Here is a 109573-nt window from a genome sequence, read left to right as displayed (position 1 = left end):
GAACGAACACATGCTTTCGCATATCTACTCGGTTGAACTACGTTAAACCCCTACCACTTCTTTTCACTAGTTTTGAAGGTCGCCGCCGTGTTCATAAACACGGGCCAAATTTCTTCAAGCGCCGAATTCCACTATAAACAGAGTGACAAAGCATGTCCGGCGCATGCACGGAGCTGACAGGTTGTTTGCGCAGTGAAGCCATCGATTTACGGCACAGGTTACACTGTACTGCAGCGTACTGTTGTGTACCGTGTCATGCTGCACTAAACTATACAAGGCTTTTCAAGTAATCCCGCCATTAAGCTTGGTAAATAGGGTTTTTTAGGTGAAGGGATGCTTTGTGCGGCACAATAATAAGTGCTAGCGGACGTCAACATAGATACGAATCATGTAAACTTATAAAGTGATCAACTGAATTGCAATTCTTAACCTTGTAACCATTACTGATAGCCGTTTCACTGCAATTAGCAACTCCTAGCCGGCTATTAGTAATAGCCATTTAAGTTTTTAATATTTCGAAAACGTGATTACCATTGCCGATGTGGCTCAACAAATGTGGGTCAATTCTCTCTCCATTTTGCATCAGCCATTTTATTGCCCGTGAAGCACTGTGAAATGCCGTGCGCATGTCTAATGAGATTATCGCCTCTTGCTCCGGCCGGCATTACTGAAGCCGCACCCTGGACGACACAATGACGCTCGTGACGTCACGTGAATACCCCCACCTTTGAACAGAGACGGCAGGCGTTGCGAGCGATAGCACAGCACTCAAAATAATTTGCGGATCCAGCTTGGACAGGCATGACGTTTTCTTCGTACCAAGGCAGCTGGCTTTACAAAAGGGCGGTTATTGTGACGCACTTGAATACGCCCACAAAAGGTTGTACCGACAGGTAAATTACGTGGTTAGACAGCCTTCTTCCCATACTTCGATGCGTACTGGATACAAAGTGACAATAGATGAAAAGCCCGAGGTAGGCTGTTCTCGAGAGACAGCTAAGGTTAAGTCAAGTCGACAAGATGGCTTGCAAGGACGCCTGTCGACTGCCACCAACGTTTGCACAGCGATATGCACTTTATTCACAAGCCCTCTACGACCCTTCTCTGCCATGCAGACGATCGCAGTCAACTCGATCGATCGGACGAGCATCCTGAATTAGTGCTCAGTAGACGCACAGCAACCAGAGCCGCAACATGGACAAGGTGTGTACAGATACGAGAAATATTAAAGGGAACACTCAGTTCACGCTAAAGAACTCAGGCAAACTTTCTTTTTCAATTCATCGTAAGACTTCTCAGATCCAATACGTTAAAAAATAATATGCTTCTCATTCACATCTCGCTATAATCGTCCACTATATGGTAATCAGAAGTTCCCTTTGCAATTGTCCTGACCTATACAGAATTGCCCCGTCATCACCATTCGTTAGCGATGCTATGCCATTGTGTTCAGGCAAGACTTACTCCGTTTCAGAGGCTGAAATGCGGGAAGAGAGGCATGAGGCTTTCAGAACTTGCACTTCTTAAGATCATAGTTCGGAAGACGGCACTGATGGTGGCTACAATAGCTAGAGATATGATAGCTAAAACTATCATAACTATAACTGGGCTGAAATTAGGAAAAAAGTTCGAAGTAGATAAAACAACCATTTCAATTTATTAGGCAAGAACACACTCGCGCCTACCCCAATTCAAAGGGGATGCCAATAGTTATCCATCCTAATGGCATGCAATAAATCCATCTATTCAGGTCATAGCTTTTCTAAATAACAATTATGGGCAAACATGCTACTGATCCGGAGTTCCCGGGTTCGAATCCGACCGCGGCGGATGCGTTTTTATGGAGGAAAAACGCTAAGGCGCCCGTGTGCTGTGCGATGTCAGTGCACGTTAAAGATCCCCAGGTGGTCGAAATTATTCCAGAGCCCTCCACTACGGCACCTCCTTCTTCCCTTCTCCTTTCACTCCCTCCCTTGTCCCTTCCCTTACAGCGCGGTTCAGGTGTCCAACGATATATGAGACAGATACTGCGCCATTTCCTTTCCCCAAAAACCAATTATTATTATTATAAACATGCCTTTGAAAATGTATACTTTATACGTAACCATGCTTACCTCCAGGATACGCTTGTAAGGCTTACATTGCACATATGGCCGCGCCGATAAAAAGTGCGGGTTCGTGTTATCAAGGTAAATATGGAAACCATTGAGAAATTTGAAGATTAAGTAGAAGTACAGTAACTGGAATATAATAAGGTGTCTTGGATGAGACTACAGAGATATCTGGGGCCAATCGATAGGATACATTTCAGCAGCTTCTGGACCTAGCGTTTCTTTCTTTTTGGAACCCTGCCCGCACAGAGCATTGTTCCGACTAATGTTGATTTACAAGCCAAGGAAGGGCCATTTCCATGCCTTGCTTTCTGTGTTCCTCCACTTACCGTACGCTTCGCGGTCGTCTCGGTAGATGTAATATTCGCCGAATGGGGAGTGCCATACATCTGCTGGGAGAAGAAACAAAACGACCAGTTATATTCAGCGCGCTATGCCTATTCTAGTGCAAGTGTCCTGACAAAGGACAAGTTTTCGCCACACAGCACGGAAACGATGACTAGAAGCGAAGAACAGAAATGGAACATTCAAATGGGCATCACGAATGCACGTACCCATGAGAGGCCAGGCTGTGAGCTGGTTGGATGGATATCCGAGTTGAATAGGTGGGGCAGGTTGTCAACCGCCGCCACTAGCTGGCTTGTGAGCTGAAAACAAAATAATGCAAAACACCGCAAAACAGCTCCAAGCTACTATGCAGGGCATTTAACCTAAGATTTACACAATTTTTAAAAATAGGCCTATTAAGCTGGAAGAGCTCTGTTTTTTTGCATAGCATTGCCAGCGGTGTAGTACGTCAGAATGCAGCGATGACGTGCTAACTAGCAGGATGGTTAACTAATATTGAATCGCTAGCTTTTTAACTATTACTGCTAGGCCCCTTAATTGTTGAGAGCCGCGTAGCCCACCGTAAGTTTAATATCCATATCAGTTTTTAGAATTTCTAAAACGCGGTTACTGTCGGCGCTGTGGCCGCAACAAATTTTAGCTACATCGCGTCAAAATACATGCGCCATCGAGAAGCTTGCACGAAAAGCACCCCAGCGCACCTAACTCGTCGAAACAGCCAAAATTGTAGCGGTACTGCGCCCAGGATAACCGCATTTTAGAAATTCTAAAAACTTATATGGATATGAAACTTACGGTGGGCTACACGGCTCTCAATAATTAAGGAGCCTAAATGTAATAGTTGAAACGATAACTTTTCAGTATTACTTGACCAGCCGGCTGTTGGCACGTCTTATACCCCTCTCACACGGGCACCGCAAAGGCCTTTGAGAATCGGGTCCTTGTATCCAAAGGCGTAAGGAGCGCAGCTACACGGTACAAATGTTGCGCCTTTGCCGCTAAGGGCCTTGGAGGCGAAGGCGCTCGTCGGAGACCTTCGGAGCCCGAAGGCGCGGCCTTCGAGAACCTAGGATGGCAGTGCCATCCAACGTCAAAAAGTAAAAGCAATGAAAAAAAAATAGATGCATCCAACAATGTTTGAAAAGATCTTTTAAAAATACGAAATGTGTGTCTTGCTTTGCTTTTTGTATGGGTGTAAATATGTTGTGCCCAGATTTTAACACAGTAAAGTGTTGCAGCAACACCGATTGCCACTGGTGGACAAGGCAATACACAAAACCTGCTGCTGCTGATGAGAGCATCTGTTGCAGTTCTTTCAAGGAAGCAATTAGAATAAAAAAGGTGTCTGAGCTCAACGAATGAACAGAATTCCCCACTTTAATTCTAAAACACTCACTTCAGCCGTCTCGAGCACAGCAGCGGGTGCTAAGCCTGAACGACAGTTTCACCTTTGGGCTGCACCGTGTAGCTGCGTCGCTGCTCCTTTGAGCTTTCGCTCCTGTGGTGAAAAAAGGTGCCTTTGCTGAAAAGGTCTTCGAGGAATACCGTGTGTCAGGGGTATTAGCTATATTCTGATGTACTTCACCACTGACAATGCCATGCTGAAAAAAGCGCTCTTCTCACTCAAGAATCCTATTTTTAAAAACTGTGTAAAGCCTTGGATGAAACACCCTTTATACTGGAGACGACAAAAGATAACGATGTATAGCCTCTTTGTCCGTGCACAATTTGAATAATTCACGTCGGCTCTATACGCTGAGGCTATTAATGCATCGCGCTGGAAGTGTGTGCCCTTTCACGGCTGACGTCGTCTGTATACGAGTACACTTTGGAATGCCTTCTTTCTCTTACAACTTCTAAATGGAATTGCACCGTAGACCCTTTACAGTGTAAAAGAAAATCGCATTAGGAGCATGCAAGTTTGTCTGTCAGGAGGGCATGTTGGCCTCCGAAGACGCTCTTGAAGTGCCGTAGTTTCCCTATTCACTGGTCCTGAAGAAGGTCAATGGCTAAAGAAACTTACTCTTACACCAGCACTGCTCTGAGATTAAAAACAACTCATTCTTTTTTATGCTACATCTTTCTCTCTGAAATTTCATTTCCCTTCTAGTTAAAGTACTCCTGCTGCTTGTAGGCTGCGTTATCTGCGATCGTAGTTTGGATTCTACGATTTCATACGTTATAAACAGTGTAAAGAATTAAACCACTCGAAGAATGCTTGCCCTGCTCCATGGCAAAGTGGCATTAAAATCTGCGTCACCAGGTAGCTGACAATATTCTGGCTGGAATTTCGATGGACAAAGAGAAGGCGAAGATCTACCTGTTCCTTTGTCTAATCCGCACATCGCCACCTGCCCCGTGGAAGCTTGATGAGAGTTCCGCGTACTGCCCCATCATGGCGCGCCTGATGTCTTGTACAAGCAACTCTAAGGCCCATTTGGACCAAACGTCCGCAGACCACACGCTGAAATGTTAGAGTGCCAACACTGAATCGAAGAGAGCAGGTTTTCATTTCTGAATATCTGCACGCAAGCTGGAGGCTGCATATCCGGCAAGCAGCCACTTTATCGCCCGCTCTCCCCTGCAGTTTTTGTGAGGGACCAGGAGTCCCACTTCTGTAGATCTAGATTATCAATGGAACTCAAAGACAAAGCGGTACGGAAGGCTTGGCACGATGGAAGGGGCCGTGCAGGCATTTATGTGGCTCTATGCAAAAGGTGCCCGGCGCGGTTGACCACATTTTGGGGTTGGCCTAGTTGGTGGCTAGAAACATGAGCTTGAAAAACACGTGAGAGGACACGACAAAGAGCTATGTGGGAAAGAGGATTTCGTGAGGTAGGAGCAACAACGCGATTGGATACGCCGGTGTCAAGCGCACTATGCTTACCGGTGGGCTTCGGAGCTGACGGCTGCTTCGAGACCGGGCATAGGACGGGAGTTCTTCGTTTTCTTCTCGCTGGCGGCGCGCGTGCTCGTTCATGCGATTTGACGATGATGATGGAAACGAGCGAAATTATGCCGGCTGTCTCAACAAACCAACACCGTATTCAGTGGAAATTTGTTCTACATAACCTTGAATTTTCTCTTCCCGACCATGTAGACCCTTCGTTACATGCAGAAGCAAGGAGGACAAATATATCAAGCAGAACCTACAAATTATTTTAATTCTGAACTATTTAAACATTTCGTTTGGCGAAGCAGGGGACAAACCAAAGATTACTTATTTTGTTAAGTTATTCACTTCTCCTGTCATGTACATGAAAAAAATTGTGACCTGTGGATTAACCATTGCTGTTATTTTTTGTTGTCGTCGCAGCTGTTGGTATTTTACTGGTGGTAGCGTAAACATTTCCTCTCACTTCGGGAACTGTCGGGTCACGTGACAGTGAGCATGACGTGGTGGTAAGTGCCGGGATCATTGCGTTCCTGGCTGGCTACATCTACGAGACACAAAACAGCACTAGCACTAGCACTTGCACTAGCAAGAAATACATACAGCTGTCCTGTTTTGAGTGTCTGGTTTCATCATCATCATCTTCATCATGGCTACGCCCACTCCAGGGAAAAGGCATTTGTCCTGCAATGGACGTAAAAATAAGCTGAAAGAAGCAGCTGTTGTTGGCCTAAGCCTACAGCAGGTCATCATCATCATCACCTACTCCACTTTCTCCAGTATCTCAGGGGAGCGTCGACGAACCAGTCATGACCACATCGTGTCAGGGAGGGTTCATGGAGGCAGCAGGACCCGGGGTGGTACAGGGTCCTGCTGAGGGCATTGAAGATTTCGACGTAAATTCCAAAGACTGATGCAGGCCACTGTCCTGTTTGGGGGGGGGGGGGGGGGGGGGGACACTGTCGTGTCCGGCTTCCTTTTTACTTTCCAGCGGTTTGTCATTTGTTTTTTTTTTAGTTCGGATGCATGCGAACCAGCGCCACACTAAATCAGAAAGAAAGCTGCTCAGCTCCATTAAGCTGGGAACATGTCAACGCCCACCGAAGAGAATATGGTCGCGGCATCATCATCATCATCATCATCATCATCAAAGGTCTACTTGCATTGGTGACACTTTTCCTTTTTATCCTTTGCTGCTTTCATTTTTTCGTATTTTTTACTTCAGCCTGACTTCTCCCGATAAAGCATCCAGTCGTAGCAAATGTTATGGCAACAACGTCATAGTCGCCTCTGCTGTAAATGTTTTTCTTGCAAGTGTGCTTGCGCGGGCTCAACGGCCGCACGGTTTTGTTTTGGTGCACCACGTGGATCACAGTTTGGTGTACTTTACAGGAGAGTAAAATCCAGACTTTGAAATTCGAATAACTGACATCGCTGTTACCAATCATTTTGTCGTGTAAGCCACTATAGGCGTCAGTCTTGAGACTATCTGCCGGTAAATGTTACGCCGTAGCGAGACTTAGATTTAAGAAGCATAGTCTGAGACACACATATGTGACCTCGCAGGTCTACGTCATCACGCACACAGCCTCCGACGATAGCCAACTGCTACTGACCTTATTTAGATTCCACATTCGAAGCTTGAAGGAATTTTAGAAGCAGGCAGGAAGCTTCCTTTCTGTATAAACGCTTTGCAGACGGGCAAATGACGTCTTGAGTGAGCCGGGTGGCGTTGTTGCCTCTTTGATGGAAGCGAACTTTGCAAAAACATTGTTCGATGTGCTTTGAAAGATATTTCTACATAACAATTTTCCTAGATACAGAACGGGCGAAGTTATGCAACAGTCAGCATATAAACGGATTCTAGCAAGACCTTGTTTAAATGCGTACTGGACACATGCGGCAACTAAAATGAAACCGTCAAGATTTCTCGGCGCAGGCAACGAAAAACCGAGGGTAGAAGTGAGTGGCACAGAGAGTTTAATAGCAATAGCAGTGTCGGACATGTTCTACAAGAACAAAAATTCGCATGCAAACATATGGAACATATGGACGATAACACTGTGAAGAGTCCACGACAACCATTATTCTTAATACAGCTAGCCGCGCCGCTCTACCAGAAGTCGCACCTATTGTCGGGATTCATATAGTCCCCATGCCGGCAGGAGAACGCCTGGGCGAACTCGGGCATATTTTGCAGAGGCACTATGCAGCGCGAGCGGCTGTGCCAGTAGGCCCCTCTGAACGGCCGAGTTTTGTTCACTTTGTCCGCGTTGCACCACTTTATGCAATGCGCCACGAAGAAGGCCTGGTCAGCGGTGAGCCCCACGTCAGGCACAGTCCTGGTGCGCTGATCGTCCGCTAGGCGGCGGAACGCTTCGTGCGCCAACAGGATGCCCGTGTAGTCGGCGAATCCTTCCGCGTCTATCGTCTGGTCTAGCGTCCTCGCCCGTGAGTCCTCCGCCTGCACGCGCACAGTGGGCTCGATACGCGGCCGCAGCAAGAACACGTAGAAAACTCCGAAAGCCTACATCGTGCGGTGGACGTCATAGAGGAAAGGAAAGACAGTAAAGGTCCTTCAAAAATTGAAAAATCCTAACCAACCCTTACGAAGCCGAATGCGTTAGCGTTAGAAGCTACTTAGCACTCCTTCGCAACTTTACAAACGCCATTATGGTAGTCACGCATCCGTCCTGGAGCCTATTTCTTGTTTGAGGAGCGCTCCTTCGCGCCTCCTCTACCCAGCCAGCCATGTTATGCACCCTGTCACGTGACTCGACGCGCCAATCACAGAGAAGTTGAAAGTTCCCACACACACTGACTGCTGCGCAGCTGGCATCCCACAAACACCTCGACTCTCCGTGTCTGACGTCATAGGTCGCTCTTATTAGTTGACCAGGGTGTGACATCACGATCTCTGTCGACGAATCCCGGATTAGTCTAACAACACTCGATTAGGGCAACCACACAAGTATAACAGCAAGTGTAACAACGAAATGCGACCTCCGTGGCCGAGGATGAACCTGCGTCTTTCGGGTCAGCAGCCGAGAACCGTAACAACTGAGCCACTGCGGCGGCTATGAAGCCTTCTGAATCTCGAGTGAAGATGACGCTCTCACTATCTACTATAGGTGTGGAAGGCTCCCTATCTACTCACGTGACCCAGTTGTTATTTTTTCAGTTCACTTCAGCTCGGTAAGATGCAATGCGTCGTCTGCATTCTACGAAGCGTTTGTACACCACCATGTCAGCTATTTCTGAAAAGCTGGAGGGGGGTGCCAATTAAAGAAATAATTTGTAGAAGTATTCTGCTGTGAAAAAACTTTTTTTACATATATAAAGAAAACTCGCATGCTTCCCTGATTAGACAGTGGAAGTAATTATCACAAAAATAATTTCTAGAGATCACATTAAAACGAATTTAATAACCGTGAAAGAAGATACCTTAGTCGATTTGCACAGGAACCACTTAAGGACGTAATGGAACCCTACATTACTTCATGAAATAATTCCACACAAGGTGTGCATAACGTACAGCAGCGCATTTGATGATGCCTAAGCTAAAATCACGTTGTGCGAAGAGGATGAGTGGTTTACTTTTGTCTGGGCTTATCATTCGTAATCAGTGCATAGTGAAAATGCATGGGCCTAAAAAACCCGCGCTAAAAAAAGTTTGTTTCCCTTGTATGTGCTCGCTTTTTAGGATTGTGTCCCGTCGTTGAGCGCATTCTATGAGGAGTCACCTACAATTAAGCAAGAAGTGTGTGTGTGTGTGTGTAAGTGGAAAGGAGAAAAAGGTGAGATGGACAGCAAACAATGTTGCCATTTCCCCCATCTAGGACTTACGGTTGGTTGAGCTGAGCCTTGCAGTTAAGTTTAATTACTCCTTCCGTTTATATCGCTACCATCAGGAGCCCTGCCTATTGCATTTATTTTTGATTTTCCTTTTCTTTAACTTTTTTGATTATAAGCAGACTGTGTATACGTTGATCTTGCCGACTTCAAAGCTTTCTTTGAAAAACTTCTGTTCTCCCTGTGAAATGCCCACCGCGGTGGCTCAGTGGTTTAGACGTTCGGCTGCAGTTCATGAGGAGTCCAGATCGATTTCTGATCGCGGAAGCCGCATTCCGATGTAGGCGAAATTCGAAAGACGATAGTGTAGGGCTTCTACTTCGCAGTCATTGCGTCTTTTCTTTCCTCGTAACTAGCCATTATTATAATAGTTATTCGTGAGCCATTTACTGATTACCGTTCACCTACGGGGCAGAAATGTGGAGGCTAACGAAAAGGGTTCGGCTTGAGTTAAGGACAACGCAGCGAGCCACGGAAAGAAATATGATGGGTGTAACGTTAAGAGAGTGGAAGCGGGCAGAGTGGGTGAGGGAACAAACGCGGGTTAATGACATCCTAGTCGAAATCAAGAGGAAGCAATGGGCTTGGGCGGGGCATGTACTACAAAGGCAAGATAACCGCTGGCATTTAAGAGTAACGGTGTGGATTCCATGAGAAGGCAAGCGTAGCAGGGGGCGGCAGAAGGTTAGGTGGGCGGATGAGATTAGGAAGTTTGCAGGCATAGGTTGGATGCAGCTGGCAAAGGACAGGGTTAATTGGACAGACATGGGAGAGGCCTTTGCCCTGCAGTGGGTGCAGTCAGGCTGATGATGATGAATATGATGATGATGCTTTTTAAACGACACTTCTTGACTACTCACCTTGGATTATGCGGGGATTACGTTCAAAGAGGCTAAAATGTACGCACCTTCTGATACGAGGCTCGGAGACAGAGCACCTTTCTTTCGTACTCCTGTAGCGTGTCCGTAGCGTTGTACTTGGCCGAACGGCCTTCGTGAGTGAGCTTTATTCCCCGGACGTCGTAGGCGTGCATCATTTCGTGACCGACGATCTGGAAGAATGACTGACATCTCAAGCTGAATAAAAGGATGCTTGCAGAAAAAAAAAAGCAAAGCTCTCAAGTTGCAGATGACCTCTACGTGCCTGCTTCACCACAGTGCGCCATGTTGGTAAATTGAAGGAGTAAAGTTTCAGGGGTAAATTGAAGGAGGATTTACCCAAAGCTCGTCAAATCACGTATTAGAAAATGGCGGAATAAATGTAAACGTATAACATAAGTTTCATAGATGCGGGTATGATATCCAAGATTTCTGTGCAATTTTCTATTCATGATAACCAGCATGGCACATTTAGGCGAACGACGATATAGTGCGAATATAATTAAGGACTTACGGGCGTTGACTACGAGAAGTTGTACGCATCGGTAATGATCCTTGAATGTTTACTGCAGTGGAAAGGTCTGACGTAATTTCGTAACGCAGAAAATGGCTACATGACACTAATAAAAGTCGTTTGCTCCGTAAATGGGAGTCGTACAATTGACTGTTTAACCCACAGTGACCACAGAGCCAGAACTCTCCTGCAAGGCATTCGTGCACTGAGTTCTCCAACACATGTCCTGCATTCCTTCATTTGAACTTTAGAAACGAGAAGATGCAAGATACGCTGAAAACTTCCATGCAAATTGTCAGGTCGTGGAAAAAATCCAGAGGGCAATGGTTTTATTGCATGGTCACTCATTTACCTTTTACTTAATTTGATTTTTTTCTACGCTTTAAGAAAAGGAATTAAAAATTTATATATAATAAATTTTCAGGTAGACTGCTTCACAAAAAATACGGCTTCTCTTCTAGAACGCAGGGTTTAAAGATCAAATCGAAAACTGTAGTACCCTAGTGCGCTCTCGAAATGAGACAAAAGTTTCAGTGCCAATGACACATCATTACATACTGCCGTATGACATGTGTCATACGTCATATGTCATGTGCCGTATGACACATCATTACATCATTACATCGCCACAGGCCGGGCTGCCAGCGTCATGAGCCTCCGGGACATGAACGTTTGAGTGCAGTGGGGCCGTGCAGGGGCCCAAGGACCTGCGCGTCCTAAACTCCCCTGTATGTAATAAAGTTTCCACCACCACCACCTGCGTGAAATTTCGCGCCCACCCGTGGTATTGCGCAATATATGCAATAGTTCGCTCGGCTCCTAATGATGCCTGGCGACAGAGACACAGCGCACGACCGCACCTGGCCGAATCCTCCGTAATTCATCGCCGCGGCCGCATCTAGGATGAATATCGGTGGTAGCATCATGCCCGCAGTGATAGTGATGCTGTTGTCTTGTGGTTTGTACTCTGCGTCGATGTATGCGGCCTTGAAATTCTCGGTGGAATTCCCCCTGACGGCACGGTACGTCAGGACACGGAGAGACTGCAGATAGGGAGCCAAGAAAAACTCGGCCACGTCCGGGAAGTCCGCTGCGTTGCGGCAGAGAAAAAAAAATATAATGGTGCAACTCAGTGCGTCTATTATCGGTACAAATTATTGGACCCGGGCCTACGTCACGCAGGTGTTACTAATCAAAAGAATGGCCGGTTAAAACACCTGCAGTGTTGCTTGCTGTCTTCGTGGAAGTGCGAACTGCAAAGCCAACACAGCAGCTGAAAGGAAAAAAATGATACGACCACTTTTCCACAATGGTACGAACAGCGATAACCACGAGCTGGTTCGCGACATGATTATGTATATAATGAATCTACACATGACGCTACTATGACTGTGCTTTAATTATGGAAGAATGAAAGTGAAAATTGGTTGCTGCGCGCAGGAAAGGGATAAAAGAGGTACTGAGAGAAGAAAGGAAGAAAGAGGTGCCGTACACACTAAACAATTTATCTCCCTTAAGGGTGTAAATAACCTTTCCCCAGACGAACACCCTTTTCCATTTGTTCGGTGCTACAAAAGGGTGCAGAGATCCCTTAAGGAACGGTGCACTTAATGATACTTTACAGGATTTAATGGTTGCACCCTCATTAAAGGGTACTATTTTTCCACAACGCCTCTACGGATGCATGTTGAAAGGGTGCTCCACATTGATCCACCCATGAAGCAAAAGCCTTGGCCTGATGCGCGCCCTCTAAACTTTCATGCTGTGCACCCTTCCTGAAGGGTGCTGATCTCTGCACCCTTTTTAGCCCCAAAAAGGGTGTTCGTCTGGGGACAGCTGATTTGCACCCTTAAGGGGGAGAATTTGTTTAGTGTGTAGTGGAGGTCTCCGGAAGATTTCAACTACCTGGGGATCTTTAACGTGCACTGACATCGCACAGCACACGGGCGCCTTTTGCGTTTCGCCTCCATAGAAACGCGGCCGCCGCGGTCGGGCTCGAACCAGGGTACTCCGGCTCAGTAGCCGAGCTCCCTCACCACTAAGCCACCGCGGCGGGCATGGAAGAATTACCATTGTGCATTGTGGTGTGAGAAATGCACTGGAACAGATGTGAGGATTTTGTGACTCTCCGCATACGTGCAGCGTTCAGGGCGCAACGCTTCGCCTCGGCTGCGTTTTAGTCAGCGTCCCTGAGACGGTTATATCGTTACAGGAGCGGCTACAACTGCTCAGGCGCACAGCTGCTGACCACACGCGGCGTAGTTGAGTCACGCCGCTTAGGCCGAGAACAGCCTCACAGGAACACCTGTGTACTCTTTCTCAGCTGCTGTCTCGGCACCCTTCCACCTGTCCTATATCTTCGCCACTTTTCCCGCTCGCTTCTCTTCCCTGAGCCAACCAGCTACATTGCGTTTGGCGCTTTTTGGCCTCAGACGCCCTTGCGCCGTCATTATCATCATTTCTGACAAGTGAATGGGTTAAATGGCAGCTTATACCACTCGACAAATGCTTCCGTGAATGAATCACTCGAAATAATGACTCATTAAAACGGTTCAGGTGTGACCGTAGTTAAGGCAGCATTAGGCGAAGCACTCGAGCCGGTCAGATCGCCGGATGCTCACCGAACAGCGCTTCCACCACGGACTCGTCGGAGAGATTCTTCGGGTAGCCGAAGGTGAGGCGCAAGGTGTCGAACTTGCGCAAGCTGACATTTCGCACGGGGTCCTTAAACCACGCCGTGTTCTGTAACTTGTCCTCGAGGACTCGACGCACGTTCTGGAAAACTTGATATCCCGACGCCAGCGCCGACGGCGGGACGTCTAAGGGGCGACACGTCGGTTGAGAGTGGCACAGCCGCAGTTGTGGAACAGGCGCAAACATGCGACAGAGCAAAAAAAGGAGAAAGTAGCATGGAGCTGCCTAAGTTCCACGTCTTTAGGGTGCAGCCATTTATTGCACATAAGGAGTCTTAGCTCTGCTGTAGTGTCGACTTAGTGACTCTAGAGGGAAAGCTGCGCATTCACCCCATGCATTGAAATGGGCAACTCACGAACGCCGCTAGGACCCAAATGTTCGTAATTGCCAGACGCTAAAAAGCTTGCTAAACCCGGCGATAACACGAAGTTTCAACCTGATATCGTATTCATGTGAAATATGGCTGCATGATGTGTTGCTGTAAACAACTGATACGTCATGTTTTGAAATATTTCAGCCGGTGTTTACAGCCTACTGAAGATGCGTATCCACTGGAGCAATGTCAGCTGATATTCCCTTTCCTCGTCTAATGCTATGGAGGCAAATACTCGGGTAATCGCTGCGCGCATTGGTTTCCAAACGGCGCTTGCCTTGTATCGGTCGACAGTACAAGCTTCAACAGTCTCAGTATCACAGAGCATCGGTGTTTGATGAAGCGGACGCTACGAAGGAGAGGAACCGCGAAGGCTTGAGGGGGAGTTAGGAGTGATCACTATGACTCTAGGAGGAGGGTAACTGGCGCGCCAACTTCCCTGCGCGGGAACACTAGCTCAGAAAAGGCAGAGGTGAGGGGAAAGACACCGCTGTTTTACTCCGCGACTTTTTCTGCCAATGGAGCGGAAGCTACGGAGCTAAAACACGCCCTCTTCATGAGCAGTGCAGTGCAGACCCCCCCCCCCCCCCCCCCCCCTTCCCCCCTGCAGCAGTTTTCTCTTAAAACATAGTATACTGTCAGTATTCGTTATTTAGTGCATATTTCAAAGGAAATTGCTAACCGTGAACATTATAAAGTCAAGGTAAAAATTGTCAGGGTATTAACTTGGTTAAACCTATTATAGTGTGAAAGCGTTCCCAATAATAATAATAATAATAATAATAATAATAATTATTATAATAATAATAATTGGTTTTTGGTGAAAGGAAACGACGCAGTACCGGTCTCGTATATCTTTGGACACCTGAACCGCGCCGTAAGGGAAGGGATAAAGGAGGGAGTGGAAGAAGAGAGGAAGAGGTGCCGTAGTGGAGGGCTCCGGAATAATTTCGACCACCTGGGGATCCTTAACGGGCACTGACATCGCACAGCACACGGGAGCCTTTGCGTTCTGCCTCCATAAAAACGCACCCGCCGCGGTCGGGTTCGAACCCGAGAACTCCGGATCATTAGCCGAGCGCCCTTACCACTGAGCCACCACGGCGAGTCAAACGTTCCCAAATCGCCCAGGTCGAATTTGGCTATGACCCGGGACAAATTTGGAGGTGGTCATCGTGTCGGGCAAGCTCAATTATGGTTTGACATCGATTTTGCTCAAATCGACCGAGGTCAAACTTCAATGGTGGGCCAATTAAACTTGAGGGTCACCATCCTATTGGGCGCGGTCAGTTACGGCTAGATATTGAATTGAGGTTGAATTGAGATATTGAGGTCACCGTTGTGTTGGGCGTGGCCAGTAATGAATTGAAAATAAAATTGCTTTTTGAGGAGAGTAGATGGCGCAGTAAATGTTTCACAAATGTTACAAGCATAAGAGCTTTTAAAGGCCTGATTTGTGGTAACTTTATTTCCAAAGCTGAATTTAACGTGAAAGAGCCGAAGTACGTATAACTCAGGCATAGAAGTTTCAAACCAAGATGTGTACACTTGAAGGCGCAACACAATTTGCAATTATAGTCGTCACAGCGGCCGAGAATTTCTTCTGTCCAATCTCTCTATGTCCCTCAAAAAACGTGCACAAATGCAAAAATTTGCGTACTTTCCTTTAAGGCTTTACTGATTGGAGGTGTTAAATAATAGGCTCATTTTCGCCCTTTTCGATACAACGATCTGCCATTGATGGGCTCACAATAGCCGTACTGTCGTGAACAGTTTGACGGCGAACGGGACCACCTTTCAAACAGCCTCGGACCGCACTTGTAGCGATATGCGCTGGCCACTTTCACAAAAAAAGTGGAAAGTGTTCTGTGATCGTGCCAACAGTAGGCACTCCCGAAGCGCTTCTTTTCTGCAACACGTGGAAGATTTCATGAGAACCTGAGGGCGATATCGGCGACATACCGCAGTGATCGGCAAAGCGCCCTCGTGCGGTGATAAATATCGGTGCTTTCTTTGCCTCTATTTCCCTTTTTTTCTTGCGCGCAGCTTCATTCCACTTCTCAAGGTTGGTATTCACGTTAATAAATGCTCCCTGTTCTCTGTGGTCGACGGCTGAAACGTGCACCGTCATTGGAGGGCGTGTCAAGTCAAGTAGCCTCAAGCCTCACGAATGACGATACGCCATTCGTGAGGCTTGAGGATACTTGACACGCGCTCCCGTGTTCCCTCTAAAGTTGTTCACCAGAGTAAGGTCATCTCCGCATATTTGATTCCACGAATTTAAAGCCAAAAGAGTAAAGAAAAAAGGTAATACGCACGTTCACTTAGGTACTGCTTTGTTACGGCCAATGCCATGATGTCGGTGACCTTTTTGTAGCAGAATTCACTGACGGCGTCGAACGTTGACACCCCCGCTCTGGCGGTCTCCAGCATCATCTCTTCGCCGTGGGCCAGGTGCAGCAGTCGGTGCAGGAGGCTCCAGGCCATCAGCAGCCGCGAGTCGTTGGGCGCCAGGCGGGAGTTGTCCATGAGCACCGCCAGGATCGCCGGTGCATCGTCCCACAGGACCAGCCGGGACGACGCGTCGAACGTGTTGCCCGAGTAGAGCGCGATCATTCGCTCCCACTTGTCTGACGAATAAGGAAACGCACCACCGGAGAAGTCAGTGCTTTGCTTTTTTTTTTTTTTGCTGAGGGAGCCATGCGTTGGGTACCCAGAGAGCAAGGAGTGACTGTGCTCATAAAGGCGATCTGATGGCACAGAACTATGTCGGACTTGGCTTCGCGTGTCGTGCACGGTGCTGTGACAGTCCCTGTGAACGACACTGTGTTGGTATGCTGTCGGTTGGAAGATGGGAGCTGATTCCTGGTCGCTGTGAATCAAACGCCGCCAAAAAGCATAGCATTGTTGATTTTTGACAATGAAAACCGTCATGGTTGGAAAATATTGGCAGGCTGATTGGAAAATTATAGTAAGGCATTATAATGACGTTAGAAGGGGGAAGGAAGGTTAACATATTTTAAGGTTAACAAATTACAGGTGCATGCACATAAAGCACACGTTATCAAAAATGACATCAACAGGCATAAGAGGGCGACTTTCGATGGAGGTGACCACACTGGAGTTAGGGGCTCTAGTTGATATCGAGGGCGAGCCGTTTTTATTTCCAACAATACATGTCGTACATTGCGCCCTGTGGAAGGAATGGTCATGACAGACATTTCTCCAGGTGCCTATTTTTGTACCCTATTTATTGGAAATCCAGTTTTCTTGTGTCAAGAGGCGCACGCTAGCCGAAACGTGTCACTCCGTGCACCCTGAAATTGCGCCGACGTAGGATTGTTGGCGGGGAGGTCAACCTACCTGGAGAAACGTACTTGCTTGTCCAGCTTCCAAGGCCTCGCACAGTTGTTGAATTCGGAGGTCTAAATGTTTGCCGCAGGGTTTCTATAGTTCGACGCACTGCGACAGGAAAAAAATAACATCTTAGATTGGTAAGCAACCCGTGCATAACAACAGCCACGTATGTAACACATACATGCGCTTCGATGTAATGACGGAAGGCTGAGAAGCACGTTGGCGAAAATAATATATGACCAGATTAATACTTCTCAACCTCGCGAAAAAAAGAACAGAAAAAGCACAACTAATTCGCTCTCGACATACATAAATATTCGCGGGAGCCAAAAAAAATGGCAGTGGCTTAGCCCGGCTATGCCAGGATATGCGTAGCGAGAGGTACGCTTCCCTGGCTGAGCTTGTGGTCGCTGTGTGTTTAGTAATGAGAGACTTTGGGTACACACATCTTTTAATCATTTTGCTTGACAGAGACGAAGACTGCCCAATGATCTGTGAGGTAGCAAGCAGCGGACTCAATTTTGTCGGTACAGCATTTAGATTTCGTAGAGCCTCTTTAATATGCAAGCTCTGTAGTAGTTCCTAATTGTGTAGTTCCGCCCCCCCCCTTCTCCGCGCCGTGATCCGCCACCTCCTCCGACGCGGCTTACGCAACGCCGCTACGAGAGCGGTGGGGAAAGGGGGGGGGGGGGGGGCGGTTCGCGCCGCCGCAGACAGACCGGCCGCGGAGCTGCTTCTTCCCGCTGTCTCCGTCTGCCAGCCGCTGTTGCTCCAAGGAAAGGACTCATCGCCTTGCGTCGCCGGCGCGCTCCGCCGTCCCCGCTCCCCACACACGAGAGCCATCGGCGCCCGAATCACGGGAGGACAAACTTTATTTTCGTCGACAAAAGTAGCAGATGGTGTGGGGTACGATATAGCCCCATCAGGTGGTCATGAGCCCGTGGCGTTCGGCGGCTTCTAGGGCTCTTATCACAGCCCTTATCTTTGTGTCCGAGTCGGAACTGAGCAATGGGCCTCCCATTGGTCTGGATTCGAGAGCTGCAAACCTCGCGGAGCAACGATTGACCTGAGCAACCACGGAATCACGGTAGCAACCGCGCGGTGGCGACGGATGCGCCCTGCATGTGCCGTGCCTTTTCATGCCGTTGCCTTTGAGGCTGTGTCGCCTCAAGTACTTTGGCATGTCTTACTCGGTTTAACTACACAAAAATTGTACCATATTTCTTCATAGCTTGGAGTTCAGTCCTTTACTAGGCTGGAACTTTGTACGCACCGATATGCTCGCCTTGGACGATTTTTGTTGCGAGCGCCGAGGTGTCCGCAGTGGGGTCGTAGCGACGGATGTAGCCCTCGTAGTGCTGTGCTTGCTTCACGTCGTCGTGATAGGTGTAGTATTTGGCTAGCACCCATGCCTCGTCCGCTGTGTTGATCTCCACCTGTGACATGACATCGTAGTAGGGCGTAATTAAGTGTGCTATCCAAAGCGGCTAAGGTAATGGGGATAACCTTCAGGGACAAACAACCGTGTTTGAAATGAAGCGGCCCCCAGAGTTCCCTGTTCGTTGACTTCGTAACCCTGGCCGCATGCTGGTGCTAAAATCGCGCAGGAACAGTTTGGTATTTTCTTATTTTAAAATTTAAAATGCGAAGTCCATCTTTCCGTACGATCCCATGAATGCCATTTCGGGCTCTTTAATAACGAAATCGGTGTGAAAAGAACATGCACCACGTTCATGATGGGGCCACCACTGCAGTGCACATACGCTAGAAAACTCTTATAATCTTTTTTTTTTACAGCGGCTGCCTATTTTTCAGAGCACATCATCGTTGAATTGAGTCATCATGATTAAATGAGCAGTGGAAGTTGAAGTGGTAAATTCAAATTTTTTGCCTATGGGAATTTAATTAAATGTATCTTAATGTAAACGAATAAATAAACTAAATAAATTAAAGCCAATTATTATTTTAATGAATTATTAATTCACTAAGTAATTATGATATCCCCCATAGCGAAAGCTATTATAGCTTTGGTTCAGCCCTGCATTCTGCCATGGAACCACCTTTAAGTTCTATCACCAGTACCTCCCACGCACTGCTACGCGCTGACTTTCACCCTTTCTCGCTCCCTTTCCACCTGCACTTTCCCTCTTTGTCCTAAGAGTGGAGAGAGGAATTTCTTTCCACCTTTCCACCTGTCCACTTGTCAGGCGGCAGCTACGGTTGGGTAGGCAAGAGGCAGTTGAATCTACGAGCGGTTAGTTGAATTCAATTGCCGGTGGGAGTTTAATTAAATTTATCTTAATTTAAAAGAATAAACAAACAGACTTCAAACATGAATTCAGTTATTAATCTAACGAGTTCGTAATTCGCTAAGTAGTTAAGGCCTTACGGTCGACTGTGTAGATTCCATTGCAGAATGCAGGGCTGTATGGCTAGACCAAAGCTTTAACAACTTTCGCTGTTAAATAAAATAAAACGACCTAATTTCTTAATCACGGAAAAATGCAGGAGTGTAAGGCTACTTTTTAGTATAATCAAGGATCTATGCTCATCGTTGAGAAGGTTGCGTACGTGTATGTACAGTTGCGAGTGATTCTGCAAGGAGTGGTGCACGCGGAACTCGACGTATGCTGGAAGACCGTATACGAAGGAGAGCTGGACGATGCGGTCCGCGACATTGAAGTCGGGGTCCGGGCGCATGTCGGACATGTCGAGGCCGAGAGGGCGCAAGTAGGACTGCAGAGAGTCTACCTGCACGTCAGAGAGCAAGAAATGCGCCAGTTAGTGAGGACTTCCAAAACATAGCCGTAGTCACAATGACATTCGCAAGGCCTCTCATTTTTAGGCCCAAAAAGAATTGCGAGTGCCCGACCAAATCACAGCGTTTCCTGGCCATATCTGCAGGTCGTACACGTCGTAAAGCCATCACATGCAATCAGAATAGTAGCTCCCGAGTTGGAGTCACCTATTTTAAATCTTTTAGAGAATCGTAGGTGAAGTCCTTAGCCGACACCGTTTGAGAACTGCGGTTTTGAGAATACATCTGAGAGCGGCCATGCAGTAATACAGCCGCAGATCCTTGTTTACTTTATTATTGCGATAACATTAAAAGCCTCATCGGGAAATAAAAATGTGTCGTCGATCATAAAATTTGCCCATTGGCTGGAAGGAGTTGACGTCACCCGACAGATTAATCCTCCCTGGCATGAGGGAAGTGACGTCCCCAGACCAGAAGTCATGTCACTTCTGCTAAGGGCATTAACAGCTTCTCACGCTATCGCATTGCCAATGCAATGTAATTAGGAGTCCCAGTGAATTTTTTTCATTGTTATTTATTTTTTTGCTACTGACACGTGGCCGTGTCACTTTGCTGGCTACGCGGTACCCAGGAGGAGCGTTCTGGAACACCAGTGCTCCCGCAGGTGCTGTAGCTGCTGTAGTTTCTATGACGTCCGGGACATCTGCAGGTGTTTCAGGTGCCTTATGTCGAAAGCGGTCGGCAGTTTGATTTCCTACCACCGCCGTACGCCCTCGCTGTTACAACCGCCACCGAAATTTGCGGCTAAAGTTTTCCCAATAAGTTAATCGAGTTCATCGGCAGCCTGGTTGTGTGTCGTCGACCACTGTCGGTGAAGTTACAGTCGCGTGACAGTATAATACAAGCATTCAAGGAGAAATTTAGAGCTTTAAGTAAATGATTTATCTGTGAGAGCTTCTTGCGTTTTGTTTTTGTTTTTGCTGGCTAAGGGCAATCCTTCTATTATCCAGTTCCTTAATCGCCCAAAAGAACATTGTTTTCGAACCTCGACCCGAACAAATGCTATGAGAACGTTCGACGACGTGAAATGGCTGCAGTAATTAAGGAAAATAACTTTGTGGGAAAAGCCCCGCTCTGAATGAACATCCTAGCCGTGCTATGCGGAGTTGTAAATGATGGTGGAAGGGGGGAGGGGGGGCACGTATAATCCATTTTTTAGGACTGGCTTGGGAGGGGCTTGGGCCAGTTAGCAGCAATGGCATTCCGAATACACCGCTCGGCCAGCATACTGCAGATGCTCCTGAGGGTTGACCGGCTAAACTCTCCCGTATATTCCTCAATGTGGGTGGGCTTAACAACATGCTTTTTTTTTATTACCACAAGCCAAAAATAGCGGTGATCCTAGCAGAGCTACAAGGAATATTGACGTTACACAAAAAAAGTGATCGAAGCAAGGTCGGTTTGTTGTTCGGTCCCGAAGCGGCCTGGAAAACACCGCGTCTATTATCGCATTTTTAGCAGCCACCTCAGAAGCATGAGTAACGTGGCTTTGCCGTACAAGGTAGTTCGAAAACACTTTCCGCTTCATTAGAGGCACGTCCATACCTCGGAGTATCTCGCATTGGACCCGAGGTTGACGCAGGCCTGGAACAAAGCAGCCGCCTTTTGCGTGGCACTCTGACCCGTGCGCGGGACAGCGGCGGCGAGGAGCTCCTCTTTGATAGCTCGGTCCGTGTAGTTTTGCAGCTGATGGGAAGACAAGAGTGCGAGCGATAAACAGACACGATCGTCCATGTAGCTAACTATATGGTTTGTTAGTTTCCGTCGACTGACCACTGCATTGATCAATTAGAAAGCTTTCAGCGAAATGCCATTAGATTCATTTATAACAAGTACCGCCGTTGCGATTCGCCTACAGCACGGTTACGCAAAGCTGGTCTTCCAACAATACAAAATAGGGCCAAATTCTTGCGGCTGAAGTTTCATTTTCTACTTTTAAATGATGCAATTCAAAATAGATAAACATAAGTACTTGTCATTTTCTAACTCAGTAGACTCGAGAACAAAGCATACTAAGCACATTACCGAGTAGAGATTTCATAGTGACACATTCAAATCTTCGTTCTTTCCACAAGCCATCCGAGATTGGAATGCGTCGCCGAATGATGTCGCCACTTGTAATTCGTTTGATGCTTTTTTTGCAAGGATTGTCAAATCTTTAATCGGAATAAGTGCACTGTTTTGGAATTGTTTTTATTTTGTTTTCTGTTTACATGATTTATCGGATTGTATCGCATTGCGTTGTTCTTTTTTTCAAGTTGTTTCGCTACCAAGGTTTTTAAATTATTATTATTTTCATTCCTGCACTAACCTGACTGTAAACTTTTTTATGTGTTTATGTAAATAATCCCTGTCCTGCGAAAGCCTCCACAATGAGGCTAGCAGTATGTTGTAAATAAAAATAATATAGTTCGCGTTGAGCTCGGTGACAACAGGCGATCGCCGATAGCGATGGTGTCCATGTAGGCCTCCGTAATATCTGTTTACAGTGACACAGGCTTTTAATGAGGACACTCAGTGCTTTTCTCAAAGTGAGTTTTGTCTAATGTATGCCCATAGTTGAGCGCTTCCGTTGAAACAGTCTGTGTGGTCGAGTGGATGAAAACAATTTAAGGTATTATCATAGCAGACTTTAACACTCGAAGCATAGCGGGCGCATTCCTTTGGACAACGTCCAAAAAGAGGAGACCAAGCTAAAGCGTGGGGGAGGGGGAGAGGGGAGAAGGAAAACGTGCTGGATACGTTGCGCACCCTGCACTGTATGTAGCTCTCTGCACTCCAGTGCAAAGCCGTGGCTAACCGGTTTGTAAAACAGCTGAAATATTCTTAACAAGTATTTAGTAAATCTCGATCCGCTAATAACTCGTTAAAAGGTTTTTATCGCCCTTCGAGATCACATGAGGTCTCCTTAGTGCACGGTGTTACTGGATACCCTTCTGGACATCATCTGGGAGGCGTTGCGCAGTCCTTCATTTAGCCTCACAATCTTTACCCATTAAGACACAAGACTTAAGGACCGGGAATTCCTTTCTAAAGAAGTAGCGTGAAATTGGTCGCCTAAATTTCCATATCTAACGGCATAACGTGTATGTAGTTGGTTTTCCTATCCATGTGAGCTTGTAAACTTTAGTGGTTTGTTGATTACATTGTTCTGTGCAGTGTAAAAACGATTGCAGGTAGCCGCGTGTATTGTCAAGAAATTGCAGTAACGGAACGAATAAAGACTCTAGGCCCAGTAGCATGTGTGGCTAACTTAGGTTTGGCGACGCTTGACTGGGAAGCTCCGACTTGTCCACATGTGGCACAGCTCGGAGGTGTAAAGAAATACAAGGGCTAACTGACCTTCTTGAAGGCGTCCTCGCCCCCTTCGAATCTGCTGCACACGAAGCTGTAGAAGTCGTCGCAGGGCTTGTAACTCCAGTCGAGCGACGCGTTAATCCACTCAGCAGCCAACTGATCGCCCTTTGAAGTGTTGGGAGGACTGGTTGCTTTGGAGGTGGCCTCAGTGGTGGGAGCCCTCTTTGGCGTGACAGTCCCGCGCCTGGTAGTCCTGGGCCGTATCCGGGGCGGCGGACACTCGGTTGTTGGATGGGCTGTAGGCGCGGAAGGAACAATGTGCACAGTTCTTTCTCACACACCCGGCGCCTACTTCACGACAAACTTTTGTTTTTCGCAGTAGTTGGAACTACACGGGTACAACTAGCAGCAAAATGAAAACAGCTTGCAGTAAGTGGCCATTTTTAACGTCTGTGCGACGTTTAAAGACGAATGAAGAGGAGCACGCCCCCTCAGGAGACCCACCTGAAAACAGCTTGGGGAGCAATTATTTAATACATGCTATTCAAGTCTTTTACTTCGAAAAATATGCTGCTGCCAGTGTACTGTAGCACGCGCGTATGCAAGTTCCGACGGTAGGCACATCCGTCTTGGACGAGATGACTGCTGCTTTAGCGGCCGCGGTGGCTGAGTGGTTACGGTGTTCGGCTGCTGGCCCGAAAGACGCGGTTTAGATCCCGGCCGCGGCGGACGCATTTCGACGGAGTCGAAATTCAGAGGCCCGTGCACTTTGCGATGTCTGTGCACGATAAGAACCCCAGGTAGTCGAAATTTGCGGAGCCCTTCACTACGGCGTCCCTCATTGACGAATGAAGAGGCCCGTAGCTCCTTACGATAACTACCCTGAAAGTAAATTTGTGGGCATACTTAGAGAGTAATTCCTTAATGCATGCTATTCAAGTGTTTAGTTAGAAAAATGTGCTCCTTGCAGTGCAGTCGCACGCGCGTATAGATGTTCCGACGGTATGCACGTCCGTCTTGGACGAGATGGCTATTGTTTTGTTTGTGTTTGTTTAATGTTTTGATGGTTGCCTTAATCACAAGACTGCAAGCGCAACTTGTGCTGATCTTAAAATACATGTCACGCAAGCGTACGTGGTGTCTCCTAGATACAGCCATTGGGGTACAATCAGTAGCTGTGTAAAAATTGCTATGTCCCCAAGAACCTTCACGGGCAGCAGTGTTTGGTTTCTATTCTGCAAACAGCTGCTTTTCTGTGTTTTCTATTAGCCCCATTTTGTTGTCTAGTTGCAACACGCACTCAACTTCGACTCGTTCTTCTCATATTAGTAATCATTGCTTGGAGATATGACACGTATTCTTACCTTAAAAATGCTCGAAACCTAAACTTACTGCTTTTGTTTTTGTTCTGTTTGCGCTATTTTTATTGTATATTGCGAGGTTTAGCGTTCCGAAGGGGCAGATGCGAAATGAAGGACGCTGTACTGGGTGGGCTCCCGATTAATTTAGGACACTTGGGATGTTTTACACTGCAGCCAAACGAAAGGCCGCTGACCCACCTCCGCGGGTCACACTTTCTTGATTAGCACAGCCGTCAGCAAGGACACATTTTCCTTAGTGTCTTTGTACTTAAAAACGTAGCGCGTGCGGAAAATGCGTCAGCATGGCGGAAGGCCTCATAGATTAGGCAAGTATTGTTGCTTCTATTAGTGAGAACACTAACACTCAGCGGTCACCGAGTACGAAGCAGCAATTCAAAGTCACACATCAGACTGTTTACGTCAGGAATAGGAAACGCAAGGATACAGCGATACTAAAAGTGAATTAAGAATTCTACATGCAAAAGATTAGTTAGCGAGTTATGGAATTCTAGTGAAAACTGACCAGCAACCGGATCGTAGTGTGCAAAAGAATATTCATTTCTACTCGACTGTGTATAGCTAAAAAGACAACTCGCACCTATCATTCCATATCACAAACGAGTTTCTCAAAAATCCCTAAAATGTAACAAACATTTCCTATTGCGACAGTTGAACTCCGCGCCCGGTGATCTTTCAATGGTGCCTGCGACATTTCTAACAGCGAGCACAAAATTAAGCGACAGAAAGAACGCCTAAGTATATGGCGTAGTTATAGGATCGGCAGGATGTTCACTCACGAACAGGTGCCGGTTTGGGAGGCCTTGGAACCCTGGGTCCTGTGCGCCCCGAGATGCCTTCTATCCCGCCATCGCTCGCACCACCTTTTCCTCCTTCCCCGCGGCTTCCTCCGGTCCCGATGACGTCATCTGCGAATCGATGGACCGTAATGGGATACAACCTGTCAGCACCTCAATCCGACGAGAGAGCGTTCCTGCTGTTAGTGCCCCTTCGTCTTGTAACAGCCATCCTTGTTTCATTAAGCAAGAAGCATTCCGCTTCACAATTCCTTTTTCTGCCCTTAAATGGCATTATTCAAGCTTCGTGCCAAATTGCCTATTATCTAATACATTATCTCCGGCCGGTTAGAAACAATGACGAGATTTCCTTTGATCAGAGAAAGCTGTATTACGAAAAAATAAAACTAACGCAATTTCCCAATAACACCTTAGAATGGCCCCAGAGACTTAAAATTAAAAAAACAACAACTTTTTAAAGGAAATCTCTGCTGTTCCATCCCTGTCCGCTCATAGCATAGCGAAGGAGTAGATTCTGGCAGTACTGATGTCAAATAAGCATAAGAGGATCCCTGAACAATTTCCGCTCCTAACCTTAGATAGCGCTCCACGTGACACTTGCGGTATAACACTACGTTCCACATCCACTGATATGACTTGATGCAGTGCTTATGGAGACTCTCAAGGTCAGGCTACACTTCGCATTTATGGCTTCAAAAGAAGAAAGAAGACAGGAGCCGCCGTAACTAAGTTGGGGGAACACCGTTCGCGGTATTCGGAAGTCGTGGGTTCGGATTAGTCTCAAGTATAGAAAATAATCAGTAAATTAATTCACCATCATCAAAAAACGAGGGTCAAGAATAATATAAAACATTCCTCTATGTGAGCCGCCGCGGTGGCTGAGCGGTTATGGCGCTCGGCTGCTGGCCCGAAAGACGCGGGTTCGATCCCGGCCGCGGCGGTCGAATTTCGATGGAGGCGAAATTCTAGAGGCCCTAGTGCTGTGCGATGCTAGTGTACGTTAAAGAACCCCAGGTGGTCGAAATTTCCGGAGCCTTTAACTGCGGCGTCTCTCATAGCCTGAGTCGCTTTGGGACGTTAAACCTCCATAAACCAAACCAAACAAAACTAATCATTCCTCTTATGTCTGCCGTCGCCTAAAAAAATGCTGGCTTTTTTTCAAAACATTAACGAGAGTGGCTATTGATCGTTTATTAGTGATACCGAATGTTTGTGGTTATGGTTGCAGCCAGAAAACCGTGCTTACGGAATCTCGGTGATTCAAAAGCTAAACGTTTCGTATCGTTAACTGTTACGAGTTGTTACGACCCTTTGCTCCAGATACCTGGTGCTGTTATCGCCGATGACGTAACACCAACGAGGGACCATCTTGGTCCTATTGGATACCTTTACGCTTGTGCTGAATTCCCCTTCCAAAAGCGTCCTCCAAATTTCAATTTCTTTCTGACTAGAAGGTTTCTACATACTTAGTATACCACCATTATTTCGCTAAATATAGCGGCCAGGAAAGTTTCTTAAGATTTGCAAGTGGGCTGCCTGGCTCGCGTAATTCCGTTTGTACACCTACCGTATCGACGCCCTTACCATTTCGTGATATCTGAATAGCCATAAAGGTGCCCAGCCCGATGACAACCAAAGCGAGGACGCCGCAGACGATTGCAATGACTGCTGTCTTCTTGTCGGCCTCCCTGCAAGCGCCGTTTATAACCACATTTTACTCACCTTTTCGCACATCACAACTCGGAACAGAATGGCGCACTCGTAAACGCGTACATACTATATTGGAAGGTGTTATGGCAACAAATTTGCGGCAGAAAGTAGCATGATCCTTGGCGACATTATAGGCCTGCTTCCAAGGACGGGCGAGCATTTTTTCGATGGGAGACAACCACAAAGTGCGCAGAAACGGTGTTTTCGTAACCTTTTCTAGGTTCTGATAGCTGCAATAGCGGTAGGAAAATTGGGAACCGTACTCGGAGCGTATTGTGCACAAAAGGAGAATTCGTTGTTCGTATGTCATCCCTGAGAATCACGATATTCAATGAGACCTGAGGAGATTCTAGTCGCACGCTAACCAAGCAATCAGTGAAACAGATTCACACGTGCAAAGAGCTCAGTGGGTTCGGTCACTGTGAAATCTATTTTTATCAGCTGCGGCATGACTCGTAATTCATCAGCACGTGCAAGATTTTTACCAGGGCGCTTTAGTACTTGTGGATGCTGCTGAGAAAGCGGCCTCTACGTACCGGAAATAAGACTATAAGTGAACACTAGAGGGCGCCAGTTACCTGCGGAACATAACTGGGCAGAACGCGTTGGGGTGGTAGAGAAAAAAAACAGAGGAGTTGTGACGTTTCTCAAACGACTGTTATAGCGTACTATTGCATGAAGTAGCGTATCATTCTACCCTTTCGCCTATTCTTCGGCTTGCGCACTTATTCTGGCTGTGCACGCTTAGAGCTGTCCTTGCAAATAGCGCTGAAACTAATCCAGCAGAGATGATACCAAGTCTATAGAATAATTCATGCGGGTTCCCTGACACGACTGGAAAAGCAGCGGATGCTTTTCTGCGGTTGGGAAACAAATGCAGTGCATAGTATTGCATCACTCTTTGCAATTACGACGCTGAACTTTGCAGCAATGAGCTACTATACAGCTGTTCCGCCAAATGGACGTCAAGGGGCCTATAAGTCCTCCGAAAGGTCACGTGACTCGCCTCCTGAGCATTCACATGCAGCCGACTCGAGTTTCCCCGGACAATAGTGAAAACAGCGCTAAAGAAGAAGCCGGAAGGCGAAAAGAGGAAGTGACAGGAAAGAGCGCTGACTGACAACTGAATTTATTGAGCGAAACTCGCGCAATATATAGGAAGGCAGTGGCAAAGATAGTCAGATGCAGTCAACGTCACATGATGCAAAGAGCCAAAAAGCGATCAAAATACAAAACAAGGTGATAAAGCCAACAGTGAACTGAATCTCAAAAGGGGTGGTAACAAAAAGGAAACTACACTCAATGACTATACACAGTTAATGTCACATGGTGTAAAGCCATAAAAGCGATAAAACCACAACAGGGTGAAAAGGCTAAAAGTCCGCAGAAACTTAAAGGGATGGTAATAAAAAATACATGTTGACTTAAACAGTTAATGTCACAAGGTGTAAAGAGCCATAAAAACCGATAAAACATCCATAGCAGATAACAAGGGTAAAACCGATAAAAACTGAAGAAATGAAATTGTAGAAAGAATAAAAATTGACAGAATGTAGCAACGTAAGGCTAAAAAAAATTCACAGACCTTAACAAAAAAACGATGCAACAGTGACACTCGACGATTGAAACACGCGTAGTTAATAAAAATTTTAGCAATGTTGTTCCAAAAAGGCAAGTTCACTTCCGTACAAGGATTTAGACGCGTCACTGACACATTCCGAGCCCTTTCTTTTTATAAAGAAAGCTTCCTTCAATTCCCGGGCTACACTGTCTCTACTTCTATCAAGAACTACAGTTTCGCGTAAACGAGGCATGCATTTACACTCCTTGCAATGAAGCGCTAGATTAGATCCAGTGCCTTTTTCAAGTGAGCGCTCATGTTCCCTTAAACGTTCGTTCAAGCATCTTCCAGTTTGTCCAATATAAACTTTGTCGCATGTAAGCGGTATCTGTTTGCTGTCTCGGCTTTTCGTGCCATACGCGCGCTTCGGCGCAACGGATTAGCCATGTGTGCAGTTGCTCTGTGCCCCTCGATTGACTATACACACTAGGATGCGGTAGGGGTGCATGTTATAGCAACTTTTGCATGGCGGGTGCGGGGCCGTCTGGGCAGCCGCCCGCAGACGGGCTCGTTGCCGAGCGCGAAAGCCATTAGCTACACGACTGTGCAGTACGGGAACGCGAGGGTGAACCCGAGAGGCTTCGTGGTCGAACAGGGTACCGAAGTCAGCTGCTCGCTCAATTATTCTTTTGAAGCAAGGAGGTTAAACATCGCAGTTTTGCTATTTCACTCAAAGTCATGCTAATATACAAAGGATTAAGGCGAGACTTACTTATTATTCTGGGCTGAAAATAAAAAAAAAACAGCCTGAGGCTCGGGTGCACAGCTAAAAAAATATATATATACTTTAAGTTCGAAGAGAACAGATCGAATCGGATTGATATATATCAGGTGTCATAATCGTCTGCGCCCTTTTATTGGAACTGCGCAAAATTAGCACCAGCCTTACGGAGGTGGTATTTTAAGGCGAAAGATTTGTATGGCTCATCAGCGACAAAATCCGGCGTTGCTGACGTTGACTGCTAAAGTGGTCACGGAAATTCAGTGTGATGTCACCGTGGCCACGGAGACTGGAAGTGACCTCAACTAAACCGGACGTAACACCCGAAGTGGCGTTATCAGGTCAAAGCGACGTCAAAATACCAGAAGTGAAAGCCGGAAGTGACATGCGGCTCGGTTAGAGCGGCGCTTTATAGGTACGCGTATGTCGTGTGGACTTTCCTAGGGTCTTTCACCGTAAAGCCTTTGACCTAATGTCTTTGTTGGAAAGGCCTTTCAGACATTAGAACTGGTTACTAGTTAGTGCTGACTACTAAACAAATACAGTTTGCGAGTGTCCCGCGATGAAACACAAATGGTTTCGCATTCACAGCATACGTATGTAGTCTTAAGTGTCCGCCGTAATTTTTTTATCTTTTTGGTATCGTCCACTGCTTGGGCAGTAAGAAAACAAATGTGTAGGAACATTAAAGTGAATGGCCAGATGGATCTGATGTGCAATGTATGGAGTTTTATGATGCTGATGTACAGCTTGCAAAGCATTCCTGAAAGCGTTGAAAGCCTCAAAACAATAGCAAACAATAATTTTCAATGAGAAATACTTGCACATCGAAGCTCTATATACTTTTCCGGTTTGCAAGAGGACAAAAAAGCAGAACCTTGAGCAAGTGACACAGCATCAGCGTTTGCCCGATAGGAACACATCTCGACGTGTCGAATATCGAAGATGTTGAGCATTTTGTATACGTTGTTTATGAAGGTAATTTACCGTGCATATTTAACATTTGAGACGCACCTTGCGAGCCGGAGCTGAGGAGGTACGCGCTGGATTCGAATGGCGACCCATCATCTGCAAAAAACGGGATTAAAATTTGAACTTTGCTGCATTCTGGCACAATATTTCTTTTTAAAGAGTACTATTTTTTTCAATGTAGGACTACGAGTAGACGTGAATGAAAGGCAGAAGATTTTGAATTTACGGACCAGCTTAAAAATATACACCACACGCAAGCGGAACTCTTCGATCATTGTCCGAATGAAGACATCAGCACGTAGTGTGCAAAAAAGATTTTGAAGTTGTTGGCTTTTACTTAAGCCAGTTGTTTTCCATGCTTACCCGACATTGGATACATATAGGAAGAGCCGGCGTTGATGAAGCGCGGGTCAGGTTGGAATGGGGACCCCTCTGTAGCAAGAAAAATATTGGCAATAAAATTGATTAATTGTGGCTCGGGATAAATTTTAAAGCGCCATATTTGTTAAAATTTTCAAGGAATGTGAACGGCTGTCACATAATTTAAGCTATTAGAAAAAGAAAATATACTTACGCATGGCTCGGACACACTAGGCAGCAGTTCTTTGGACAGGGAGTGAAGGCTGATACGCTGCCTTCAGAGCAGGGTAAACTACAGGCCAGAAGTGTCTCGTAAGAGCGTCAGCACCTGCGCTGAAAGAGCCACAAATTATTTGCAAACACAACATCGTATCCTCCATACGACGCTGGGAAAAAAAGGCTGGCGATTTAGCATTGCTAACCACGAAATATTTTGCAAAAGCATGGTTTTTTTTATTCGCTGCCACCACCGCCACGTAGCAGGAGAACCTAACATGGTTCTCCTTCTAGGTTCTTCTGGAGACCGCAGAACCTAACATGGCGATTGCGACTTGGGGCAGTAATATGGCATTCTACTCTTAACTGTTCTAACATGGTCTGTTTTAGAAGAATGATGTAACTAATGCATGAGATTAACTAGTTGAAGGATTCCACTATTCTGCACCGTTGTGTTTCTTGAGGACAAAGTGGCCGTCACGCAAGTAAACGATTCTTGGTTCGTTTCAGCCGGAAACAGCGTGAAAACCATTAAATCGCTCTAGACTGTATATCGGGCCGGAATAAAACGCAAACGGTAAGCACGGGGCTTTCGGCTGGATCAGGGCAACACAGCGAGAAATCATAGGTACTAAGGGCAACTTGCGACAGTGACGTTGCTCGGCTGTCACTCAGCCAATCCACTCTTTCACTCAGTGGCACGTACCATGCCGCTGCTATCTCAGCTTGATCTGCCCGAAAGGCACGGAGTGTTTTTGACGCCTGCTATTGTTATCGCCAGCGATGAGGGCATAATAGACTATTTGCTTGCTTTCCAGCACGCGAACGCTACTACCAGCGAGCAGCGAAAATCTCACTTCAAGCTATAGGTAACGAAATGAAAGAGGAAATAAAAAGCAAAAAGAAAGCTGCTAGTGCCCAAAACACGTCGTTCCAGTCAACAGGTTGGTAAGCCGTTCGCGCGCATACTCAACTGATCAAACGAGCAAGCGTAGCAGTGCCTCTGGGTGATGCCGCGAATTCACCACGTACCAGCCAGGCATTACGGTTGGAAGAAAATCTTCGTTGCAGTTCGCGTATGAGGCCACCTTGATAAAACGAAATCTACGTGTCATTTTAGTCATATATATAATCATCGTCTTCTTTCACTGTCACTTTATAGTATATCAGAATAAAACACCATGTACAGGACAGGGGATGATTACAGAATACAAAGATCCGCCTTAGTAACATAAATTATTTTGCATAGAGACATGAAGACAAGCTAAGCCTAACACTATGACAGTCTAGGCATCATGTCAGGAAGGCCGTATGACAGTTGGAAACAAGACACAAAAGCGGGAGTTGTACTCATCTGGACAGGAGGCCATGCGGAGAAGCTACGTGCAAGGAACTACCATGAAAGCCCCGTCACCTGGAGGTACACAAGGGTGTGGGTCTTCAGCGGAGTCTCGGAACGTCAAGATAAGCAACCGAGGACGGCGGGTCTGAACTGGCGGGGCAGCGGAGCAATGATGATGGTGATGATGACCCGAACAAAACATCGGGCAGCTGGCCACCTCGCGGGCTTCTTTATCTTCCTCGATGCAGGTATTGTTCTTAGCCCCTTTCCCTTACTCGTGGGAAATACAGACAACTTCCTGACTGGCTTCAAAGATTGATAGGGCCGGAAGCAGAGCACATTTCTTGAGCCTTGAAAAAAAGACACTCGTTGCCGCAGTCTCGGTCTAGGGCCAGAGTTCGGCTATGAGTCAATCAAGAACAAAACTTGCCCTTTATCTTCACAAGAGAGCGCACAATTAAAATAAAAAGAAGAAATTAGAGACAATCGGTTGGCCAATCCGACCGCAATGAGCAGCATTACACTTTCATTTCCCTTTGCATGATTTGATGCATTACAATTACTTTCATCATCATCATCATCATCATCACCACCACCATCATCATCATCATCATCATCATCATCATCATCTTCTTCTTCTTCTTCTTCTTCTTCTCCTCAAGTAATATGGCACATACCCACGTGGGGGGATTGGCCAAGGTATAGGGTACAATGCCAATGAAGCATTTGCGCGGGGAAGGAAACGTCAGAAGACTGAATCAAGATAAAAAAAATTGGGAAAAATAAAATGAATTCAAGAGGTATGAGTCATCCGGAATAGAATCAATCTAGCCTTTTTTGGACATGCGAAAGAATTTTGTGTATAGCTAACATCTTCTTCTTCTTCTTCTTCTTCATCTTCATCATCATCATCATCTCCTGTCTACGCCCACGGCAGGGTAAAGGCCTCACCCAAGGCTCTCCAAATAACGATGTAGCGTGTCAAGTGCGGCTACTCTATCCCCGAAAACTAGCAATCTCGTCCGCCCACCTAACTTCTGCCGCCTCCTGCTACTCTTGCCCTCTATTGGAATCCACTCCGTTACCCTCAAGGACCGGCGGTTGTCATGCCTTCGCATCACATGCCCTGCCCGAGCCCATTTCTTCCTCTTGATTTCGACTAGGATGTCATTAACCCGCGTTTGTTCCCTCACCCACTCTGCCCACTTCTGGTCTCTTAACCTTACACCTACCATTTTTCTTTCCATGGCTCGCTGCGTTGTCCTTAACTTAAGCTGCACCTTTTTCGTCAGCCTCCACGTACGTTTGTAGGTAGGTAGGATGACCTCAAAGAATGCTGGCACATACCCACTACGGGAGAGTGGCCAAGACACAGGCGGTTTATTGCTGGAAACAGGAATGTTTTGACGGGAAAAGGAGTGGTAATAGCATGTAGTCTGATAGATTGGAAGACGCAAGGACAGGGGTCCTGTTAACTTGGAGATCGAAGACGGGACAATGGCTTAATGTGCATAATAGTATACAATGATTGTAATGTTTCAGTGTCGTACTGACTGAGAGCAGGAAAAAGAAATTAGAATGGGAGTCGCTGCGTTTCTTGAAGGAACAACCACGGAGGACACAGGCAAACCCAGTTGATGAAATGGAATTTGCAGAAGACGCTTCCTCAAATGAGAGAAGCGGCGGCAGAACAGCAGGAAGTGATCTATTGTCTCAGGTTCGGCACAAAAAGGGCACAATGGGGAAACCGCTAGGCCAGATCTGTGAAGGCAGAAATTTAGAAGAGGAACCCGGCAACGAAAACGCGTGAAAGAGACCTCTAGTCTGCGCGAGCTCCTGTCTTTGCTGCTCCAAGGATGCAGAAGATGCTGATATTCGGGAGATGACGTAAGAGCCGAGGCAGCAAATTCCTGAAATATTGCGTAGCTGTGAAACCTCACCGCAGTTGTATATGCACAGGTTGGCAGGACAGCAATAATTGGGCCGCAGAGATAGGCCCTTGCTAAGGAATCTGCAACCTCATTTAAGTGAAAGCCCATGTGACCCGGTACCCAAAGCAATCTTACCGAATTTAGATGGAGCGGGATCAGGAACTTAAAGAGGCGTAATGCCCTAGACTCAGTGGGTGAGGATAATGAAGAGCAAATGGACAGAGAGTCTGTCATAACCACGACCTGGGAAACGGTAGTTTCTAATTTTCGTAAGGCTAAGATTACTGCTAATAATTCAGCCAGAGAAATTGGAGTGAAGTCAGGAATACGGAGAGAAAAAGACCAACCCAGTGAAGGTGAAAAAATTCCCACACCTGCCTTTTCGTGATCCTGCGAAGCATCGGTAGCAATAAGAACATGAGAGGGAAAGTACCTTTGGTGGTCCGGCAACAAACCCTGAAGAAGAGGAAAAGGCTGCCGCCTTGCATTCAATGGAAAAGTGTCATCGAATTCAACCTGGACAGAAGGTGACATTTGGCGGACATCTGTGACAGAAGGACATTTGGCGGACATCTGTGAAATGAATGTTTATGGGATGAAGGAGGGACTTCACGAAACAGATCTGCGGAGTATGGAAACGAGACCAGGCGGCACTAAAAAAGGCTGAAGGTTGACTAAGAAATATTATACTGGAGGCGTGAAGAGGTGAGTCGCATAATTTTAAAAATGTTTGAACTCGTTTGTCATTGTCGTTCGATTTGCTTCTTCTTCGTCGTTCGGTCTCTCAGTGCGGCGGATTTTTGTAGCAACCGCCTCATATGGGTCCTCCACATTTCTCCGGTCCCGTCGTACCCTAGAGAGGAGGGTACGGTCTACGACATCGACGCGCAAAACAACGAACGGGACTTTAACAGCTTTGCGCAAAAACCACGCACTTATGTCCAGGCCCCAGTGGAAGCGACAATGATCCATGGGCCAGTTTTGAAACCGACCTTCCAAATCACACGTACCCGAACAGCATCTATAGGCAAATCCCGCCGCCACGCGTTCACCCCCCCCCCCCCCCCCCCCCTTGCTGACTTATAAACTGGAGAGCGCAGAGACAAAGTGAATGTGTAGTCTTTGGAACCAGCTCGCTGCATTCAAATTCGACTCTGCCTCCCTAGTGAAAACTTCCGTATGACGAGTTTCATAATTCCATACGTTTCAACAAGAAATTTTATGGAGTCAGTATGGAGCATATAGAGTCACTATAGACTGTGTGAAAGCACGTATGGAAACTTAGGACTCCTTATGACATCCACTACACTGTATGGAAATCATATACAAATTTTGAGCAGTGCTTATGGACTCCGTAGAGATAAGATATGGCTTTCCATATAATTTTCTATATATTATGGGCTCCATATTCCCATTGTTCTATAAGATCAATCCCGTGTTCCTTTACGCTTACTTCAGAGGGTCTTCCGCTTTTGATCACCCTCATTTCGCTTACCAGTCTTCATTCCCGAACCGACAATCCTTCTAAGTTTAAAGAACTAATTTTTTAGTAAATGAAGCTCACAGTGTTTTTTTTTTCTTTTTCAAGTTATGTAGTGTAACGAAACATTCTGACCATTTAGCGACTGCAGACGTACGAGCTGGGATAATGGGTGAGATACGAAACGATAGTAAAGGTGCAAAGAGGATAGATAAGTGTCCTGTCTGTCGTGTGCGTGACCTTGGTCACGCGTACGCCTTGACGAACGTCAATGTCCTCCGCTCGGCTGTCCACTATCGATCGTATCAGAGGCTTTGAAGTGAATAAGCTGCGCTCTTGCGGCCTCCTGTGACGAAAGAATTGAAGACGTGGTCATGAAATCTTCTATTCCTATAGGGGGCGCTAGGTTTAGTAGCCTCGGGGGGGGGGGGGGGGGGGGGGGGGGAGGCACACTTAGTAGAAGTGAGCCAGACTTGTAAAGTAGCTGATGAAGTGCTTCCTCACATCTGCAGTGGTTGCATTCCGAAGAGCCTTCTTGATAGCGTCTTCAAATCCGTCTAGCTTCTTCAAATCCTAGGAGGCCGTGTGCACAAAATCAGTCGCATGGGTGTCCCCAACATGTATGTAGGCAGGTTGTAATGTGACGTTTAAGTAGAGGTATTCCGCCCGCACCACTGGTATATCACGGGCTAGGAAGAAGCTATTTGCAATATTAGAGTGTGTAGGAGTAGTGTCGAAAGATTATTTAGGAAAAAGAGTGAGAAAGATAAAAGACGTAGGGTGTAAAGGAGTAAGAGAGAAATGAAAGAATAGGCTCTACCACTAACTAACAGGAGCCCCATCAGATGAAACGGGACGGCCCCCGGTGCTTTTTCTAAGATTTGCACTTCTGAATTTTATCTTTCTTTTCTTCTCAACACTTGACGCACTTCAGAGCACCGCTGGACAGACTATTGCAATTCATTCGTTAACCCATTTCTACGCAGAATTGTTCTTCTCGTGGACGTAACAGCGCAAGTAAATGTCGGGTAGAGCACCATAGATTGCACAAATTCCACTTCTGGGAGCACCTGCCATCACAGGGCAGTGGCGCACCGCTTAACCGCTGCACCAGGAGTAGAATGGTCAGGACCCATGGTCAGGAGTGGTGTGGGGACTGCGTTCAGGTGAATAGCCACCCGATTCTTGGCCGATCCCCCAGTGTGGGTATGTGCCATCTTTTGATAGGCTAACAACAACAACAACGACTGTCAATGACCCGTGAATGTTAACTATTGAGATACCAGTTCTGCATAAATTGATACGCCGCGCCTTCTCACTGTATACGAATGTCGTAAGAATTCGTTCTCATTTTTTTAAACACTGCCTGTCTCGAGACAACTCGGCCAGCATGCGATAAGCGAAAAAGAAGCAGCACACGCGCCGGGTTTATCCAGAATTCAACCTGAGGACATCAACATCATCGTCATTATCATCGTCCAGCCTTCTCGTGCATCGGAGACACAGCTAGGCCTCGCACTTCCGTTGCTCGCCGGCCAGACTAGAAGAGAAAGCCTCTACCGCCCGTACTTCAGGTGTTAGTCCCTTCGAGGTCGTTCCTTCCACGCAGCCTCTTCGTCTCGTCTCCTGTCCAAGTGAGCCCAACGTCTGAATGTGTCTTACCTCCTTTTGAAATCCCCAGTTCGTTCGCGTTAAGATAGCAAGGCTGCTTCTGTGTTAGGCACCGCTCCTGCCATCCGTTGGCATCTCAAAATTGCATGTGCGATATTTCTGCATGTTTTACCTGTATGTAAGGTAGCGTGAGATTTTTTTTATATATTCCTAATTTTTTGGTCGCCGCCGTGGTGACTCAGTGGCTATGGCGTTCGGCTGCTCAGCTTAAAGACATGGGTTCGATCCTGGCCACGGAAGGTCGCATTTTGATGGAGGCGAAATTGTAGAGGCTCGTGTGCTGTGCGATGTCAGTGCACGGGGTACGCGTTTGATACTACGATACTTTTATTACTGACCCATGAAATACCTGGAGGAAATCCACCATGACCGATTATAGTATCGCCGGTCAAGGGCTGACGATCCCGGGTACCGTACGCCCCACTACTGACACCAAGTGGTCGAAATTTCTGGAGGCCCTCACTATACGAAGTAACTCATAGCTAGCTGAGTCGCTTTGGGGCGTTAAACCCCTATGAACTTAAACATAATTTTTGGTTATGCTCGTTTCGTCCCACAGCAGCTCGGAGGTATCACACAGCTGCTGTGGTATAAGGGATATGAGAGCTGGAGTTAGATATAACGAGATAATTCTCTTGACATTGCACAGTTCTTACGCCCCAGTGGTGAGTTCCCGAAGCGCATTGTGAGACTCAGGACGTATTGCCAGCTAGCCAGCGGGCTCAAAGCATTGAGCTTGTATTAGCTCTAATCAATGCCCACTGGCAACATCACCTCTAGAATGTTTAACGTGCTCGAGTACAACGTGCATCTTATATGCAGTGCGTGGACAGGTGTCAGCTGAAAATGATTTTTAGGAGTTTTATTTTTATTTTTAGGGCCGTTGCTGAGGATCTCCCTGCCTGGATCTCTTCAGCTCCGATAGGTGCAACGGCGCAGTTCCCTACGTTTGATACTGATTCGTGAAATAACTGGAGGAAATCCACCATGGCCGACTATAGTATCGCCGATCAAGGGCTGGCGATCCCTGGTACCGTATACCACAGTATTCTTCGTAATGCATTCAATATCATCTCACTGGCTGTAACCTAACTGCAGAGCCGGAAGAAACCAATCCTTAATATCTGTTTTCTGTTCGCCTTCTACCTCAGAAAGCCAGTTCCTCTCCGGGACCAGCCTCGTCTCAACAAAGAGCAGTAATGTGACGATTGGACAGAGTGGGGTAAGCATAGCAGAACCCTTGATCCGGCGAGCACAACCGTACTTTAAAATATGCAGATGCATCCTTGTATCATCGCCAGCAGTCCACATGGTCATAATCAAAATCGTCCTTAGCCTGGCTACACCCACTGCAAGGGAAAGGCCTCTCCCATGTCTCTCCAATTAACCCGGTCCTTTGCCAGCTGCGCCCACCCTATGCCTGCGAACTTCTTAATCTCATCCAAACCTTGTGCCGCCACCTGCTACGCTTGCCTTCTCTTGGAATCCACTCCGTTACCCTTAAGGACCGGCAGTTGTCTTGCCTTCGCATTACACGCCCTGCCCAAGCCCATTTCATCCTCTTGATTTCGACTAGGATGTCATTGACCCGCATTTGTTCCCTCGCCCACTTTGCCGCTTCCGGTCTCTTAACGTTACACCTATCATTTTTCTTTCCATATACCTCGCTGTGTAGTCCTTAACTTAAGCTGAACCCTTTTCGTTAGCCTCCACGTTTCCGCCCCGTAGATGAGCACTGGTAAGATACAGATGTATACTTTTCTCTTGAGGGATACCACGTGGTCAAGCCAAATACAAATGTATTTTCCATTTGATTCCACTGAATTATGCCTGGCGCCAATCGCGAACCATCTTACCCCCGATAATTTTCTAGGCTCTCCATAGTGCACTCTCCCGTTGGCTTGGAGAATTTGATTTTTTTTTCTATCTTCTTCGCTACCCTATCGGAGCACAACTGTCGATCCTACTCCTTTGTTATGTCTAAGCCTACGTGCTGTTCTTGATTTTAGCCAGGGTGTCATTATTTCGTGTTCGTTTCATAAGTCATGCTGCTTGTTTTGCCTGTTGTAATAATTCTAAGGATTTTCTTTCATGCCAATGACTTTAAAGCGATGTGCTTACATATTCGAACCATCAGCTTCTCATCATTGCTGATGAAGAACAGCACAGCTTTTACGTGCAGATACCATCCACGAATTGACTGTTTTTCTTGATTTCCGCAGTTGGAGGCACCCGGCGAGAGTGAATCTCATGTAAGCATGCCATTATTGCACTTGCAGATTTGGAGAGTACATAGCTCTTGTTTTACGGGTTTTAATGCGGTAAGGTGTGTGGGGTTGAATCCTCCCTCTGAAGGCTGCACATGGTCCATGAGTGGCGCTGTAGTTCAGGGCTACGTATTAATTTCTACCACGTGATGTTCGTTAAGGTGTACTTACATTATACGGAACAGGAGTGTCTAAGCATTTCGCCTCCGTAAAGATAAGGTGGCCGCGGCCGAGATTCGATTGCCCTCCCCAGGACTAAGCGGCCGAACGCCATAGGCACCACGCTAACACGGCAGGTTGTACTACTCTCGTGCGAGCAGAGCAGCATGCGTATCAAAGTTGACTACTATCCGCTACATTCGGTCCCTAGAACGCTACTAAAAGCGTGCAATTGAAAGAAAGATTGTATTTTTGCTTCTCGGAGAAGAGAGAATCTTCTACTACAGACATACGTGACCCTTTGCAAGACCGTTGTTTTTTTGGATGGATGATGCCTTAAGCCTGGTTTTAGCAGCTAGTCGGGAAAGCAGCGCTACTGATTATGCCTTTTTTTCGCGAGTGCAGCGCTGGCTTGTCGCGTATTTTTCAGGAGAGTTTCGAAACGCACTGATAAACTTTCGTAAATTTCCGAAATCGCACTTTTTTTCCATAACGCGGGCCTCATTTCTATTCTTCCTCGCATTTCAGGCACTAATGTGGAGTAAGTATCGTGATACTTCGAATAATCTCGTCAAGAGCAGAACATGTAACCCCTCACGTAATGTACCCCTCATGTAATGTCCCGCCAGGGGCCCTTGCGGTTCAAATAAACAAATAAATAAATAAATAAATAAATAAATAAATAAATAAATAAATAAATAAATAAATAAATAAATAAATAAATAAATGCGTTACAGTGGGACGGGCTACTCTATGAAAACTAACAATATGCAAGGAACGTACAGAGCCAGATGTCACCGAAAAGTGTCACTGGCACGTAGAGAGCACGCTTACGAGCTGTCTAGATTAATGTGTGCTTGCGTGTACATTGCCACGCCTCAATTACGCCATCGATGAAAAAGTTGGCCGTATGTCAGTGTAATATACACGTTGCAGATTCCGGCGTTGGTGTTTGGTGTGTAACAGGAGATCCTGCGTTGGAGAGTGCACATGCTAAAGAAAGCACCAGAGAATGCTATTCGCTCGTCTAATTATTTTTTTTCGTGCTTCTTTCGTCGTTTTGTTGCCTGTTTTGAGATGTAAGATGCTCTAGCTAAGCAAACAAGGCACTCTAGCGTTGTTTTGTTTGGATGGATTATGCATTAAGCCTGTATAACGCTGAGACATTTTTCGCAGTCATCCTCTGCTCCTTCACCTTTGTGGCGATTGTCGGGGCGGCTGCTTTCTTCGCTGTTGCATCGATGGACAAAGGTAAGATTCGAATTACTGTCGCTAAGGGAAAACTACGGAGAATGTGTACAACGTTGGAATCAATGCGAAAGAACGGATTTGTGCCACGTGGAGACGACGATGAGCGAGCAGTGCACCACGAAACAACAACAACAACAACAACAACAACAACAACAACAACAACAACAACAACAACAACAACAACAACAACAACAACAACAACAACAACAACAACAACAACAACAACAACAACAACGGCAAAACAAAAACAACGACAAAACAAAAACAACAACTACAACAACAAAACAAAAAACAACAACAACACCAATAAGAACGACGACGACGACGACAACAACAACAACAAAAACAACAACAACAACAAAACAAAAAACAACTACAACAAAACAAAAAACAACTACAACAAAACAAAAAAACAACACCAATAAGAACGACGACGACGACGACGACGACAACAACAACAACAACAACAACAACGTCAAAACAAAAAACAACTACAACAAAACAAAAAACAACTACAACAAAACAAAAAAACAACACCAATAAGAACGACGACGACGACGACGACGACAACAACAACAACAACAACAACAACGTCAAAACAAAAAACAACAACGACAAAACAAAAACAACAACAAAACAAAAAACAACTACAACAAAACAAAAAACAACAACAACACCAATAAGAACGACGACGACGACGACGACGACGACGACGACAACGACAACAACAACAACAACAACAACAACAACAACAACAACAACAACAACAACAACAACAACAACAACAACAACAACAACAACAACAACAACAACAACAACAACAACAACAACAACTACAACAACAACAACTACAACAAAACAAAAACAACTACAACAACAAAACAAAAAACAACAACAACACCAATAAGAACGACGACGACGACAACGACAAAAACAAAAACAACAACAACAACAACAACAACAACAACAACGGAGCACTCGCGCTAAGCCAGCCTATAGTGCGCAGACATAGAATAGGCGGTTTTGCTAGTCCTCTCTGAACCTCCGGCTTAGTGCCTTCGCAGTAAGTGTAGAAAAACCGAAGGAACAAGAACTGCTCTAAGCGAAGTGCTGTGGGGGCCGTATTCAACGACAGTAAACAAAGTCTGTGCTGCGAATGTTTCAAAACAAAAGAAAAAAAGAGTGGCTCCAATCCACGCTGTGAATGTGGTTGGACAGCGAAGCTGTAAAACGACATCCCATTACCCATTGCGAAAACGCATGGAAAATTCACACACGTGGCTGTAGAAAGAGTGGAACCAGAGACAAGTGAAATGTACTTGAGCTGTGTGCTGTATGCCTGATTGCAAAGGTGATATGCTCTTTGCATTCAATTTTTATCCTGGCGTTTTTTTCTTACGGCGACGACACGAAAACGCAACCGTAATCTTTACCGGGAAACACCGGCAAGGAGAAGGAACGTGCTTCGCATTGTTTGCAGGAGCCGTTATCATACATTATGCTGCTTGCTCTTCACACGAGGGCTTCGAATGACGTCAGCACCTTTCGAAGTAGCTCTGCAGACCTAATGTTTACCGGAACGCGTCGGACGGTGTTCCCATCGTTGACACGCGCCTTATCATCCATACTGTGGTTTTGATGCTTGTTTTGCGGTTTTTCTTTAGCCTGGCGTTTTTTGCTGACGACGACGATGACACGAAAAATTCCTTGGACGGTAGAAGTATACAGCTCCGCTATAAAAAAGGAAGCAAATAACAAGCGATCTAAAAGCAATGTAAAGAAAGGTAAACCGGCGCAAAACACAGGACGAAGGAAAAAAGCAACACACAACGCGCTGTGTGTCGTTTTCTTCATCCGTGTTTTGCACTTGTTTTGCCTTTCTTTATAATGTTGCACCAACTCGTCCGAGCTTCTGCCTTCACACAGATAAAAGCAATGATAAAAATAGTCAAGTTAGCACATTTACGGCGACTGCAATTGATGTATCTTTGCTGCCCGATGTGCTGCAGATGAAGCCAGTGAGTCGGAAACCGATTTACAAGGGAGCAGCAGCGGAGATGTCTTACTACCTCCCCCAGTGCGTCCGCCAACCCCACGGCGGGTCACTTTCAAGCCCACCGTCGTGCCTACATCTACCAGTCAAGAAACTGTGTCGGTCGACTCCACAACAGCAGGTACCTGCTTTTCGGAGCCATGGGCTCTTGGGTTTTGGGAGTGAATGTAGTTCTCCTTATACAGCGATAGGTACGAAATGGTGACAGTTAGAGACAGCTTCGTAGAATACGGTCGCATTCTACGCATTCTACGACATTTCCTGGCGTTGATCATGTGGCTGCTGAGAATGGTATCTATGTGGACCGAGGAGTGAATGCTCTAATGAACTTGTGGTCAAGCGAGCGCCTGGTGAATGGATTTCATTGAGTGGCCAACTTTACGATGTCGGAAGCAGATTAGATGCGTCACTTCCACTTAACCATAGAAGACAGCTACATGTATATAGCTTTTTTAGAAAATCGTCGCTCCGAGTGCATCTGTTCTAAGATAGAGGGCGCAGCGTGCGTTGCATAAGGCGCTACCCCTGCAGCTCCCGCGCCTACTTCAGGAATAGCCGAAAGATTTATACGATCATCAGTAGGTGAACAATCTCTGGAATGCCTTTCAAGGCCGCTTTGCCAGTTCAAACAGAAAATGATGATTAGTACAGAATAAGCAGCCTGAATAAAAGATGCGTGTAATGTTGATTATGGCTAAGCCTTGACTGCCCGGTGCTTGTTTGCACTTGCCTGGGTTTTTTTTATGAATTTAAAGAAACTCACAAGATTAGCTGTAGGTTTTGTGTAACTGACAATGGGTTGCTCGTTAAACCATTTGCATTCATACTCAAACCTACACTTCAACACGCTTGAAGCGCTGACTCTATTGTTCTCACATACAGTGAAACTAAAGATGTGTATCCGTTTTCAAGCGTAAAAGTGTCATTGCGTAAAAATCACGTATTCGTGCTTAAACCCAATGTACTGTGCCAGCAGGCTCCCTTTTGTCGGTAACTTCTGTGTATGCCATGAATCACCCCGCCGATTTAAAAAAAATTAGTCACAGTTGCTTTCATAAAAACAATACGTATGTCCATCCAAATTTCTGGCCTTTGCACAAAGAAATTTTTTTCCTGTCTTTCTGGTATAACTCCAGCAACGACAGTCTGTACGCATCGTAAGCTCTATCCAACATACCACGAATACACCCGTGTATTCGTGGTATGTTTGATAACATTCTTCTGCCTGATAATATTAAGACGCTTAATCACCTTCTCTTCCGCGCATTGAAGCGTACCACTAGAAATGGATCTTTTGACTCCGAAACTAACACTGTCGAAAGGTGTTCTCTTGCGAAATTTTTTAGAGGAGGAGCTTGTAGTGTAGTTTTAGACACACGTGCTGAGCACGACACTTTCTTTGAGTTTGATACTTCGTAACGTATCAAGAGGAGCAGATTTTCTTATGCTAACTTTGTTGTGTCGTTCTGTTTAAATTCGTCAGAAACAACGTCAGAAACGCTGACGCCCGTCATAACTCTGACGCAAACCCAAGAAACGACGACCCGCCGAACGACTACCCCGACGACGGCGACCCGCCTCACGACTACCCGCAGTACTCGAGCGACGACTACCCCGACGACGACTACTCCGAGGACTACGACAATGACAACTACAAGCACAACTACACGAAGAACGACTACCACTACCGCGAGCACTACAACAACAACGACAACAACCCGACCAACTACCACCAGCACTACTACGCGGACTACTACGCGGACCACTACGCGGACTACTACGCGGACTACTACCAGTACTACTACCAGTACTACTACCAGTACTACTACCACGCGGCCTACCACTACGGCAAGAGCCACACCACCATCCACAGGTAAGGCCCAACGACTAATGCGAAAGCATTACTTGGCTATGTCGGCGAGGTCGTGCCATCAAAACGTGTCTGCAGGAGTTGTCGCGTTCTTAGAAGAGTTAGGATGAAATGAATGGTTGTAATCGATAGAGGATGATGTGAGGATGATGCGCAAAAGATTATGTCGATAGGATGATTAGTTAATTAGAGCCAAAGATGTCGAAAAAGCGCCGAAATAGCGCGGACGTCGATATAGTGAGTGGACGAGAAAACAATCATGGACGGCAAAATAGTGGGAAAATAGGGGAAGGATTGGAAGTAAACTTCGAAATGGCTTGAAATGTGTTTGATGAGTGATAATTATTCGAAGAAAAAGTTTGATTGACCTAGAATAATTAGTTAATTAATTAGAAGCAAAAGTCGTTGGGCGGTCGAATAAGCTGGACGGGGATATAGTGGAGGGGACGGGAAAAGCAGCATTGGCTCCAAATCTGAAAAACAGAGTGTGATTGACGCGAATGGGGTGTAATCAGAGTAAATGTGAAGAGAGGCGACTAGTGACGCAGAGACAGACAACGAGTGCCGAGGAGGCGTCAGTGCTTTCGCATTCTCGCAATGCGGATTGTCGCGGTGATCTCTTAATGTTTTTATACTGCCAAAGACCAGGGTTAATTGGAGAGACATGGGAGAGGCCTTTGCCCTGCAGTGGGTGCAGTCAGGCTGATGATGATGATAATTCATACTGAAGCCATGAGGATCAAAACAAAGAAAAAAGCGCGCAGACAGTAAATGGGCAAAATCTTGAACAGAAAACTTCACTTAGTTTCCGCGTAGAAAGAGAGAAGAAAGGCTTTCTTTTTTTCCCCGTGCACGAGAGATGGGCATGCCCTCGGAGAGGGTCAACAAGAACAGTTATGGCGGCAAAAATTTACAGCACCGCTGTTGGAGTAGCTAAAAGACGGCAATATACAAGAACTCTCGCAAGAAATGTTTCGAGTTCGAGCAATAAAGTCGAACCTCGCGATAACGATAAAGTGAATGTTGATATAATGGATATCATGACGTGCCAATCATTCCCCATGAAAGCTGCCGTAGAATCTTATGCGTTGGAAATCTCGTTTTTACGAAGTAAAATTTTCTTACAAGGGAACGTACCAAACCTCCATAAATCCCACTGGCTATTTTGCGCTTAGTATCTCAATTTGTAGCGGTTTTCGACGCTTCCAAGCTGGATCGGCGTGGAAAATTGGTTCCTTTTATCTCCAACCTTATTGCATGGTAACTCTGTCTCTACAAAGTCCGCAGGGAGCGCCCTCTGCCTCCCAGCTTCGGTGTGTAGTTTAGGTTCCGTTTAGCATATATAGTCGCGCGTTAAAACTATTTTTCAGAGCACTTGTGTGTGCGTGACGGTATCGCGGTCCCGTTGCTTTCACAAGACCCACTGGCGGGAAACCAAAACATACAATTTCCGTCGACCAGGGGGTTGTCATTATCAAAGAGTTTGGTTTGGCTTACCCATGCGCCACAAGACGTTTTTTTTTTTTTTTATTGAGAAGCGTGAATGCCCATATGCTCGCGTGCGCCGCAGCGAACCGGAGAAAACAACTTCCCAGAATGCTTCAGCGCCAACAAAACGGAGCAAAATATTCTGGATACAGGTACCTGCTGCTCTTACAGCAGGCAGCTGTCAAAAATATTGCCGCAACCGCGGCAAAATTTTTCGGCTGGTTTTATCGTGTCTGGTGACGCAATATTTCGCATGCGCATGGCGGCGAAGTTTTGTGGGCAATGTGGAAGACCACCTGCGTATCGCTCTCGGAGCCTCAGAATTTTGTTGTTCTTAAGTTGCTTAGGTTGAAAATTATAGTGCTATTTAAATTCGCATCCGAACCGATGGCACTTCGCAAGCACGAAACACATTATAGGACTCCTCCAATGTTTTTTCCAAGGTAAAAGACAGTTTTTGGCTGATACGTGGCGTGGAAGATACGCAGACTACTCAGCCTACACGATCATTAGAACCTAAACAAATTGCCGCGGAGTGGTTTTGGTCAACTGTGAAAAGCGGCTTACGCGTACCATCGCACGATACGCGTGACATCGTTGCAAAAAAACAAAAAGCCTGCCCTGCTTGCTCTGAAGCCGCGTGTTAACTTCTAAACAACATACGTCTTGCAGTTGAAATGATTATTCCTAGTGTTGGTGCTGAAACTGACACCAGCGCTGTCACAAATGGAGAATTTCGCTTCGCTTACAACTCCCTCATAACTGAGGTGTCCTTGTATCTTCTACATAAGGTTCCTCACTCTGATTATAGGTCGCTGTGAGCCATCAGCCTCCTCAAAGTTTTATCGCTCTGGTGGAACATTACGATATTTCACGAAAGAACACAAGTTCAAGTGTGCAGTCTTATCCATGGCCACAGAATTTCGACGCAGGCGAAAAGCCAAAATTGCCTCGCGCATTCTAGATTGCAGGAGAAAAATTTTTTCCGGAATTGATAATTCTGGTCCTCGTTGCCCCACCCTTATTAGATAAGAATATTTTAATGAGCATATTTGCCTATCTAGTGACAAAGATGGCACCATGAAATTTTCGTCGGACGTGGCAATGCGTAGGAAGACGTTTGCGTGACATCAGTTGCAGGCGTAGAGTTTGAACCCCATTGCCGGAACCAGTGGCACTGCGAGAGTCATTGCAAAAAAAAAAAAGCAATGCTTTTAATGCATTCTTATTGTTTCTTCCGGATGACGCAACACGCCCCCTGTGTGCTTTGGGAGCTTTGCTAGCAAAGCATCTACCACACTATTAAACCAGTCTATTGAACCAGTCTTCACCGGTCTAACCACGGTGGATAAAACGCGACGCTGTCGCTGAGGTGTGCGCTTTGGCAGGCGTCTTCGTTGGCAGACGCAGAGAATATCATTATATTAATGGCGTCCCTGATAGCTTGACTCGCTTTGGGACGTTAAACCCCCGTAAACTAAACCAAAATGCTATAGCCACGTAAGAAACTGCTCAATACAACACAGTCGGTGTGTAGACCCAATCCTTGCCTTGAAGAGGGAAAAGGGAAGTCGCCGTAGTGGGGTTTCCGGATTAATTTCGATCATCTGAGCTATTTAAATTCGCACTGAATCTTGCAGCACATTGGCATTTTTCTTAACGATTCGCTTTCACGGAGATGCGGCCTCCGCGGCCGGGACTCGTCTTTGTGGCCACTCCATAATAACTGAGCAAAATATTTTATTGGGGATATTCAGCGCCATAATTTGGCCCCTAACGTGTTTTCTCTTGAGACATCCGTATCCTGAGAGCCTACTGATCACCACCTGTAGTACCGGGACCAAGCTTTGGCCGCCTCGTGTGCAATGACATTTGCCCTGCCAGGTGCGGTTCGCAAGGACTTGCTTGCTTTAAACGTGCACTAAAGAGGAATCTGCACTCGCCTGATTACCGCGGGAACTCGATCTATACTTTCTGAGCATTCTTAGAAACTTCAAATTATTGTCCTATGCGACCGATTTCTCTGATTTAAATCGGATTAAACATCCCGGCTCCCGCTTTTTTTTTTTTTTTGAACTCAACGCGGTAAGTAGGCGTAGTTGACCAACGCGTGAGTTCCTTTCAGCCAGTCCAGTGGCGGCTTCGCTTTCGATTTTATTTTTTTTTTCAGGTTTCTCTGAATTAACAGTTTCAGTCACAGACAATGTAGCCGCAAATTAGGCCCACGGAAATAAAAATACACGTGGACTCTTTGTTGTACGTATCACTCCGCCGAGCCGATTGCATAGCGCAAGCCGCCGCGGGACCATGGCTGACGCGTTGGTGGACTCCTCCTACCTACCGCGTTGAGTTCAAGAAAAAAAAAAGCGGGAGTCGGGAAGTTTAATCCGATTTGAATTAGGGAAATCGGCCACAAAGGAGAATAATTCGGAGTTTCTATGAATGCTCGGAACGTGTAGATCGAGTTCCACCGGTAAAAAGAGCTCAGATTCCCCTTTAGCGCACCTTTAACAGATTCGGTTGTGAGTCACAAATGACCAAATCGTTGGCGCGGCGTGCATTTTGACGCAACGCAATCTCAACGCCCTCCACGTGCTCGGCGCAGGCCCCGTCAAAGAGCTCGTCTGCACCGTGGGGCACTCTGCTGTGGCGCAGTCCATGTACCCGCCAGACAGGTACTGCGACTACCTCTTCTACACCGAGGTGGTCGTCTCGGGCCAGACTCTGCAGGCCAGCAGAGTGGAGGCCAGCTGGCAGATGTTTCAGCAAGTGGCCAGGAGCTACAGCAGAGTTAAGCCCGGAGTTGCCTTCGACTACGGGTGAGTGAGGCGACTGGTGATGACGTGTGCTCCGAGATGTTTTAGGTGCACTTGCATGGTGGACAACACACAGGCTGAACGAAGTGGGTAAAAAATTCGGCAACTGCTCAGGTGGTCTGATGAGATTAACTACGTGAATAATAATAATAATAATAATAATAATAATAATAATAATAATAATAATAATAATAATAATAATAATAATAATAATAATTGGTTTTTTGGGGAAATGAAATGGCGCAGTATCTGTCTCATATATCTTTGGACACCTGAACCGCGCCGTAAGGGAAGGGATATAGGAGGGAGTGAAAGAAGAAAGGAAGAGAGAGAGAGGTGCCGTAGTGCAGGGCTCCGGAATAATTTCGACCACCTGGGGATCTTTAACGTGCACTGACATCGCACAGCACACGGGCGCCTTAGCGTTTTGCCTCCATCGAAACGCGGCCGCCGCGGTCGGGATCGAACCGGGGAACTCCGGATCAGTAGCCACCGCGGCGGGTCCAAATTATTTTCTCAGAAGACAAGGTTAATAAGTGCGCCAATTAATTTCGCTTTATTTTTTCTTGGTTTTATGGATCTCTAATGCTTGTATGCTTTATACATTTGCTGCCTATACACTCCGCTTTACTTTGACTGTCTCTGTGGCTTCATAAAGATTTCGTCAGTGCTTTTACGTTTGCTGAATTACACACTCCACCTTTCTTTGTCAGCCCCGTTGGATCAGGCCATCATACGCGCACGCTGACGTGATCCGCTGAAAGGCGTTCGCTTAGGCCTCGCTTCACCTCGGCACTCGCCGCTCAATTTAGGGCTTCGCAACATCTGCCCCATAAGCAGCTCTTATGGAAGATAACGGAAGCTGTCCTTAGAGGCAGAAATCGGAGAGGGGGATACAGATGAGAGAGAGTCGCAAGCCACTCTTGGACCTGCATGCCGCTCTCAAGCCGCAGTTTGGCCACCCCTGCTCCAAGCGGAAACGGATGAAGAATGGATGAAGTGGTATTCATTTTACGGGCGAGCCTACTTGCCATAACCATTATTCTTATTCGAGGCTCAATTTAGAGGGGATTAACCGCTATTTATGCTGCAAACCATTCTTTAAGATGCAACTGTTTTTTTTTTCAAAATGAGCAACATGGGGGTCGAGAAAGAAAAATGGCTTAAAAAAGACATACCTAGCGTGGTCGTGGTGCGAATACAATCGACGTATTGTCGGCCTGAAGCGAGACGCGCTGTCCAGTAAACCAACGCTACAACAACCTCAGCTCTCTAAATAACTTGCTTATATAAGCAATGAAAAAGAAAGCGTAGCAGTAAAATTGCTGCGAACTCCCGGGAACTATGCTTAGATTTCTCTTGCCAGTCAGGGCTGATATGGCTGCTGTGGCGAGGGCTTCTTATGCCCTTCCAAGAAGATGAGCTGAACATGTCGGCGAATCACTACATTCTGATTGGCGCTGCATGCGATGTCCCAAATTATTTCTCAGAAGACAAGGTTAGTAAGGCGCACGTAGCAGCTGCTGTGCTTTTTCTACTAGCTTTCGTTCTACCCTTCAGCCCTAATGAAGAAGTGCAAAACTTTCTAGCACAAGCTGCCTGTCAAAACGGAGCCGCATGTATACTCAATGACTCAGCTTACCCCAAGGCAAAAATTTCACCGCACCCTTACGTCTGTAGCGATGCCGATTGCATATCTTGGCCGCGGAGGACGCTGATGCGAAGTGATCTCTTCCGGGAGGTAAAGTTTTGTGATATCGGTTGCGGTTATACGTCTGCCACGACACTCGCATTAGGCCTTGTGTAAACGTTGAGTGGAAGCTGAGGGGCTTAAACCGCGCAGTAGTAAAGTTTAGACGACGACCCTTCGTCTGAGCTTCAGGGGCTGGTCGTGCAATGTCTTTGGCTTCCGCTCGCTTCACTTCTAATTCGCCTGCTCCATTTGTGTCTGTGTCGGCCTTCATCAACCTTGACATCTGTGGTTACGAGGGGAATTGGAGGTGCGTTTCTCAAAACACGCGCATGTGTCTGCAGTCAGAACAGAGTAGGAAGCCGCAGTCGATAGGAATCTGTTATGCCGCCGAAACGGGCGAAGGAAGCCGAGGAAGCTGAGCATCAGTACGCCATAAATGTATGCATGCAGCATAGTGACGAAAGAACAACGGCTGCGGCCAAGAGGTTGAGAGTGAGACGCGCCACCCATACTGAGGCCAACGGCTAGCAGTTAGACAGCACAACGCTATGACAATGTTTGTAACGCGCCAGAAACTGCGGGAAGAGCTGCACAAAGCTGTGGTTTACTGGCACCTAACCTAACCAAACCTAACCTAACCTAACCTAACCTAACCTAACATAACCCATCCTAACCCAACCTAATCCAACCTAAAATTCCAATGTGTGGCGTGGCAACAATCTGCGGATGAGGGGTCTTAGTGCAGATGGTGATTTGGGTCGGCCCAATTATAACGAAACCAAACACTAGCAGTGCACAGTGTTGGATTGAGTGTTTGGGAAGGGTTTCTTTAGCGCCGAATGTCTGAATTTGGCCCCTCAATTCAGTGAGCATATTCCCGTTATGTATGTTGTGGAGTAATAAATAGTTAAATAGTGCTGGAGATTGTGTTCTGGAAGAGTGACACCCATCGATTTTCTCCCCTGTTCGTTAGCAGGATAATGTTAAGAACCATGTCCCGGCGCCCACGACCGTTGTCACAATTTCCCACGTAGAGCCATCTTCCCAGTCTGCTGTGTCATGCCACCTGCCAGGCATGGCAGCCAGCCAGCCAGCCAGCCAGCCATGGCAGGTGGCAAAGTGGATAGGGTAAATACTTCTTGCCACTTCTATGGTATATGAGGTAGTGCATTGCAGCTCGCAACGAAGTTAATATGCTATCGCACTGTAATGGTAATTACGTGCCCTCAAAGTATTCTTTTTATCTTCTGTACGTTGCAGTAACAATTAGCAATATGTGTTTTATGCAGGACAAGCTTCAAACTCAATATCCTTTTCTCAAACTCACCCTGGTCCTTTGACTTCAGAGCAGGCAGTACTACTTTGGAAGGTTAACGAAAGCTTTATCTTAACAGTTGAGCTCCTGGTACCATAGCCGGCAGAGTCGTCATTATGATTCTTGTCATCTTGCTTCAGACGAACTTCCGTGCAGAGCATACAAGATGCCAGTGGAAGCCTGGCCTCGCTGCAACAGAACAACATCAGACACTACGCCTTACTGAACGCCTTTGTCAGAAACGCGAGGCAAGAGTTACCAAATCTACTACAGATTATTTATGTGAGTGTTGCTCTGGTGCGCATGCAGCAGTTCCGAAGTGCTTTCGAAAACTTTGAATCGGCGCTGTTCGCCGGAATGCATCGTACGTGCTTTTGAAGCGAAAGCTTCAGTACGCTAGGTTTTCAAGAGGGCAGCGTCAGTGCAGTCACGTGACATATGTCCCGTGGTGTCACGTGGCAGGTCATGTGACCTAATGACGTCATCGCAATCTGCCCACCGTGGCAGCTCGCAACTGCCCCATCGGGCATTTCAGCGACGCTTTATAGAAACCCATTCGGCGGTGTTTGTGGTGTTTGTGAGCGTAGCCCTGCAAAGGAAGCTTTCGCTTTTCGCCAGGGTTAACCAAAGTTTAAACCACAGCTAATTTTTCCTAACGCGTTAAACGTGGACGCTGTGCGTTCACAGGCTCTTTTCTTTTATTTAACAATGGGTAAATTGTGTTCCGCACCTCTTGCCCTTCATGGTGACTTATAGGTAAGCGTGACTCTCTCCCTCGCCCTTGCAACAGCTGTAACTATAAATACACGAAGTTTGCCCATATGAAATAATTCCTGTGCTTTAAACATAAACAGCCTACTCGCGAAATGCGGCTACCTCCAGCCATTACCAGAACCCAACTGAGATGTCTTTAATACTTTTTTTCGACGCTGGTCTCTTCGTGTACGTCAACAGTCCTCCACTTTTTTTTGTGTGTGCGATTGCAGATCCCTAGAAGTAGCGAAGTCATGATCCGCGGCAAGAGTTTGAATAAAGTGACTGTAAAACATATATTTTCTTCAAAATATAAATTACTCAGTAAATTTTTTTCTCCCGCGAATGAACACCTATTGGACCTGAAAACCACCTAATTTTGCTACCAACTTCATCAAGTTCTTCTGGATTGGCTCGGCACTGATGGGGCTAAATATGGAATGCTAAAAATAGAATTAGCTGTCGTCTTTGGGATGGACAATGGTCTCGACCACTAACGGTGTCTCAGCAAAGCTGTTGCAAATAATGCTACCGTATCCAAAATCACGATGTTGTTTTCCTTCTTTCAGGCAATGAAAACTCTCCAGGGCGGCGATCAAACCCGAAAGACAGTTTTGGCAGTCGGCCTCCACGATTACAGCGTCCAAAATGGAGTGAACCTTATTAGGGCTCTCACCAATGTGCTGGCCGTGTAAGTCGAGCGCATATGGTAGGCTGGGCGACAGCGGTTACGTGAGGTAATCCAGGGGGAGCAGTTAGCTGGGCATCTCAGCGATTTCTCCGTGCCCATTAAACAACGATCTGTGTTTCTAGTTTGACATATTAACACTTTTCAGTCACAGATCACCGATTCTTTACTAACGAAAAATTACCCCCGATTAAAGCGCTGCCTTGAGGTCCCGCGACACTCCTTTGAGCGTCTAGATGTAAAGCTCCGAAAAAAAAAAGGCAAGCAGCAAATAAGAAGCAGCTGGGGCATTGCTTCGAGCGCATGATGAATGCTAGGAGCAGCTTCATCATCGCCTTGAGATGATTGAGATGCTTGCTTTATCAACCACGTATAATGTTCATGAAGTGTTGCAGAGTGATGATTCGAGCTAGTTGGTCCATAGCTACAAAGAACGACGACAGCACAATGAAAAAATAGACAAACACAAGCAGTGACGACTACCAACAGAAATGGTATATATTTGCTTGCGCAATATATACCATTCACAGACAACCCATTCCTGGTAAGAAAGTCTTCCGAGATGTTCAATTACCTTCAGGTCAACAGGCCTTCATCAGTGAGCGGGTACTCAGTGGAAATCCAGGATTTCTACTGTTCACTACCGCACGAAGATATTCTGGAAGTTTTAACCGAGGGAATAGAAGAGTATTGCGTAACACGGCTTCAGAACGCGAGAATACACTTGTTCCAGCCTTCGCATGGATGCATACACTACTGTACTGTGCGCAGCATGCGAAGGCATGCTTTCAGTACGACCGGTGGTATGTGGTTATGTTTTCTTCTAGTATCTAATCAATTTTCTTTCAGGATAATTATGCTACCAATTTCCTTTTGATGGACATCAAAAATAAAAATATATTCTTATTTTTTTTTGTTTCAGTGAGAGATTTCTCGATAGAATAGAGAGACTCCAACCCGTTTTCGAGGGGTAGGCATTTGTGCAGCAGTTTCGCCCAGGTTCTTGGTTAGCGCATTGGGTTTTCTTTGAATACAAGGAGATACGCTGTTGAGTACATTGTTTCCTTTTTTGTTTTACCTCAGGCCACTGGCGGACATCGTCATCGCGATCTCCTCCTCGGGCAGGCTGCAGAGTGGGGCCGACTGCATCGCAGCGCCTCCTGTGTCCTTCAAATCGCGGAACCCCAGGTTCCCAAGTGTGGTACGTTTGGCAGCATTACTTCCGGACGCTGAAAACATATTTCCGCTTGAACTGCTTCCTAACTGTCTAGTTGAATGTCCCAAATTCAAGCGATCCCACATATGCAGTGGCTGGATAGCTTCATGCAGTAACATACTCTAGCTCAAAACAACAGAAACGGAAACGGTAACACTGCTGAGGCCTTAGTGCAAAGCTATGACCTTAGATGACCTTCGATGTTCGACGACCTTGGAAGGTCATCGAACAAGCGTGTTCAGTGCACTGAGTCCACCCAATCTGCAGTTTAAGTTCCTTTCTATACAATATCCTGACGTCCCTAGAGGCCTTAGTGCAAAGCAATTACCTTCGATGACCTTCGATGTTCGACGACCTTGGCAGGTCATCGAACAAGCGTGTGCAGTGCACTTCGAGTCCACCCAATCTGCAGTTTAACCTTCATGCCAACAATGCCACCAAAGGAAGGCAGAGACCGTGTTCGTTCGAGTCCTACTGGCGCAAAGCTGTAAAGAACTGTGGCGAAGCTTCACTGAAGCAATATTCCAGAACGCCCCTGATCAGAACGTTGAACACCAACACATTTAACTGCAGCATCGAATGTGCCATAACTGCTCATAAACTGATTGCTTTCGCAGTTCAGAGAAGGAGTTGCTGCTGTTACTGACTTTTATGTCTTTGTCTAGGAGATCTCGCTTCCACGGATTAATCCATGCTTGGTAGAATGCTCGTACTTTTTTCCCTTTGTTCTGCTCTTATGTAGCTGTGTGCTTTTAACTGCTGAATGTTGGAATATATTTTTTTCCCGTGATTTGGGTTGCGTCGTTCAGTGTGCGTCCTCATATGCCTCCCGGCACTGAGCTGACCGTTTAAAAAGTGCAGCTGCATTAAAAGTGCCTCAGAAGGAAACATCACGACCTCCAGAAACAAAAAAAAAAACGACTCTCGGGTATTCAGTCCCCTGGCTCTAGAGCTACGCAGCGCACCCGGTTAGGAGAGGGCATGGTCAGACAGTCGTCCAGCATGGCATCACCACATATATAACGTCTATGTATACTTATGACCAAATCAGAGACACATTAGGGCTGTAAAAGAGTTAATAGGTAATAAATGAATTTGATTTGGTTTGATTTGATAAAAATAGTGAAAAGAGGCAACTTTTTTTGCTTTCTTTTTTGCTCGCTCACCCCACAGCCAAATGATGCGATTTTCCTCATGTGACACGTAACTCGTTAGCATACAGCGAAGGTAACATCTGCGCAGCTCTTACTGCAAAATAAAAAAAAAGAAGCGCGTACGCGCGGAGCAGTAGGGCAACAGGAGGAGAGCGGGGAAGCCGGTACCCATTCTTAATGGAATCAACAGCCTGAAATACCCGAGGCCAAAGAAGACCGCGCTGCAGGAGCGCTTACTAGCAAGAGAATAGAATTTTTACTTTAATGCACAGAATGCACTCCGTGAACTCTGTTTTGAAGTGAATAGCGGTATAACCAAGCTGCTGAGACCCATGCACTAAATGTTTGTCGAGGCACCACAGTTTACTTTACCGTAGTTTGCCTGTTAAAATATTTAATCTTTAGCCATCATCTGCCTTGACAAAAGCTGCGTTTACAGTGGAAGTTACGACTTTTCTATTACAGTGAAGCACTGTATAATACAGGGCAACACAACTGGTCCTAATAGAGTCTTTAAGCTTGCGGTCAGCTAAACGGTTTTCACGTTTGCGCACTTTCTGCGCTTGAGGGACTATTTCAATTTTGTGCAGCCTTTAACCGTGATGCGAAGCTCACTGAAATAATCTTGCGCAAAAATCTGCACGACTGCAGCAGTTCGTTGCTTGAAAGCGTGCTGAGGGGAAGTGATTCAATCGTTCTGAGGGGAAGCGATTCAACGCAGAGAGACCTGACGGTGGTGGCGCGGACGGGAGCCAGGTACAACAGCTCGCTCGCCATAGCAGGCCTCTCTTACCAGCTGGGGGCGATCGTCTACCAGCTCAGCAGTGACGCGCCCGATGTGGCGTCCATCCCCTACGCCCAATGTGTGCAGAGCAACATCACCAGCATGGACGTGGTAAGATGCACGCATCAAAAAATGGCTGTTGTTTAACTCCGGTTAAACCAGGGAGTGACGCGATAGCTGCAGCTGGCCGAGTGGAACTCGCTCAGTCGAATTGCGAAGTCAGTCTTTCGCCGCTACGTTTCGCTGGACGTTCCTTCTTCATCTTCGTCCCTGGACGTGATTCACTCTCTCCCCCTCCCCTCTCCATCCCCCCCCCCCCCCCCGCACACAAGGTTTTGCCAACGCGCGGCGCCGCCGGCGGCTGCTCCGCACCACGTGACCAACCACGTGACCATGTGGAGGCGCCGCCTCGCTCAAGGCTCGAAATGTTAGCGTAATGTAGCTCTCGCTACAAAAGTGCAGTCCTGTATTTCTTCAACACACTGGCTGGAATACGAAAGTGGTCGGGTTCTTGATGCAAAGCTTTCGCTCTTGAAGAGAAAGGGTTAAAAAGGGAGTAAGCTGTCCTCTTGTGCACTCCCTTTTATAAAGGGGTGTGCGTACAGGACAGCTTACTACCTTTTTTACGCCAATATCGGTGTATTAACGTTTATAGTGTTAGAGTAGCGGCTTTTATCCTGTTATGTGCGCAACCTGTTTTGTAATCGCTTGGAGCAAGTGCTTCAGCAATAACAGAGGATTAGGAGAAAAAAAGCACTCAGTACTCGTGCCTAATCTTTAACTAAGCATCTAGGGAGCTTATTCGTTGGGGGGGGGGGGGGTTGTACCAAGCGGGAGCACAGCAATAAAAAAGTAGATGTGAACAATGCTTCTCAAATTTTTTCCCATTTGATACTGCACCTGGTTACTTTTGGCAAAGGCTGTACATGTGCCCGACTTAGATATGTCTGAAAATTAGGCCTAAACTGAAAGATGCCAATTGATTAGCTAGGAAAGGGAATGACGCCAGCGATCACTTGCTTTGGACGTACAGTGTTTGTCAAAAATATGCAGCCCAAGGAATTTGCTTCCAAGCTGTGGAGCGGGGTTCTTAGTACAATTTGACAGTCCTAAGCTAGGGATGATCCAGGACTAAAGCCCAAACCCGTTAGCCGTGTATGACAACAAGTGGTACAGTTATGGTGTCGAACGCTAGACCTCTGACCTTGACCCATGACCTTTAGTTGAACTTTGACCTATGACCTTTGACCTTAAGAACATCCGATGGGTTGATGTGTATCGGAGCTGCCATTTCCTCCCGCCTTCGTTAGATTAGGGCCCCTGAGTATGCAAGAGGAGAGGCGCTGCAGGGATCAGAGGCAGACCCCTTGGGCTGTATACTTTTGACAAAGAATGTACATGCGTAGCTAATGCGTTCGAGGCTATTTTGTTTCAGATTTGCCGGCATGGACCACCTCAGGCCGTGGAGGCGGCGCCAACTATTGACGTTTTTGTTGGAAGAGTTAAGAGCACCCAAGCCGTCGGCGGCTATCTGACACCAAATGACCGGAAGAACGTATTCTTGTCGGAAACTGCCCTGGGATTCAACGCTCTGGTGAGTGCAGTGAAAAACGGGTTCATTGTTATTACTGCGAAAGCAGTTAATACGTGCCTGCCTCAACCGTCTTCGAAGATATATTAGTAACAATAAGGGGGCACTTCGGCTATGTACATGTTGAAATTTATATTTATTTTAAATAGAAATTTAATTTTAGCAATTTAATTGAAGTTCAAGTACAGAATAAATATTTATATGCTCATTTAAGCTTAAATTCAGATCATCGTAACTTAGATAATTATATTTTTATATTTTGAGCTCATGTACATCAATTGCAAATTTGAAAAATAGATCTGCATTTATTACGAAATGAAATTTTTACCCGAGTTGAATTTATGTACATGAGCTCAAAATATAAAAACATAAGTATCTAAATTACGATGACCTGAATTTAAGCTTAAATGAGCATATAAATATTTATTCTGTACTTGAACTTCAATTAAATTGCTAAAATTAAACTTATATTTAAGATCTGCATTTATTACGAAATGAAATTTATAACCGAGTTGAACCCGGGTTCGAACCCGACCGCGGCGGCTGCGTTTTTATGGAGAAGAAACGCTAAGGCGCCCGTGTGCTGTGCGATGTCAGTGCATGTTAAAGATCCCCAGGTGGTCGCAATTATTATTCCGGAGCCCTCCACTACGGCACCTCTTTCTTCTTTCACTCCCTCCTTTATCCCTTCCCTTACGGAGTGGTTCAGGTGACCAACGATATATGAGACAGATACTGTGCCATTTCCTTTCCCCCAAAACCAGTTATTATTAATATTATTATTATTATTACCCGAGTTGAACTCTTAAACTTGTTTTTTCTTGTTGCTAAATTAAATAGTTGTTTACATTTCAATTTCACAAAAATTTAACACGCAACTTTAAAAATATGAAATAATTTTTTAAATTCTAAAATTTGTTTTTACGAGAACAACTTTATTAATGAGGGCCAGCCTTCTCTCGTTCGATATAAAGTTCAATGAAGGTGACTGCCCAGCTGTCCCCGAGCTAACGTGTTTTGTACGCTCTCCTCGATTTGGCTGCACTTTCTGCACTGTAGTTCACAACAGTGCAGTGCCAGTGCAGCGCCGGTCCTTGTGGCACGAGTGTAGCCCGACACTAGTGCTCTCTGTGCAGCGGCCAAATCGAGTGCAAAAGTGCAGAAATTTCCTCTGCTGCGGCCGTGTGTTGGTGTTTGTCGCGTGTGTTCATATATGCGCGGAATTGTGCTAGCTGTATTGAAAGCTGTGCATTTGCTCGAAGTGGCACATATCATGGAGCGGCTATGAAATTTGTTAATTCCAAAAGTGATGAACAATTTGACACCGTCCTTTCCGTTGCGTTGTGCAAAGTGGCGCAATATGGGTGCTTCGAAGAGGCACCAAACTTCTGAATTCGAGAGGTCATTCAGACTTCCGCTCGTGGCGGCCTTTGATTCAGGCTACTGCCTTTTTTTTTTGCCATGCACATATTGTAACTTATTCATACACAGTACGAAGAAGAGGTGCGGCATTACACTGGGCCGTACGCAAGCGTTACAAAGCCAATAAATATTTATTTGTTTATTTATTTGGACGCTCACCACAAACGTGCAGACGTGTGCAGAGAACCGAAGTACACAAGTTCCAAGTAAATCTCCTAGGCGGCGCATTTCAGTCGCATGCTGTCTTTACTGTGATCATTGGGGTGGCTGAAATGACTTGAGAGTGCCCGCTGTCTGGAGCTCCATGTATAGTATAGTATAGTATAGTATAGTATAGTATAGTATAGTATAGTATAGTATAGTATAGTATAGTATAGTATGGTATGGTATGCTATAGTGTAGTGTAGTGTAGTATAGTATGGTATGGTATGGTATGGTATGGCATAGTATAGTACAGTATAGTATAGTATAGTATAGTATAATATAGTGTGGTATGGTATGGTATGGCATAGTATAGTATACTATAGTATGGTATGGTATGCTATAGTGTAGTGTAGTGTAGTATGGCATAGTATAGTATAGTATGGTATATGGTATGCTATAGTGTAGTGTAGTGTAGTATAGTATGGTATGGTATGCTATAGTGTAGAGTAGTGTATGGTATGGTATGGTATGCTATAGTGTAATGTAGTGTAGTGTAGTATAGTATGGTATGGCATAGTGTAGTATAATATAGTATAGTACAAAGTGTAGTACAAGCACAAAGTATAGCACAGAGCTCAACGAAAGGAGCCCCGCGACTAACCTCGTGCTCTCGCGCAGCTCTTTGATTTGGCCTCCGATGGAATCCAATTCCGAAGTCGCACCGCGTGGCTGCTGTTCGACGTGCACCTGCACAGCCCCAGCTGCACCCCTGACCTGCTGAAGACCCTGTGCGAGTCGTACAAGCACGCCGGCCCCGACGTTTTTTCCTGCTGAGCAGCCAACGGTATACTGCCCCGCTCAATCGGCGCAGTTGGGCTGTGTTGCTACCAATGTATTTGTCATCAGTAAAAAAAAAGCCTGCAAAGACTTCTTCCTGCTTACAGAGTACCTCTGTGACCACAGGCGTTTTCAAGACGTTTTGAAGACGTTTTGACTGAGGCGTTTTGAGTGAAGATGGCGTCGTCGTAAAAATTGCGGTTGGACCCACAACATGCCTTGTTTGATTTTGAAGTAGACATCGGTGCCAGTCTTGCATTAGGCACCTTAATTATTAAACGAGTTTTGCAACCTGTATCTCTTTATGTTCTATGATTTTTCGTTGCGAATTCTACACTTCACTGTGAGCTACCGTTTCCAGCAGCTGGTAGTGTAAGACGACAAAAAATCGGAAGAGGTGCATTGGCATTGGTCGCGGCTAACCGTACAACAGTTCGCCGCACAACGGCTGGTGGCTTTTCTTATGTTTCTTCTTGACAGTCGCAAGATGTTAGAACTTTTACACTGTTTCGTTTTGACACCCAAGCGCCATACTGTAGCAAAGGCGCTTGGTGGGAGTCCAAGCAATGCGCATGGAAGTGCGGGCTGGCAGAGACAAGGTACATGCTTTAAAGGCAAACTCTACACTCAAACGACAATGGTTCTCGTGCGCTGCAAGTCCGATTACAAATGGTAACCAGTACGCCTATATTCCTGTGCGCAATTCCTTAGGCACCATCGACTGCGAGGTCATCGATGATCCAATTTCGAGGTCGTGCATGATCAGGTCACCCAGCCAACCAGAGCATGAAGCAGAGTTCTTACTGATTCTAGATATGCTTTTCTATCTCGCGCCAAAGTCGTATGACAGTCGATGAAAGCCAGCAATCTCTGATAAACTGAAGCGACACGCTTAGAAAAAGTGCTTGGTGCAAGTGTGACTTGTAGTAAATTACCGCGGGCATGGTCAACTTTTGCCTCACGCTGTGGGGGAAGAAGAATTGAGTCTGGGAACGGAGGCAGAGAAAAACGGCTGCAGCGAACGGCTCTGGAATATTTTGCACGATGTGATGGTGCTATGACGCACTGACGTTGCATAGTATAAGGTTCACTTTTTTCCTTTCGCCTCAATAGAAATCCACCACTGCGGTCGGGAGTCGAAAACCGCAGAACCTCGCTCTGCAGTGGTACCACGGTTGATACACGGAAACTCCATTGTATAGCTACGTGCAAACGCTGACGTACCTTATTACGAAGGGGCGGACATCATTTCTCTTCTGAATTAAAGCATACTTAACACCCATTTTGTCAGCCACTACGGAATCAGCCAAGCGGGATTTGTTTCGTTATGTGCTGTTTTCCTTTGACTGAATTAGAATTGGTCTTGTAGCAAATATTTACAGTTTATTATTTTTGTTTACTGTTTTTATGGATTATACTTTTGCAGAGAAACAACTATGGTCTGCATTTGTAGTATCCACGATAAGCAGATTTGCACTGCCATGGAGACATTTAGACAAAGCTGGGAAAAGTTTTTTTTTTAGTCTTCCTGCCAATGGGTTAAATGTAATAAAATAGTAAACATTAAAGACAAAAATAGTTGCGTACCTCAATTTCTTGTCCGAAATAGTCCCCAGTGAAACGTGAATAATGCAGCCACTAATCATATCCCCACAGCCAGTGTCAATTTAGCTTTGCTACTGGGACGTCCTTTGTGATCTTAACCCGCATGTCTCACACTAAAGTAGTTCTCATGAGAGTCCACATCTCGCAACTACCATACCACAAAGTATTGCCCCAGATCACTGGAGACATCACAAGGTCATAATTGGTGCCATGCTGGCATTAGGGAATGGGCGCGCTCCACTTTGATTGTAGCTTCTCTAATGGGTGGGAAGGTTAAAATGTTAATAAGGTTGCGGCGTTCGATGTTGGCAGAAAACTAAAAAGCAATATTCTTCAATTCACAGTAAAAAAAAAATGGGTTCACTGGCGCAAGTTTTATAAGCACAGAAAAAAGATGGTACACAACACATGCCGTAATTATTATTAATTTCAGTAATTATTTTAGTAATTATTTCTCTAATTGTTGAGCTCTATCACGTACAAGCCAACCTTGCTGTACAATCTATCTGCGCAGACCGCCCCGACGTATTTTTAACAGTTTTTAAAATAAACATAGGTAAAGTTTTTAAAAGATCACGCGGTATATAGTGGACACGTCACATTCCTCGTTCGAGGCTTACAAGAAACGCAGAATACGCTACCTGCATTCATGGAGCGATTTAAATACCCAAGAATTCTGGGTAAAAGCGTTTTTTACGGGAACCAGTTTAAGAGCACATTTTTTTGAATATTGTAAGATTTCATTAAAACAATATATTTCATCGATATCCCGTCGGCAGTCTTGAATTTTTTTGCTATTAACAGTTTTGCTACTGTCAAAGGCGTTCCCCATTGATTTTATAAGGCCGTCTTAACTGCTGATGCGAGCGATGAAAGCAATTTAAAAGAAAGATTTTAGTACACATCAGAAGAATGGACACTTAGCTTCAATATTTCCATAACAAAATCCTACAATATTTCAATATTCAAAACTTTTGTCCAAGAATTGGACATGAGAACACTGGTGCCATTTCTGGGCCATACACCCAGAAATTATACTAGGCGAGGAATTATAACAGAGTGTCAGCTCCTGTTCACTTACTTGGTATGAAGGTATGAGACTATCGTTGTTCAAGTGGTATCGTGCTTAATTTGGCTATCCACATGCAGAATACTGGTCCACGGGTTTCTATACTCATATTTCAACGGGGAGAGGTCACTGTCACGCATGTGAGCATGTTACGTTCACTGCATGTCTGTTCTGTTTTCTTCTAAATCTTTGATGCAATTTGCCTTCATCTCACCTCCTAAGTGAAGCGTGCACTTAATTTTTGTGAATATATCTCGCCTTGAATGACTGTATTTCATTGACATTCGGATGGTTTATTTGGATACATTAGTTCACCAGGCGAGAACAAAAGACCTGAAGGAGCATTCAGGCAATGGTAGAGTTTAAGCGTCCATTGAAGATCTTTTCCGTATCCGGTCATTATGCGGACGACGGCCAGGAGATCACGGTTAGACCTGAAGTTAACAGCTCGCGCTGTAAAGACCTCATGGTCGCAGCTCGAAAGGTAAGGCGAGGGTGATATTCGGTGGAAATGGGCCAGTATTTGCGCAGTAAAGAAGAGTGGAGATTATTCGTCTGGATGGCGTATAAAATTTATAGCAATTATCCTAAATTGCACTTAAGTGTAAGTAAATACTTTCAGTCGTTTTAGAAGGCTGTTCATTTTTCTGTACGCGCAGAAGTAAGAATTTTCTGAGAAATAACAGTTTGTGGCATTATCTGTTGCAGTGGTAATAATATGACGCCATTAAAATTAGGATAAAAACTTGAAGCGGTAATAATAAAAGAAATATTTGACAGGGAAGCTTTCACGCTTTCCAGTATTAGCTCTCACGCTAATACTGCCGGACGCGTGGAATATTTACATTATGGTGTGACTTTATACCACTATTGGATTTATAACTGGTTATGCCGTGTGCTATCCGAAAGGGTTGGTGATGACAGTGCTATGAAAGCCGCCCCGTACTAATGCGAAGTTGCTTACGCTCCAATCATTGTGGAAGGAGGGGTCTCGTATGCGGCAAGAGCCAACTCTTCACGGGCGACGTGCAGTCACGTACACGAGCAGGATAGGGCAGCCGGAGATAAGTCACGCTGATGCAAGTATAAAGTCTGCACACACAAACGTAATTTTCTGCATAAAGCACGCATATCTAGTTTTCAACCACAGAAAACTTCATCTCTTTTGTCGGGCTTGGCAGCATTGATTCTCTAAGCGATGGGCACAATTTTTATCCGCCGCTTTCGAAGACATTCGCAGTCGGCAAAGATGCAGTTGACCAAGACGTAATTTGTGTCGTAGCCCAGGTTGGATGATAAAGTTCAATTTTTTTAGCACCCTGTGGTGTCTATACGAAGGCTCCAAAGCAGTTCACAGCAGATTATTCATCCTCGATGTGCCTGGTCGGCTCGACGGCTGCTCCATCTGCTTGGTTTCTAGAGGTCAGTTGATGCAGGCACCACTTGGTTCGATCCAGCTGTTTACAGTAGAAAAAAAAGAGTTACGTCATATGCAACCATCTTTGCTCCTAAACAATTCAGTCGCAGTTGGAAAACTAGAATTATAGCGTCACATCATTGTTTAAATTTAAGATACAATGTCACATAGTCAAAGAATCTTCTAAACGCATAAAATAGTAAGTTCTGAAATTACTTGCTCCGAACTAGCCCAACACCAGACAAGAGAGACGTCTGAGATTTTGCAGTGAGGTTTAGCGTATTTTATTCACGGCGTTGCGCATGATTGAAAAACATTGCTGACACGCTCAACTAACTTACAGAGCTGTTTGAATTGATTGGACCGACTCAAACAAGTGAGACGACATAGCTGACCTGCTCCACTCTCCAAGAAATGACTGATCATTCTCCTTCACTCCGGAATCCATTTACCAAGCCTATATTGCCTGTTCCTAAAACTATACACGTTTTTTTTTCTAATCCGAGCATCTCCTGTAGCTAATCACCACTCAATGTTCACATTCCAGGAATGCGGCACAGTGTTTTAGCCGCACCTTTTTATTTGGCAGGCACGAGCAATGAAATGACTGGCACATTCTACAGACTTTGCACCAAACGTGTGTCTACTTCGTCGTATATACACAATGAGAAATAATCGCAATATCAGTACACGTTAAAGATCCCCAGGTGGTCGAAATTATTCCGGAGCCCTCCACTACGGCACCTCTTCCTTTCTTCTTTCACTCCCTCCTTTACCTCTTCCTTTACGGGGCGGTTCACGTGTCCAACGATATATGAGACAGATTCTGCGCTTTTTCCTTTCCCCAAAAAACCAATTATATATATATATATATATATATATATATATATATATATATATATATATATATATATATATATATATATATATATATATATATATATATATATATATATATATATATATATATATATATATATATATATATATAATCGGTCAATTTTTTTGCCTTTGCTTGCACTTCATGGCCACGCCATAATAATGGCGATTTGCTAAAGTTGCCAGTTATGCCAGTTATCTGCGGGACTTTCCTCTTCCTCTAAGGGTGAGGGGTATTAACTCTCACCCCTTTTCCAGCTGCCAATGGAGGCACGTGGGGCTGTGCAGACAGCGACGCTGAGGTCCGCCATTTTGTTCCAAGTTTTGCGGCAACGTGAGAAGGCAGTTCAGATGCACCCCTCCTCCTCCCACTTATTGCTATAGAATACCACCTCAGTAGGATAGCAAGCAGACTTCGTAAAGATGGGAGCGGCTGGCCCCCTCCGGCTCATATGTTGGGTATGGGCCGACACGAACTGGAACGTTTGACATGAGCGGGATCAAGTGATCGCCTCCCACTAACAGTGTTACGAGCGACGCGCACAAAACAGTCGCACAACTGCTCCCTGAGAAAGCAGCATTACAGAAACACTAGTCGACGCGACGCGAAGTCGAGGAATGCTTTCAAGCGCTAAACGCTCTAAAATTCTTTCGTTAAATAAACAGTATATCACACTCCTTTTTATACTCGGTACATTGTTGTAGCGATAGCTGCATTACGCTAGCATTTCGAGCCTTCAGCGTGGCGGCGCCGCCACGTAGTAACGTGGTGCGTGGTTGGTCACGTGGTGGTGAGCAGCTGCCGGCGGCGCGGCGGGCCGGCGAAACCGAGGTGGGGGGGGGGGGGGGGGGGTGGGGAGTGGAGACGGGGAGAGGGTGAATCACGTCCAGGGGACGAAGATGAAGAAAGAACGCGTAGCGAAACGGAGCGGCGAAGGACTTTGCAATTCGACTGAGCGAGTCTCACTCGGCCAGCTGCAGCTATCGCGTCACTCCAGGTTTAACCAGAGCTAAACCACAGCCATTTTTTTAACTATGGTACCGGAGCTTTGTCGTGCAAACCCGTGAAGAAGACTCCCTGGGGCAGGGCATTCACACCTTATCAGCAAGCCTATCTCCAACGCTGGTGCTTGTATACTTGACAGTTCTTACTGAAAAATCGTGCTGCCAAATTCTACGACTGAGCCTTTCACGCCAAGCGCTATTTTACATAGCATATCTTAATTTCTTAATAGTGTTCGTGCTTTTATCGATCTATGTCTGCAAAGAAAGACCGTAGGTACCATATCTTTGGTAGACACATCTGTCCCCAAACCATGAGTAACTCAATTCTTGGCTATAGTGACGTAGTCCATATTCTTTTCAACTCTACTGGAAGGAAGGGTTAGTTCAAGTACTGCGCGCTGCATACGAAATTCTATTCCACCCTTACGGGAAATCTTAGTCTGAAGCAAGGATTCAACAACATCCTGTGCGAGTAATACTATGGTTAGGGCTCGTTGGTTGATATCTAGAGTTGATTGTGAGGGCAGCGCAAAAGAGACAGAGACGAGGACGGCGCCTGTCTCATTGTTTTCATGTGCTTTCCTTGTCTGTGTCGCATTTGTGCCGCCCTCAGAATCAACATTTTATATTGACTCGTGTACTTATCTTTATCGGACGACCATGTTTCGCCGCCTAACAAGTGTTATTGCACAGCGCTGGACGCGCCTGCATCTATCCGAAGTTTCTGGCAAGTCATCGATGCTTCTATTCGCTGTCTGTTGTAGCCGAACCTTATGTTATCTGATTTCATCGCCTGACGCGAACGGTGTAGAACTTTGTGGAAGGCACGCGGGTTCCAACGATTAGTCTGGAACATTCGACGACTGCTATATAACAGCCGACGCGCTTGACCCGCGGATCAGATTTTCGACGATCGCCGACCGTGTTCGCCGCTACCGTTGTGCTTATTGCTACGGTGTTCTTCAACGTCATCACCACGTTACAATATCCTGTGCAATTATTGAGCTGGCCTTTGTCCCCTGGTGAAATGGTGCACTTACACGCCATCGTTACACTAGCCCATCCCTCTGGTAAAAGTTATAAAGATGAGTAGGGCCTGAATTCACTTTGGATCAATAGAGTTCGATTACACTCTCAAATTCTTTTGCGGACCGACACGTACCAGCGTGTAGTCCTTGTCGCTTAAGCACTGCTGCACAGCGTGGTAAAGCGCTTTGCTTCTTGCGGCAGCCCGAGTTCTCCGTTCTATCTTGTAGCTTGTGTAGAGGGTCAGAACGTCGGTGGTGGCTTCTAATATCATCTTGAACACGGTAATAGCCACAAGAACTGCCACGTAAAGCGCGCACATCCGCACGAAGACCGAGAAGGCATTCCCGAGGAGTAAGGTCGGCACCAGCGGCCCGTACTTCTGTTGCACCTGGGAACAGCAGAAAATACTATAGAATTCCTTATTATTAACTAAAGGGAAAGCTGGCGCCCCGCCAGTTTGCATGGAGCTTCCTCGAGACCACCTGTGCCGCCATGGGTGCTCTAAGCATCATGGGGCGGAGAGCTACCGACGGCAGAACCACAACTTCTCCCAAAAAATAATGAAAAAATAAACGTTGTTCCCTAGTGAGGAATGTACTAACATTCAATTTCCTGCCTATAAATTGCAACAAATGAGCAGAAAAGCTTGTAAATATAAAGTTTGCCCAAAATAAGCGATGGCTTGCTCTCCGATTGGTGATGTATTGCAGACAACAAAAGCCAACATTTCGTGCTTAACAGGCGCACTTTTAAAAATAAATATGTTTTCAAAAAATTTTACCGCTTCAGCGCTTTAGGTTTTTTAATGGCACTTCGGAAACCAAAAACCTTCTATTGGCGTCGTGTGCTGTTGCGTTTTCGCTACTGTGGCTTTTGCGCACTACGTTTGCGCCAAAGTCGCCTGCGCCGTGGACGAAATGGGGCATCTCAGAAACGCCACTCTGTGTTCCCGGAGAAAACCGACTGTCCCGCACCAAGTATCTCATCGCTCCATGATGCTTTGAGCGCCCATGGTGGCTGAGGTGCAGCGCCACCAGCTTTCCCTCTAGTTATTAGTAAGAAACTCTATGGAAAATATACACGCTGCAGCAAGTTCCTGGTTTTGGAGCGAAATCCCCACTCTCCGAGCTGCAGCTTTCGAGGTCAACAAGGTTTCACTTTGACCTTTAGCCAGGCTTCACACGGCTGATATCATACCGCGTGGCTGGCCTCAGCTGGAGCCGAGTTACGCCTGCGCCGAGCCTCCGCCGTACCACGTGACATGACCACGTGATTAACCGCACATTGCACGCGCCTCGTGACGCACAGTTCGGTCGGAGCCGTTGGGGGCTAGACTCTGCGGAGAGATGGAGGCCGGTTTTTCGCTCGTCTCATTAGGTATAATTCAGTTAAACCCGAGCCATTTTTTAGCAGAACGCGTATAGTGCTTCATATGGTCATCAAGAGCGTCCTCTCGGTTCACTTTTGTGGTTCATTGGATAAGTTCATAGAGACAACTTGAAGAAGCTTCGTCTATGTTGGACTCCATGTGTGCAAATGTCTCTTTTCTCTCATTTGTCTCCACCACCTAATGTTCCTGAAGATATTCCTGTTCGCTGCTGAGGTCACTTGTATGTAAGTGTGACTTCGAATCTGAGAACAGTCTTCGAGTGTTATTTCGCATTGTCGACTATCGCAATCGCCTGTCAAATTGCACTGATTTTCAGTCACCTGTGGTTATATGCTATTACCTAAGTAGGCAAGGCATTCTGGTTATCGACGTGTAGTTTTTGCGAAGCCAAAGACGAAAAACTTTACGTAAGCACAAACACAAAAACAACTAAAGGGGCTCTCAAAGCATTTTCTTTGTGTGGAACGTGCAAGGGGCTGCTTGTGCTTAACAGGCTGTCATCTAACTTGTTTGCAATTAGCGTATGAAGAGCTTTATGCACCCTGATTGCCATGACAGCCCTGATGCTGGAGAGTGATCCACATACCTGGTTCAACTCGCCCTTCTCTTGCTCGGTGACGGTCCTATAGACGCGCGCACACGTTCCTAGTAGGTCATCCGAGGAGTAGTCCGATGGCTTCGGGCCCCACGACAGCCCGGAGCATGCCTTCGACCCGTGTAGGTCTTGTAGAGTGAGGGGCAGGCATCTGCTTTCCTCGGTGGCGTGCAAATTCGCTGGCATAACAAAGCAGCCGAACATTATCTGAGGGGGGAAAAATCAGCCCGTAGCCCTGTTTCAGCTCGCACCCAGAGAGACTGCCCAACAGAAACGTTCCGCATAACAATTGCCCTAAATTACATGTTTTCCGTCTGTCTGTCATAGGATCCACTAGAAACATTTTGAGTGTAAATGGACTGTACAGTCAATGCTTATGGAAATGTCAAAATTCATACGAACTGAGCATTGCGTCTTGCACATCATATACAAATCGTGGGAAAATGACTCAGAAAGGAGCCATGGAAATCACGGCGAAGGATGCACAAATCATTTGGATTTTAATACGTATTTCTTTGCCACCGATTCTCGCCGCCTCTTGGTGACAGCGGTCCGCGAAGTGCGGTGACCAAGTGCTCTCGTGTTCCCTCTAACGTTGCTTCTACCTGTAACACTGCGCGAAAGTTCTCCTCTCACCTTAGCGACGCGCTGGCACTTGAAGAACTGCCCCGCGCTGAAAAGCAGCTTGACGACGACGGATAGCATGTAGAAAACGAATACCATGATCTCTGTCATCTGCCGCATGTCATCCGTGGTTTCGGCAATGTCCACCGTAATCTCGACGTAGGCGAAGTGAGTAATCAAGGTCAGCATTGCAACCTTGAGTTCGGCGAGCAGCGACAAGGAATTTCTCCACTCTCGCGTCATCCTCAGGAACCCGAGCATCGTGAGAGGCCGGATCTGCGCACGCCGCGAGCAGAGCCTTTCTGGGGCGAATTAGGGTTGCCGTGGAAACGACGAGCATGGGGCAAAATTATAACAGGCAGTGGGGCAAAACCAATCTTCGATGCGTATATTTTTGCGCGTACGTGTGATTCTACCAGGGGTGCGCGCGAAAACCTGTACTAATGAAGCCCGTATTTTCTGTAAAACCTACGTTGGCGCCAGAGTAATAAAAAAGTAGAAGTGTTTGCAACGTTCAGAGTGCATCGTACACTCTAAACAAAAATACACCTATGTGGGAGTAAAAAGGAAGTAAACTGTAAACAGTTTTACTCCCTTTGTTTAGAGTGTACAGTCCTCCTCCAAGAGTCTTGCTGTAGAGCTTAGAGACAAGCAAATCATTCTTTGCACCGACCCCTACGGCGTTCTCCCCTAACCTGCTGCTTACGAAAGCGACCAGCTTTGTATATGTGGAAATTTGTGGGCTACCCAGCTGACTTTCAGGTTAAGGAGGGAGCTCATTTCATTAGTGTCGACGAGGCTATTCAAGGGAGATTACGAAACATTTTCTTTTCTCACGAAGCTCTATCGGGCTCTAAACTTCGCGAAGAGTACATTTGCTGAACTTTTCTGACGTGGAGCCAAAGTAACTTCGTGCTTCGGCAGCGCGCAAAAGTCAGAAGGCGCCCACCTAATATAAAGCTGAACACGACGCAGGAATATTCTCGAAGGTTCGCAGGAATATTGATGTGAAGCGAACAATGAAATAATGTGGTACTAAATAGCCACCACACAGACTTTCTCCAACAAACATAAGCCTTTGCGTGGGAAACGTTGTTTGTTTGCCCATCGTCAGGATCCACTGGAATGAATTTGAAATAATTTTGAGCTTTCCAAACACGCCTTTCGTGTGTGCGAGGGGCGGGAAGGAAAAGCGTGGCAAGTTTCCCCCTAAGCCTTTCTGAGTATACGTACATAATGAGCTCACCACGAAAGCGATGAAGTGCCGAGCATTGGCGGGTACGTAGACCACAGTGAGTCGCACATAAAACTTGACATTCCGTAGGTTCCACATGCTTTCGTCAGTGTGAGCAAGTTGCTCTTCTTGGACGACTCGGAGGACCTCCTCGCCATGCCGCGCACCCTCTCCCTGACTGTCATCTCCATCCTCTTCATCGCGACGGGACTCTTCCATTTGCTGGAGGCCTTGCCCGTCTCCGCAGTACGCGCAATTTCCGCTTACGTCACCCCGTAATTGTTCCCAGTAGGTGGAGGTCACTGCTTGAGTCCTGTACGCAGCCGCATTCGCTGACCAGCCTTGAGCCGAGTCGGTCATCACTTGCACGAAGCTGTGTGTTGGTCCAGGAAGAGGGCAGGGAGTTTGTGAGAGGCAGGAGCTGCAGGTGCAGGGGCCGTTGCTGAAGCTGGAATTTAGGGGCTACTTGCGCACCGCATCATCTGATTTGTTGTTGCGGTTGTTGACCTAGCAACAGATGGCACATACCCACTTGGGGGGGATCGGCCAAGAATCAGCCAAGTTCATCTTCTTCGTTGTTGTTGTTGCCTCTGAAGCGATGGCACGTAAAAACGGTTGGGGATTGGCTAGGGTTAGGTGCAGATCCAAACAGGAGAAAAATTCGTCCAGACTTAACGCAAGCGGCTCATGAATAAAAATTTATGAATCTGGGAAAACGAATTACGAGAGATTTTGAGGAGATTGGGATGAAAAATCAAAGAAGCAAAGAGGTGAGGGCTAAACCAAATCCATTAAAAAGTAATAATAATAAACAAATTCTGAGACAAAAGTAAAGAAAAAGAAGAGTTGAAACAAAAATCGCCCCGTCTCGATAACATACCTGTGGTCAAGCCCACCTTGTTGTTGTTGACCTCAAGAGGATAACTCAACTAAACCATCCCCGGACAAGACTTGAAAAAGTCTTTTTCTTTCTTTCATGCCAAGCGACAACGCTCACCCAGTCGCTCGACGCACGAACTCTTGGAGTTTTGACTGTTTGCTCCTTTGTACAATATGTTAATAAGTTTCTTCAAAGTGCCAGTAAATCCGCTTGTGTTTCCGTTCCCAAATGTCAACCTTCCATTCTTGCTCGTCCCTTCTCCGGCCCAACAACGCTACCCTGCATCGCAACAGCTAGTCATGTTACCCGGCCCTACCAAACCACCCACACCGGCGTCGGGAGTTGAGCAAAAGATATTTTCGTTATTTTTACGTTCAATACAGATTAAGTATCCTTGCAGTAGCATATACAATTCCAGTATTTGTTTTTTTGTACGTAAAAAAAAGGACCAGAAATGGTGAATTCGCCAGAACTACGACACTGAGCGGTGGCCGGTGCAAGGAGTAGGAGACAATAGAGGGACAAGATTAGGCAACGACTGGCTTGCTTATTGGATTAATAAGGGACGCAGTACGCACACTAATACATACACACCGGTCGTTCTACCCCGGCACGGGGGTGGTCCAACGTACGCGACCGACCGCATGTTTGAGGGAGCGTGCCAATATCGACACGCTGCCCATCAATGGGTGAGTCCTTATTGGGTGAACATGCCCAGTATGGCGTAAGGTGGCGCCATATGGCGGCAATTCTTGAGTCTAGGTGTAGTGGAGCTAGGTGTTGACTAAAGGCGTCGCGCATCAACTGCAGGCCGGTTAGACTCGTGCGCTTCGAACCCGCAGGATACAGCATCGATCTCCACAGCGACCTCATGCGACCCCTACTCACCCGTTATCTAAACAAAAGAACTGTAGCGCAACCAAGACTAACACAAGAAAGGGGCACACAGGAGTAGAGCTAAATTTAGAATTAGCGCTAGTCCTGTGTGTCCATTTCTTGTGTTCGTCTTGGTTGCGCTACAGTTCTTTTGTTACAACATGCACCATCTAACCCAATAAAAAGTTCTTCTAAATCATCAGTTATCCACTGCAGGCCCGAAAAGAAATGATAGCCGATTTGCGTAGTTAGGTCAAATGAGAATTAGGTGTGCTAGCTTCCAGAATTCAAGCCCAGCAAAGGCAGCACATAGAATAGGAGAACGATGAGACATGCACTACTTCCAATACTCCTTTCTTTGTGCTCCTGAGTGCTCGCTAAATACGGCCTTGGTGGAGGCGCAGTCGATGGCTTCACCACAGCATAATACTAAGCCATTCCTCTGCATGTGTAGCTTGAACCGTGGTCTGCAGTGTCCGATTTGTGCAGCTTGCGTGAGCGTGTTCTGCGACGACGACCGAATTTGCCTCCCCTTGTACTTGGAGCGATCCATGACCATTTTCATAAGCACTTTCGTATCTGCTTTAAGCTTTGGACAGTCGCTCAAGGTTCCCTCGTGTGTTCCATGGCAGTTCGCGCACTTCTGCGCTTCCACTGTGCACGTAGGTCCATTATGAATGCCGGCGCAAGGCCGACATGTTGTCCTGCTTCTGCCCGCAGCGTCGACACCCAAGCCTCTCACATTCTGCGGCATTGCAGAAGCCGTAGGCACATATGGGAGGACAAGATGTCTCACAAGTTCAAACTTTACATGCGACGGCAATTTATTCTCTTCAAACACGACCTTCACACACCTCAACTGTCCAAAGCGGGGAATGTCAGTTATGCGCACACTAGATTGCAGACACTTCGGTAAGTCACCGTTTAATGTCCACATTAACGTCAGAAATCACAGCTGCCGTTGTATTTCCGTCGGCGAAAAATGTCCCCCATGTACTGCTGAAGCTCGATACGGCCCTCGGGGTGTGCAAGGTTGCCCCGGTTCGGGACATTTCCCGTGGCGTTGATGCGGACCTCCTTAACTTGCCCAGGAACCAGTTGTTCAGGACAGGCTACAAGTTTGTCTGTTGAGGGGATTCAAGTCTTCTGCGGCCGCGACAGCCACATAAATAAGGGGTATCAGAAATGCTTGCCCAGTACAACTGGTATACTGCTGACACGCTCAGCAAGTTCCGAGCTGTACGCCCTCCAAGTCCTGCGAAGATTCCATTTTGGAAGCCAGTTCACTAACTCGTTGTATCCCCCATGCTACTCCATGTCTTCGGAGCTGAAAAAAAGTATGGATATCCTCGCGAGCTCAGAGATGAGACAATATTTTCATGCGGGGTCTTAGCAGAAGCAACAAAGCAAGAAAATGAGAGCTACGCACGTAGAGGCAATAGCATGGCCATTCTATAGCATGAGCCACTGACCTTCGAAGAAAGGAGAAAAATCGAGCATATGCAGCGTCCCGCCGTATAGATGCATTAAGCACAACCGTCTCCTGTGGTCATTGAAGGCGCTTCATTCACTCTGCGGAAGTTAGAGCCCATTAGGTTTTGAATTAAAACGAAGGGATGCGAAAATTGCTTCTTTCAGTCCGGTTGTTTAAAGCGCAGCAGAGCAAAAGGGAAAACGTCGCCCAAGCTGTGACATGCGCATGCATGGCGAAACTGGCGCGCCTAAAGTAGTCTTCATATCATTTCATGTAACGGGCAAGACGCAGACAACGAAAACAAAGAGAAAAATGTCTGGCCGCAGGAAACGCTGCGACGCGGCGAAGTGCACCGTCACTGTTCCCGGCCTCTGGCACCCAGGGGATAGTTTCTATCGCTGATAAGTGCGTCAGCGCAGAGCGCCTTTGAAAAGGCCTGCAGTCGACGGCAACGCGCATGCGCAAGCAGCTGACTCGCGGGTAAAAAATGCAACCATAGATGGGACCGTCACGGTCCTTCGTTTTTTGTTGGTGCTAGCCGCGAGAACTTATTTTCGCCGTACAAGCGGCAGTGTTTCTTGACGTGTGTTTGTGCCCGGTACCAGTGGGCTGGTGTCGTCTTCACCGTCTACCGGAGGCGCCTAGATGCCGCTGCACTCACGACCGACCGACGACCGCCGAGGAATACAGCTCCGAGCCAGGCCGTCGGCATCGAAGGTGAGTGCGGGGCAAGGCCTCGCGGCGAGGGCGACGTGTCCGTGAAACCTGGTTTGGGGCTGTTAGGGAGAACTTAAGCTTCACTCGCGCTGTTTCCGCCAGCATTACATAATAACCAGCAAGCAACACGCAGCATGTATAGATGAGAGGTTTCATGGGCTGTCGCCATCGGTTTCTTGTTCGTGATGGAAGCGTGGTGTGCTAGGATTCGCGATGCATACAGCTTTAGGCACACCGTGTTTTCCGCTGCAGCCAAGGTCGGCAATTCACTGTTCCTTCAGCCCCGCGACGTAAGGTCTCAGTCGCGCCCACTTTGCACCCGCGGTATGTGCAACTGCGATATGCCTGCATTCAATGACAGCCACGTGTCATGCAACATTTTTCTGTTCCTCACGGGCACTGTGCCAGGCAAGAAGCATCTAGTTGGCCTCCTCCTTCTAGAATGTGCACCGTTACAGCATTCAGCGTGCTTCTTCCAATTACGGCGTGCATCACCTGCGCTGCGGCGTTAAGATGGCGTTAAGCATGTTATTCGAGCAACGTGTTCCACCGCCTTAACCTGCCGTCACAATACCAGACTAAAAAAAAATAATAAAACTTCCTGTGCTTTCTAAAGCGGGTGTATTTTTTAAATGATTTGTCAATAACTCATTTGCACAGCAGTGTCGTACGAGCTTTTTGTCGCCACTTGTGTGCGCCGGCGCCAGCCGGCTTGATCGCAGTGCGGTTGATGCGACACTCACGCTACTCTGTGCTTCCTGGCGCTGCACCAACATGCAAATCCACTCCACAGTCTCGAGGTAAAGGAGCTACAGACCTTCTCATTTAGGGCTGCCTGGGCGTCGCCAAATTGCTCGCTGGGCTGTTGTGTGCACTTGGCGCTAGCACGGCGGAAGCGGCAGCGCAACCAATATGAAACAGGAGAGCGGAGGAGTCTCCACATTCTCCTCGTCCAATTGAAATCTCTATATTTCCAAAAATAGTCGATCAAAACTGGATTTCGACACTGTTTCGCAGCGTTTTGCCCTAAAGCAGAATTAAAAAGTAACATGTAGGCACTTCGTACATCCTGACCATTCACTCAGACATGAGTCAGTGGCCTGAATTTCCCCCTTGTGCGTGCGGTGCGGAGTAGGTGTACGCTGCGCCCCCTCATTATCAAGTACGATAGTGTTGATCAATAAAAAGTTTAGTGTTTATATTCGCGCAATTAGATGTGCCGATCACCGGCAAAGTATGAATCTTGGGGGCGCCCTTCGGATGCGTGCTGTACTTCCATACACTTATGCGTCGACGGCCTCCTCAGCGGGTCAAGCAAGTATCGTCGAAGTTGTTGAAGCGGCGGCGACGAGAACGGCGGAGTAAAATGAATGGCGAGAAGAAGGGCTCTAAACGCCACCCTCGGTACTCTGTGCATCCCGAGGCTGGACTGCACCTCGGGCAGAGAACTTCCGGGAGACTTCGCTGCCTCGTACGGTGCAGGCGCCGAAGGCGCTGGCGGGAGCGTTCAGGGGCTTGGCTTCGCTCCAGCTGTTGTCTGCCGGGGTGTACCGCTCAACGCTGGCGACGAGGGAGGTGCCTGCGTTCATGTGGAGTCAACAGGAGAGAATGAGACAGAATAGGGGGGGAGTGGTTGGCGGTGAGGGGGCGTCCATGCTATATTACTCGAGTGTTAGAGGCAGAAGTAAACGGGGTAAGGTGCAAATCGGTCATAGGCACGTGTTGTAAAATGGAATATGGAGCATCCTTTATTGCACATAGTCATAACGCTGACCCGCCGCGGTGGCTCAGTGGTTAGCGCGCTCGATTACTGATCCGGAGTTCCCGGGTACGAACCGGACCGTGGCGGCTGCGTCTTCATGGGGGAAAAACGCTAAGGTGCCCGTGTGCTGTGCGATGTCAGTGCACGATAAAGATCCCCAGGTGGTCGAAATTATTCCGGAGCCCTCCACTACGGCACCTCTCTCTTCCTTTCTTCTTTCACTGCCTCCTTTATCCCTTCCTTTACGGCGCGGTTCAGGTGTCCAACGATTTATGAGACAGATACTGCGCCATTTCCTTTCCCCAAAACCAATTATCATAACGCTGAATATTCAAGAGCGGGTATACCAAAGACAAGTGGGCTTGTTAGGAGACTCCCGGCAGTAGTGGCCACCTTCGCGAACCGTCAGTGAGGCATAGCAATACATGCTAACTACAAAGAAATATACAAGTAACGGAGAATGCACAGGATACATTTATCGACATTCTATATTTGTAGTTATAAGGTTGCAAGCCCTAAGAAGTTTGCACTACAGATTCTAGCTTTTTTCGGGAGAAAACAGATCTTCCGGAAATTCATTATATATAGACCATAAGGCAGGACGTTGTAGCTTTGGCCATAGTCAGTGCTGGCTCTGCCAGTAACGTGAGAGAAATGTGCCACCAGGATGCCGAGTTTACATTTCTGAGCCTGTAGTTGCTCTTCCACATTTTAAGAACACTTTGTTTGAAAAGGTTGTAAAAGACGAAACGGCTGCTTTGAATGCACTCCTAGAGTTCCCCATGGAAAGTGTAAAGGACCTTTTTCTGTGTTCTGTAGTACATTATTCTAGCGTCCCATGCATAGGAGCAGTTGAAGAAACAACACATGCCCCATCTAAGTGTATTGTACCTCAATGACTGGACTACTCATTTTGTAACAGAAAAGACTAAGTTTTTCGGGGCGGGCTTACGGGCTCTCAGCATTTTACAGAGGTGTGTCATTTGTGTTCTCCACGAAAAACTCGATACAATATACAAGCCAAGGTACTTAAAAGACAACACAATGGCTCTAGTTATGCCAGTATACTGGGGATGGGGGGGGGGGTGCGGAACATATGTCACCCATAGATGGATCAGGTAATGATGATGCCCTTTTGTGCACATCACATGATTTCTGCACAAGCCTTTCACATTTGACGCTGCAAAACGGCTGCAGGGAAAATCTCCAGTATTGCTATTACTATCAGCTACTGCGGAAAAACCGTTTCGGAGTTCCACATCCTGATCCGTAGTTCCCGGGTTCGAACCCGGCCGCGGCTGCTGCGTTTTTATGGAGGAAAAACGCTCAGGCGCCCGTGTGCTGTGCGATGTCAGTGCACGGTAAAGATCCCCAGGTGGTCGAAATTATTCCGGAGCCCTCCACTATGGCACCTCTTCTTCCTTTCTTCTTTCACTCCCTCCTTTATCCCTTCCCTTACGGCGTGGTGCAGGTGTCCAACGATATGAGACAGATACTGCGCCATTTCCTTTCCCCCAAAACCAATTATTATTATTAGTTCCACATCCTTGTTTTTGTGCGCGTTTTCATGGCACTCGGTGAAAGAACTTAAGCAGCCACTGCATGATGTGCCCGGGGGAGTACTTCTAAGATCCATAATTAGTGTAGGGATTTCGGCCAATGTTTTATGTCCCCTGCTCTAGAACATCTCGACGGGGATGGAGTGCATTGCGCGAGGATCGGCGCGCACAGAGATGGGCGGGGGAAAGGGCGCTCACCGTTGAAGCCTCCGATGACGTACAGGTCGTCGCCGAGCTGCGTCACTGCGAAGCTGCTGCGGGGAGTGGCCATACTTGGCACCGCCCGCCATCGCAGAGGCAGGCACTCGTCGCTGCGTAAGACTGCCACAATTGCAACACAAAGTCAGAACAATCCTGGGTGCGTCATCCGGAGGAGAAAGTACAGATCCTCAACCCAAAGCATATCCAAACTACGAGCCAATTATTGTGCAACACCTTGTTGTCTGCATCCGAGTGCAATTATCGCTATCATGGGTTATCCGATTAGCAGATTATCACTAAGCTGTCGCGGAGCGTTGCTTTATGTAAAAAAGAAACCTTCGGCAGAAGGAAATCAACCTGCTTGAAGTGGGTGTGGCTAACAACGCTATATGATTTTACAAGATTCTAGGCGCATGTAGTGATGCAATCGGTAACATACGCACAAGTTCTGGACAAGTGCATTTTTAATAATAATAATAATAATTGGTTTTGGGGGAAAGTAAATGGCGCAGTATCTGTCTCATATATTGTTGGACACCTGAACCACGTCGTAAGAAAAGGGATAAAGGAGGGAGTGAAAGAAGAAAGGAAGAAAGAGGTGCCGTAGTGGAAGGCTACGACATAATTTCATGAACGCAGTTATTTCACATATGGGAAGGCCGCACTATAACAATCAATATATAGACAAACTTTAAAAGCGAGGTTTTGCTAGGCAATGAAAAAGTTAGGCCATTCCAATCAATATTTTCGCAAACGTATATCACAATATTGCAGAGTTGCTTAAAAGTGATGTCCAGCTGCACTTGTACTTTCGGCTCACATCTACATGAGTGAATAACATTAGTGTGTGCACAATATTAGTGTGTGTTCACATTATGAGATTAGTGTGCGCCATGAAGGGAACTCAAAACGCTTCCACCATTCTGACGATTTGCAGACGGTGAATAAACCACGGGTTGTGTAGGAGCCCCATTCACCTGACAGCAATTGGACATTTGAGAAACTAGTTACTACTTAGTACCCAGCCTAGCCGTTACTGATTAACACCTACTGGCTTAACATATACGCAAGATTTTGGGGGTTCTCCGGAAGTATTTCAAAAAGTCTGCCTTCCCAAATACTCGCTTTGGATTATTGAAGGTTTATATTCAAGCTGCAAAGAAATCTGGGTTTGTAGAGTTTATGCCCAAAACATGAGCCGTCTCTGTCTACTCATTCAGGCTTAGCACTGTTAGCCGCTGTTCTGTCCAGCTCAATTCTTCACAAGCCTAGTATTTATTGCAGGCAATCCTCTGTAGATGACAAATGGTATAAACAGGAGCGGTCCGTGTACTTCAATTCGCCACAGGCAGGAAATTTCAAAGGCCAACAACGTTTGCATAATTTCTTTAATGTCTAAATTATAGTCATCGAGATGGACGCTATTTAATACAATTTACACACGCAGGCAAGCGAACAGCTGCGGAATTTCTACGTTCTTGGAAAACTTGTACTTTGAGCCGAACAAACGTTGTCATGTCTCTGTATACAATCTCGGCCGAAAAACAATAAACTGGAACCTGACGAGCTGATTGCCGATGTGTAGTGCACAGGGGACGCTGGTACTCGCTGCAGGCGCTGCAACTACACGAGCGAAATGAGTCCGAGATGACGTGATTACGGACAGTGCTGCGGTTATATGTGATGTCATGCAAGAGCCGTACGCTGGCGCTGAGCGAAATTAAAACCGATGGATAAAACTACCTTCATATGAATTAGTGCGGCTCCGTCCCAGCTTTCTCGAGCTCATTACGCCCTCAGGCATTTCAATGCGTTAGCATTAGAACGTCCATCATCGCGAAAAGCGTCCGGCGTTGGCGTGTGAAACCTCGGTGGAGAGGTTTCCTCGGTGCAAGGTAGAAAGAGAGAAAGCGGGAGAGTAGAGGGGGAAAGAGAATGGGAGGTGACAGGTGGCGAGAGAAAAAACGCGCTTGCCAATCAGAGTGGAAAGGAGGTACAGTGTGCAACACTGATTGGTGGACTGGGATGGAGAGGAGGAGAAGGGGTACGGCGTGCTACGCGGTGACATCACGCCGCGCAGGATCAGAACACGTCAGCGGAAGCGTTTCCTCCCTCCGGGGAGAACACTAAGTGTTAACGCAGGGTCTCCAGCATGAATATCATTGATAATTGTGTTTTTTCAAGCAAAGATAGTGACATACAAACTTTTGCGCCTACACCGTTTTAACCAAGTCAAGAAGAAGACTTAGTGGATCCCGCCTACCCTTCTCCAGCCGGCGGAGTCCGTCGAAACCGCCGATGACGTAGAGCCTGCCGCAGTGCTCCACCATGCGATGTCCGCAGCGAGGGCTCGGCAGAGATCGGACGCTTGTCCAGCAGTCGAGTGAAGGCGTGTACACCTCGACGGTTTTGAGGACGTCGGTACCGCTGAAGCCGCCGCTTACGTAGAGGCGACCTGCGCGGAAGACGATGGTTCCAATAACAATATTAATAGTAAGGCCTTTATGCTTCATCACAACGACAGATGAGACAGAGGAAAAAAAGATGGGATTGTAGCTTGACGAGCTTTCACCTTAACGAAGGAAAATACGTGATCCATCGAAAAAAGGCAAACTATTATCAACATTCACCAGCAAAGGGTGAACAGGCATCTGCAAGACAATGAAAGGGATGTAGCATGCAGAAAGTGGTACGCTTGGAAAGATGGCGTTGTTCAATCGCTTTCAAGTTGTAGCTTGCTCTGTGACACACCCATGCGGCAAGATACGCAGGAGAACAGATTCTTCTACGAGTGTGTAAGTAGTGCTTCATCGGTATGTAACTCCGCAGCTCATCCGACTGACACTGCCGGGACTTGATCAGAGGAACAACTCGAATTCTCCCGGGTTTCCAGCCGCCGCTCACCACTGCATTTCGTTTGAATAGGGAGAAAATGCGCAAAAAGATAGGCGACAGGAAAAGGACAGAGTAGAAAAGAGAAAAGAGATCATCAGGGCATCAAGGGCGCCACATTAGCGACGGGTTGTCGAATGCATTGTGGCGGACTCGCTTCGGCGGTTCTGTCTGTCTGGTGGTCAGTGCAGAACGCTGGGTGAAACACGACACTGCATGCTACGGCATCTTCAAATATGTCTGACCCCGGCGATTTGCTGATGGACCAATCGAGAGCCTTTATGCCCGCAGATATTACGGAAATTGTCATCGCCACCGTGTGCCAGTCAAAAGGACGGTGACATTCAAGATTTTCGCAGTGATCAACCGGATAGGGAGCTCGGGGGATGCCTCTGGAGGCTGACGCCACAAAGTGCCATTACTTGATCCTCAGGTGTAAATGACCTGCATTTCGATAACGACGTGGCGTGTCACTTACTGCCATTTCGGCTACATGTGGGGTCTCATGATTGCTGCTTTATAATTTTGGTTTTTGTTTTTGCATCGTAAATTGGCCCCGTCATGTCCAGGCTTTTTATTATAGTCTGCTGTCAGTAAACATCCGAGCCGCCGCGGTGGCTCAGTAGGCGCTCGGCTGCTGACCCGAAAGACGCTGGTTCGATCTCGGCCGCGGCGGTCGAATTTCGATGGAGGCGAAATTCTAGAGGCCCGTGTGCTGTGCGATGTGAGTGCACGTTAAAGAACCCCAGGTGGTCGAAATTTCCGGAGCCCTCCACCACGGCGTCCCTCATAGCCTGAGTCGCTTTGGGAAGTTAGACCCCATAAACCATGCATGCAACAATAAAAATCTTCGCCGCCTTAATGATAATTTAGTGTGTCTCCTGTCTGTGCGGTCTGCGTAGCACTAGAAGAAAATCAATGCTTCGTAGTTGGTGCAGGTTTCGGCACGTCGGCGTCACTCACCTTTATAGGCGCAGGCAGAGCCGTCACTGCGCCGACGACTCAGGGAGGCCACCATGCTCCACTGGTTGGTGAGCGGCTCATAGCGCTCCACTGTACGCGTCCTCTCCACGCCTGCGGCAGTGAATTCAAAGCATGTATAATAATAATAATAATAATAATAATAATAATAATAATAATAATAATAATAATAATAATAATAATAATAATAATAATAATAATAATAATTTGTTTTGGGGGAAAGGAAATGGCGCAGTATCTGTCTCACATATCGCTGGACACCTTAACCACGCCGTAAGGGAAGGGATAAAGGAGGGAGTGAAAGAATGAAGAAAGAGGTGCCCGTAGTACAGGGCTCCGGAATAACTTCGACTACCTGGGGATCTTTAACGTGCACTGACATCACACGGGCGCCTTAGCGTTTTGCCTCCATCGAAACACAGCCGCCGCGTTCGGGTTCGAACCCGGGAACTCCGAAATGAAATTGGCAGTGGCCTTACTTGGCTAAACCTGGAATTCAGCGAAACGCAAGGACGCTTGCTAAGAGACAGGCTCGTCCATGGCACCTCCACTACACGCTCGCGACAGCCGTTCTATAAATACACACATGACCACCTGGCTATGACGTGGTATCGTATGGTCTTACGACACCCCCATCGGATGTCACCACGGGGCTTCACATCACCGCCTCCTTATGGTCAAAGGTCACCCAGTGTCAAAGGTCAGAGGTCAAAGATCAACTAAAGTTCATGGGTCAAGGTCAGGGGTCAAGGGTTGGACACCATAACTGTACCACATGTGGTCATACACGAATAACGTGATTGGGCTGAAGGTCGTTCAAGGTCATTCGTCGGCCTACGCGACGACTGCTTTACCTAGCGCAGTGAAGCTTTTCGCTTAAAAAACCACCTCAAATCGTCAAAGGTGCCAAAATGCTCAGAATGAAAAGCCAGAGCTTGATGACGTTAATTAAAAAAATCAATTTATCACTTAACTGGAACAGTTGAAAAAAATGTTCAAAGGTGTCAAACTGCTCAGAATGGAATGCCTAACCAACTACACTATGGTGTGATACCTTGAGGGCGGAGGTTAAGTGTCCTCTGCAATTTTTAACATCTCACATAGGGGCCCGTTGCTCTCGCCGGCCTTTACCTCACCACCGCAAGATGCTCAACGGCGGTAACTGGAACTGCCACTTCAGGGTTCCTTTGCGGGAGGACAGCAGTCAATCCTTCGGCTCTCTTACGGCCTCGAGAGTAATCCTTCGGCTCTCTTACGGCCTCGAGAGTAATAATCTTAAACGAGTGCTCCCTACCGGTGTGCCCTCCAATGGCGTAGATGTGGTCGCCCAGGGCAGCAGCGGCGACGTAGGCACGCGTCACGTGCATAGGCGAGTGGCGGTGCCACTCGCAGCTGTCGAGGTCGAAGCTGTCCACGGAGCGCAGGTAGGACTGCAGCTTCAACCCTCCCACCACGAAGAGCCGCCGCCGCCACTGCACCAGGCCGTGGTAGGCCCTGCACAGAAGTACGGCACATGCTGCTGAGCGGGCATGAAGTCTGCAGCCCACTCCTCCACGAGACTACAGCATTCGTCTAGGAGGTCCATGTTTGGATTACCGCGCTCGAGATTCAGCGCTTGGGACGCGCCGAACGGGGCAGCCCTCTGCGATGAAGCCTGGTATACAGTTTGATTGTTGCGCTGGCTTCAAATCGGACACGTCGGTTGGTTTCACAGTGTTCCGCAATCTGTTTACTCTGAAGGCACAAGGTACAGGAATCGCAAAGCAAATGTTCAGAGCAGCGGTAGGTAGATCTCTGCTCTGCATCGCACGATTTAGATAAGGTGCGTCCGGAAGGGACCCACCGCGTTGGCTCAGTGGTTAGGACGCTCAGCTATACTGATCCGGAGTTCCCGGGTTGGAACCCGACTGCGGTGGCTGTGTTTCGATGGAGGTGAAACGCTAAGGCGCCTGTGTGCTGTGCGATGTCAGTGCATGTTAAAGATCCCCAGGTGGCCGAAATTATTCCGGAGTACTCACTACGGCACCTCTTTCTTCCTTTCTTATCTTATTCCCTCCTTTATCCCTTCCCTTACGGCACGGTTCAGTTCTCCGCTGATATATGAGACAGACATTACGCCATTTCCTTTCCCCAAAAAGCAATTTTCATTTTCAATTTTTCCGGAACGGTTCTTGTTATTCAATGGCACGCACTCCGCAGGCACTTGATGCCAGCTCCAAATGCTCCCGGTGTCACGAGATAGCTCGCGCAGCAAAAGGCAGCTCCTGTCTTGCTACAAAAATAATCCATTGATCTTACCCATCCACTGGAGCCGGACCCTAACCTAAATGAGCGAAACCGCGGAAACTGTTATTTTACTCAAAAGCCACAGCTTCGAAAAAACCAAATGATATCGTACTCGGAATCCCATCGCCAACAAAACAGCCAATAGCACACTACACGAGCATTTTGCAGCGAGGACCTAACTGCCTACCGGCTACGTCTCGACAAGAAACGATGAGCTAGGGAACGAAGTCGCCAAATGCCCGCATCAACATATGCCCGTAGACGTCAGGGCTCCCGATCGATTACCCAGTGTTCGACGTGCTGGATTAGATGCCGCACGAAAAGACGTGGGATAAACATGCTCAAAAGACACGGATATGGCAGTAGACCTACCTGGGCTCTAAGCCATCTGCGAAGATGCCCAAGGCCGCAAAAAGACAGAGACTTGAGCCACGTGTGTCTTAGAACTTGAGAACAGCTTGTGCGCCGTGCTAGCACAATGGCCAAACACAGCACACATAAGACTTCGCGAACTATTCTTGTTTGATTTGGGAGCACAGTTGCTTAAAACATCATTACTGACACACCCGCAGGCGCAAACGTATCTGTGCTGCATAGAGCTGCTGGTGACTTGCCGTGGCTTAAACCCGTCCGTCTTGAACTGGAACCAGCGGTTCACCCGATGGTCGAAGGCCTCGACGGTGGACTGCGGCTGCCCCTTGCTCCAGCCACCGACCACGAAGATCAGCTCGGATGGCAGGCGTGGAAGCCACCGCTCCGGGTTGACCAGGCCACAGACATCGCAGTAGGCTTGCGTTAGAGGCATGGAGGCTGCCAGACGGGAGGGAGGGCAAGGTTAAGCACGGCGATTGTAGCAGCTTGATCTGGTGGTGGACGCCGCCGGTATGGCTGTGGTAGCCGCAATGGCGAGTGACGCAAGGGAAGAATAGTGCGCGCATTTCAACGCCATGTAGCCTTAAGGGTCCCGCTCAGCGACAACCTCGGCGTCGTCGGCGTTGGGGTGTTGAGAGAAGCAGGTGGCACACCTGCCACTTTGATAAAGTGATCCTGTGACGTCATCACAACTTGCCCACTGTTGGAGGTATCAGATTATAGATGAGTCTAATTAAAGTAGGCTACCCGCCCCTCTAAAGTATCGTTGGTTGTTGGATGTCTATAGCAGCTAAATTACTGATTGGTCGTGAGAGGTCACTTGCCAAGAGCTACATGAGCCTCACGAGCCTCACCGGTGGTTGTGCCGAAAAAAGCGCTCTTCGAACTCAAAAATCCTATTTTTTAAAAATTGTGTAAAATCTTAGGTGAAGCACCCATATGTATATTAACACCAGTCAGTAACATTCCAGAGTTCGTTTGCCTTTGGGACTGTGCGCTCGAAAAATCAAGCAAATAGCGGAGTGAACGTTTAAAATGCAGCACTTACTAGCATGATGTGCAGGCTCCCCGCCTTGCACTCCGGCGGTCGGGCCTGCAGCCTGTCTTGCTGCTGCAGACGCGGCTTCGGCTAGGGCTGCGGCTGCCACTGCGACGGCGTTAAGGGCGAGAAACTTCTGTGCAGCCGCATTTAAATGTTGCGCGCCGGCGGCATTCGCGAACGGGATAAGGTTGGGCGTAGGAGCTATCGGCACTGGCTTTTCCGGCTCGCGAAGTTTCATCAGGAGCGGGTCACGGGAACAAGTGCATGGCCCAAGCTGGAGCGCCTTGGTAACCTCCTCCTGGAAAGCGACAGTGTCCGCCAGCGCCGGCCACCGCTCCCGGAATAAGTCGGCGACTCTGCGTGACGACCCAAGTGTCCATGAGTGACCGAAACCAAACTCAACGCGGAAACAATACAGAGACTTGCGAAAGGACACAGGGCCACAAACAGGTGACTGTTTCGACTCGACTCTACTCGTATGTCAGCCCTGTTTCAGCCGTGTTTAAGTACCATATAGAGCAGTGACTAACACCGAAGCGATATCGCAACATGAGCACACATTTCTCTGACAGAGAAAGAGAATAAACAATTATTTGCAAAAAGGAGACCGCAGCGGAATGTAAGTGGCGTCCTCAGTCCATTACTCCAGTAGCTTCCGCCGACGTTTTGGTGATGGCCACTCGCGCCTCCTGGTCTTCCAGGGTGCTGCAGACCAGCGTCACCTCCCAATGCTCCAGCACCGCGCTGTGAGGCTTTGAGTGGTTCGGTTTAGCTATGCATGTCCATGCAATGTGGGTGAATGCGGGAATATTGCCATACCAAGGACATATATCCGCGTGTAATGTTGGGCGAATGCGGTGTAGGTGGTGGAGATTGGGGAAAGTGAGTGTTTGGATGCGCCTTAGGTGGTACGAGTCTCTTATGTGTGTGTGTGTGTGGGGGGGGGGGGGGGGTGTTAGAGATGCCTGGAGAACTCGCAATCGAAAAACTGTATTCATTCCCACTTACTGTTATACATTCAACACGGTTCACTAGGAGGTTATGTGAAATGGTTTCGCCTTTGGCTTGGACACCGACTGGGACATACATTTCTCTTATTAGAGTGCGCTGCTAATATAACCGCTTATCGCCTGTCAACTCGTAAACAAAGCATGGCGTGAGGCAAGCTATATAGTAGAGGACTACGGAGTGACTTAAAACGCCTGTGGTTATATAATGCGCATGAATGTGCAGCCTCCGCGGCTATAGGACCGAACCCATCACTTCTGACCTGTCGCTTGGGAGCTGGGCGCGCTTTCTACTAGGCCACCGCTAGAACCTCGCCAGCAGTCGAATGCGTATACGTTGGCTAAACTATTGGAGCATCCAAGTGGTAAGCGTAGCAAAGTAGCGATGTATCGATCGTACAATGTGCGGCTTTTTCACTGTAATGCGCGTCCGGGGTTGGCTTCGATCAGCGTTCAAACATAGACTAGGCGCTTATAATAGCGTTTTCGAAATTAAAACGTCATCGAGCCGTGTGTGTATTGACGCACGATGGTTCGCAGCCGGCGCTCCCCTGGTCTTGGCGACGCTCACTGAATGGCTGCAGTTGCCGTATCGGCGCGTTTTTTTTTTCCCGCCAAAACCACGGACGTATGGTCTCGTCGTTCCGCCGAGCAGGGCGATGAAGAATTAATCACTCACGGCACCTGGTGGCGTATATTGCACATAAGAAGCACAGGTAATCGGCACAATATTGGAAAAGGTTGGTTTAACTCCGGTTCACTGTAGGACCAGACTTGGCCAATATACTTCCAATGCTCGGCAGGCTAGCAGTGCTGCTGGAAATGTCGCGACGACGACAGGCCGTTTGCCACTTCAGAGCACCACTTCTCTGCCAGGCAGCATGACACCATGTATTAAACGTAACCAAATGAAATTACGTGTACCCTTTGCATGCACAACGCAGATCACCCACATAAGCGCTTTGAAAAGCATCGCATAATATCACCTTATTTTATAGCGATAGCGTTAAAGGCCCCGTTACGCATAAAATGTGGAGTCGTATTGTCGGCGTTATGGGCGAAAAATCGCGAGCATGGCACTGGAAGGTGGTGCCCAGAGAGCAACATAGGAGGCAGGTGGACCACCTAGGTCACGTGACCTTGCGGCGTAATCACAACCTGCCCACCGTGGCAGGTGGCAGTTAAATATTGGTCGCTCGGGAAGAGCAACCTGAATCGCACAAGGCATACCGCTAGGAGCACCTGTCATCGCAGGGCAGTGGCGCATCGCTTAACCGCTGCACCACTGCGCCAGGAGGGGTATGAGGACTCCCAGGGATCTATGAATGTTAAGTATGGAGAGTGAAGAATACTGCATATAGGGTCATTAACCCATTAACGGTATCGCGTCACGCCCTTAAGGCGAAGCTTAAGTGCCTCCAGCAATTTTTCAGCTGCTGATTGCTCCGATGCCACTGAGCCCTTTCTGAAGTAGCAGTCTTGGCCTCTTAAGAGATAGCGAAGGTGCTCTTGTTCACAGACAACCTTATCCCATTATTTTCTTTTTTTCATTTGTTGCGTACTCTCGCGGACTTCGATTACAAATGGCCACAGTTTCACAACCATCTCAAATGCCATCGAAGTTGGTGACTTAAGGCAGAACAAAGAATTGAAAATGACGTTTGCCCCTCCGGTCGTCTCTTTGCTACCCACGGCAAAATATTTAGTCCTTGAAATATGCCCAGGGCCGCCTCTTCCAGCACTTGGTCTTTTCGGTGACCCCACTTCGCTTAGATAGAAACTTTCAAAGTGTTACACGCACGATCTGTACATATCTGTACACCGCAGTAAACAAACAGCATACATATAAAAAACATACATATAAATACAAGCGTACATATAAATAAATATGCTGATAAAGTGAGAAGTCGATTGTCAATGTGGCAGCGTTTCAAGGTAGTTGAAACACAAATGATCAGCTATCGTAGCTGCCTCTCCGGCCAAGCTGTTCTAATTTCAAATTGGTGGAAGGAGCAACGAGTACTTAAACTTGCTTGTGCCCGTAAAGATAGCGTTAACCTTGGAAGGGTTACTCAACTGCAGTGGTATACGGTGTGTCGCACCGAAAGCAACCATTATACAGTTTATGCTCAAAGGACACCCGAGCATTCCGTCTTCCCGTATGAAGGTGTAATAAACTTAAATGGTTACACTAGATAGGCAAGAATAAAAACTGCAGATCACTGCAGAGACTGCATTGGAGAAATGCGAAAGCATTATGGCTTGCCGCGACGTTGGTGGCTCCTAGTCGACGCCTTTCTACACCCACTTAACCACTCTGCTAAGATCCGACCGCTACTCTTCGATCTCCCATGCTACCGCTCGACAATGAGTACTTTTTTGTTGCTGCACTCTGAGTGGTTGTTGGCGTGACGTCATGAGACGCACGGCTGACGTCACATAGTGTCGGCAATTAGCTTCATAAAGCCTTCATTATTTATTCCAATAATTACACTTGTTAATCAACAGTAATTAGTTTTCTTAATCAGTATTGCTAATCAGTTACATTAGTTGGGATCATTATAACAATTTCTAGGTGTTATAATTAATGACTAATGTTAATGATTGATGTCTAGTTACTTTGCGTCGATTTTGTTTAATAGACTTTTATACTTCACACCACTCTTCAGAATAGGACTGATGACGTCACACCTGGAGAGACATTTTGTGGACACTTCCCGTGCCGATATAGCCTAGTAATGCTTTCGCAATAAATGTGATTCAAAGTCGTGGAGTAGACCCTTACAAAAATGGTTTATATACTTCTTATAGACTCTTTTGTCTCTCTATAGATATTTATCTTTGTCTATTCATAGTGTATAGGCTGTCTATGGAAAACAGTCTGCTAGAAGTGTATGGCCAAAAATCTATAGATTGTCTATAGACGGCCTATAGGATTCGTATTGCCTACAGGCTGTTCTCTAGGGTTCGCCTGTACTGAGTCTTGACTTTATAGACAGAAGTCTATGGGCAGTCTATAGACTGTCTAAAAAAATTTGTAAGGAGAGACCAAAGGCCACCGCTACTGCAGTGTTCGATCAACCACGTGTGAGAGCGCGGAAACTCACCCCGGCTCACAGCATCCTATGCGGACACACCGCAGGAGGTCCGACAGTGTGGAGCTCTCCTCTTCCCGAGTGGCGGAGTACCAGCGCGCGATCACCTCCATCGCGTCCTCCTCCCGACTGACATTCAGCTCAGGCGAGCACAGCAGGTCGTAGAGCAGCCACTCCGGTATGTCTCTCAAGTTCTCGCTGCACCGCCATACCTGCGTTGCGCAGGACGAATTGGTTAGAGGGACCCTGAAACGTACAGAATCTCGATCAGTCACTACAGTATGTTGTCATGAACCCCTGAGCAACAAACAACCTAGAACCCGCAATCACGCGCGAAAGTTGGTGAGCCCTTTCCGGCGAATTTTCGAAACTGGTTTCCCTCCCTGTGCCGCGTCTGCGTATGTCTCTTAAGAGATGGCTATTTGCCAGATTATTTCACACGTTACGCCGCTACCGTGGGCGCAGCCAGACAGCCGCGTTGCTCCGGCGGGTCAGGAAGCCCTGCCCCCGGGGAATTGCGGACTGTTTCGCCAGTCGGCATTGAGGCCGAGTGGGTAAGTTCGGCTCACTCGGCCAATCTGACGGGCCCATCATGGCAGGATTACTAACACGTCCCAAGGTCAGATGACCTGTCTTGACCAATCACCGAATCTCGTCTCGTACATCGCCGGGTTTTTGGTGTCACGAAAACTCTAGCGTTCCCGCATTAAAAAAAGACTGGTTAGATTACAAGCTGGCGTTGATGATACTCTGTATCATGAAAAAGGAGGAAATGGGTATTGGCAGGGGTCGCATGGCGAATAATTAATGGCCGGTGGTCGCTCAGATTACGAAGGGGATTCAGAGGGAGGGTTGAAAATTAAACAGAGAGATGGGCGGATCAGATCAGGAAGCCTGCGGAAATACTTTGGCCGCAGCTGGCGCAGGTCAAGGTTAATCTGTCTAGCCGCTGACTTAGTTGGTTTCGTGATGAAAAAAGTGGCAGTGACTTAACTTGGCTAACCCTGCAATTCAGCGAAAAGCTTCTGCACACATGGTTACTCACCACGCGGCTTCACATTACCCCCTCGGATGTTAAGGTCAACGATCTAAGGTCAACCCAAAGGTCACCCAATGAGAAAGGTCAACTAAAGGTCTCGTGCCAAGGTCAGGTGCCAAGGTTTCAACACCATAACTGTACCGCATATGGTCATACATAGTCATTCTTGGTTGGGCTGAAGGTCGTTCAAGGTCCTTGTGCTGCCTACCCGAAGACTGCTTTACATAGCGTCGTGAAGCTTTTCGCTTCATAACGGGTCGGGAGTTGAATGTGTTCGGCTGCTCACGTGATCGAAGTGTTGCCGGACGTAGGCCATCACTGCATCGGTGAATTTTGGACAGCTGTAGCGCCGCGTAAGCGTCGCCAGGCCCAGGCAGTTCTCGGGCGCCATGTACCGCAGCAGAAGGCTCAGGCACTGATCCCGGGGTTCGTCCAGGAGCAGCATGTCGGCAGCTTTAAGCACATCCAAGACATTCTCTGCACTCACGAACAGCTGCAACGAGAGATATAGCACGTTATTGTGGAGGCGCCTCAGGAACAGTTAATGTTCGAGATGCCTTGTTACAACATGTGGGTCCGCGCATTCGTATCTGCAGAGATGATATTCGTTTTGCGGCACATTCGGCGACTTCTATTTCACGGGGAGTAGAGACGAGCTGCCATTTCAGCGGAACCATTTCAAGATTAGTTTTTGGTGTTCTTGGTGTGCCATCGGCATGGCTCAGTGTGCACCTATCACATTAACCTAGGCAGGGCAGCAAGCTACACGATCCTGGTGTCACTTCAGTATCAGCAAGGTTGCACAAGGTCAAAAGGGAAGCCATAAAAAAAGTCTAATCTTGTGTTCGAAGCTATGCAAGTACGCTTCATTGCATTCCGTCGTGCGGACGTGGCTCTCAACTTCAAGTCGTGGTTAACGGCTGTGCCACAAGTTTCCAGGCCTGTACGCCACCTTATTTGAGCTCTGGTTGAACACGCAGGCTTGTTGAGAGTTCTGATGATGATGTTGAATTTTTATGGCGCAAGGGCTGCTTTGGCCAAATTTAAGAGCGCCGTGGCACAAGGTATTTTCGTTTACACAAGGTGGGGTCAAAGACCATATTTCCAAGCATTTCACCCTAAAGAAGCCGAGCACCAGACCACGGGAAAACTTGTACCTATTGTATCACCGGTGGGTACCCGGAGGCGCTGGGGATCGAACCTCGCACCTCCCACATGCGAGGCGGATGCTCAAACCACTAGGTCACCACTGCGATTTTGTTGAGACTTCTAAGAAAACGACGCTACTGCTCAATGCAATCTTGTGGACTACTGTGACGGGAAAAGGAGCTTTATAAGGTGCTCAGGGACATATCCGATTCACGCGGGTGCTATTCATAGTGCATTTGGCGCAGATGCACGCTTTGTGGCCGACAGATCCTCTGAGCGCTCCCCCGGTATCGTAGCGGTAAAAGAGTCCCAGCACTGACCTGGTCCGTGTATAAGAAGGTGAGCAGGACATCGAGCGCGGAGCCCTTGACACCGGAGACGACGACGTCCCTGGGCGAGCCGTACTCCTCGGCGAACAGGGCCCGGAAGTAGGGGCTCGTCGCGGAGAGGAAGCCCCGCTGCGCCAGGAAGAGGCCGCCGTCCGTCGTGCGGAGGCGGCAGTCGGCGGTGGAGTCGCCGCCGGGAAGCAATTTGCCGTGCGAGAACATGGCGAATGTCGGGCCAGCACGACTGCGCTGGGCCTGGCCTTTCTGCGACTGCAGCGACGTGGCGCGAGCCTCGCGCTGTGCGGGTTGTTGTTGTTGTTGTTTACCTCAGTGAACATGGAACATAGTCACGCGGGGGATTGGCCAGAGTATGGTGATGGATGCCCAGGGACGTCATATAGTATTTGCGCAGCAAAGAAAAGCATGAAGAAGAAAGAAAAAAGCAGAAAAGTGGAATTACTGACACTAGAAAAAAATAACCATCATTGTTGAAAAAATTCAAGTAAATTACAGAATTTTGAAATGCCAGAAATATAAAAAATACAAATTTTTGGACATGCGCAGGAATTTTGTATACAGAGAGTATACAGTCACAGAGAGAGAGAGAGAGAGAGAGAACAGTGATAGAGAAAAGGCAGGAAAGTTAACCAGAAGAATGTTCCGGTTGGCTACCCTGCACTGGGGGAGAGGGATGAGAGGGCGGGTTATGGGGGTGGGGGGAGGCTTGCCTCTTTAACTTTTCCGTCGTTGAAGCCCACTAAAATGAGGTTCACGGCTTGTGCCAGGCTCCTAGCGCTCCTGCCGCTGTTATAGCGAGAACGAGGTTGTTTTTGCTTTAATTTGGTCCTCGTCGCCACTGTTGTGAGTTAGTGGCCCGGGTGTCAGTCCGCTGGCAGTTGCCAGATCAGAAAGCGTCGAAAAAGTCAACATTTATTGTCGACTAGAGAATACAGAGATAAAAGAAGACAAGGAAAGATAGGCGCATGGGCCGGGAGTCTACAGACAATCGACTGGTTTTATTGGCTCGGCTATCAGTAGCTGAGTTGGCGGTATTATGGGGCTCTCAGCGGCTTTGTTCATTGCTGGTAGTAGAGAGAGACCGCGGCATAAAACACTGTGAACGTTGAAATGGGCATTAATGACGTCTGCACTGGGGGCTTTATTGCCTTAACCGATCAGACTAATGGATTTAATATAGCGTGCTTAAACATACTTAATTACATTAGGCTGCCGAAGGGACAGCCTAGTGTTATAAGCCTCTCAACACTCAATACGCTGCTACGAATCCACTTCTTGTAGCCAAATATTTTTCCGGAGAAGGATCCGGCCTCTCTAAGTTCAAATGTGTGCATATGCAAAAAAAAAGAATTTGTAAATAAGGCCTGGCTACTTTCTCGCATTCAAAACTGAAATTTTTCTGTCCCCCCCCTCCCCCACCCCCGTACATCATTTCAGCCAACTACAGCGTCCACAATAATTCCGCGTCACCACCATGCCCCAAAGACTGAGACTAAGCTGATCCGCTTTCCCTTATTTTAGTACTTTCAGTCCTCTTGCGTTTAGGAGCCAATATGCAGCCTTTAGTGGAGCGACATTACCATGAACGAAAAAGAAGCGTACCATGAGGCTCGAAGGTGAAGAAGCGGCCTGGCCTGCATGCCCCACGAGCTTAGCCGAGCGGCTCGTCGTATCCGACGGGGCGTCCACGGAACGGGGCAGCGATGGAACTCTTCTGTCCTCGAAGGCTGGAAGGCCAGGACCTTTTATCCAGCGAGGACTTCGACTGCTACGATGGCTTCGGGCATGGCGCCTTTCAGAGGCGAATCCTGGTGCTCTGCACCCTCACGACCTCTCTGTTCGGTTGCCACAGCTACGCTATCACGCTGACAGCAGCGGACGTCGACCACTGGTGCAAGCAGCCACCCTACACAAACTTATCCGCGGTCGGATGGAGGAGAGTGGCCATTCCTGTGGAAGCCAACGGACGGTACAGCAGGTGCCGCCAGTACGCACACCCAGACGACCCGAACGACACAAGGACCATCCCCTGCTCGGCGTGGGACTACGACGAGACACGGGCGATGACGTCCATGGTAAGCCAGTGGGACCTCGTGTGTGAACGGAGATTGCTGCGCATTGCTCTTACCATGGCGCATGGCGCCAGTATGGCCGTTTTCGGTATCGCCGCTGGGTGTGCCGCTGACTCTGTGGGACGTAAGCCCGTCCTTCTGGCGTCGACTGCAGTCTTGATGGCGTCAACTTTAGCCCTCTGTCTCACGAGAACCTACGCTGCACACGCCGTGATAAACTTGTTCACGTCCGCAAGCGCGTCTGCTACGAACATCATCACGAGCATTCTCTTCTTCGAGGTCACAACTCACGGGAACAGGCCACTGCACGTCGTGATCGCCGTGGCTGTCGCAGTACTCATTTCCGACCTGTGGTTCGTCATAATGCGGCAATTTAGCATTCACTGGGCGTTGAAACAAGCAATATTCCTGGCCCCCACATACCTGACGACGTCGGCGTTCTGCCTGGTGATTGAGTCGCCGCGGTGGCTGGTCGCGAAGGGACGCTTCCAAGAGGCAGAAGACGCCATGCTCGCCGCTGCCGAGATCAACCTCTTTCCCTTGCACAATACAGCGTGTCTCTCTGAGAAACTCAAGACTAAAGCCCCGCACATATGCGTTCAAGGCCACTGTACCGCTGATCCAAAGGTACTCCAGGGAGAGTCCATTAGGAAGCGTGCTATGGTCGCATTCTTCTGCTGTTTCTCCGGGTACTTCGTATTGCAAGTGGTGATCTTGTCTCCTGTGCTACGACATGCCACTCCCGTGTTCCAGTGGATCTCCATTCCGGTCGTCGGGCTAAGCTTCGCGGCTATGATGTTAGTAATCACGAGACTAGCCATGCTGCAGTTCATCAGCACCTGCTTCGCAATGCTCTTCGTGCTGCAGTGCCTTTTGAGCCTTACCGCTACCATCGAGGCACAGATAGTGCGACAGGGCCTCGCCCTGTGTGCTAAGGCGCTAAGCCTCGTCGGATACGTCATGTACGCGGCGTATAGCCTGGAGCTCTTCCCGACGGCCATTCGTGGCACGGCTAGCGGTTGGATCTACGGATTCGGTGGTCTGGGCGCCATCTCGTCGTTTGTCTGCGTACCGTTAAGGAACGCTGGACGCGACGACGTGGCCTTCGCTTTATCTGCGTGCCTTATGTTCGCCTCTCTCCTTGTTCTGCGAACACTGCCTCGGAACACCACGGCTGAGTGCGCAAAGATCGCTGTCAGTAGCCCCTCCCGCTTCAAGCAACGAAGCATAGAGCATATGAAGAGGACGCTTGAACACCGGGAAATTCGGGAGGCCGCTGACTCCATCGACCACCGAGAATATCGCTACTCCCACCGCAGCAGTTCCAGGAGCAGTTTTGGAAGGTCCAGGAGTGGTGTGGATTCGTACAAATCGACGCTAAGCACTCACAGCTTCTCGCGCTAGGTTGGCGCTGGGGTTATAGCGCTGCATTTCTCATGAATGTTGTTTAGATTGGCAAATTCGCTTTTTTCTTCAGCAGCTGTTACTCAAGCTGTGCTTTAGGACGATGTCTGAGTGTTCGTAAACGCACGCTTTTCTCTCATTATCCAAGCAGTGTAACCATATGAGAACAATGTCTTTAATGAACCAGATGCACGCCCTAATAACTGCGCTGTTCTTAAGTTTCCGAAAGAATTCTCAGAAGAATTTCTGTATATGTGCCTGGTGTAAATGTCAAAGTTCTCTCTTCGGATGCATCATTCGTAGGATTTTGAAAGGTATTAGCGATGGAAAACAATAAAATGAAAAAAAAAATTATTTGCGGCCGTAAGTAATGGCGAGATATGTGTCCATTACCTTCCGCGCTTTCCAATACATTTCACTTCGGGAATTTCTTTTAATCCGAATAATTTATCACGAAAACAAGAAACAATCTGCTAACATGCGAATCTCTGGGAAGCACGAGGTAAAGGGCATGCATATCCTTGATTCTTTACGTTGGATGCCCGGGCGGTTCTTTACAAATCCTACCAGCACAGACCGATGCTGAAACCCCACCATCAGCAGACGGAAACAACCCCATTCCTGTAGTAGTTCCGCTCCCTGATTAACTAGATGGCATACCGCAGCGGTGGTTTAACGGTTTGAGCACCCGCCTCTCCTCCCGTAGGTGCGGGGTTCCATCCCAAGTGTCGCCCTTTACCCACCAGTATTGGCATAGATACAAGCTTTCCCTTGTCCTGATGTTCGGCTCATTTGAGATGAAATGCTTGGGAAGTTGGTCTCTGACCCCATATTAAGTAGAAAAAAATTACAGCCGATTTAGCTTACTTGGTAAAATGCGAAGCACGGGCGCTGGCACGTCGCCATTATTTCGCTTTCGATTCAAGGCTAAAGTTTCAGGTCAGGCTTCAGGCAAAGATCTGCGAAATGTGTGATTGGTCTGGTTCGTGGGGCTTTAACGGCTCAAAGCAACTCTGGCTATGAGGGACACCGTAGTGGAGGGCTCGGGACATTTCGACCACCAGAGGTTCTTTAACATGCACTGACATAGCACAGTATACGGGCCATACAGGTAGCAGGACCGCCTTTCGATTTTGGATTGTATAACTTTATTGGTCCAACAGATGTAGGGACGGCTTTAAGCCTTCCCACCTAGACGACGGCCAGGAGTCCTTGGACCCTAGCGGCGGTTTCGGCCAGTCGGACGGTCTTCAGTTGAATCTCCGGATCGGAGCTGAGTAATAAGGTCTCCCATTGTTCTAAAGACTTTGTGCTTCCCTCAGAGGGAGCCTGTGGGCATTCCCACAGAATGTGATTAAGATCAGCCCTGGCTTTACATAGCTTACACTGGCTGGAGTACTGACCCGAGTTAGTAGAGGCTGCACGACACCGGGCTTGGCCGCCTTTCGAGATAATTTTTGGTGCTTTACGTGAAGTAGTATTTAGTCACTTTTTTTCGCAGCAAGAGATGCATCTGTATACGTCCGCCGAAATCTGGGTTTTGTAGCGAAAGCTATACTAGGCTAGCAGGAGCGCATTTCGCCGTGCCGGCCGAGGTCCGCTACTGCGCATGCGCCGTTGCCATGGCAACCGGTTCTCCCGGAGCCGCAGGCGTTCGCCGCGCCCCGTCGCTGCCGCCGCAGCTGCTGCGCCGACTACACCGCCGCGCTGCGCGTGACGTCATGGCTTAGCTATGCGCCTTACTGCGCATGGACCGCGTAGCGCCGTTTTAGGCAATCCGTTCACTCCTGAGACGCACACCATATACAGAAGGACAGCCGCTGTGCTAGAAAACATACGGCTGACGGCCAGTGCTTCGGCAACGAGGACATTCGATTCCTTTCGCTACGTATATCCTGGCCTAGCAGAGCTAAGCCACTGAAGATATTTTTTTTTTGGAAAACTGGCCTCTTTTCTCAACCCGCCGCGGTGGGTCAGTGGTTAAGGCGCTCGTCTACTGAGCCGGAGTACCCGGGTTCGAACCCGACCGCGGCGGCCGCGTTTCGATGGAGGCGAAACGCAAAAAGGCGACCGTCTGCTGTGCGATGTCAGTGCGCGTTAAAGACACCCAGTTGGTAAAAATTATTGCGGAGCCCTCCACTACGGCACCTCTTTCTTCCTTTCTTCTCACAGTTCCTCCTTTATCCCTTCCCTTACGGTGCGGTTCGGGTGTCCGCCGAGATATGTGAGACACTGCGTCGTTTATTTTCCTCAAAACCTCCTTTCCTTAAACGCCTCAATCACGCCTTGAGGGCACCGATGAGGAAGAAGTGATAGAAAAAAAAAGCTGAGGTTTAACTACTGCTTAACCTGGTTAGAGAGCGAAAGCTGTGGTGTACCGGGCAAGCAGACGCCGCGGCTTGGCGTCTGTAACGTCGAGTGCGCTCCGCACACTGGATAGGCAGCGCGCCCGCCCTGCTGCCCTGACAGGTGGCAGTTAAACTAATGTTTTTTTTTCGAAAAGTGTGCCATGAGGCATAAGTTGAAACTAATGGTTGATCGTGGGAGGTTGCTCACCCAATGAACGCACCGGCCTATTCTACCGCTCTCTTCAGGCGAACCGAAAGTTCAAAGGTCAAGTGGTGCGACACCATGGTGGATCACATATGGTAAGGCCTATAGCCAATAAAATCCCGGGATTTAATAGCCAATCGACCTCTGACCCACTTAAAGGTCAACCGGCAACGGACGGCGAAATCGGCTTTACCTAGCGTAGTGAACCTTTCGCTTCAAAAATTATTAGGTCTAAGCGTACCGGCTTAGTGCATTAATAATCGAAAGCTGATTGTAATATTGGCCGAGAAGTCTGGAGTGGCAGACTGAAAGAAGAAATTGAAAATTGTTTTTTTGGGGAAAGGAAATGGCGCAGTATCTCTCTCACATAGCGGCGGACACCGGAACTGCCGTAGTGGAGGGCTCCGGAATAATTTCGACCACCTGGGGATCTTTAACATGCACTGACCGCCCAGCACACACCCGCCGCGGTGGCTCAGTGGGTAGACCGCTCGTCTACTGAGCCGGAGTTCCCGGGCTCGAACCCGACCGCGGCGGCTGCGTTTTTATGGAGGCAAAACGCTAAGGCGCCCGTGTGCTGTGCGATGTCAGTGCACGTTAAAGATCTCCAGGAGGTCGAAATTATTCCGGAGCCCTCCACTACGGCACCTCTTTCTGCCTTTCTTCTTTCACTCCCTCCTTTATTCCTTCCCTTACGGCGCGGTTCAGGTGTCCAACGATATATGAGACAGATACTGCGCCATTTCCTTTCCCCAAAAAGCAGTTATAATTATTGTTAATCGCCATCCAATCAGGTTTCGCTGTTTAATGGGCTAAGCTTTTTTTTTGTTTTTGGGGAAAGGAAATTGCGCATTATCTGTCTCACATATCGGCGGACACCTGGACCGGGCCATTAGAGAGGTGGTGTCAAATGACTTGACATGTTCTTGAAGATAAAATTACTAATTGTGTGCGATTATGTGTGCGATTCGCAACGACGACCTTTCCGCCCCCAAACCGTGCATTCCGAGGATCTTCAACGGGCATTACGTTCGAACGATTTTTCGCAGGGGGTTCCGGATGGTGTCAAACGATTCTTCGTGTCGTGATGCATACGTCTATAATACTTATGAACTGCTACAAAGCGGACATATATCTGACATAGCGAAGGTGGCTGTGATTCGCAATAATAGTGCAATACCCATGAGGTAGATGCATGTTTACGAAAAGGAAACATCTACGGATGTTTGGATTTGGTCTTCTCCACGTTTACTGTACACATTGATGTACAGTACTCACGGATTGAAATAGGACATTCGGAGCGCGTGGCCGTCGCTTCATGGAGCGCCGCCCGTAGACGCTCATGGAACCAAGGTGGTGCATTGTGGTATGGCGCGAGAGGGAGAACATCTACAAAGCAGAATTGTTCCTTCCAGTAGCCAATGAGCCGGCCTGTGGTTTACCACATGCCTGCGTGGCACTGCAAGGCTAGCGCTCCGAATGTCCTATTTCAATCCGTGAGTACTGTACACGCTTGAAACTCCCGTAGTTAACGCTCTTAAGTCGAACACTGCATGAGGCACTTTTGCGGAGATTTCTTTGTTTTTTCACAGACGCTTCTGACTATGTGCGGTACACTAGACACTGTAAAGGAGCCAACCACCTTTCGGGACGGTAGTTTCATGCTGCTGAGCAGGCCACGCGAAGGTGGGCTGGTGCTTTGAGTAAACCGTGCGAATATTTAAGCTGATATCCGTCAGTTTTCTAGCACATGTTGCATGCATTCCGTTACATATCATGGGCAGCGTTAGTCTTTAAACATAACTTTCATACTGTCAGTACTTTTAGCGAATGACTACAGTTATACCACGCGCATTTCATAGAAACAGGCTGCCTATTAAATGTGTGTGTTTTAATTAAGCATAATAATAATTGGACTTTGGGGAAAGGAAATGGCGCAGTATCTGTCTCATATATCTTTGGACACCTGAACCGCGCCGTAAGGGAAGGGATAAAGGAGGGAGTGAAAGAAGAAAGGAAGAATAGGTGCCGTAGTGGAGGGCTCCGGCATAATTTCGACCACCTGGGGATCTTTACCGTGCACTGACATCGCACAGCACACGGGCGCCTTAGCGTTTTTCCTCCATGAAAACGCAGCCGCCGCGGTCGGATTCGAACCCGGGAACTCCGGATCATTAATTAAGCAGAGCTGACTCAATTCTGCTTCGAAGGAGCACTATCATGGCTGAACACTGGCGTCCTTCTAAGCGGCGAATTTCGCGGTGTAACAAATTTACAGCTTCTTGAAAGAAAGGCTCGTAACTGGCTCCCTGGATTAGTGGACACCTCAATCGTGATGTAAGGTGCGTGGCGGTGGTGTCCACTTGCAAGAAATTGGCAGTGGCTTAGCTCAGCTATGCCAGGATATACGTAGCGAGAGGTACGTTTCCCTGGCTGAGCTTGTTTTTCGGAAACTCAAATGGTGTGATCAGTCACACAACAGGCCTTCACATCCTCTTCTGTTGGTTCCCGCTGACTGACGCCTTCCATAGGCTCCATCTCGGCGGCCATGCGGCGTCTATTACGCTCGGCAGTCTGGCGTCTCCGTTTGGCAAGGCGTTCCTCTATCTGTTCGGGCGTCTCCGCTGCTCTCTTCGCCTTCTGACGCTCATTCTCTGTTTGTTGAGTAGCCTACTGCCAGGCGACAACATCAGGATCGTTTCTTGTTTATACCGCCGTTTAGCAGCGGCTGGACTCTCCTCTGCATGCATGTCAAACGTTGTGATGCAGACTGCTGTTGCTGTTGCTGCTGGTAGGAAGAAAGAAAAGGAAAGCGCACGGGCCTGCCTACTGGCTCAAGCCGAGCCACGCTCGCCGCCGCGTGCTGAAAGCATAGGTGACTTAAAGGACAGGAGAGCAAAGATAGAAAGGAAAGGCACGCGCGCTAATAAGCCCCGGGCCGACCCAGGAGGCAGTGCAATAGAGGGCCGACCCGTGCCAGAGTGTATCAGGCCGAGGACTCCGCCATATTCCAAAACTAAGTTTAATATCTGGGTCCCCTGCCGCGGTGGCTCAGTGGTTAGAGCGCTCGGCTACTGATCCGGAGTTCCCGGGTTCGAACCCGACCGTGGCGGCTGCGTTTTTATGGAGGCAAAACGCTAAGGCGCCCGTGAGCTGTGCGATGTCAGTGCACGTTAAAGATCCCCATGTGGTCGAAATTATTCCGGAGCCCTCCACTACGGCACCTCTCTCTTCCTTTGTTCTTTCACTCCCTCCTTTATCCCTTCCCTTACGGCGCGGTTCAGGTGTCCAACGATATATGAGACAGATACTGCGCCATTTCCTTTCCCCAAAAACCAATAATTTTTATTATATCTTGGGTCCAAGGACCCGCAGCAGATATTAAATCAAGTATCAGATATCACCACCACCGATACAGATGCCAATTACATCTCCGCCTTATATATGCAATGCTGTGCATTCGACGCGCGGTTCGGGTGATAGAGAGGTGTGCGGCGAGGCGCGATGAAGAACGCGGCGCAGCTGTGCGGCCTCTCTGGTTACCATGGTACAGGCGCATGCGCACAACTGCTCATCCGCGTGACGTCACGATCGGCTCCGACGGTGGAGCGGGCACGGCGACGCCGAAACGCACGCCCCACCTTGCTCCTTTCTGGTTGCCATGGTAACGGCGCATGCGCCAACTTTCCTCTGCGATGCACCGCGAAATGTTCGACTGGTAGGCCAGTGCAGCTTTCGCTACAAAAACCGTGCTTCCGCACAAGGGAGGCTTCCGCACAGGAAAGGCACCCGCCGCGGTGATTAGGGCGCTCGGCTACTGATCCGGAGAACCCGGGTTCGAACCCGACCGCGGCCGCTAAGGCGCCCATGTGCTGTGCGATGTCAGTTAGCGTTAAAGATCCCCAGGTGGTCGAAATTATTCCAGAGCCCTCCACTACGGCACCTCTTCCTTTCTTCTCTCAGTCCCTCCTTTATCCCTTCCCCTACGGAGCGGTTCAGGTGTCCGCCGTTATGTGAGACAGATACTGCGACATTTCTTTCACCCAACAGCCAATTCAATTCACATTTGACCTTTGAGATGAAATGACTAAGATACGGTGTGGCTAGGGTAAGGTCAAGTGGTACGAAAGTACAAAGTTAGTGTGGTTTGGCCATATGACAGCTAGGCGTGCTACCACTTATGTTTTTTTGGTTATGGTTAGGGGCTCGGTATTCAAGGTCAAGACTGCTTCCAAGGTCGTCGAAATCGTTGAGGGGGGCCTAGTGCCGGCGCACTAAGACTGGGCGGGACACTTGCTCTCCGCTTAAGAGCATAACACCTTATCGTTAATGGTTCAGTGTCCTCATATGCGAAAGTGGCCATTGTCTACTTTATAATCATAGATCGCTGGAAGTCCTCATAGCACTCCTGGCGCATTGGTGCAGCGGATAGTCGATGTGCTACTGCCCTGAAATGGCAGGTGTTGCCACCGGTGGTGCTTGTGAGACCCAGATTGTTCTTCCCGAGCAGCCTCTCGTGGTTCAATCATTAATTTAATTGCCACCTGCCATGGTGGTCAGTTTTCTCACAATCCTATGGCCAGGTCGTGATGACGTCACACGTTCACCTGACCTATGTGGCCCACTTGCCAATCTAAGGAAGCGGGCACCCTACCTAGGCCTATTTTTCGGTCACAACGCTGCCGCCGCCGCCAACGACGACACCGGATTATCTGCAGAACAAGAGCCTTAACCCTATCGCGTTAAAGACAGGACCACTGAATCCCATTATGTATTCGCAATGCGACAGCATTGGCTGCTGTTTTTTGCTCGGCCAGAAGTGACTGGGGTGCTTGTGGAAAAACCACGTTGCTCATCCCAGGTAACGTCCTTCTCGGTCAGGGTTGGTACATGCAGGCTTCACACAGATGAACCTGGCCTGGTGATGTCACAGGCCTCCAACCAGTGGGATCTCTCCACTCTTGTGACGTCACTGACGATGTCAATGCCCCAGCTGAGCAGGGTTTTTATGGACTACTACGAATGGCCGCCTCCGGCTTTGTGCTCCGATGAGGCTTGAATGTTATCCCGTAAAACCATCCGCGGTGATTGAGCAGCATTCAGAGAAACAGCGTGAAACTGCCAGTTAACTCAGCCAACATTAATTAGTGCGGTGACATATGCAGGGCTGAAAGAAGGAGCCGAGACTCATTTCTGGCTTGGACGAATTAATGAGGAGATTTGTTAATCACTAGTGAGGACTGTAACTGTAACTGCAGACAACGGACAGTACGCAGCTGTACTGAAACCGGAAGAGGGATTAAATAGCAGGCATAATTCTATTCTCTCAAAGGTACGCTCCCGCAGATTCTGGATGAGTCGGGCCACGTAGCGGTCAAGAGAAGAAATTTTGTTAAAGCGGATAAAGCCCAGATTAAAGCGTTCATGTTTAGTGAAGTGGTGCTTCAGCTGGAGCACATATCTGTCTCTCCACCGGATTGGTTTTCATTTTTGTTGTGTTATATCTCCTTCCACCCTTTAACGTATACAATCGTTGCTTTTAGCTATGTTATCTTCTTCATGGAGTGCGCCCACCAGCTTGCCGGTATATAAATGGTGACTATACGCCCTGTCACTGTACACATAACCGTTTTCTCAATGCCGCGACAGAATAAAGGGTTCTGTGGCACAGTGATTTAGCGCTGTGTTCTATAACGCGTAAGACAACAGTTGTTGTTGTTGATCTCTGGAGGAATGGCAAACACCCACAGTGGGGGATTGGCCAAGGTGCGCTGCATCTTCTAACATTAGGAACAATTAAGTTTGACCTAGCGGAAGTTTTGTCGTAATGGAAAAAAATTCATATAATTAAAACTAAAAGAAATATCTCTGAAGCAATGATGTAATTATGAAGGTAATCACACACTGGTTTTAGGACATATCTCCTTGCGCTTGCCTCGTATGAGAGAAGGACGGGCATAGAAGGTGGAAGCCCCATAGTCTAGCGATGGGAATCTCCAGACGACGCCTACGCAGAGAAGCTAGCCGCCGACAGTAAAGTAATAATAATAATAATAATAATAATAATAACAATAATAATAATTGGTTTTCGGGGAAAGGAAATGGCGCAGCATCTGTCTCATATATCGTTGGACACCTGAACCGCGCCGTACGGGAAGGGATAAGGGAGGGAGTGAAAGAAGAAAGGAAGGAGGTGCCGTAGTGGAGGGCTCCGGAATAATTTCGACCACCTGGGGATCTTTAACGTGCGCTGACATCGCACAGCATACGGGCACCTTAGCGTTTTTCCTCCATAAAAACGCAGCCGCCGCGGTCGGGTTCGAACCCGGGAACTCCGGATCAGTGCTCGAGCTCCCTAACCACTGAGCCACCGCGGCGGGTCGACAGTAAAGGATAAAGCGGTTTCGATGATGACGTCCGCCTTCTTCTTCTCCTTAGTAAGCATGGCACATAACCACGCACGGGGATTGGCCAAGGTTCAGTACATAATCCCAATGAGGTATTTGCGCGGGGAAAAATAGGCGTGAGAAGACTGAATCATTATAAAAATTGGAACAGTCAAATCAATTAAAGAAATATGAATTACTAGGTATAGAATCGAGCAGTAGAGGACTCCGTGGTCTCCCTCCCCTACCTACACAGAGCCCCTCGAATCTGACGCAAAATCTCAAATGAAGAAATCAAGATGTATTGAAAAAAAAAAAAACCGCAAAAGGGTAATTATTCCGTCTGGATGTGTTACCATTAAAGTGAATTTTCTGTGTGGTTTCAAAAAATGATTTTTCCCCCTCTGACTCTCCGTTCTCGCGGAGACAAAGGCGTTTTATGCAATATAAGGGACCACCCTAAATAAATTTCTTTAGATAGCCTATAGACTGTCCATAGACTTCTGTCTATAAAGTTTGTAGACTCTCTATAGACAAACCCTACAGAACAGTTTATAGGCAATACAAATGCTATAGACAGTCTACAAACAATTTATAGATTTATGGCCATACACCTTTAGTAGACTATTGTCTATAGACATTCTATAGACTATGAACAGACAAAATAAATATCTGTAGGGAGGCAATAGAGTCTATAAGAAGTCTGTAGACTGTCTATAGACCAGTTTTGTAAGGGCAAGAGACCATGCAACATTTTCGTTCTTTTTTTTTCTTCCAGGAGGCCTCTTCTCGAGCTGTGACTACTACTTGAGCGCGGAGAATGAAGATGAAGGAGCATGCGCACAGCGGCGCCATTGCCTTTTAGCCTCGGAGGCACAATGCCTGCTCTCTTCTCGACCCATCCGAATAGCGGGCTATACGTGGACAAGCCTCTGCCTTAATTCCACCCTCAACGACCCGGCTCCTTCGTAGCGTATTTTTCCGAGCTATCTCTTCGTGGTCCCTCCACAACGGGTAAGCGGAGCGGGTCATCCGGGACTTTCTAAATATAGCGTTGTGGAGTCCCCGCGATCATAGAACCTCCAGGGAACACTTTAATGCATTTCGGGTCCTGTGAGGAAAGCAGCTGGTCTTGATGGTGCATAGAGTGGGCAAGACAGCCTCTTTCTGCCGCATTTGAATACTGCTCGAATTCCCGGTGATTCTTTCGTGTGTGCGAGCCATTATCATTGCTAGGCCTACAAGAAAAACCGAAGCCTCGTTCGTCAAGAAGGGATTGTGCATCTAACCCCCGGTTTTAGCGCTCTGTCCCGAATATCTGTTGAAGAACCTTATGTGTGGCCACCAAGTCCTGGACTTTCTTCTCCGATAAACCCTACTGTTTCGTGTCGGGAGGCCTGCCATTAAAAGGCCGGCGAAGGATATTTGGAGGTCTCTCTTTGTTCAAACAACGGCACTTTGCTTGCCGGAAAACGTTTGAGTGTTGCTTCAGGGGACTGTAAATCGTTTTCTGTGGTCCTGCTTTTTTCAGCCTGATCCTTGAGCCACTGGTAAGAGGATCAGCTCGCCGTTGTAGTGTCCTGCTTTTATGACTGCCCATTTTCTATATCCATAGATGCAACACAATCTCCCAACTTTTACGCCCAAGTTCCAGAGATGGCCTTCTTACGGGCCTACAAACCACCGAATTAGTTCAAATAGCCAAAGTCTCGCGGATGAACACAGCAGGGATCTATCCCCATCGGTGAAAAGCAATGTAGAGTAGTGAAGTGACACCAGTGGAATTGTCACCAAAAGGCTGTCACTGCCACTCTTATTCCTTCGACAACTGCTACAAGGACACTGTCACCAGCGACAGAACTCCATGCTATGGCTATGTGACGAAACTAGTGGCCTCGTTTATTTGTTCACTCGAGAACTGCACGTCTTGCAAATTTCATACAGTACCTTTCACCAAGGTGCGTTTCTAAGCTAGAATGGTCTGCATTAAAATTAACTGCTGCTTTGTTTTTCGATTCCAGTTTTCAAGATACGCCGCAAATTTTAGAAACACCATGATAATCAGAGATGTCCCCACGCCTTATGAGTCCTTACCATCAGGTAAGCTTCCAAGGATACCGATAGGCTGCAATGGACTTCGCGCAAGCAGCCTTCTACACCGTTTTTGTGCAGGTGAACATAGAAACGACGTTTAGGTAGAAGTTTCGATCTTCCGCTTGTGGATACTGTTTTGCGAGGCAGACGTGAACGGCTGTGCTTTATTTTTACTTTCTATCGTTTTCAGGTTACGCCGAAACGTTTAGGAACAACATGATAATCAGCGGTGTCCCGACGCCCTATGAGTTATCGCCATCAGGTAAACTTCGTAAGAATGCTGGCAGGCTGCTTTCGAGCTTGCCTGAGATAACTCGCAGGCTGCTTAGTATGCTGTTTTTTATGCACGTGGACATAAGAAATTGGCACTGGTTTAACTCTGTTATACCTAGTGAGACGAGTTAAGCAAGGTTACTCATTATTTTGCTTGATCTAGTTAAACAAGATTACTCATTATTTTGCTTGCTCTAGCTAAGCGAGGTTACACATTGTTTTGCTTGATAGCCCGGCCTCCATGGATCGCTGAGCGCGCCGGAGGGAGCGCTGAAATCGAGCGCAGCTGACGCGCTTGGATATTGCGCGTCACGTGGTTAGGAGAGAAAGAGTCACGTGATCATGCGAGCAGCAGGACCCGGCTCGGCGGCGGCGGCCGGCGCAGCTGTGGCAAGTCAAGTGGTATGACGTCAGGCCTCTCCTCCGGTTTAGCTGTCACGGCGCAACGTTCATGACCTTCAAATATGCCGCTTGGAGAGTGAAGAGCTTTCGCTCTTCAAGCAATCTTCAGATATGATCCGCCTGTAGATATTGTTTCTCGACGAAGGCGTGAACCGCATCGCTTTAATTGTACTTTCGACTGATTTCAGACACGGACTACAACCAGTTACTGGAGTTCTCGTGTAAGTGCGATTTTCTGCCACTGCATACCATCATTCATTAAAGTGTGCTCGGGTAAGGAGCCCAGCCTTGAACTTAGTGACTTCGTTCTTGGTTCATTCCTTAAACGCGCGCCTAATTTTCGCTTGGAATGTAGCCGACAATTTCTTTTCCGCACCAGTGGAAGGATACAAACTGTGTTCGATGTGTTCTTGGCGTTATTTTCATGCTCTACCCGCAAAGCATATTTCTACAGCCGCGACATTCGTCATTACTTTTTCCAGTGTTATTTTTCAAAGGCAACACTTCCCTCGTGTGTCGCTCTAGCACAGCTCACGCAGCTTCTCGTTGGCTTTTCAGTGAGTGAAAAGGAGTAAGTATAAGCTCAGCATTTGGCACAGCCCCGTGTTTAGACAGGGACTGTCCGTGCAATGGTGCTACTACATTCAGCAGCGACAGGGAGCGATAAATGACATGCAGCGATAACATTACATGCGTATCAGGTAGCCTCGTGGAATTTATCATTATTTGCTGTTCACTTTGGTGCGCAATGCCTACCGTCTCAGTCTTCACACGGCGCTCTGAGCCACAAGTAAGCAGGTGCTGGACGCGCCTACTTACGCAGGTGATCACCTGAAGGTGGCGCAGCAAGCGCTAAACCCAGTGAAATAAAAAAAAAATGAGGGTTCCTTAATTCAATTATGTGTTGACCGCGCGACAGCATTAGCAGTGAGTCATGCCTTTACCGAGAGTGTCTTCTCTTCCAGTCTGGCCCAGTGGGCTAGGAAAGTTTTCAGATACCTGTTCGTAAGGAATGTTGACACGAAATGAA

At 47.4% G+C, this 109573-nt stretch overlaps 6 protein-coding genes and 3 long non-coding RNA genes across 9 annotated transcripts; 4 read left to right on the top strand and 5 right to left on the bottom strand.

The window, feature by feature from the left end:
• Positions 1–7464: 7464 nt before the first annotated feature.
• On the bottom strand, positions 7465–11661 carry LOC144135485 (neprilysin-3-like). The gene is made up of 3 exons (XM_077668138.1): positions 11457–11661; positions 10112–10255; positions 7465–7816 (listed from the first exon to the last, which is right to left on the bottom strand). The coding sequence occupies exons 1-3, from the start codon at positions 11520–11522 to the stop codon at positions 7466–7468; spliced, it is 561 nt and encodes a 186-aa protein (XP_077524264.1). The 5' UTR covers positions 11523–11661; the 3' UTR covers position 7465.
• Positions 11662–13197: 1536 nt separating this feature from the next.
• On the bottom strand, positions 13198–21381 carry LOC144134511 (uncharacterized). The gene is made up of 6 exons (XM_077667419.1): positions 21337–21381; positions 19592–19771; positions 18294–18456; positions 17027–17125; positions 15982–16293; positions 13198–13415 (listed from the first exon to the last, which is right to left on the bottom strand). The coding sequence occupies exons 1-6, from the start codon at positions 21379–21381 to the stop codon at positions 13198–13200; spliced, it is 1017 nt and encodes a 338-aa protein (XP_077523545.1).
• Positions 21382–21408: 27 nt separating this feature from the next.
• Positions 21409–25395, bottom strand: LOC144135484 (uncharacterized). The gene is made up of 3 exons (XR_013315514.1): positions 25294–25395; positions 23181–23431; positions 21409–21524 (listed from the first exon to the last, which is right to left on the bottom strand). It is a non-coding gene; the product is annotated as an uncharacterized LOC144135484 (long non-coding RNA).
• Positions 25396–37166: 11771 nt separating this feature from the next.
• Positions 37167–38556, top strand: LOC144135483 (uncharacterized). Its single transcript, XR_013315513.1, has 3 exons — positions 37167–37298; positions 38214–38365; positions 38487–38556. It is a non-coding gene; the product is annotated as an uncharacterized LOC144135483 (long non-coding RNA).
• A 6072-nt stretch (positions 38557–44628) lies between these two features.
• Positions 44629–60909, top strand: LOC144135482 (uncharacterized). The gene is made up of 8 exons (XM_077668137.1): positions 44629–44938; positions 49029–49242; positions 52388–52529; positions 53570–53691; positions 54772–54889; positions 56780–56953; positions 58278–58436; positions 60678–60909. Exons 1-8 carry the CDS (start codon positions 44710–44712, stop codon positions 60831–60833), a joined length of 1314 nt encoding a protein of 437 aa, XP_077524263.1. The 5' UTR covers positions 44629–44709; the 3' UTR covers positions 60834–60909.
• A 3589-nt stretch (positions 60910–64498) lies between these two features.
• On the bottom strand, positions 64499–72215 carry LOC144135480 (uncharacterized). The gene is made up of 5 exons (XM_077668135.1): positions 71696–72215; positions 70462–70725; positions 69817–70032; positions 67974–68228; positions 64499–64967 (listed from the first exon to the last, which is right to left on the bottom strand). Exons 1-5 carry the CDS (start codon positions 72041–72043, stop codon positions 64872–64874), a joined length of 1179 nt encoding a protein of 392 aa, XP_077524261.1. The 5' UTR covers positions 72044–72215; the 3' UTR covers positions 64499–64871.
• Positions 72216–76803: 4588 nt separating this feature from the next.
• Positions 76804–93625, bottom strand: LOC144134510 (uncharacterized). Its single transcript, XM_077667418.1, has 10 exons — positions 93336–93625; positions 92153–92359; positions 90840–91039; positions 86732–87081; positions 85926–86121; positions 84320–84519; positions 83008–83118; positions 81416–81607; positions 79150–79272; positions 76804–77209 (listed from the first exon to the last, which is right to left on the bottom strand). Exons 1-10 carry the CDS (start codon positions 93561–93563, stop codon positions 77019–77021), a joined length of 1998 nt encoding a protein of 665 aa, XP_077523544.1. The 5' UTR covers positions 93564–93625; the 3' UTR covers positions 76804–77018.
• A 1437-nt stretch (positions 93626–95062) lies between these two features.
• On the top strand, positions 95063–96835 carry LOC144134509 (solute carrier family 22 member 13-like). Its single transcript, XM_077667417.1, has one exon. The coding sequence runs from the start codon at positions 95063–95065 to the stop codon at positions 96833–96835; it is 1773 nt and encodes a 590-aa protein (XP_077523543.1).
• Positions 96836–106661: 9826 nt separating this feature from the next.
• Positions 106662–108764, top strand: LOC144135479 (uncharacterized). Its single transcript, XR_013315512.1, has 4 exons — positions 106662–106788; positions 107796–107874; positions 108059–108130; positions 108732–108764. It is a non-coding gene; the product is annotated as an uncharacterized LOC144135479 (long non-coding RNA).
• Positions 108765–109573: the final 809 nt, after the last annotated feature.

Source organism: Amblyomma americanum, chromosome 5, assembly GCF_052857255.1.
Source record: "Amblyomma americanum isolate KBUSLIRL-KWMA chromosome 5, ASM5285725v1, whole genome shotgun sequence".
NCBI lineage: Eukaryota > Metazoa > Arthropoda > Arachnida > Ixodida > Ixodidae > Amblyomma > Amblyomma americanum.
The sequence above is the reverse complement of the archived record's forward strand: the minus strand, read 5'-3'. Positions and strand labels throughout refer to the sequence as shown.

Bases quoted from the DNA above. Each gene is read 5' to 3' on its own strand.
- LOC144134511 (XM_077667419.1), bottom strand. From the start codon at position 21,381: ATGGACGTGCCTCTAATGAAGCGGAAAGTGTTTTCGAACTACCTT. The intron at 19,772-21,336 runs GTACGGCAAAGC...TCTGACGTGCAG, and splicing joins AAGTGTTTTCGAACTACCTT to GTAGACTCTCTGCAGTCCTA. The intron at 16,294-17,026 runs GTAGGTTGACCT...CTTATTCGTCAG, and splicing joins AAGCAAGTACGTTTCTCCAG to ACAAGTGGGAGCGAATGATC.
- LOC144135482 (XM_077668137.1), top strand. From the start codon at position 44,710: ATGACAACTACAAGCACAACTACACGAAGAACGACTACCACTACCGCG. The intron at 49,243-52,387 runs GTGAGTGAGGCG...ATCTTGCTTCAG, and splicing joins GGAGTTGCCTTCGACTACGG to ACGAACTTCCGTGCAGAGCA. The intron at 53,692-54,771 runs GTAAGTCGAGCG...GTTTTACCTCAG, and splicing joins CTCACCAATGTGCTGGCCGT to GCCACTGGCGGACATCGTCA.
- LOC144134509 (XM_077667417.1), top strand. From the start codon at position 95,063: ATGGAACTCTTCTGTCCTCGAAGGCTGGAAGGCCAGGACCTTTTATCC.
- LOC144135485 (XM_077668138.1), bottom strand. From the start codon at position 11,522: ATGATGCTACCACCGATATTCATCCTAGATGCGGCCGCGGCGATGAAT. The intron at 10,256-11,456 runs GTGCGGTCGTGC...TCATTCTTCCAG, and splicing joins ATTACGGAGGATTCGGCCAG to ATCGTCGGTCACGAAATGAT. The intron at 7,817-10,111 runs GTGCGTACATTT...GTGCGCGTGCAG, and splicing joins TCCGAGCCTCGTATCAGAAG to GCGGAGGACTCACGGGCGAG.
- LOC144135480 (XM_077668135.1), bottom strand. From the start codon at position 72,043: ATGACCGACTCGGCTCAAGGCTGGTCAGCGAATGCGGCTGCGTACAGG. The intron at 70,033-70,461 runs GTGAGAGGAGAA...TTCCCCCCTCAG, and splicing joins AGTGCCAGCGCGTCGCTAAG to ATAATGTTCGGCTGCTTTGT. The intron at 68,229-69,816 runs GTATGTGGATCA...TGCTGTTCCCAG, and splicing joins AGAAGGGCGAGTTGAACCAG to GTGCAACAGAAGTACGGGCC.
- LOC144134510 (XM_077667418.1), bottom strand. From the start codon at position 93,563: ATGTTCTCGCACGGCAAATTGCTTCCCGGCGGCGACTCCACCGCCGAC. The intron at 91,040-92,152 runs GTGAGCAGCCGA...TGCGCAACGCAG, and splicing joins TCCGGCAACACTTCGATCAC to GTATGGCGGTGCAGCGAGAA. The intron at 81,608-83,007 runs GTGAGTGACGCC...TCTTCCGCGCAG, and splicing joins CTCTGCCTGCGCCTATAAAG to GTCGCCTCTACGTAAGCGGC.